The sequence below is a fragment of the Amia ocellicauda genome, chromosome 2 (genome assembly GCF_036373705.1).
Source record: "Amia ocellicauda isolate fAmiCal2 chromosome 2, fAmiCal2.hap1, whole genome shotgun sequence".
NCBI classification, from domain to species: domain Eukaryota; kingdom Metazoa; phylum Chordata; class Actinopteri; order Amiiformes; family Amiidae; genus Amia; species Amia ocellicauda.
Genome location: NC_089851.1, coordinates 57324750 through 57448891, shown reverse-complemented (window position 1 = coordinate 57448891; position 124142 = coordinate 57324750). Strand labels below are relative to the sequence as shown.

The window sequence follows — 124142 nt, the reverse complement described above, 5'->3', positions numbered from 1 at the left end:
AACTGTTCTTTACACTCTGTCGGACGTGCGCTGACACCCAGCAGGGCTCCCCCTGAACAAACAGCGACGAGCAGATAGCGCTTACCGGTGTCTGGTGCATGCCAGAGCTGCTGGCTGCTGTAGATAAGGATTACAGAATAGCAGAATTATACGAGATCTGGCACTTTAAGCACTCGACCAACACGTTGTTTAGTGAATATATTAAAACGCATTTAAAAGGCAAACAAGAAGCTTCAGGCTACCCCCAGTGGTGCAAAAATGACACAGACCGTGAACACTACATCAGAGAGTAACATGACAGAGAGGGGGTACACTTGGACCATTACAACATTACTAAGAATCCGGCCAAAAGACAGATTTCAAAACTGTTTTTGAATTCTTTATGGGGAAAATTTGGACAACGACCAGATTTACAAAACACCAGTATTGTGAGAGACCCCAACGAATTATTTAAATACGTGTTTGCCCCATACCACGAGGTCCCGTCTTGTGATTTTATTGATGATGACGATGATTTTATGTGCCTGTGTCACCTGGAAACGGGGAAAAGAGCACTACACACAGCTTTCAAATGTAAATATTTGTATTGCCAGTTTCACCACCGCCTATGCTAGGTTAGAACTGTACTCTCTTCTGGATTCATTACAAGGTCGTTGTTTGTATTATGACACTGATTCAATCATTTATGTAAGCAGGCCAGGACAGTGGGACCCCAAGTTAGGAGATTATCTGGGTCAATTGACAAGTGAGCTGCCTCCGGATCAGCACATTACAGAGTTTGTTGCAACAGGACCTAAATCCTATGGATATAAGCTCTCAGGAGGGAAAGCCTGTATCAAGGTAAAGGTATCACATTAAACGTGGCTAATAGTGAGAAAATTAATGTCGATAGCCTAAAAGATTTGATACTTGACTATGCGGATAAGTAGGCTGGTGCAAATGGTGAAATAAAAGACATTGCACTGCGGCAACCGGGGATAGTACGTGTTAAACGTGACTGGCACTTTGAGATGAGAACACTGCAAAAGACCGAGAGATAAATTACAGATTACAACGTTAGCTCGACAGATGTATCCAGGCAAATCTCAATATTTTTTGGAAGCTTTTGAAGATGCCACCAAGAAGTATTTCGGATACTTATTTGTCGATGTCATGTCAAAGACCCCTGATGAATACCGTTTAAGGACGGGTCTTTTCCCCCCTGACATCCCGGTGGTTTATGTGTTTAAAAAACAAAGAAAGTAAAAGCCGCTGGTTTTCCAGCGTTGAGCACATTTGCTGTCTGTGACTCTGGCTGTCAGTATGTCACTGCGTATGAAGAGAAAACTGGCTCTCCTGCAGCTGCTGGTTAAAGCCAAGCCGCAACAAGGCCATTCTGTGCGCCGCTGGAAGCGACCTGGTACAGGCCGTGTCAGAAATCGCTCTAAATACACTGAAAGGAAACATCCGCTTGAGCGCTAAACAATTTCAGAAACTCAAGAAAAGTGGCCACATTATAAAAACACTTAGTAAAAAGACAGTGTCTGTTAAGAGAAAGAGAAATCTATTGAATCAGTCTGGGGGGTTTATCGGTAATTTGCTAAGTATTGCCATTCCCCTCATTACCGGCTTACTGACCAGATGAAAATGCAATTCACTGAGAAAATGTATCTAGTACCTCAGAAACAGATGGGCCAAATTAAAGAGGACTTTCCAGTTGAACACGACATCAGAAAAATAGCCACATATAAATTGGATGGTGAAATGAAAGATATTCTGCAAAGCTCTCAATTGGGTGAATATGACAAAGCGCTGCAGAGGTACTTGGCCCTGACGCGGCAGGCAGAATCTGAAAAAGCCACTTTGACTTTGCAGATGCCTGACACCGATACCCCGGCCGAAAAACCGCACACAGAGCCTGTTTTCGATTATATTTTAGACGCTATCCCACAAAGGCAAAATAAAAATGCCCAAATGGTGTCCAACAATTCTATAGCTAGCTGGAATGAGAATGGGGAATTTGTGTACAAGGGGGGCCCTGTTCGTGGGTCTCATGTGATTGATCTGGTTAGGGCTGTCACACAGCCGCACACGCTGGCCACAGGAAGAGCCCCCAAAGGCTGGGGCAGTTTTATGATGGCGATGGCGGAGATTAACATCCCCGGTTCGGTACTGTCTAACAGAATAAACAGGGAGGTGTTGGAGAAACTGAAAACAACACCTACTAGAGACAGTTCTATGTCTATACAGAGAAATCCTATTTCTCCTGAACCAGACTTTGATATTTCGATGGAGGGGGCGGCTGCCCCACCCGAAACACCACAAAGAGACCAGCCAGCTAAAAAGCATAGGCTGTTTGGGAAATTACCATGGCTGTCTCTGTAAAGCGGGTCCTCATGGTTTTATTTTTTGTATTATTATTTTGGTTGTTGTTTGTTTATATATAGGCTATAGAAATACATACATTGATGTTATCTGTAAAATGTTAAATCCTTGTGTGATTCTGATAATAAAAAATGTATTATTATTATTATTATTATTATTATTATTATTATTATTGTGTTTGTATGTCAAAGAACATTATCAGTGGTGTTTCACTGTTTTAGTTTATTTGGTTTTTGTGTGTGCTGAATAAAAAATGTAACGCGTGATAAACTATGGTGTTTGTATGTATGGATTTATTAACTACATATAAACATAATTCATGTGTATATAATATTTTATTATCAGGTTAGCAGGCGTTACATATATGAGAATGCCACGTCATTAAGCTTAAACGCACACACACAAACATACACACAAGCATTATTCTATCATTCTATAGTGTCTATGGTGTTATTCATACACTGTTCTAACATTGTTTATTTCTGTTCATGACTGATTTAGCAATTATGACAGATCCTAAAATCATGCATTCGGTTACACATCTGACAATTCTCATTTACATGAAGCTTAAACAGATACATAGGTCTCGTTCTCCTGTTATAACTTTTCACAAACTGCATTACCATGTTGTCATTACTAATTAAATCTTCAGAATACAAATCCAATATCTGATTATAAGCTAGCCCCTTACAACGCTGTTGTAAAAAATACACACAGTGGTTTCCACATGTTGTGGATAAAGCATCCTGCAACTGTCTGGAGTTAACACTGTTAACACTGAGTTTGTGTTTAAAAAACTCATGATTGATTTAGGGAAAAAAGGAGCATTGGGGGGGAATCCGTAAGAATCAAAGAATTCGGCCTTCCCATCTCCTCCTAGATAGATAGCAAGCCAGTGCTCCCCGGGTCGGTCATGCGGATGTGTGTTGATGACGAAACAGGCCGGCCTGTGGACTCCTGACCATTTGGGGAGCTTGTCAGATGGAAACACACCCAGAAAATAGTCTGTTGTGTAACTGTCCTTAGTCATGATGGCCCCAATCTGTTGCGTATTCATGACCAGAGTATTGAAAGCCACAAGGCAATCGTTTTTCAACTGTAGTCGTAAAGGACTTATCTTAATAATGATTAATGTTAATTTCAACAATGTTGTCAAAAACAGCATACACTATCATGTTCACGGTGGTTGGTAATGGCTGGGCAAAACTAATTTCTGCTCTCAGGTTCCCTGTTTTTATGAGCGAATAGTGCCAAGTGCACTCTTGATCCGGGCTGAGGTTAAATGCAAACAGTGTGTAACCTCTGGCAAACTCCTTACAGTCCACTACCAGAGGCTTGTCTTTGAGGTGCTTTCCGGCTGTTTCCACCAGGTTAAAGTTATCATTTGCGAAATCCGGTTGTAGCGGTTTAGTAGGGATCTGCTCCCGATCTACTTACAGGGCCAGGAAATTAATATCACAATGTTTAAAGTAGAAGGGGTTTATCCACAAAACCAATTGCTATTATTTTAGCCAATTGTCCCAGAAACACATTTTCCTGGTTGCAGACCCTGCTTCCTCTGGCCAGACTGAACACTTTCATATGAACCCGATCTACAGGGTATTTTGCATTAGCCACCTGCAGCACATCGGCATGACCCAGCCTGACAGCGGGGGCCACCCGGACCCTCTTCACAAACACAGCTGCTGAGAGAACCGACAGTTTGAAATCCTCAGCGTTGCTCATGAGACAGAACGCTTCTCTGTTACGGGTGAGTTGAATTTTTATATCAACGCCGTTCAGCATTAATTTGTCTTGAAAAAACATGTCTGCATGAATACAACCCAACAATTCTAGTTTTCGGCTTCCTGCTGTATAGGCCGCTCTATTTCTGAACCCCAGGTTTGTCCCGTTCAGTGCGGTTACTTCATGCTGGCCGGCTGTGTCCTTGACAAAAAGGCCTGCTGAGTACTGTGTATTCAAAGTGCTTTCACTGTAGTTGAGAATGGATTCTATTATAGCCCTGTATGGATAACAGTTGTTGCTCTGGCTAATAAGTCTGTCACCGATTGTGATGTCGACCTGGCTGAAAAGGGAGGCCACGGGGTAATTTACCAGGCCCACCCGATCATCCTGGGCCAGATCAGTGCCATCATGCTTAGTAATTTTACAAGTCAGGTAGATGATCGTGTTGTTCAGATCTAGATAGTCTTCTCCGTTTCCAGTGATGTAGAATTCCAGTGGGGCATTGTCAGAGAGCGCTGTGAGGGGGGGCACCTCCACATAGAAACTCTTCTCAATGCTGGTCTGTGTGGGCACCAGCTGAAAAAGGTCCAGTTCAGATTTGGTGCACTCCTCAGAACTGCAGTGAACGAAAGCCATGTTTAAAATATATCCCCGCGATGTTGTTGCCTGGAGCTCCTCTTCTTACCAGCCCCGTTTCTCTTATGATTGTGTTTCTTCTGTATAGTCCTTTTAACAGGGGCCGGCGGTCCTGTGAGCCCCAGTGGTGTCGTTCTTTTCCTTTTAATGCCTCTCCTGACCTTTCGGAGCATGAATTCTACTGGCCACCGCACTTGTAACCTGCCCGACCACATCTTTAGCTATGTTTCTGGCAGCCAATTTGACGTGTGGTTTGACAATTTCTAATCCGCGTCTCAGAAAAGGCATAGCTACCAGCTACCCCCGCACCGTACTGTACTGGCATCCCGGCGAAACCGGGGAGGCCGTTACCCGCCTGATACTTGTAGTAGTTCCTATACATGTGCGGGTCTCCATAGTTTTTAACAATCACCATGATTTAAAAGTGGTTGTATCTAACAGGTTGGAAATGCAACTTCACTATCACCTTGCCGTATGCGAATGTCACATGTCCGTTCTGGTCAGTCTTTATTTCAGTGCTGATGGTGTCGAATTGATCCATGCTCAGGGGGACATAGTGGGGCTTATCATATAACAGCGTAACAAACTTGCCTTCTTCCCCTTTTTTAGGTACACAGCGCAGAAGCGGGGCATACATGTCACCCACTAGTTGGTGTTCAATTATATCGGTATAAACATACATGTGGTTAAAACCCGCTGTAATATCCGCAGGCTGGGGCGATTCCCCCCCCCCCCCCCCCCTTCTCGGGAATGAACCCCAAGACATGTGCTAGCTGGCCCGTGGTAAAAAACAATAAAGTCGAATCCCTGAAAAGCCTCACGCTTCTAATATAGTTGTATTGAAAGTATACCTTGGGCAATGTGGGGACGGCCTTGACAGCATTATTCATGGCTGTTAACAATACATCAATGTTTTTATAGTAGCCTTGTGATATTTCATAATACCAGTTTGTATCGGTTGTCTCAGAATGCAATTCAAAGCTCTGTTTCCTGTCAAACGTATTGATGGTCATGGGGTAGTGCATCTCCACCATCCCTACCTCCCATTTACCTGGTAGATCGATGGATTTGGCTAGATGGTCAGTGAAGTTGGAGCTCTTGTTGTTAGGAAATAGTGTCTCCGAGGCATTACTGGTAAAAGTCAGGTAAAATCCATTTTCACTCATTTTTTATCCTCTCACAACCCCCGGGGCTATGTCTTTCACCTCTGAAGCTTTGATCCAACTATTAAATTTAACTCCCCAACTCAGCCATTTGACTAAAACTTGTTTACCCCGGCCACGGCCTCTGGAGTCTAAAATTTTCTGTATTCGATAGACTCTGTCACCATTTGGGTTTATCTTTTGTAACTCTTCGGTGTAAAACTGACCTTTTATGTCGTCACCAGCATAATCTTTTAGTTTGTAAATAGGCCTTAATCCAGGCACACATTCTTTAACTATGAATATTTCATCTGTGAATGTTTGCTCATACCCCTTTTCAAATTTCCCTTTTATTCTCGACACCCTCACATGATCACCTTCTTTAAACTTAAATTTTGAAGGTTTGCTTTTTACAAATGACCCATACACAGTCCTCCACACCCTCAGGGCATTGTCATGGGTGACATCTACTGGTCGTTCTATGTTCTATGGAATGTGTGATTGTAACTGTGAAACAGCTCTAAAGTACTTCCACATTTTCGATTTTATAGTCCTATTGAATCTCTCTACCACACTGGCTTTCACTTTACTATTTGTCACAAAATGTACAATTTGGTATTGCTTGAGAAGACTTTGAAAACCATGGTTGAGGAATTCTTTCCCCTGATCTGTCTGCAGTTTCTTTGGAACGCGCCCTTGGGTGAATATTCTTTTAAAGGCGGCACACACTTGCTGACCCGTTTTGTTTTTTAATGGTACTGCCCAGGCGTATTTGGACAACACATCTATACAGGTTAGAATGTATTTCATACCGTTGTTGAACTTTGAGAACTGACCCATTTCCACCAGGTCTGCCTGCCATTGCCAGTCAATGTCTTGTACCAGTGTCAAGTTCCTCTTAAACCTCACCCGCGCTGGTCTGTGCACTGTGTATGTATATTGATCCGATAACCATTGTGAAACATGTTCTCTTTTTATACGGTCACCCTTTGCTCTGGCACTTCTCAGCAGTGTATCGAGTCCTCCAAAACGACCGGCTTCTTTAGGCGTATAATAGATCTCTTTTAATCTCTCTTCATGGTTCATTTTCTCGTGATTAATGAATACACCCTTCAACTTAGTAACTTATACCAAATAGTAACACCCAGGTGGCTGAGTGGTTAAGGCATTGGACTTAAGATCTAATAGATGTATGTCTGTGTGGGTTGGAATTCCACTCTGGGTAAGTACTTTTTTGATCAAAACTTTATTTTGTTCTCTTTTTCTAATTTAATTTATTTTATTTTATACCACCCCAAAAACAATCATAAAATATATAACCTAAAATCATCACATGCAGATCACTAAACACAGTTTAAAATACTTTTTTATTAAAACTTTATGTTGTTGTTCTCTTCTTATTTTAATGTATTTTATTTTGGTAACAACTTATCGTACCAAACCTAATCATAAAACATAACCTAACACAAATAATAATAAGTTTAAACTCTTAAACATTACATACACACACACACACACACACACACACACATACACCATCAGGGTGAGATGGCGGCGAACACTTGTCAAGATGACCTGTGCCCTTTCCAAAATGCCTGTCATCCTAACAAGATGGAGGTCATCCAAACAAGATGGCTGCCATCCTAACAAGATCACGGTCATCCAAACAAGATGGCTGACAGGAGAGGGTCAAAGGGTAAAACCTGTATTCTTACAAGATGGCTGACTGGAGAGGATCAAAGGGTACAGGGTAAGGAGGAGCTTCCTGGCCCATTGGGCTTCTGGGTAAGGAGGGGCTTCATGGCCCGTGAGGCTTCTGGGTAAGGCGGGTTTCCCAGCCCATGGGGCTTCTGGGTAGGGGCGGGGCCACCTGTCACTTTGACATAAAGTACCATCATTACTACTCTGATGTTAGTACTTGAAATGTGTATTACCAAACATTGATAAGTCACACAGTGTGGCAACAATCTTGGATTATGCCTCGATTTCTCATAAACCCTTATACTGGCTGATGTGTGCTTTGGTATACAGTATCTTTGGACTGTGTTCTACACATATCCTAAAAGACAATTCCTACATGAAGAAACATAGCAGTAATGAACAAAATATTTTGACTTACTGTACATTTTGTTCAATTTTAAGCCTGCAATAAAACACTGTCACCACTGGTAGCAGCATATACCACAAACAGCACTGAGATTTAAAAAAATGAAGCGGCCATCTTGGGCATGTACATCGTAACAACAAAACACTATCAGTCACTTGCAACAGTATTAGAGTGGAAACTATTATTTTAAACACACAGACACTTCTGTCTGCAAATACAAATAGTGTAAATTGAGATGTGTTTAAATTAGGGATTATTTCAGCTGTAGAGAAACCTTGAAGAGAAGCAAGAGAAAACAAATGTGAAACTAAAAAATTGGATTAAATGTGATTCACATGAAACATAAATACACATTATGTAAAATACATAAAATACATGAAAATCAACAGTGGTACAAGAGCGGTGATGTTGCTGAATCTGTAGTGGTGGATTATTGCTTTCAACTGAACATCATTTCAAACTGAGATTGGCTGGATCCATGCATCAGTTCCTGGTTAAATAGTTAACGATGCAACACAGGGGGCGATTTTGTGCTCTTCTCTCTCAGTGAAATCGTAACTTATGGTGACATGTATACTGAACTGTGCAGAATCGCTGGCTCTATTCAATATAATTGAAAGGGCGAACATAAGACGTTTACTGTGCGAGCTACAATCGAATAAACGGACCTGCTCATTGAGGCGCTTGATATTAGTAATTGGACATATTTCCCGCTTTATGAAAAACATTGCTTTTACAAGCTGGAATTGTACACTGTAAAAAATGTTACATGCAATCTACTTTAAAAAATTATGGTAACATTATTACACATATTTTTTAAGGTTTAGTTTTTTTGCGAAATCTACGCGAATAAATTAAGTAAAATTTCCTAAATTATTTAGTCTATGGCACACAATGAATTTAATTTAATCTTTTTTATTGTATGTTTTCTCACAAATTAATCAAGTAAAATTTACTCATTTGTATTAATTAAAATGACTTAATTATAAAATGTACTGCCTTTTTCAGGTTAAGATAATAATGAATACAAAATGCAGTTTTTGTTGACAAACATGCTTTTATTGTCTTTTTGGACTGTAACCATAAATAACAAATATATATAAAATGTAAGCAGCAGTTTTAAGACATGAAAAAAAAAAGTTTACATTTCCCATGTCATTGAGAAACATCATTTTGTTACACAAAAACATGTGCATACAAATAACAACTTGTAGCAAAATGTATAAAACCATTTATACTAGCTAAAAGATTGTATGAACAACAATCATGTAGAACAGTATCAAACGCTCAATCAGTGCAGTTTTTTTTCCACCAGAACTTGGTAATAATGCTTTGTCTCTCAATCTAAGACATGAGTTTGTTTTTAAGTGTTAGTAATTTGGGGGAAAACTTGCACACATCCAGTTCTAAGAAGAGCTTCTGAAAGGCCTCAAATGTGTGCCTCAGTTCTTTCGAGTAGGTGAGGTTTAGTGCATACGTCAGTCCAAGAAAAACAGCACAGGCTCTAGACAGATTTTCCAAGCCAGCCATGACTTGCACCCCCTCCAAGATGATGCTGACGTCCTCCTGATCATCCCTCTTGCAGATGGCAATTTTCATTATTTGCGGCAGGAGATCTTGCTGTACATCTGTATTGTCGCACTGTAAAACAACCATTAAATAAGTATTTTTATCTTGTCTGTCTCTCTATCATTATATATCTGTCCATAATTATAAAGTTTATTTGTGTACGGTTGTAAACAAACATTTTGAAACATTTTTCTTATAACAGCTTAAAATTCTAAATTTCTTTGTAAACACTAAAACAAAAAAATATGTTTCAGTGGACGGCACACACTGTCAAAATAACAAGCTCAAATATAGTTTCACCAATGACAGAGGGTGTATTCAGGGTAAAGAAAAAAAATACATTTGGTGACACCAGTGTAGGGGGGAAAACTGCAAATTAACCATGTTTACATGAGGAATATAGTGCATTCAGAATGTAAAACAGCCCCCACATTAATTCTAATTTTCAGTTTACTTATTCTGATTGTTGGGGTAAAGTTGTTTTCCCAATTATAAAGAATACCTTATCAATTATTTCTTCCTGTGTCTCGGAACTGCCCTGGGACATATGCAAAGAAAATTTCATTCAGGTTCGGGACTGCCCCGAACCACCTATGAAATATTGCTTGTAGATGTATAAAAGGCTGTGTGAAACTTTCAATAAACGAAGATAAACAAACTGACATTGTGTCAGTGACTTTATTTCCCGGGCCTGTCTCCTGCTGAGAGTCTAAACTGTTACTGGAAGCGCTCACTGGGGTGCCTGATTCACTGGGATCCGAAGGGTTGCTTCAACTGAAGCTTTGCACCTTAACACTGATGTTGATCCCAATCTGTAAATGTAACTGGTCCTACTTGCACCGCTCCAAGCAGAATTCGAACCAGCTTCACCGGCATTGGAGGTGGGTGCACTAACAAGGACGCTAAAGATCATAGCCTCTAGCATCAGTCACTGGGGCACCTCTTGAGGCCAAGTGAGTGAGGTTTACTCACACAGCTCTTACTAGCTGCTCTCTGTTACATATAAATGAAATTACACTCTGCCTTACATCACGCCTTTTGGGTTTGAGGACTGAAAGATATAACCTACATTTTTTTTTTTTGGTTACACTATTTCGATGGTCCACTTTAGACATTCTACTAACTGTAAGTAACTACTCTCATTAGAGTATTAGTAGACTGCAAGTAAACTGTTAGGTTAGGGTTAATAGATTACGTTAACACGTAGTTGCAAAGTTACTTATACTCAGTAGAATTTCTAAAGTGGACCACCTAAATAAAGTGTTACCTTTCTTAATATAGTGGCTGACAAAAGTCTTATTTGTGTTAAATATTTTCACAGTAGTTTTAGACAATTTAATTGTAAAAAAGTATTGTTCAGGTTCATCCCCTTGGAATTATAAGGTTCTATCTGTCATTTTTGACAAAATTGAGTTATTCACATATTCTTATTCTGTGACAACTTATTTACATTATGTGACTTTTTTTTAAGTTGTGTACATTTTTGGACTTTTTATTTAGAAAACAAAAAGGTTCTGTCTACAAAGTTGAACTCAAACTTCGTACTATACGGTTCTATTTGCGAGCCAATCAGCACTTATCTAATTCTATCTATCTATCTATCTATCTATCTATCTATCTATCTATCTATCTATCTATCTCTCTTTTGGCTATTCTTTCTCAAGCCAACATCAAACAAACCTTTCAATCCATACTGATCTCTAGAGAGAAAGACATTTTACCTGTCACACTTTTTGTGGAATATTGGATTTCGTTAATTTAAGACACCTGTTTCAACTCATCAGCTCGTCAGAATAGGCATCGACATGAGACAACTAAAATTGAACTAATTCTCTTAAGCCTTAAAATTGCAGAAATGTCCTTAAATAAAAGAGGAAAATGTATCTCTTGGTTCTATTAGTGAAATCTTCTCAATATTTTGTATTAAACACTAAACCACAATTTCATTAATAAAATGTACACATTATTTTTAATAATTACGTAAAAACATTTAGTGAAAATTACAAGACCCATGATTAATTTTTTACAGTGTATAAAACATTGAATTTACAAGCCATAATTATATATAACGTGCACATCGGTAATCAATGTGACAACCAAATGAAACAGAAATTAAGCTACTAAATGAGGTTCGGATGATTACTGCGAATTGAAAAGCTGCAGCAGTTCTATGCTATACAAGTACACAAATGAGACTTGTAGAATAAAGTGTTTACTCATTTATTATGATACCAGAGCTATTTATATTATTAAACTAATTTAATTAAAAATGATATATTGAAATCAAATCAGGGTAGTTGACTTTTTGAGATTAATACTGGCTTGTACTTCAACATATGTGACCACAAGAGGGGGAACTTCAACATGAAAACTCTTCCGATTTTGTCAAAATTTGCTTTCATCTGATTTATATTATTAGGGGTGTGAAACCATACATTTATTGACTGGAATCACCTGGAAGCCTCAATAGTTGTCTGCAACGAATATATTTCATTAGTATTATTATGAAAATGTTTCTGCAGTTATTTTCAAAAGCTTATACAAACAATACACTTCATACAGTGATACACAGCTGTGTAGAGCATTGCCATATGTAATATGGAAGTCATTTGTCACTGGCTGGTTGCCAGATTGGTTTAAGTGACAGATTTTGGACAATTTTCAAACGTCTTCTTCTGTGAAACCGCAGGTACGATTGATGTGGAATTCTGTACACATGCCCTTGGCTAGATCCTCCATCAGATTTGTTAAAGGCAATACGATTGATGAAACGAGATGCTTAAAGCAATGCTTAAATTGCATAACGTGTCATAAATAGCAGGTTTGAAGTACATTAGAATGTATTAGACTGTGTTAGTACTGTGTAGATGTGTATTTGGCCCCCTGCATTGCTGCTTGCAGATATATTTATTATTACGCTTCCAGGTCCAGGATGCCTGGAAGCCTATTGTTGTTGTAAGGATTTTTATTATTATTATTATTATTATTATTATTATTTATTTATTTATTTATTTTTCTTTTCTTCCGCCAGAATATTTTCAAATGCCTATAACTTTTGAACTGCTTGGTGAAAACTCACCAAACTATGGTATGAGTGTAGGGGCTATGGTATGGTCACTTAAATACAATATGGTGGCCTAACGTCACATGGTTTGGCAGCCATCTTGAATGTAGTCCAAAAAATTGGACCGTTTTCAAACAGTGTTTTATCAGGAATGGTAAAGAGTTGAGTTATGAAACTTTTTCTACATAGTGTGCTTATGTAAATACTTGATTTGGATATATCAAAAAAATGATAAGTCACATGGTGTGCTCACAATTTTCAATTAAGCTGAAAACACTTGAGCCTCAGCTCCTCATAGACCATTTGACTGGCTGATGTGTGCTTTGGTATACAGCATCTGTGGACTGTTCTCTACAAATATTCTATAAGAAAAGTTCCTACGTGAAGAAATATGGGCGCAATGAACAAATGTTTTAGACAAAAAGTCAATTTTTTTACTGTAATGATGCACTGTCTCCACTTGTGGCAGCATATATCATATTTTTCACTGAGAAAACAAGATTCAGGCGCCATCTTTGGCATGCACATCGTAAAAACTAAGAACTATCAGTCACTTGCAACAGTACTACAATGGAAAGTATCTGTTTAAACACACAGACACTTCTGCAAGCAAATACAAATAGTATAAACTGAGATTTGTTATAGTGAGGGATCGTTTCAGAAAGAAAGCCGTTGAGTAAAGCGAGACAAACCGAAAGTGAAACTAAAACATAGAATTAAAAGTGATTCACAAAACACGAAAATACAAGTTATTAAAATAAATACAAGAATATGAACAATGGTACAACAGCAATGACGTTTCTGAATCTGTAGTGGTGGGTTATTGCTTTAATTTGAAAATCATTTCAATCTGAGATCGAGTGCCACCGCGAGTGCATTACTACTGTTTAATGTTAACGATGCAACACGGGGGCACGATTTTGTCCTCTTCTATCTCAGTGAGATCGTATATTATGGTGACATATTATATACTGAACAATGCAGAATCGCTGGCTCTACAAAGTAGAGTTGAAAGGGTAAACATAAGACGTGTACTGTGCGAGCTACACCCGAAAATACGGACCTACTCTGTCTTTGTACATTGTAACAGCAAAAGACTAAGGGCAGGATTAAATCAAAAATGTTTGCGAGCGCGAAAAGTCCCAGAAGAGTCACAGGAGGGGATCTCGCAGCTCAGCTCCTCGCTGAATTAAATCTGAAATGTGCGGAGCTGCGAGCGGGAGGAGCCGGATTTTCTGGCGGGGTTTCTGGGGTGGGCGGGCGCGTGAGAGAAATCGCGAGCCAATCACAGTGTCTGAAATCTGAGTGACAGCGAGGGCGCGAGAGCAGGACGTGCTGCGAGGAGAGCGATGCGTCGATAAAGCAGAGAAATCAAAACTGTGACCCGCCCGCTAATAGCAAACTACACAACTGTACTCAGTTGCGGCTTCATTTTCAGTAAGATGACACTTTCTTCTAACCATAAATGTAACCGCTGTGATGTACAGGTGTGTAGTTTGCTATTAGCGGGTGGGTCAAAGTTGTAATTTTATCCAGCCCCACGATAGCGCCTGAAGGTACAGCTCCACGCTGTAAATTGAAAGCATGAGTCTACCCGCTGAAACACAATTACAAACCTGTACTGTGTAGCGGCTAAAAAAGAGTAGGAGAAAATAATACAATAATAAAAACAAAGCCGCTCTTGATGACAGCTGTGTATTTTAAATTTTGTATGTCTTCGCAGACAATCTTATCCAGGCGTTATCTATAGTCGTGGATCAATGCTGGTATCTTCGGTTATATATGAATACCAGAAAAATGCAAGTCTCTTATTCAGGGACGCTTTAAATCAGCGTTTACGTGTCATGTGCACTTTGTATTGCTCTGTTTTGTAAGATTGCCAATAAACATATAAACACATATAATAATAATAAGAATAATAAGAATAAGAATAATGTGTAGCGCGGTGTATTCAATAAAAACTGACCCACTGGCTAATACAAAACTACTAAATGAACATCATAGTGGTTACATTAATTATTAGAATAAATGATCAACTGAAGAATGAAGCCGCAACTGAGTCCAGTTCTGTAGTTTTGTATTAGCAGCAGTCAAAGATTTGATTCAATCTGGCCCCTAGTTTGCCGGTATAATGTCGGTTGATGTGTGATTGTTCACTGGATGTGTCCCATTGTGATATGTGGTTGTGAAGCAAATATATATTTCATGCAGATATTGATATAAGTTGTTCGACTCCGATATGACTCAGAATCGCTCATTTCAGGTGTTTAATTTTCTACATTTTCTGGTGGAGGACCCCCAGACCCCCACCGTGAATCCCTCATTATGCCTCGCCCTCATTTTCCTGGCTACGCCACTGATCCATACATAGATAATCTTTATAGTACACATTGTAATATGACAGTGTAATATAATTGTGTATATGTCAGTTGTATATATGTCAATCTACATCATTGATTTTCCACAGTGCCAGCTGTGATAGCGGTGCTGATAGTGGCTTGGCGCCCCCACAACGTCCCCTACTGTAGTTTGAAAGGAGCCTGTAGCATATAGGCTAACGCGGCACATAATTGTCTCCACGGTAAGAGGATGGTTGCGTGCAAATCTATTGTTCAATTTATCCTTCAGCAGGTGACACAATAACGATATGCTGTGTCTATCAAACCGATAATGTCTTATTAAAAGGTGATCGGAAGGTCTAGAAAGTTCCGATGGATCTGAAAGTGTAGGGCTGGCATCGTCTTCCACGCCTTCGGGCATCGATGTCTGCCGTTATAATTTTAATTGTCATAATAGTCCACTTTCTCTTGTATAGATGGCGATATGGTGCTCATTCAATCCAATTGCGTCATGCGTGTGTGATATGTGATTAGTAATGAATGATTGACACTGGTTTCATTATGTTGTTGCATATCATCTCCGTGTTATATAGGCTGCTGTGTCTAGGATAAAGGCATAACGTTGGCCACCTGCTACTAGATAATTGATTGTTCAGATTATTCCATATTTTTCTAGAATATATACAGTGGGGGAAAAAAGTATTTGATCCCCTGCTGATTTTGTACGTTTGCCCACTGACAAAGAAATGATCAGTCTATGATTTTAATGGTAGGTGTATTTTAACAGTGAGAGACAGAATAACAACAAAAAAATCCAGAAAAACGCATTTCAAAAAAGTTATACATTGATTTGCATATTAATGAGGGAAATAAGTATTTGACCCCTTCGACTTAGTACTTGGTGGCAAAACCCTTGTTGGCAATCACAGAGGTCAGACATTTCTTGTAGTTGGCCACCAGGTTTGCACACATCTCAGGAGGGATTTTGTCCCACTCCTCTTTGCAGATCCTCTCCAAGTCATTAAGGTTTCGAGGCTGTTTGGCAACTCGAACCTTCAGCTCCCTCCACAGATTTTCTATGGGATTAAGGTCTGGAGACTGGCTAGGCCACTCCAGGACCTTAATGTGCTTCTTCTTGAGCCACTCCTTTGTTGCCTTGGCTGTGTGTTTTGGGTTATTGTCATGCTGGAATACCCATCCACGACCCATTTTCAATGCCCTGGCTGAGGGAAGGAGGTTCTCACCTAAGATTTGATGGTACATGGCCCTGTCCATCATCCCTTTGATGCGGTGCTGTTGTCCTGTCCCCTTAGCAGAAAAACACCACCAAAGCCTAATGTTTCCACCTCCATGTTTGACGGTGGGGATGGTGTTCTTGGGGTCATTCCTCCTCCTCCAAACACGGCGAGTTGAGTTGATGCCAAAGAGCTGGATTGTGGTCTCATCTGACCACAACACTTTCACCCAGTTCTCCTCTGAATCATTCAGATGTTCATTGGCAAACTTCAGACGGGCCTGTACATGTGCTTTCTTGAGCAGGGGGACCTTGCGGGCGCTGCAGGATTTCACGGTGTAGTGCGTTACCAATTGTTTTCTTGGTGACTATGGTCCCAGCTGCCTTGAGATCATTAACAAGATCCTCCCATGTAGTTCTGGGCTGATTCCTCACCGTTCTCATGATCATTGAAACTCCACGAGGTGAGATCTGGCATGGAGCCCCAGACTGAGGGAGACTGACAGTTATTTTGTGTTTCTTCCATTTGCGAATAATCACACCAACTGTTGTCACCTTCTCACCAAGCTGCTTGGCGATGGTCTTGTAGCCCATTCCAGCCTTGTGTAGGTCTACAATCTTGTCCCTGACATCCTTGGACAGCTCTTTGGTCTTGGCCATGGTGGAGAGTTTGGAATCTGATTGATTGATTGAGTCTGTGGACAGGTGTCTTTTATACAGGTAACAAACTGAGATTAGGAGCACTCCCTTTAAGAGAGTGCTCCTAATCTCAGCTCGTTACCTGTATAAAAGACACCTGGGAGCCAGAAATCTTGCTGATTGCTAGGGGATCAAATACTTATTTCCCTCATTAACATGCAAATCAATTTATAACTTTTTTGAAATGCGTTTTTCTGGATTTTTTTGTTGTTATTCTGTCTCTCACTGTTAAAATACACCTACCATTAAAATTATAGACTGATCATTTCTTTGTCAGTGGGCAAACGTACAAAATCAGCAGGGGATCAAATACTTTTTTCCCTCACTGTATGTGATAAAGAGGTGTTTTTCACCCTTGCTTTAAGATGCATTACTATTTATGTACAGCACAATTAGGCTGGGATTAAATCTAAACTTTGACCCACCTGCTAATAGAAAACTACAGAACTGTACTCAGTTGCAGCTTCATTTTTAGTAAGATGCCATTTTCTTCTAATCATAAATGTAACCACTATGATGTACAGGTTTGTAGTTTGCTATTAGCGGGTGGGTCAAAGTTTTGATTTAATCCGGCCGTTAGTCAGATATCAATTCGTTATTTTAACTTTTTTTATGAAGGTGACCTGCCTGGTATGACCTGAGTTATGGGGATAATGTTTCTATCTCTCACAAATTTAATAAGACAACTTTCCTGGTGTGGTCAGATCTCATTACTTGCCCAAATGTGCCCTGTGTAAACTTGTTGATGACTGACTCTTGACATTGATGCTTCTGTATCAGACAATCAGTAAAATGTTGGTATACCTCAGAGAAAGTTTTTCCAGCCATTGTGGATTGTCAGCAAACCAGTGCTTTTTTCATGCTTTACAGCACAGTCTGGATGTAAATATATAATATTGACCACTGATGCCAACAATCACTCTGGGTCTTCCCACCCCAGATGAGACTATCAGTGGCTGAGAACATCCATGTAAGCAGCGAAGTGTGAAATTGTTTTTCAACCTGCTCATAATGGTACTATCCTCAGGTTTCCAAATAAAGAATAGGTGGAGCTGAAAATACTTTAGTCAAAACAGCGAAACACTGTTCATTGGGAGACATACAGGATGCGATCCAGGCCACAGTCCCAAGGCTTCTAATTCTGTCTTCATCCACACCTTCCACTCTTGAGAACATCTCCAACCCTTGATTCCTTTATCAAAAGTAATTGTGTGAGGAGAAGCAAATGATGACACTTGTATGGAAGTAGGTGGTAGGGGTGTACCTTTAGGCAAAATATATGAATAATTTTTAGTCCAGACCACAAAGCTTGCACAGTACACAACTATTTTCTGTAATGGTGCGCTGGCAATGGCACTCACAGTCACAGACTCTGTACCTGCATAAAATATAAAATATCAGTATCTTTTTATAGTGTTTAATTTTTTTCTAAACTGGTAATTATTTAGTGTAAAAGATTAAGAAAAATATGTATATAGTGACAGTACAGACAAAAACTTAGGTTTGTGAAACAACAAAAGCAATGAATTGTGTATTTGTATGCATGTGCACATAATGGTGATTTCAGTACACTTATCAATGAAATGTAAATAGCATACCTTGTGCTTGACCAGATGGAGCCACTTCTGACACCATTGATAACAGTGGTGATGTAGGCTTTACAGGTGGACTTATGTTTTAAAAACAAAGAAATGTTTCAAATGAAAGTTATGTTTATTAAGATTATGCAAGTAATACATATTTACAATCTGACTGGCATACATCCTTGTTGGTAGTGTCACCTCCAGGTGGTCTTGATACTGTAGAATTAGATCGTTCTGAATGTATTAAAAAAAGTTTATTCATATTCTTACTGTGAAGCAGATTAATTGTTAGTGTTAGTATTAGTATGGCAATAACAATATTCCATGTTTAAAGTTTTTATCTTTGGTTGTGCCACCTTATTCACTAATAAGATAATTTCTATGTGAAATGAACATAGATAACTTGTTTCACTTTTGACTAGTTTCAAAATCAAAATAACATAATAAACGTTTACTTACAAGCTTGTGCAGTAAATTTAGATGGTGATATATCTATCATTACCTTATCCAGGTATTCATGACCACTGACAGGTGAAGTGAATAACACTGATAATCTCGTTATCATGGCACCTGTCAGTGGGTGGGATATATTAGGCAGCAAGTGAACATTTTGTCCTCAAAGTTGATGTGTTAGAAGCAGGAAAAATGGGCAAGCGTAAGGATCTGAGTGACTTTGACATGGGCCAAATTGTGATGGCTATACGACTGGGTCAGAGCATCTCCAAAACTGCAGCTCGGGTGTTCCCGGTTTGCAGTGGTCAGTATCTATCAAAAGTGGTCCTAGGAAGGAAAAGCAGTGAACCGGCGACAGGGTCATGGGTCGGCCAAGGCTCATTGATGCACGTGGGGAGTGAAGGCTGGCCCGTGTGGTCCGATCCAACAGAAAAAGTTAATGCTGGTTCTGATAGAAAGGTGTCGGAACACACAGTGCATCACAGTTTGTTGCGTATGGGGCTGCGTAGCCGCAGACTAGTCAGGGTGCCCATGCTGACCCCTGTCTACTGCCGAAAGTGCCTACAATGGGCACGTGAGCATCAGAACTGGACCACGGAGCAATGGAAAAAGGTGGCCTGGTCTGATGAATCACGAGTTCAGGGTGTTGACTAGGCCTCCAAATTCCCCAGATCTCAATCAAATCGAGCATCTGTGGTATGTGCTGGACAAACAAATCTGATCCATGGAGGCCCCACCTCGCAACTTACTGGACTTACAGGAGTCCATGCCTCGACAGTTCAGGGCTGTTTTGGTGGAAAAAGGGGGACCTACACAATATTAGGCAGGTGGTCATAATGTTATGGCTGATTGGTGTATATCTAGTAAATAGAAAATATTTAAGTATTTAATTTTTGTTTTTAACTTCATGACATTCGTTACTACTTGAAGTAGTGAAGTAATTACATGCCTGGTTCTTGTGGGGGAGGCACAGACACTGTTGAGGGAACAGAAACAGCCCGAGGGGGCACAGACACCATCGAGGGAACAGAAACAGCCCCAAGTAGCACAGACACTGTTGAGGTAGCTCTAGAAAAAAGATCCCTTTTCCTCTGCAAGTAACTTTGTAGCTTATGCATTTTTGTCCCCGGTACACATTTTCTGCTGAGAATAAATGCAGCATAACCATCGGCTTCGCTTTATCGAAATCTCTCTACAGGTGTCTTCAGCGCGCACCCCAAATCCAACAAGATTGTCATCTTCAGATTTCTCAGGTCCCATTGGCACATCTTTCTTGTGCGTTTCAAATTTCAGAAGATCCTCAATTTTGTTGTGGCTCAGTGCATAATCAATGAATGACATTAAACTGTCCTTACTGTGTCCTTGTGAAGAAGGAAACCTTTAGCTGTTTCCTCCTGTACATTTGTGATCAGGTACATGGTGTAACCGACATCATTTTCCAGAAGCCATCTGAATGATTTCCCCTAATATCAGCCAAAGTCGGCGCAGTTGGTCTTTGAGACCGTTTTGGATCACGTGCGGAACAGACCAGGGAGGCGCCAACCATGACTCATTTCAAAAAGGGCAAAAGGAGCACTGTTTTTATTGTTTGAGTATTTTACATTACGAGAATTAAACATACAAAGTTTTAATACTCATGATTAAAAACTGTTTTTAAAAAACAATTCTAAAATCATTTCTGAAACTTTTAAAATCCTTAAAAGTTTTAAACAGAACAAGTGAATTCAAAAGTGTGTTAAATATCAAAACAATTTGTATTAAATATGGCAAACTGCCAAAATAACTATAATGAAATAAAAAACATCTGATGTGTTGTTTTAAAACGGTAAATGCATTAGACAAAATAAAGAACAAAACATGTTTCTAAAGCAATACAAAACAGTCTAATACATCTTTTTCTAATTTTAAAAACAGTCAGCACATCAGACAAACCATAAACATAAAAAAAAACTCAAAACCCTGTGATTTAAAACCATTTAAAACAAAGACCATAATCAGTCTTTATAAAATTAAAATCAACAATCCTGCAGAGGAGGCCCTCACAGTCCTGATAGAGATGTTCTTTCTATGCTTCCCAGTGCTGATGCTCCACTCCGGACCGGTTCCTGTCTCTGCTGTGCTAACTCCTCTCCGCAGGCCATGGTTGCCTCGCCGGCATCCTCAATCTGTGTGGATGGTGCCTAGGCGCTGGCGCCTCGGCTCCTCACAGACCTGCAGAGAGAGAGAGAGACAGAGAACCAGTCTGGGTGCACATGGGAAGATTCACTCACGTCTGTACTCCTGAGACCAGCGTGTCAAGTCGGACTCTGCTCCTGAGGAGCAGCCCTGAGGTGGGGGCCCAAGGACCCCTGGACCAGACTTATTAGGAGGAGGAGTGCCTTTTACCCCCCCCCTCACCACCTTTGATCTTCTTAACAAGAGGGATGGGGTAGTTGGGGTATCTCTTCCCCTCTCTCTTCCTCTCCTTTGGCTGTCTGGCCAACTCCTCCTCTGTCATGGAGGCTTTGGCCCCTAACATCGAATCCTGGGTGGGGCAGTGCAGTTGTACCCTTGAGCAAGGTACTTCACTTAGATTGCACCAGTAAAATGCCCAGCTGTATAAATGGGTACAAATGTAAGTCGCCCTGGATAAGATTGTCAGCTAAATGACAAAAATAATAATAATAATAATAATAATAATAATAATAATAATAATAAAAACAGGGACCCCTGGGTGAGACCGTGGCCCTGCCGCTCCTCTATCCCCCTTCTCCGAGGTGGCTAGAGGAGGCACCCTTCTGTGCTGGCGGTTTCGACACCTGTGTGCGCCGATATTCCTGTCCTTTGCCTTTTTTTCTATACGAGCCAGCACCTGATCTAATTCACCCTCCAGCTACAACGGTTCCAGGGCTTTCTTTCTCACCTGCCTGTCGCAGCTGGAGGGAGGGCTGGCTCTCTTCTGCAAGACGGTCTCACCTACACTATCTTTCGACCCGGTTCCCGAGGCTCTGCTCTCCACTCTCACACATGGAGGAGCGGTGGGTCTGGTTTTCTTTTCAGTGGTTTTCAGGGGGCTGGTCCACCAAGGCAGGGCCCGATGTTCCGTTTTTGCTGGAGGAGGGAGTGGAACTTCTGCCTCGGCTCCAGCGAGGGGTGGGCCGGGGGGAGCTCGACTATCTTGGGCTGCCTCCAGAGAGGAGACATTATTTCTCCTCTCTGTCCACCACTTTTCTCTTTTTATTGCTCACCTTCACCCAACCCCCCCCTTCTGACTGTTACCCCTTTCTCTTAAGTGGTTCCTTTGGGGTAGGGGGAGGTTCTGGAGCCAGGTCATATATCTGTTCTTCTTCTCCCTCTCCCTCCTCCTCCCGCGCCGGGCCTCCCTCATGTTCCGGCTCAGGGTCCAGAATGGAATCGTGAGAAGGGAGACCCAACTCTATTTGTGTACGACTGGAGGCAGTTCTTATAGATATGGCCCCCCACAGCTGCAGAGGTAGTAGAGTAACTTTTCTCTGCAGGCGTGTGTCTGGTGACCTCCTCTACACTTACACGTGCACTGGGCAACAACGGGGTCTCGGCCCTGACACCGCCTGCAGAGTTTTGGCATCCCGTCATAGTAGACCAGCCCCCTAGCTTCTCTGATCTGTATAGTATTGGGGAGGTGGCAGACCTTCTCTGGATTCTCCACGCTCCGCCTCAATCGAATCCAGCACTGCCACATTCCCCCCACACACCGTCCACATCCAACATCCAACTATTCGAGTGGAGAGCTCACTGAACCTCTCAAGCCAGATCTTCACGTCCTTGCCTGAGACCATCTCACAGAAAAATTGCACAGTCACTATTCTATAGCAAATATCCGACAGGATTATCATCGCAAAACCCGCCAGCTCCCTGTATTTCTCCCTTCTATACACGCTGTAGCACTCCTCTAGCAAATCATGGTTGACAAAGCTTACCTCGAAGAAGTCTTTGTCTTTATGCGGCAGCTTCACCAGCAAAGCCCATACCTTTTTGCAGGACCTCCCTGCTGAACTGGAGTCTTGACATCCGCTTGTCTCCTAAACTAAACAAAGGAACAGAAAACTAGAGGTAGGTCTCCTGCTGGTGGTGGAGGTTCCAGTGGATTGATGTCAGTGAAAAGGTCTGACTGGAGTCACTGCTCCAGTGGGCTGCGCTGCTTCCCGCTGAGACCTGGTCCTGGTATCCCGTGGGGTGCTGCCTTCATGAAGCCTGCTCTTCGGTCCCACTGGTCCAGGCAGGACCTTCAGATGGTTCATCCTCAGCTGGGCCTCCCTCGCACCGGAACAGGAACACCGCTGGATCAGGAACTCCAAAGGATTCTGGGTCGCCGCCACACTGCCTCTGCTGAAAAAAAAAAGACAAATGCCAATCTCTGCAAAGTCTACTCCATGTCCTCCTTCAGGTGGTGAAGAGAAACCCAATTCCAAGATAAAGGAGCACTGGCTATGTCAAAAGCAGGAATCAAACCCATGCCTCTAGGGGAAACTACAACCTAACCACAGCACCTTCGACCACTTGGCCATCCTGACCACCCGGGAGGGTGCTAGCAAAATGAGTAGCAGTCAAGGACTGCCTTCCGGAGCTTGAGCTGACTGAAGGACACTCACAATGTGGAATAAAGCAGGCAGGGGAGGCAGCGATGCTGCCCTCAACATTTAGAACTGGAAAAAGACGTGGCGGAAGATATGGGGGCTGCAAGGGCAGCTCCTCATTAGAATACTATTTTATTGTATTTAGTATTTTACATTTACATAAAAACAATTAAATTTTTTAATACTTATGATTAAAATCTTTAAAAATCAATTCTTAAAATCACTTAAAAAAATTTAAAATCTTTGTGATTTTAACGAAAAACAAAACAATTAACTTAAAATAAACGTGCACAAAACAACAAAACAAACGTGATTAAAGCAAAACTGCTCACCAACATAAAAGTCAAATACATTGAAAATAACTGAAAATGCATTGGACAAAATAAAAAAAACAATTAAAAAGGTAAAAATAAAAAACAAACAAAAAAGGTCCAATGCATTTAAAATTAAATCCAAAACAGTCAATGTATTTGACAAAAGAATATAACAAAACTAAACCAAAAAACCCCTAAAACAATTAGTGGTTTAAAAACAACTAAATCTTTAAAAACAATTAAGATTCATTTTTAAAATCGTTTTAAAAACAATCATCCATAAATTAATTAAAAGATTTTGGACTCGGGCTCCAGCAGGGGGAACTGACCGTCCCCGGAGGTGGGTCCCATCATGGGATCCTGAGCTCCCCCAGATCTTGTATGTGCCAGTTCTTATAGGCTTATAGGCTGCCCTCAACTTTTAGAACTGGAAAAAGACGTGGCGGAAGATATGGGGGCTGCAAGGGCAGCTCCTCATTAGAATAGCGTTGAGTATCCCTGCCTGTCATGCGGGAGACTGGGGTTTGATTTCCCGATAGCAGGCTCCTTCTCTGGTTTTGCTTCCCCCACCTAGGGGGGGAAGCCTACACAAAGGACTTGGGAACAAGAAAGAAATGTCACCCCAATGACCAGAGAAAGGAGGAAGAGCAAGAGCAACACAATAATTCCAATAGATTCCAATCTCTATATGTAGATTTATATATTATAAAGTCATAGAGCGAGAGAGAGAGATTGCAAAAAAATGTGTGAGAGAAACAGATTTTACGAATGGGGGCCAACAAGCCTTAGGGGGGCTGGCACTATTCTTTGGCGTCATAGTCAGCAGGATTCAAACCTGCACGGGGAGACTTCAATGGATAACTAGTCCATAGCGGGGGATGTGGAGAAGCAGGTGTATCCCGATGAGGAAGGGACAGGGAGCAGATCGCTTTACAGATCAAGAAGGATATAGGATTAAAAGCGTCTGCTAAACCTACTTAAAATGATGGACGGGGGTGCTTGACTTATTTTTTTCTGCTGTCTGTTTTCTTTGTGTGTGTTACTCACTCTACTTCTATAATGGACACAATTAAAGTATGAATGGATGCGTTAAAGAGAGCGGCTGTGTTTTAGTATGTCAAGCAGAAATGCCTGTCCGTGATCTTTTTAGATGCAGATGCACACAGAGCACGCTAGAGGGGGAGTGGGTCAGGAATTGGAAAGGCGAGATTTGTTTTAGTCATGGGTCAAGACAGAGTGCAGGAGTTACAGTTTTATTTTCAGGGCATTTTAGATTAGTTTCTGTTTTAATGACTGAGGTGGTGGAAGGACGCCTGCTTGTTGTCAAGGCAGTAGTTGAGAGACGATTGTTTGTTTTTATAAATGTATATGCACCAACAAATGGCAGGGAGAGAGTGGGGGGGTTAAAACAGCTTGACAATGACAATTATTGATTTTAATTGCACCCTGCATGACAAACTTGACAGGAACCACACTGAGCCGCACTCCCAGTCTGCCAGGGAGATGAGGGGGCTGCAGGAGAGGCATGACCTGCAGGATGTGTGGAGGAGTTTGTATTTGGCACGCTGCAGGTGGACAGTGCAATGTCCCTGATGGACATTAGCAGGCTGGCAGCAGGCAACCTTCCTGGGTTCTACCGCAGTGTGTTGAGGGCCTGGCAGCTGCTCACAGCCTGACATGTGTACAGCTCCCTCATCCTGCACTGGCTGCTCCAGATGCCCATCATCTGGACCGGGGTGTTCCAGCTGCATGATCTGCTGGCTGGAGGATTGTGGACAGCCTGGAAGGGAAAATGGGTGTGCGCTCCCTGCGCTGGACAGGTATTCTGCTCGGCCGAGGCCGGTGCCACCCTGCCTTCTGAAGGGAAACTGCTGCTGAGGGAGTGTTTCCTCCAGCTCCAGACCCCAGAGCCCCTGTTCAAGTTCCCCAATTTGCTGGTTTCCCCCTTCCCTGAGGTATGATGGAGGCCTCTCAGGGACCCTGTTGAGGAGGGGTCCGCAGGAGTTGTCCCTGGATGGGGCCTGTGTGAAGGCCCGGCACCAAACGCAGCTCTTGCCGCTAACTGACATGCCCTGGAGGGACAGGCTGGGGGGGAGGAGGGGAAGGGGGAGCCAGTATGGCACAGTGTGTATCAGCCACTGCTGAAAAGAGAGCTTGGGATCTGCAGTGGAGAGTGCTCCACGTTATCATTGCCATCAAGTACTTCCTGTTGCTAATTAACGTTGCACAGTGTGACATCAGTTTGCACACCTTTCTCTTTCTTCTTCTCAAGTCCTTTGTGTAGGCTTCCCCCACCACTCCCCGGAATCAATCCCCGGTCTCCCGCAAGACAGGTAGACATACTCACCACTATACTAATGAGGAGCTGCCCCTGGTGCCCCTGCTGCCCCCACATCTTCCGCCACGTCCTTTTACGGTTCTAAATTTGTCAGAGCAAGGTGAGGGCAGCATCCCTGCCTCACCTGCCTACTTTATTCCACCTTGTGAGTGTCCTTCGGTCAGCTCAGGCTGCGGAAGGCAATCCTGGACCACTACTCGCATTCCTAGTACCCTGCCGAGTGGTCAGGATGTCCGAGCAGTCTAAGAGGCTGCGTTCATGTTGCAGTCTCCTCTGGAGTTCAAGTCCCACTTCTGACATATCCAGTGTTCCTTTTGCCCTTCTTCAAACGTGTCAGCAGGAGCACCTTTGTCTGTCTCTGTGGTGTAATCGATTAGCTGTTGACCTTTTCCCCCCACCCCCTGTTATTATTTCTACTTCGGGCGGTCAGCTTGCCAGACTGCGGCTACAGTAACCTTAAGCTGCTTGCTGCGGACGGCCATCTTGGAAAAATGTATTGAGCGTTTAGAAACTTCCTTTCCATTGCCTAGGCCAACATAAACCAAGGCACTGCTAGGAGTCGAACCCAGGGTTTCCTGTTTACGAGACAAGCGCTTTGACCAACTAAGCCACGGTGCCAGGACTCTCCCATTCCCCAGTGCCTACACTCAGGCGTAAGAAACAAAACAAAACAAAACAAATTAAACAAAACAAAACAAAACAAAACAAAACAAAACAAAACAAAACAAAACAAAACAAAACAAAATCTGGATGCAGGCTGCAACAAAGAAAGCACACAGAGGTGAAAATGTAAGGTTGACGGGAGCAACAAGCTCCCTGTTGCGACTGTCCAGGGGCGGCAATGGGAATTGGACGTTAGGTAAGTAGCATAGTAGCATAACAGCAGATCACGGACCACTGTCAATCAGATGCTTGCCTTTCCGTCCATCCATCCATCTATCTATCTATCTATCTTTGACTCTCGATATCTAACTCTCTTGCTTGCTATCGCTCCCCCAATGGTCAGTAGCATAGTAGCATAACAGCAGATCACGGACCACTGTCAATCAGATGCTTGCCTTGCCGTCCATCCATCCATCTATCTATCTATCTATCTATGACTCTCGATATCTAACTCTCTTGCTTGCTATCGCTCCCCCAATGGTCAGTAGCATAGTAGCATAACAGCAGATCACGGACCACTGTCAATCAGATGCTTGCCTTGCCGTCCATCCATCTATCTATCTATCTATCTATGACTCTCAATATCTAACTCTCTTGCTTGCTATCGCTACCACAATGGTCAGTAGAATAGTAGCATATCAGGAGATCATAGACCACTGTCAATCAGATGCTTGCCTTGCCGTCCATCCATCCATCTATCTATCTATCTATCTTTGACTCTCGATATCTAACTCTCTTGCTTGCTATCGCTCCCCCAATGGTCAGTAGCATAGTAGCATAACAGCAGATCACGGACCACTGTCAATCAGATGCTTGCCTTGCCGTCCATCCATCCATCTATCTATCTATCTATCTATGACTCTCGATATCTAACTCTCTTGCTTGCTATCGCTCCCCCAATGGTCAGTAGCATAGTAGCATAACAGCAGATCACGGACCACTGTCAATCAGATGCTTGCCATGCCGTCCATCCATCCATCTATCTATCTATCTATCTATGACTCTCGATATCTAACTCTCTTGCTTGCTATCGCTCCCCCAATGGTCAGTAGCATAGTAGCATAACAGCAGATCACGGACCACTGTCAATCAGATGCTTGCCTTGCCATCCATCCATCTATCTATCTATCTATCTATCTATCTATCTATCTATCCATCTATCTATCTATCTATGACTCTCGATATCTAACTCTCTTGCTTGCTATCGCTCCCCCAATGGTCAGTAGCATAGTAGCATAACAGCAGATCACGGACCACTGTCAATCAGATGCTTGCCTTGCCGTCCATCCATCCATCTATCTATCTATCTATCTATGACTCTTGATATCTAACTCTCTTGCTTGCTATCGCTACCCCAATGGTCAGTAGAATAGTAGCATATCAGCAGATCATGGACCACAGTCAATCAGATGCTTGCCTTGCCGTCCATCCATCCATCTATCTATCTATCTATCTAGCTATCTATCTAGCTATTTAGCTAGCTATCAATCTATGACTCTCAATATCTAACTCTCTTGCTTGCTATCGCTCCCCCAATGGTCACGTATGTTGCATTCAACGACAAAGAAAATCATGTGCTGGAAATGATTTCTGGCAACTGTGAAGGAACTGCACGACTGCAGCAAGCACAACACCTCCGTCTGTGTCTGTGGCGCAATCGGTCAGCGTGTTCGGCTGTTAACCGAAAGGATGGTGGTTTGAATCCACCCAGGGACGGCCCACTTTTCCCCCCGCCCCTTGTTATTGTTTCTACTTCTGGCGGTCACCTTGCCAGACTGCGGCTACAGTAACCTTAAGCTGCTTGCTGCGGACGGCCATCTTGGAAAAATGTATTGAGTGTTTCGAAACTTCCTTTCCATTGCCTAGGCCAACATAAACCAAGGCACTGCTAGGAGTCGAACCCAGGGTTTCCTGTTTACGAGACAGGCGCTTTGACCAACTAAGCCACGGTGCCAGGACTCTCCCATTCCCCAGTGCCTACACTCAGGCGTAAGAAACAAAACAAAACAAAACAAAACAAAACAAAACAAAACAAAACAAAACAAAACAAAACAAAACAAAACAAAACAAAACAAAACAAAACAAAACAAAACAAAACAAAACAAAATCTGGATGCAGGCTGCAACAAAGGAAGCACACAGAGGTGAAAACGTAAGGCTGACAGGAGCAACAAGCTCCCTGTTGCGACTTTACAGGGGCGGCAATGGGAATTGGACGTTAGGTAAGTAGCATAGTAGCATAACAGCAGATCACGGACCACTGTCAATCAGATGCTTGCCTTTCCGTCCATCCATCCATCTATCTATCTATCTATCTTTGACTCTCGATATCTAACTCTCTTGCTTGCTATCGCTCCCCCAATGGTCAGTAGCATAGTAGCATAACAGCAGATCACGGACCACTGTCAATCAGATGCTTGCCTTGCCGTCCATCCATCCATCTATCTATCTATCTATCTATGACTCTCGATATCTAACTCTCTTGCTTGCTATCGCTCCCCCAATGGTCAGTAGCATAGTAGCATAACAGCAGATCACGGACCACTGTCAAACAGATGCTTGCCTTGCCGTCCATCCATCCATCTATCTATCTATCTATCTATGACTCTTGATATCTAACTCTCTTGCTTGCTATCGCTACCCCAATGGTCAGTAGAATAGTAGCATATCAGCAGATCATGGACCACAGTCAATCAGATGCTTGCCTTGCCGTCCATCCATCCATCTATCTATCTATCTATCTAGCTATCTATCTAGCTATTTAGCTAGCTATCAATCTATGACTCTCAATATCTAACTCTCTTGCTTGCTATCGCTCCCCCAATGGTCACGTATGTTGCATTCAACGACAAAGAAAATCATGTGCTGGAAATGATTTCTGGCAACTGTGAAGGAACTGCACGACTGCAGCAAGCACAACACCTCCGTCTGTGTCTGTGGCGCAATCGGTCAGCGTGTTCGGCGGTTAACCGAAAGGATGGTGGTTTGAATCCACCCAGGGACGGCCCACTTTTCCCCCCGCCCCTTGTTATTGTTTCTACTTCTGGCGGTCACCTTGCCAGACTGCGGCTACAGTAACCTTAAGCTGCTTGCTGCGGACGGCCATCTTGGAAAAATGTATTGAGTGTTTCGAAACTTCCTTTCCATTGCCTAGGCCAACATAAACCAAGGCACTGCTAGGAGTCGAACCCAGGGTTTCCTGTTTACGAGACAGGCGCTTTGACCAACTAAGCCACGGTGCCAGGACTCTCCCATTCCCCAGTGCCTACACTCAGGCGTAAGAAACAAAACAAAACAAAACAAAACAAAACAAAACAAAACAAAACAAAACAAAACAAAACAAAACAAAACAAAACAAAACAAAACAAAACAAAACAAAACAAAACAAAACAAAACAAAATCTGGATGCAGGCTGCAACAAAGGAAGCACACAGAGGTGAAAACGTAAGGCTGACGGGAGCAACAAGCTCCCTGTTGCGACTGTACAGGGGCGGCAATGGGAATTGGACGTTAGGTAAGTAGCATAGTAGCATAACAGCAGATCACGGACCACTGTCAATCAGATGCTTGCCTTGCCGTCCATCCATCCATCTATCTATCTATCTAGCTATTTAGCTAGCTATCAATCTATGACTCTCAATATCTAACTCTCTTGCTTGCTATCGCTCCCCCAATGGTCACGTATGTTGCATTCAACGACAAAGAAAATCGTGTGCTGGAAATGATTTCTGGCAACTGTGAAGGAACTGAACGACTGCAGCAAGCACAACACCTCCGTCTGTGTCTGTGGCGCAGTCGGTCAGCGTGTTCGGCTGTTAACCGAAAGGATGGTGGTTTGAATCCACCCAGGGACGGCCCACTTTTCCCCCCGCCCCTTGTTATTGTTTCTACTTCTGGCGGTCACCTTGCCAGACTGCGGCTACAGTAACCTTAAGCTGCTTGCTGCGGACGGCCATCTTGGAAAAATGTATTGAGCGTTTAGAAACTTCCTTTCCATTGCCTAGGCCAACATAAACCAAGGCACTGCTAGGAGTCGAACCCAGGGTTTCCTGCTTACGAGACAGGCGCTTTGACCAACTAAGCCACGGTGGCAGGACTCTCCCATTCCCCAGTGCCTACACTCAGGCGTAAGAAACAAAACAACAAAACAAAACAAAACAAAACAAAACAAAACAAAACAAAACAAAACAAAACAAAACAAAACAAAACAAAACAAAACAAAACAAAACAAAATCTGGATGCAGGCTGCAACAAAGGAAGCACACAGAGGTGAAAACGTAAGGTTGACGGGAGCAACAAGCTTCCTGTTGCGACTGTCCAGGGGCGGCAATGGGAATTGGACGTTAGGTAAGTAGCATAGTAGCATAACAGCAGATCACGGACCACTGTCAATCAGATGCTTGCCTTTCCGTCCATCCATCCATCTATCTATCTATCTATCTTTGACTCTCGATATCTAACTCTCTTGCTTGCTATCGCTCCCCCAATGGTCAGTAGCATAGTAGCATAACAGCAGATCACGGACCACTGTCAATCAGATGCTTGCCTTGCCGTCCATCCATCCATCTATCTATCTATCTAAATATGACTCTCGATATCTAACTCTCTTGCTTGCTATCGCTCCCCCAATGGTCAGTAGCATAGTAGCATAACAACAGATCACGGACCACTGTCAATCAGATGCTTGCCTTGCCGTCCATCCATCCATCCATCTATGACTCTCAATATCTAACTCTCTTGCTTGCTATCGCTCCCCCAATGGTCACGTATGTTGCATTCAACGACAAAGAAAATCGTGTGCTGGAAATGATTTCTGGCAACTGTGAAGGAACTGCACGACTGCAGCAAGCACAACACCTCCGTCTGTGTCTGTGGCGCAATCGGTCAGCGTGTTCGGCTGTTAACCGAAAGGATGGTGGTTTGAATCTACCCAGGGACGGCCCACTTTTCCACCCGCCCCTTGTTATTGTTTCTACTTCTGGCGGTCACCTTGCCAGACTGCGGCTACAGTAACCTTAAGCTGCTTGCTGCGGACGGCCATCTTGGAAAAATGTATTGAGTGTTTCGAAACTTCCTTTCCATTGCCTAGGCCAACATAAACCAAGGCACTGCTAGGAGTCGAACCCAGGGTTTCCTGTTTACGAGACAGGCGCTTTGACCAACTAAGCCACGGTGCCAGGACTCTCCCATTCCCCAATGCCTACACTCAGGCGTAAGAAACAAAACAAACCAAACCAAAACAAACCAAAACAAAACAAAACAAAACAAAACAAAACAAAACAAAACAAAACAAAATCTGGATGCAGGCTGCAACAAAGGAAGCACACAGAGGTGAAAACGTAAGGTTGACGGGAGCAACAAGCTCCCTGTTGCGACTGTCCAGGGGCGGCAATGGGAATTGGACGTTAGGTAAGTAGCATAGTAGCATAACAGCAGATCACGGACCACTGTCAATCAGATGCTTGCCTTTCCGTCCATCCATCCATCTATCTATCTATCTATCTATGACTCTCGATATCTAACTCTCTTGCTTGCTATCGCTCCCCCAATGGTCAGTAGCATAGTAGCATAACAGCAGATCACGGACCACTGTCAATCAGATGCTTGCCTTGCCGTCCATCCATCCATCTATCTATCTATCTATCTATCTATGACTCTCGATATCTAACTCTCTTGCTTGCTATCGCTCCCCCAATGGTCAGTAGCATAGTAGCATAACAGCAGATCACGGACCACTGTCAATCAGATGCTTGCCTTGCCGTCCATCCATCCATCCATCTATCTATCTATCTATCTATGACTCTCGATATCTAACTCTCTTGCTTGCTATCCCTCCCCCAATGGTCAGTAGCATAGTAGCATAACAGCAGATCACGGACCACTGTCAATCAGATGCTTGCCTTGCCGTCCATCCATCCATCTATCTATCTATCTATCTATGACTCTCGATATCTAACTCTCTTGCTTGCTATCGCTCCCCCAATGGTCAGTAGCATAGTAGCATAACAGCAGATCACGGACCACTGTCAATCAGATGCTTGCCTTGCCGTCCATCCATCCATCCATCTATCCATCCATCTATCTATCTATCTATCTATGACTCTCGATATCTAACTCTCTTGCTTGCTATCCCTCCCCCAATGGTCAGTAGCATAGTAGCATAACAGCAGATCACGGACCACTGTCAATCAGATGCTTGCCTTGCCGTCCATCCATCCATCTATCTATCTATCTATCTATGACTCTCGATATCTAACTCTCTTGCTTGCTATCGCTCCCCCAATGGTCAGTAGCATAGTAGCATAACAGCAGATCACGGACCACTGTCAATCAGATGCTTGCCTTGCCGTCCATCCATCCATCCATCTATCTATCTATCTATCTATCTATCTATCTATGACTCTCGATATCTAACTCTCTTGCTTGCTATCGCTCCCCCAATGGTCAGTAGCATAGTAGCATAACAGCAGATCACGGACCACTGTCAATCAGATGCTTGCCTTGCCGTCCATCCATCCATCCATCTATCTATCTATCTATCTATGACTCTCGATATCTAACTCTCTTGCTTGCTATCGCTCCCCCAATGGTCAGTAGCATAGTAGCATAACAGCAGATCACGGACCACTGTCAATCAGATGCTTGCCTTGCCGTCCATCCATCCATCTATCTATCTATCTATCTATCTATGACTCTCGATATCTAACTCTCTTGCTTGCTATCGCTCCCCCAATGGTCAGTAGCATAGTAGCATAACAGCAGATCACGGACCACTGTCAATCAGATGCTTGCCTTTCCGTCCATCCATCCATCTATCTATCTATCTATCTATGACTCTCGATATCTAACTCTCTTGCTTGCTATCCCTCCCCCAATGGTCAGTAGCATAGTAGCATAACAGCAGATCACGGACCACTGTCAATCAGATGCTTGCCTTGCCGTCCATCCATCCATCTATCTATCTATCTATCTATGACTCTCGATATCTAACTCTCTTGCTTGCTATCGCTCCCCCAATGGTCAGTAGCATAGTAGCATAACAGCAGATCACGGACCACTGTCAATCAGATGCTTGCCTTGCCGTCCATCCATCCATCCATCTATCCATCCATCTATCTATCTATCTATCTATGACTCTCGATATCTAACTCTCTTGCTTGCTATCCCTCCCCCAATGGTCAGTAGCATAGTAGCATAACAGCAGATCACGGACCACTGTCAATCAGATGCTTGCCTTGCCGTCCATCCATCCATCTATCTATCTATCTATCTATCTATGACTCTCGATATCTAACTCTCTTGCTTGCTATCGCTCCCCCAATGGTCAGTAGCATAGTAGCATAACAGCAGATCACGGACCACTGTCAATCAGATGCTTGCCTTGCCGTCCATCCATCCATCCATCTATCTATCTATCTATCTATCTATCTATCTATGACTCTCGATATCTAACTCTCTTGCTTGCTATCGCTCCCCCAATGGTCAGTAGCATAGTAGCATAACAGCAGATCACGGACCACTGTCAATCAGATGCTTGCCTTGCCGTCCATCCATCCATCCATCTATCTATCTATCTATCTATGACTCTCGATATCTAACTCTCTTGCTTGCTATCGCTCCCCCAATGGTCAGTAGCATAGTAGCATAACAGCAGATCACGGACCACTGTCAATCAGATGCTTGCCTTGCCGTCCATCCATCCATCTATCTATCTATCTATCTATGACTCTCGATATCTAACTCTCTTGCTTGCTATCGCTCCCCCAATGGTCTGTAGCATAGTAGCATAACAGCAGATCACGGACCACTGTCAATCAGATGCTTGCCTTGCCGTCCATCCATCCATCTATCTATCTATCTATCTATGACTCTCGATATCTAACTCTCTTGCTTGCTATCGCTCCCCCAATGGTCAGTAGCATAGTAGCATAACAGCAGATCACGGACCACTGTCAATCAGATGCTTGCCTTGCCGTCCATCCATCCATCTATCTATCTATCTATCTATGACTCTTGATATCTAACTCTCTTGCTTGCTATCGCTACCCCAATGGTCAGTAGAATAGTAGCATATCAGCAGATCATGGACCACAGTCAATCAGATGCTTGCCTTGCCGTCCATCCATCCATCTATCTAGCTATCTATCTAGCTATTTAGCTAGCTATCAATCTATGACTCTCAATATCTAACTCTCTTGCTTGCTATCGCTCCCCCAATGGTCACGTATGTTGCATTCAACGACAAAGAAAATCGTGTGCTGGAAATGATTTCTGGCAACTGTGAAGGAACTGCACGACTGCAGCAAGCACAACACCTCCGTCTGTGTCTGTGGCGCAATCGGTCAGCGTGTTCGGCTGTTAACCGAAAGGATGGTGGTTTGAATCCACCCAGGGACGGCCCACTTTTCCCCCCGCCCCTTGTTATTGTTTCTACTTCTGGCGGTCACCTTGCCAGACTGCGGCTACAGTAACCTTAAGCTGCTTGCTGCGGACGGCCATCTTGGAAAAATGTATTGAGCGTTTAGAAACTTCCTTTCCATTGCCTAGGCCAACATAAACCAAGGCACTGCTAGGAGTCGAACCCAGGGTTTCCTGTTTACGAGACAGGCGCTTTGACCAACTAAGCCACGGTGCCAGGACTCTCCCATTCCCCAGTGCCTACACTCAGGCGTAAGAAACAAAACAAAACAAAACAAAACAAAACAAAACAAAACAAAACAAAACAAAACAAAACAAAACAAAACAAAACAAAACAAAACAAAACAAAACAAAACAAAACAAAATCTGGATGCAGGCTGCAACAAAGGAAGCACACAGAGGTGAAAACGTAAGGTTGACGGGAGCAACAAGCTCCCTGTTGCGACTGTCCAGGGGCGGCAATGGGAATTGGACGTTAGGTAAGTAGCATAGTAGCATAACAGCAGATCACGGACCACTGTCAATCAGATGCTTGCCTTTCCGTCCATCCATCCATCTATCTATCTATCTATCTATCTTTGACTCTCGATATCTAACTCTCTTGCTTGCTATCGCTCCCCCAATGGTCAGTAGCATAGTAGCATAACAGCAGATCACGGACCACTGTCAATCAGATGCTTGCCTTGCCGTCCATCCATCCATCTATCTATCTATCTATCTATGACTCTCGATATCTAACTCTCTTGCTTGCTATCGCTCCCCCAATGGTCAGTAGCATAGTAGCATAACAGCAGATCACGGACCACTGTCAATCAGATGCTTGCCTTGCCGTCCATCCATCCATCTATCTATCTATCTATCTATCTATCTATGACTCTCGATATCTAACTCTCTTGCTTGCTATCGCTCCCCCAATGGTCAGTAGCATAGTAGCATAACAGCAGATCACGGACCACTGTCAATCAGATGCTTGCCTTGCCGTCCATCCATCCATCCATCTATGACTCTCAATATCTAACTCTCTTGCTTGCTATCGCTCCCCCAATGGTCACGTATGTTGCATTCAACGACAAAGAAAATCGTGTGCTGGAAATGATTTCTGGCAACTGTGAAGGAACTGCACGACTGCAGCAAGCACAACACCTCCGTCTGTGTCTGTGGCGCAATCGGTCAGCGTGTTCGGCTGTTAACCGAAAGGATGGTGGTTTGAATCCACCCAGGGACGGCCCACTTTTCCACCCGCCCCTTGTTATTGTTTCTACTTCTGGCGGTCACCTTGCCAGACTGCGGCTACAGTAACCTTAAGCTGCTTGCTGCGGACGGCCATCTTGGAAAAATGTATTGAGCGTTTAGAAACTTCCTTTCCATTGCCTAGGCCAACATAAACCAAGGCACTGCTAGGAGTCGAACCCAGGGTTTCCTGTTTACGAGACAGGCGCTTTGACCAACTAAGCCACGGTGCCAGGACTCTCCCATTCCCCAGTGCCTACACTCAGGCGTAAGAAACAAAACAAAACAAAACAAAACAAAACAAAACAAAACAAAACAAAACAAAACAAAACAAAACAAAACAAAACAAAACAAAACAAAACAAAATCTGGATGCAGGCTGCAACAAAGGAAGCACACAGAGGTGAAAACGTAAGGTTGACGGGAGCAACAAGCTCCCTGTTGCGACTGTCCAGGGGCGGCAATGGGAATTGGACGTTAGGTAAGTAGCATAGTAGCATAACAGCAGATCACGGACCACTGTCAATCAGATGCTTGCCTTTCCGTCCATCCATCCATCTATCTATCTATCTATCTTTGACTCTCGATATCTAACTCTCTTGCTTGCTATCGCTCCCCCAATGGTCAGTAGCATAGTAGCATAACAGCAGATCACGGACCACTGTCAATCAGATGCTTGCCTTGCCGTCCATCCATCCATCTATCTATCTATCTATCTATGACTCTCGATATCTAACTCTCTTGCTTGCTATCGCTCCCCCAATGGTCAGTAGCATAGTAGCATAACAGCAGATCACGGACCACTGTCAATCAGATGCTTGCCTTGCCGTCCATCTATCTATCTATCTATCTATCTATCTATGACTCTCGATATCTAACTCTCTTGCTTGCTATCGCTCCCCCAATGGTCAGTAGCATAGTAGCATAACAGCAGATCACGGACCACTGTCAATCAGATGCTTGCCTTGCCGTCCATCCATCCATCCATCTATGACTCTCAATATCTAACTCTCTTGCTTGCTATCGCTCCCCCAATGGTCACGTATGTTGCATTCAACGACAAAGAAAATCGTGTGCTGGAAATGATTTCTGGCAACTGTGAAGGAACTGCACGACTGCAGCAAGCACAACACCTCCGTCTGTGTCTGTGGCGCAATCGGTCAGCGTGTTCGGCTGTTAACCGAAAGGATGGTGGTTTGAATCCACCCAGGGACGGCCCACTTTTCCCCCCGCCCCTTGTTATTGTTTCTACTTCTGGCGGTCACCTTGCCAGACTGCGGCTACAGTAACCTTAAGCTGCTTGCTGCGGACGGCCATCTTGGAAAAATGTATTGAGCGTTTAGAAACTTCCTTTCCATTGCCTAGGCCAACATAAACCAAGGCACTGCTAGGAGTCGAACCCAGGGTTTCCTGTTTACGAGACAGACGCTTTGACCAACTAAGCCACGGTGCCAGGACTCTCCCATTCCCCAGTGCCTACACTCAGGCGTAAGAAACAAAACAAAACAAAACAAAACAAAACAAAACAAAACAAAACAAAACAAAACAAAACAAAACAAAACAAAACAAAACAAAACAAAACAAAACAAAACAAAACAAAACAAAACAAAACAAAACAAAACAAAACAAAACAAAATCTGGATGCAGGCTGCAACAAAGGAAGCACACAGAGGTGAAAACGTAAGGTTGACGGGAGCAACAAGCTCCCTGTTGCGACTGTCCAGGGGCGGCAATGGGAATTGGACGTTAGGTAAGTAGCATAGTAGCATAACAGCAGATCACGGACCACTGTCAATCAGATGCTTGCCTTTCCGTCCATCCATCCATCTATCTATCTATCTATCTATCTTTGACTCTCGATATCTAACTCTCTTGCTTGCTATCGCTCCCCCAATGGTCAGTAGCATAGTAGCATAACAGCAGATCACGGACCACTGTCAATCAGATGCTTGCCTTGCCGTCCATCCATCCATCTATCTATCTATCTATCTATGACTCTCGATATCTAACTCTCTTGCTTGCTATCGCTCCCCCAATGGTCAGTAGCATAGTAGCATAACAGCAGATCACGGACCACTGTCAATCAGATGCTTGCCTTGCCGTCCATCCATCCATCTATCTATCTATCTATCTATGACTCTCGATATCTAACTCTCTTGCTTGCTATCGCTCCCCCAATGGTCAGTAGCATAGTAGCATAACAGCAGATCACGGACCACTGTCAATCAGATGCTTGCCTTGCCGTCCATCCATCCATCCATCTATGACTCTCAATATCTAACTCTCTTGCTTGCTATCGCTCCCCCAATGGTCACGTATGTTGCATTCAACGACAAAGAAAATCGTGTGCTGGAAATGATTTCTGGCAACTGTGAAGGAACTGCACGACTGCAGCAAGCACAACACCTCCGTCTGTGTCTGTGGCGCAATCGGTCAGCGTGTTCGGCTGTTAACCGAAAGGATGGTGGTTTGAATCCACCCAGGGACGGCCCACTTTTCCCCCCGCCCCTTGTTATTGTTTCTACTTCTGGCGGTCACCTTGCCAGACTGCGGCTACAGTAACCTTAAGCTGCTTGCTGCGGACGGCCATCTTGGAAAAATGTATTGAGCGTTTAGAAACTTCCTTTCCATTGCCTAGGCCAACATAAACCAAGGCACTGCTAGGAGTCGAACCCAGGGTTTCCTGTTTACGAGACAGACGCTTTGACCAACTAAGCCACGGTGCCAGGACTCTCCCATTCCCCAGTGCCTACACTCAGGCGTAAGAAACAAAACAAAACAAAACAAAACAAAACAAAACAAAACAAAACAAAACAAAACAAAACAAAACAAAACAAAACAAAACAAAACAAAACAAAACAAAACAAAACAAAACAAAACAAAACAAAACAAAATCTGGATGCAGGCTGCAACAAAGGAAGCACACAGAGGTGAAAACGTAAGGTTGACGGGAGCAACAAGCTCCCTGTTGCGACTGTCCAGGGGCGGCAATGGGAATTGGACGTTAGGTAAGTAGCATAGTAGCATAACAGCAGATCACGGACCACTGTCAATCAGATGCTTGCCTTTCCGTCCATCCATCCATCTATCTATCTATCTATCTATCTTTGACTCTCGATATCTAACTCTCTTGCTTGCTATCGCTCCCCCAATGGTCAGTAGCATAGTAGCATAACAGCAGATCACGGACCACTGTCAATCAGATGCTTGCCTTGCCGTCCATCCATCCATCTATCTATCTATCTATCTATGACTCTCGATATCTAACTCTCTTGCTTGCTATCGCTCCCCCAATGGTCAGTAGCATAGTAGCATAACAGCAGATCACGGACCACTGTCAATCAGATGCTTGCCTTGCCGTCCATCCATCCATCTATCTATCTATCTATCTATGACTCTCGATATCTAACTCTCTTGCTTGCTATCGCTCCCCCAATGGTCAGTAGCATAGTAGCATAACAGCAGATCACGGACCACTGTCAATCAGATGCTTGCCTTGCCGTCCATCCATCCATCCATCTATGACTCTCAATATCTAACTCTCTTGCTTGCTATCGCTCCCCCAATGGTCACGTATGTTGCATTCAACGACAAAGAAAATCGTGTGCTGGAAATGATTTCTGGCAACTGTGAAGGAACTGCACGACTGCAGCAAGCACAACACCTCCCTCTGTGTCTGTGGCGCAATCGGTCAGCGTGTTCGGCTGTTAACCGAAAGGATGGTGGTTTGAATCCACCCAGGGACGGCCCACTTTTCCCCCCGCCCCTTGTTATTGTTTCTACTTCTGGCGGTCACCTTGCCAGACTGCGGCTACAGTAACCTTAAGCTGCTTGCTGCGGACGGCCATCTTGGAAAAATGTATTGAGTGTTTAGAAACTTCCTTTCCATTGCCTAGGCCAACATAAACCAAGGCACTGCTAGGAGTCAAACCCAGGGTTTCCTGTTTACGAGACAGGCGCTTTGACCAACTAAGCCACGGTGCCAGGACTCTCCCATTCCCCAGTGCCTACACTCAGGCGTAAGAAACAAAACAAAACAAAACAAAACAAAACAAAACAAAACAAAACAAAACAAAACAAAACAAAACAAAACAAAACAAAACAAAACAAAACAAAACAAAACAAAACAAAACAAAACAAAACAAAATCTGGATGCAGGCTGCAACAAAGGAAGCACACAGAGGTGAAAACGTAAGGTTGACGGGAGCAACAAGCTCCCTGTTGCGACTGTCCAGGGGCGGCAATGGGAATTGGATGTTAGGTAAGTAGCATAGTAGCATAACAGCAGATCACGGACCACTGTCAATCAGATGCTTGCCTTTCCGTCCATCCATCCATCTATCTATCTATCTATCTTTGACTCTCGATATCTAACTCTCTTGCTTGCTATCGCTCCCCCAATGGTCAGTAGCATAGTAGCATAACAGCAGATCACGGACCACTGTCAATCAGATGCTTGCCTTGCCGTCCATCCATCCATCTATCTATCTATCTATCTATGACTCTCGATATCTAACTCTCTTGCTTGCTATCGCTCCCCCAATGGTCAGTAGCATAGTAGCATAACAGCAGATCACGGACCACTGTCAATCAGATGCTTGCCTTGCCGTCCATCCATCCATCTATCTATCTATCTATCTATGACTCTCGATATCTAACTCTCTTGCTTGCTATCGCTCCCCCAATGGTCAGTAGCATAGTAGCATAACAGCAGATCACGGACCACTGTCAATCAGATGCTTGCCTTGCCGTCCATCCATCCATCTATCTATCTATCTATCTATGACTCTCGATATCTAACTCTCTTGCTTGCTATCGCTCCCCCAATGGTCAGTAGCATAGTAGCATAACAGCAGATCACGGACCACTGTCAATCAGATGCTTGCCTTGCCGTCCATCCATCCATCCATCTATGACTCTCAATATCTAACTCTCTTGCTTGCTATCGCTCCCCCAATGGTCACGTATGTTGCATTCAACGACAAAGAAAATCGTGTGCTGGAAATGATTTCTGGCAACTGTGAAGGAACTGCACGACTGCAGCAAGCACAACACCTCCGTCTGTGTCTGTGGCGCAATCGGTCAGCGTGTTCGGCTGTTAACCGAAAGGATGGTGGTTTGAATCCACCCAGGGACGGCCCACTTTTCCCCCCGCCCCTTGTTATTGTTTCTACTTCTGGCGGTCACCTTGCCAGACTGCGGCTACAGTAACCTTAAGCTGCTTGCTGCGGACGGCCATCTTGGAAAAATGTATTGAGTGTTTAGAAACTTCCTTTCCATTGCCTAGGCCAACATAAACCAAGGTACTGCTAGGAGTCGAACCCAGGGTTTCCTGTTTACGAGACAGGCGCTTTGACCAACTAAGCCACGGTGCCAGGACTCTCCCATTCCCCAGTGCCTACACTCAGGCGTAAGAAACAAAACAAACCAAAACAAAACAAACCAAAACAAAACAAAACAAAACAAAACAAAACAAAACAAAACAAAACAAAACAAAACAAAATCTGGATGCAGGCTGCAACAAAGGAAGCACACAGAGGTGAAAACGTAAGGTTGACGGGAGCAACAAGCTCCCTGTTGCGACTGTCCAGGGGCGGCAATGGGAATTGGACGTTAGGTAAGTAGCATAGTAGCATAACAGCAGATCACGGACCACTGTCAATCAGATGCTTGCCTTTCCGTCCATCCATCCATCTATCTATCTATCTATCTTTGACTCTCGATATCTAACTCTCTTGCTTGCTATCGCTCCCCCAATGGTCAGTAGCATAGTAGCATAACAGCAGATCACGGACCACTGTCAATCAGATGCTTGCCTTGCCGTCCATCCATCCATCTATCTATCTATCTATCTATGACTCTCGATATCTAACTCTCTTGCTTGCTATCGCTCCCCCAATGGTCAGTAGCATAGTAGCATAACAGCAGATCACGGACCACTGTCAATCAGATGCTTGCCTTGCCGTCCATCCATCCATCTATCTATCTATCTATCTAGCTATTTAGCTAGCTATCAATCTATGACTCTCAATATCTAACTCTCTTGCTTGCTATCGCTCCCCCAATGGTCACGTATGTTGCATTCAACGACAAAGAAAATCGTGTGCTGGAAATGATTTCTGGCAACTGTGAAGGAACTGCACGACTGCAGCAAGCACAACACCTCCGTCTGTGTCTGTGGCGCAATCGGTCAGCGTGTTCGGCTGTTAACCGAAAGGATGGTGGTTTGAATCCACCCAGGGACGGCCCACTTTTCCCCCCGCCCCTTGTTATTGTTTCTACTTCTGGCGGTCACCTTGCCAGACTGCGGCTACAGTAACCTTAAGCTGCTTGCTGCGGACGGCCATCTTGGAAAAATGTATTGAGCGTTTAGAAACTTCCTTTCCATTGCCTAGGCCAACATAAACCAAGGCACTGTTAGGAGTTGAACCCAGGGTATCCTCTTTACGAGACAGGCGCTTTGACCAACTAAGCCACGGTGCCAGGACTCTCCCATTCCCCAGTGCCTACACTCAGGCGTAAGAAACAAAACAAAACAAAACAAAACAAAACAAAACAAAACAAAACAAAACAAAACAAAACAAAACAAAACAAAACAAAACAAAACAAAACAAAACAAAACAAAACAAAACAAAATCTGGATGCAGGCTGCAACAAAGGAAGCACACAGAGGTGAAAACGTAAGGTTGACGGGAGCAACAAGCTCCCTGTTGCGACTGTCCAGGGGCGGCAATGGGAATTGGACGTTAGGTAAGTAGCATAGTAGCATAACAGCAGATCACGGACCACTGTCAATCAGATGCTTGCCTTTCCGTCCATCCATCCATCTATCTATCTATCTATCTTTGACTCTCGATATCTAACTCTCTTGCTTGCTATCGCTACCCCAATGGTCAGTAGCATAGTAGCATAACAGCAGATCACGGACCACTGTCAATCAGATGCTTGCCTTGCCGTCCATCCATCCATCTATCTATCTATCTATCTATGACTCTCGATATCTAACTCTCTTGCTTGCTATCGCTCCCCCAATGGTCAGTAGCATAGTAGCATAACAGCAGATCACGGACCACTGTCAATCAGATGCTTGCCTTGCCGTCCATCCATCCATCCATCTATCTATCTATCTATCTATCTATGACTCTCGATATCTAACTCTCTTGCTTGCTATCGCTCCCCCAATGGTCAGTAGCATAGTAGCATAACAGCAGATCACGGACCACTGTCAATCAGATGCTTGCCTTGCCGTCCATCCATCCATCTATCTATCTATCTATCTATGACTCTCAATATCTAACTCTCTTGCTTGCTATCGCTCCCCCAATGGTCAGTAGCATAGTAGCATAACAGCAGATCACGGACCACTGTCAATCAGATGCTTGCCTTGCCGTCCATCCATCCATCTATCTATCTATCTATCTATGACTCTCGATATCTAACTCTCTTGCTTGCTATCGCTCCCCCAATGGTCAGTAGCATAGTAGCATAACAGCAGATCACGGACCACTGTCAATCAGATGCTTGCCTTGCCGTCCATCCATCCATCTATCTATCTATCTATCTATGACTCTCGATATCTAACTCTCTTGCTTGCTATCGCTCCCCCAATGGTCAGTAGCATAGTAGCATAACAGCAGATCACGGACCACTGTCAATCAGATGCTTGCCTTGCCGTCCATCCATCCATCTATCTATCTATCTATCTAGCTATCTATCTAGCTATTTAGCTAGCTATCAATCTATGACTCTCAATATCTAACTCTCTTGCTTGCTATCGCTCCCCCAATGGTCACGTATGTTGCATTCAACGACAAAGAAAATCGTGTGCTGGAAATGATTTCTGGCAACTGTGAAGGAACTGCACGACTGCAGCAAGCACAACACCTCCCTCTGTGTCTGTGGCGCAATCGGTCAGCGTGTTCGGCTGTTAACCGAAAGGATGGTGGTTTGAATCCACCCAGGGACGGCCCACTTTTCCCCCCGCCCCTTGTTATTGTTTCTACTTCTGGCGGTCACCTTGCCAGACTGCGGCTACAGTAACCTTAAGCTGCTTGCTGCGGACGGCCATCTTGGAAAAATGTATTGAGCGTTTAGAAACTTCCTTTCCATTGCCTAGGCCAACATAAACCAAGGCACTGCTAGGAGTCGAACCCAGGGTTTCCTGTTTACGAGACAGGCGCTTTGACCAACTAAGCCACGGTGCCAGGACTCTCCCATTCCCCAGTGCCTACACTCAGGTGTAAGAAACAAAACAAAACAAAACAAAACAAAACAAAACAAAACAAAACAAAACAAAACAAAACAAAACAAAACAAAACAAAACAAAACAAAATCTGGATGCAGGCTGCAACAAAGGAAGCACACAGAGGTGAAAACGTAAGGTTGACGGGAGCAACAAGCTCCCTGTTGCGACTGTCCAGGGGCGGCAATGGGAATTGGACGTTAGGTAAGTAGCATAGTAGCATAACAGCAGATCACGGACCACTGTCAATCAGATGCTTGACTTTCCGTCCATCCATCCATCTATCTATCTATCTATCTTTGACTCTCGATATCTAACTCTCTTGCTTGCTATCGCTCCCCCAATGGTCAGTAGCATAGTAGCATAACAGCAGATCACGGACCACTGTCAATCAGATGCTTGCCTTGCCGTCCATCCATCCATCTATCTATCTATCTATCTATGACTCTCGATATCTAACTCTCTTGCTTGCTATCGCTCCCCCAATGGTCAGTAGCATAGTAGCATAACAGCAGATCACGGACCACTGTCAATCAGATGCTTGCCTTGCCGTCCATCCATCCATCTATCTATCTATCTATCTATCTATGACTCTCGATATCTAACTCTCTTGCTTGCTATCGCTCCCCCAATGATCAGTAGCATAGTAGCATAACAGCAGATCACGGACCACTGTCTATCAGATGCTTGCCTTGCCGTCCATCCATCCATCTATCTATCTATCTATCTATGACTCTCGATATCTAACTCTCTTGCTTGCTATCGCTCCCCCAATGGTCAGTAGCATAGTAGCATAACAGCAGATCACGGACCACTGTCAATCAGATGCTTGCCTTGCCGTCCATCCATCCATCCATCTATGACTCTCAATATCTAAATCTCTTGCTTGCTATCGCTCCCCCAATGGTCACGTATGTTGCATTCAACGACAAAGAAAATCGTGTGCTGGAAATTATTTCTGGCAACTGTGAAGGAACTGCACGACTGCAGCAAGCACAACACCTCCGTCTGTGTCTGTGGCGCAATCGGTCAGCGTGTTCGGCTGTTAACCGAAAGGATGGTGGTTTGAATCCACCCAGGGACGGCCCACTTTTCCCCCCGCCCCTTGTTATTGTTTCTACTTCTGGCGGTCACCTTGCCAGACTGCGGCTACAGTAACCTTAAGCTGCTTGCTGCGGACGGCCATCTTGGAAAAATGTATTGAGCGTTTAGAAACTTCCTTTCCATTGCCTAGGCCAACATAAACCAAGGCACTGTTAGGAGTTGAACCCAGGGTATCCTGTTTACAAGACATGCGCTTTGACCAACTAAGCCACGGTGCCAGGACTCTCCCATTCCCCAGTGCCTACACTCAGGTGTAAGAAACAAAACAAACCAAACCAAAACAAACCAAAACAAAACAAAACAAAACAAAACAAAACAAAACAAAACAAAACAAAACAAAACAAAACAAAACAAAATCTGGATGCAGGCTGCAACAAAGGAAGCACACAGAGGTGAAAACGTAAGGTTGACGGGAGCAACAAGCTCCCTGTTGCGACTGTCCAGGGGCGGCAATGGGAATTGGACGTTAGGTAAGTAGCATAGTAGCATAACAGCAGATCACGGACCACTGTCAATCAGATGCTTGCCTTTCCGTCCATCCATCCATCTATCTATCTATCTATCTTTGACTCTCGATATCTAACTCTCTTGCTTGCTATCGCTCCCCCAATGGTCAGTAGCATAGTAGCATAACAGCAGATCACGGACCACTGTCAATCAGATGCTTGCCTTGCCGTCCATCCATCCATCTATCTATCTATCTATCTATGACTCTCGATATCTAACTCTCTTGCTTGCTATCGCTCCCCCAATGGTCAGTAGCATAGTAGCATAACAGCAGATCACGGACCACTGTCAATCAGATGCTTGCCTTGCCGTCCATCCATCCATCTATCTATCTATCTATCTATGACTCTCGATAACTAACTCTCTTGCTTGCTATCGCTCCCCCAATGGTCAGTAGCATAGTAGCATAACAGCAGATCACGGACCACTGTCAATCAGATGCTTGCCTTGCCGTCCATCCATCCATCTATCTATCTATCTATCTATGACTCTCGATATCTAACTCTCTTGCTTGCTATCGCTCCCCCAATGGTCAGTAGCATAGTAGCATAACAGCAGATCACGGACCACTGTCAATCAGATGCTTGCCTTGCCGTCCATCCATCCATCTATCTATCTATCTATCTATGACTCTCGATATCTAACTCTCTTGCTTGCTATCGCTCCCCCAATGGTCAGTAGCATAGTAGCATAACAGCAGATCACGGACCACTGTCAATCAGATGCTTGCCTTGCCGTCCATCCATCCATCTATCTATCTATCTATCTATGACTCTCGATATCTAACTCTCTTGCTTGCTATCGCTCCCCCAATGGTCAGTAGCATAGTAGCATAACAGCAGATCACGGACCACTGTCAATCAGATGCTTGCCTTGCCGTCCATCCATCCATCTATCTATCTATCTATCTATGACTCTCGATATCTAACTCTCTTGCTTGCTATCGCTCCCCCAATGGTCAGTAGCATAGTAGCATAACAGCAGATCACGGACCACTGTCAATCAGATGCTTGCCTTGCCGTCCATCCATCCATCTATCTATCTATCTATCTATGACTCTCGATATCTAACTCTCTTGCTTGCTATCGCTCCCCCAATGGTCAGTAGCATAGTAGCATAACAGCAGATCACGGACCACTGTCAATCAGATGCTTGCCTTGCCGTCCATCCATCCATCTATCTATCTATCTATCTATGACTCTCGATATCTAACTCTCTTGCTTGCTATCGCTCCCCCAATGGTCAGTAGCATAGTAGCATAACAGCAGATCACGGACCACTGTCAATCAGATGCTTGCCTTGCCGTCCATCCATCCATCTATCTATCTATCTATCTATGACTCTCGATATCTAACTCTCTTGCTTGCTATCGCTCCCCCAATGGTCAGTAGCATAGTAGCATAACAGCAGATCACGGACCACTGTCAATCAGATGCTTGCCTTGCCGTCCATCCATCCATCTATCTATCTATCTATCTATGACTCTCGATATCTAACTCTCTTGCTTGCTATCGCTCCCCCAATGGTCAGTAGCATAGTAGCATAACAGCAGATCACGGACCACTGTCAATCAGATGCTTGCCTTGCCGTCCATCCATCCATCTATCTATCTATCTATCTAGCTATTTAGCTAGCTATCAATCTATGACTCTCAATATCTAACTCTCTTGCTTGCTATCGCTCCCCCAATGGTCACGTATGTTGCATTCAACGACAAAGAAAATCGTGTGCTGGAAATGATTTCTGGCAACTGTGAAGGAACTGCACGACTGCAGCAAGCACAACACCTCCGTCTGTGTCTGTGGCGCAATCGGTCAGCGTGTTCGGCTGTTAACCGAAAGGATGGTGGTTTGAATCCACCCAGGGACGGCCCACTTTTCCCCCCGCCCCTTGTTATTGTTTCTACTTCTGGCGGTCACCTTGCCAGACTGCAGCTACAGTAACCTTAAGCTGCTTGCTGCGGACGGCCATCTTGGAAAAATGTATTGAGCGTTTAGAAACTTCCTTTCCATTGCCTAGGCCAACATAAACCAAGGCACTGTTAGGAGTTGAACCCAGGGTATCCTGTTTACAAGACATGCGCTTTAACCAACTAAGCCATGGTGCCAGGACTCTCCCATTCCCCAGTGCCTACACTCAGGCGTAAGAAACAAAACAAACCAAAACAAAACAAACCAAACCAAAACAAAACAAAATCTGGATGCAGGCTGCAACAAAGGAAGCACACAGAGGTGAAAACGTAAGGCTGACGGGAGCAACAAGCTCCCTGTTGCGACTGTACAGGGGCGGCAATGGGAATTGGACGTTAGGTAAGTAGCATAGTAGCATAACAGCAGATCACGGACCACTGTCAATCAGATGCTTGCCTTGCCGTCCATCCATCCATCTATCTATCTATCTATCTATGACTCTCGATATCTAACTCTCTTGCTTGCTATCGCTCCCCCAATGGTCAGTAGAATAGTAGCATATCAGCAGATCATGGACCACAGTCAATCAGATGCTTGCCTTGCCGTCCATCCATCCATCTATCTATCTATCTAGCTATCTATCTAGCTATTTAGCTAGCTATCAATCTATGACTCTCAATATCTAACTCTCTTGCTTGCTATCGCTCCCCCAATGGTCACGTATGTTGCATTCAACGACAAAGAAAATCATGTGCTGGAAATGATTTCTGGCAACTGTGAAGGAACTGCACGACTGCAGCAAGCACAACACCTCCGTCTGTGTCTGTGGCGCAATCGGTCAGCGTGTTCGGCTGTTAACCGAAAGGATGGTGGTTTGAATCCACCCAGGGACGGCCCACTTTTCCCCCCGCCCCTTGTTATTGTTTCTACTTCTGGCGGTCACCTTGCCAGACTGCGGCTACAGTAACCTTAAGCTGCTTGCTGCGGACGGCCATCTTGGAAAAATGTATTGAGTGTTTCGAAACTTCCTTTCCATTGCCTAGGCCAACATAAACCAAGGCACTGCTAGGAGTCGAACCCAGGGTTTCCTGTTTACGAGACAGGCGCTTTGACCAACTAAGCCACGGTGCCAGGACTCTCCCATTCCCCAGTGCCTACACTCAGGCGTAAGAAACAAAACAAAACAAAACAAAACAAAACAAAACAAAACAAAACAAAACAAAACAAAACAAAACAAAACAAAACAAAACAAAACAAAACAAAACAAAACAAAACAAAACAAAACAAAATCTGGATGCAGGCTGCAACAAAGGAAGCACACAGAGGTGAAAACGTAAGGTTGACGGGAGCAACAAGCTCCCTGTTGCGACTGTCATGGGGCGGCAATGGGAATTGGACGTTAGGTAAGTAGCATAGTAGCATAACAGCAGATCACGGACCACTGTCAATCAGATGCTTGCCTTTCCGTCCATCCATCCATCTATCTATCTATCTATCTTTGACTCTCGATATCTAACTCTCTTGCTTGCTATCGCTCCCCCAATGGTCAGTAGCATAGTAGCATAACAGCAGATCACGGACCACTGTCAATCAGATGCTTGCCTTGCCGTCCATCCATCTATCTATCTATGACTCTCGATATCTAACTCTCTTGCTTGCTATCGCTCCCCCAATGGTCAGTAGCATAGTAGCATAACAGCAGATCACGGACCACTGTCAATCAGATGCTTGCCTTGCCGTCCATCCATCCATCTATCTATCTAGCTATTTAGCTAGCTATCAATCTATGACTCTCAATATCTAACTCTCTTGCTTGCTATCGCTCCCCCAATGGTCACGTATGTTGCATTCAACGACAAAGAAAATCGTGTGCTGGAAATGATTTCTGGCAACTGTGAAGGAACTGCACGACTGCAGCAAGCACAACACCTCCGTCTGTGTCTGTGGTGCAATCGGTCAGCGTGTTCGGCTGTTAACCGAAAGGATGGTGGTTTGAATCTACCCAGGGACGGCCCACTTTTCCCCCCGCCCCTTGTTATTGTTTCTACTTCTGGCGGTCACCTTGCCAGACTGCGGCTACAGTAACCTTAAGCTGCTTGCTGCGGACGGCCATCTTGGAAAAATGTATTGAGCGTTTAGAAACTTCCTTTCCATTGCCTAGGCCAACATAAACCAAGGCACTGCTAGGAGTCGAACCCAGGGTTTCCTGTTTACGAGACAGGCGCTTTGACCAACTAAGCCACGGTGCCAGGACTCTCCCATTCCCCAGTGCCTACACTCAGGCGTAAGAAACAAAACAAAACAAAACAAAACAAAACAAAACAAAACAAAACAAAACAAAACAAAACAAAACAAAACAAAACAAAACAAAACAAAACAAAACAAAACAAAACAAAACAAAACAAAATCTGGATGCAGGCTGCAACAAAGGAAGCACACAGAGGTGAAAACGTAAGGCTGACGGGAGCAACAAGCTCCCTGTTGCGACTGTACAGGGGCGGCAATGGGAATTGGACGTTAGGTAAGTAGCATAGTAGCATAACAGCAGATTACGGACCACTGTCAATCAGATGCTTGCCTTTCCGTCCATCCATCCATCTATCTATCTATCTATCTTTGACTCTCGATATCTAACTCTCTTGCTTGCTATCGCTCCCCCAATGGTCAGTAGCATAGTAGCATAACAGCAGATCACGGACCACTGTCAATCAGATGCTTGCCTTGCCGTCCATCCATCCATCTATCTATCTATCTATCTATGACTCTCGATATCTAACTCTCTTGCTTGCTATCGCTCCCCCAATGGTCAGTAGAATAGTAGCATATCAGCAGATCATGGACCACTGTCAATCAGATGCTTGCCTTGCCGTCCATCCATCCATCTATCTATCTATCTATCTATGACTCTTGATATCTAACTCTCTTGCTTGCTATCGCTACCCCAATGGTCAGTAGAATAGTAGCATATCAGCAGATCATGGACCACAGTCAATCAGATGCTTGCCTTGCCGTCCATCCATCCATCTATCTATCTATCTATCTATGACTCTCGATATCTAACTCTCTTGCTTGCTATCGCTCCCCCAATGGTCAGTAGCATAGTAGCATAACAGCAGATCACGGACCACTGTCAATCAGATGCTTGCCTTGCCGTCCATCCATCCATCTATCTATCTATCTAGCTATTTAGCTAGCTATCAATCTATGACTCTCAATATCTAACTCTCTTGCTTGCTATCGCTCCCCCAATGGTCACGTATGTTGCATTCAACGACAAAGAAAATCGTGTGCTGGAAATGATTTCTGGCAACTGTGAAGGAACTGCACGACTGCAGCAAGCACAACACCTCCGTCTGTGTCTGTGGTGCAATCGGTCAGCGTGTTCGGCTGTTAACCGAAAGGATGGTGGTTTGAATCTACCCAGGGACGGCCCACTTTTCCCCCCGCCCCTTGTTATTGTTTCTACTTCTGGCGGTCACCTTGCCAGACTGCGGCTACAGTAACCTTAAGCTGCTTGCTGCGGACGGCCATCTTGGAAAAATGTATTGAGCGTTTAGAAACTTCCTTTCCATTGCCTAGGCCAACATAAACCAAGGCACTGCTAGGAGTCGAACCCAGGGTTTCCTGTTTACGAGACAGGCGCTTTGACCAACTAAGCCACGGTGCCAGGACTCTCCCATTCCCCAGTGCCTACACTCAGGCGTAAGAAACAAAACAAAACAAAACAAAACAAAACAAAACAAAACAAAACAAAACAAAACAAAACAAAACAAAACAAAACAAAACAAAACAAAACAAAACAAAACAAAACAAAACAAAACAAAACAAATCAAAATCTGGATGCAGGCTGCAACAAAGGAAGCACACAGAGGTGAAAACGTAAGGCTGACGGGAGCAACAAGCTCCCTGTTGCGACTGTACAGGGGCGGCAATGGGAATTGGACGTTAGGTAAGTAGCATAGTAGCATAACAGCAGATCACGGACCACTGTCAATCAGATGCTTGCCTTTCCGTCCATCCATCCATCTATCTATCTATCTATCTTTGACTCTCGATATCTAACTCTCTTGCTTGCTATCGCTCCCCCAATGGTCAGTAGCATAGTAGCATAACAGCAGATCACGGACCACTGTCAATCAGATGCTTGCCTTGCCGTCCATCCATCCATCTATCTATCTATCTATCTATGACTCTCGATATCTAACTCTCTTGCTTGCTATCGCTCCCCCAATGGTCAGTAGCATAGTAGCATAACAGCAGATCACGGACCACTGTCAATCAGATGCTTGCCTTGCCGTCCATCCATCCATCTATCTATCTATCTATCTATGACTCTCGATATCTAACTCTCTTGCTTGCTATCGCTCCCCCAATGGTCAGTAGCATAGTAGCATAACAGCAGATCACGGACCACTGTCAATCAGATGCTTGCCTTGCCGTCCATCCATCCATCTATCTATCTATCTATCTATCTAGCTATCTATCTAGCTATTTAGCTAGCTATCAATCTATGACTCTCAATATCTAACTCTCTTGCTTGCTATCGCTCCCCCAATGGTCACGTATGTTGCATTCAACGACAAAGAAAATCATGTCTTGGATATGATTTCTGGCAACTGTGAAGGAACTGCACGACTGCAGCAAGCACAACACCTCCGTCTGTGTCTGTGGCGCAATCGGTCAGCGTGTTCGGCTGTTAACCGAAAGGATGGTGGTTTGAATCCACCCAGGGACGGCCCACTTTTCCCCCCGCCCCTTGTTATTGTTTCTACTTCTGGCGGTCACCTTGCCAGACTGCGGCTACAGTAACCTTAAGCTGCTTGCTGCGGACGGCCATCTTGGAAAAATGTATTGAGTGTTTCGAAACTTCCTTTCCATTGCCTAGGCCAACATAAACCAAGGCACTGCTAGGAGTCGAACCCAGGGTTTCCTGTTTACGAGACAGGCACTTTGACCAACTAAGCCACGGTGCCAGGACTCTCCCATTCCCCAGTGCCTACACTCAGGCGTAAGAAACAAAACAAAACAAAACAAAACAAAACAAAACAAAACAAAACAAAACAAAACAAAACAAAACAAAACAAAACAAAACAAAACAAAATCTGGATGCAGGCTGCAACAAAGGAAGCACACAGAGGTGAAAACGTAAGGTTGACGGGAGCAACAAGCTCCCTGTTGCGACTGTCCAGGGGCGGCAATGGGAATTGGACGTTAGGTAAGTAGCATAGTAGCATAACAGCAGATCACGGACCACTGTCAATCAGATGCTTGCCTTTCCGTCCATCCATCCATCTATCTATCTATCTATCTTTGACTCTCGATATCTAACTCTCTTGCTTGCTATCGCTCCCCCAATGGTCAGTAGCATAGTAGCATAACAGCAGATCACGGACCACTGTCAATCAGATGCTTGCCTTGCCGTCCATCCATCCATCTATCTATCTATCTATCTATGACTCTCGATATCTAACTCTCTTGCTTGCTATCGCTCCCCCAATGGTCAGTAGCATAGTAGCATAACAGCAGATCACGGACCACTGTCAATCAGATGCTTGCCTTGCCGTCCATCCATCCATCTATCTATCTATCTAGCTATTTAGCTAGCTATCAATCTATGACTCTCAATATCTAACTCTCTTGCTTGCTATCGCTCCCCCAATGGTCACGTATGTTGCATTCAACGACAAAGAAAATCGTGTGCTGGAAATGATTTCTGGCAACTGTGAAGGAACTGCACGACTGCAGCAAGCACAACACCTCCGTCTGTGTCTGTGGTGCAATCGGTCAGCGTGTTCGGCTGTTAACCGAAAGGATGGTGGTTTGAATCCACCCAGGGACGGCCCACTTTTCCCCCCACCCCTTGTTATTGTTTCTACTTCTGGCGGTCACCTTGCCAGACTGCGGCTACAGTAACCTTAAGCTGCTTGCTGCGGACGGCCATCTTGGAAAAATGTATTGAGTGTTTCTAAACTTCCTTTCCATTGCCTAGGCCAACATAAACCAAGGCACTGCTAGGAGTCGAACCCAGGGTTTCCTGTTTACGAGACAGGCGCTTTGACCAACTAAGCCATGGTGCCAGGACTCTCCCATTCCCCAGTGCCTACACTCAGGCGTAAGAAACAAAACAAAACAAAACAAAACAAAACAAAACAAAACAAAACAAAACAAAACAAAACAAAACAAAACAAAACAAAACAAAACAAAACAAAACAAAACAAAACAAAACAAAACAAAATCTGGATGCAGGCTGCAACAAAGGAAGCACACAGAGGTGAAAACGTAAGGCTGACGGGAGCAACAAGCTCCCTGTTGCGACTGTACAGGGGCGGCAATGGGAATTGGACGTTAGGTAAGTAGCATAGTAGCATAACAGCAGATCACGGACCACTGTCAATCAGATGCTTGCCTTGCCGTCCATCCATCCATCTATCTATCTATCTATCTATGACTCTTGATATCTAACTCTCTTGCTTGCTATCGCTACCCCAATGGTCAGTAGAATAGTAGCATATCAGCAGATCATGGACCACAGTCAATCAGATGCTTGCCTTGCCGTCCATCCATCCATCTATCTATCTATCTATCTATCTAGCTATCTATCTAGCTATTTAGCTAGCTATCAATCTATGACTCTCAATATCTAACTCTCTTGCTTGCTATCGCTCCCCCAATGGTCACGTATGTTGCATTCAACGACAAAGAAAATCATGTGCTGGAAATGATTTCTGGCAACTGTGAAGGAACTGCACGACTGCAGCAAGCACAACACCTCCGTCTGTGTCTGTGGCGCAATCGGTCAGCGTGTTCGGCTGTTAACCGAAAGGATGGTGGTTTGAATCCACCCAGGGACGGCCCACTTTTCCCCCCGCCCCTTGTTATTGTTTCTACTTCTGGCGGTCACCTTGCCAGACTGCGGCTACAGTAACCTTAAGCTGCTTGCTGCGGACGGCCATCTTGGAAAAATGTATTGAGTGTTTAGAAACTTCCTTTCCATTGCCTAGGCCAACATAAACCAAGGCACTGCTAGGAGTCGAACCCAGGGTTTCCTGTTTACGAGACAGGCGCTTTGACCAACTAAGCCACGGTGCCAGGACTCTCCCATTCCCCAGTGCCTACACTCAGGCGTAAGAAACAAAACAAAACAAAACAAAACAAAACAAAACAAAACAAAACAAAACAAAACAAAACAAAACAAAACAAAACAAAACAAAACAAAACAAAACAAAACAAAACAAAATCTGGATGCAGGCTGCAACAAAGGAAGCACACAGAGGTGAAAACGTAAGGTTGACGGGAGCAACAAGCTCCCTGTTGCGACTGTCCAGGGGCGGCAATGGGAATTGGACGTTAGGTAAGTAGCATAGTAGCATAACAGCAGATCACGGACCACTGTCAATCAGATGCTTGCCTTTCCGTCCATCCATCCATCTATCTATCTATCTATCTTTGACTCTCGATATCTAACTCTCTTGCTTGCTATCGCTCCCCCAATGGTCAGTAGCATAGTAGCATAACAGCAGATCACGGACCACTGTCAATCAGATGCTTGCCTTGCCGTCCATCCATCCATCTATCTATCTATCTATCTATGACTCTCGATATCTAACTCTCTTGCTTGCTATCGCTCCCCCAATGGTCAGTAGCATAGTAGCATAACAGCAGATCACGGACCACTGTCAATCAGATGCTTGCCTTGCCGTCCATCCATCCATCTATCTATCTATCTAGCTATTTAGCTAGCTATCAATCTATGACTCTCAATATCTAACTCTCTTGCTTGCTATCGCTCCCCCAATGGTCACGTATGTTGCATTCAACGACAAAGAAAATCGTGTGCTGGAAATGATTTCTGGCAACTGTGAAGGAACTGCACGACTGCAGCAAGCACAACACCTCCGTCTGTGTCTGTGGTGCAATCGGTCAGCGTGTTCGGCTGTTAACCGAAAGGATGGTGGTTTGAATCCACCCAGGGACGGCCCACTTTTCCCCCCACCCCTTGTTATTGTTTCTACTTCTGGCGGTCACCTTGCCAGACTGCGGCTACAGTAACCTTAAGCTGCTTGCTGCGGACGGCCATCTTGGAAAAATGTATTGAGTGTTTCTAAACTTCCTTTCCATTGCCTAGGCCAACATAAACCAAGGCACTGCTAGGAGTCGAACCCAGGGTTTCCTGTTTACGAGACAGGCGCTTTGACCAACTAAGCCATGGTGCCAGGACTCTCCCATTCCCCAGTGCCTACACTCAGGCGTAAGAAACAAAACAAAACAAAACAAAACAAAACAAAACAAAACAAAACAAAACAAAACAAAACAAAACAAAACAAAACAAAACAAAACAAAACAAAACAAAACAAAACAAAACAAAATCTGGATGCAGGCTGCAACAAAGGAAGCACACAGAGGTGAAAACGTAAGGCTGACGGGAGCAACAAGCTCCCTGTTGCGACTGTACAGGGGCGGCAATGGGAATTGGACGTTAGGTAAGTAGCATAGTAGCATAACAGCAGATCACGGACCACTGTCAATCAGATGCTTGCCTTGCCGTCCATCCATCCATCTATCTATCTATCTATCTATGACTCTTGATATCTAACTCTCTTGCTTGCTATCGCTACCCCAATGGTCAGTAGAATAGTAGCATATCAGCAGATCATGGACCACAGTCAATCAGATGCTTGCCTTGCCGTCCATCCATCCATCTATCTATCTATCTATCTATCTAGCTATCTATCTAGCTATTTAGCTAGCTATCAATCTATGACTCTCAATATCTAACTCTCTTGCTTGCTATCGCTCCCCCAATGGTCACGTATGTTGCATTCAACGACAAAGAAAATCATGTGCTGGAAATGATTTCTGGCAACTGTGAAGGAACTGCACGACTGCAGCAAGCACAACACCTCCGTCTGTGTCTGTGGCGCAATCGGTCAGCGTGTTCGGCTGTTAACCGAAAGGATGGTGGTTTGAATCCACCCAGGGACGGCCCACTTTTCCCCCCGCCCCTTGTTATTGTTTCTACTTCTGGCGGTCACCTTGCCAGACTGCGGCTACAGTAACCTTAAGCTGCTTGCTGCGGACGGCCATCTTGGAAAAATGTATTGAGTGTTTAGAAACTTCCTTTCCATTGCCTAGGCCAACATAAACCAAGGCACTGCTAGGAGTCGAACCCAGGGTTTCCTGTTTACGAGACAGGCGCTTTGACCAACTAAGCCACGGTGCCAGGACTCTCCCATTCCCCAGTGCCTACACTCAGGCGTAAGAAACAAAACAAAACAAAACAAAACAAAACAAAACAAAACAAAACAAAACAAAACAAAACAAAACAAAACAAAACAAAACAAAACAAAACAAAACAAAACAAAACAAAACAAAACAAAACAAAACAAAACAAAACAAAATCTGGATGCAGGCTGCAACAAAGGAAGCACACAGAGGTGAAAACGTAAGGTTGACGGGAGCAACAAGCTCCCTGTTGCGACTGTCCAGGGGCGGCAATGGGAATTGGACGTTAGGTAAGTAGCATAGTAGCATAACAGCAGATCACGGACCACTGTCAATCAGATGCTTGCCTTTCCGTCCATCCATCCATCTATCTATCTATCTATCTTTGACTCTCGATATCTAACTCTCTTGCTTGCTATCGCTCCCCCAATGGTCAGTAGCATAGTAGCATAACAGCAGATCACGGACCACTGTCAATCAGATGCTTGCCTTGCCGTCCATCCATCCATCTATCTATCTATCTATCTATGACTCTCGATATCTAACTCTCTTGCTTGCTATCGCTCCCCCAATGGTCAGTAGCATAGTAGCATAACAGCAGATCACGGACCACTGTCAATCAGATGCTTGCCTTGCCGTCCATCCATCCATCTATCTATCTATCTATCTATGACTCTCGATATCTAACTCTCTTGCTTGCTATCGCTCCCCCAATGGTCAGTAGCATAGTAGCATAACAGCAGATCACGGACCACTGTCAATCAGATGCTTGCCTTGCCGTCCATCCATCCATCTATCTATCTATCTATCTATGACTCTCGATATCTAACTCTCTTGCTTGCTATCGCTCCCCCAATGGTCAGTAGCATAGTAGCATAACAGCAGATCACGGACCACTGTCAATCAGATGCTTGCCTTGCCGTCCATCCATCCATCTATCTATCTATCTAGCTATTTAGCTAGCTATCAATCTATGACTCTCAATATCTAACTCTCTTGCTTGCTATCGCTCCCCCAATGGTCACGTATGTTGCATTCAACGACAAAGAAAATCGTGTGCTGGAAATGATTTCTGGCAACTGTGAAGGAACTGCACGACTGCAGCAAGCACAACACCTCCGTCTGTGTCTGTGGTGCAATCGGTCAGCGTGTTCGGCTGTTAACCGAAAGGATGGTGGTTTGAATCTACCCAGGGACGGCCCACTTTTCCCCCCGCCCCTTGTTATTGTTTCTACTTCTGGCGGTCACCTTGCCAGACTGCGGCTACAGTAACCTTAAGCTGCTTGCTGCGGACGGCCATCTTGGAAAAATGTATTGAGCGTTTAGAAACTTCCTTTCCATTGCCTAGGCCAACATAAACCAAGGCACTGCTAGGAGTCGAACCCAGGGTTTCCTGTTTACGAGACAGGCGCTTTGACCAACTAAGCCACGGTGCCAGGACTCTCCCATTCCCCAGTGCCTACACTCAGGCATAAGAAACAAAACAAAACAAAACAAAACAAAACAAAACAAAACAAAACAAAACAAAACAAAACAAAACAAAACAAAACAAAACAAAACAAAACAAAACAAAACAAAACAAAATCTGGATGCAGGCTGCAACAAAGGAAGCACACAGAGGTGAAAACGTAAGGCTGACGGGAGCAACAAGCTCCCTGTTGCGACTGTACAGGGGCGGCAATGGGAATTGGACGTTAGGTAAGTAGCATAGTAGCATAACAGCAGATCACGGACCACTGTCAATCAGATGCTTGCCTTTCCGTCCATCCATCCATCTATCTATCTATCTATCTTTGACTCTCGATATCTAACTCTCTTGCTTGCTATCGCTCCCCCAATGGTCAGTAGCATAGTAGCATAACAGCAGATCACGGACCACTGTCAATCAGATGCTTGCCTTGCCGTCCATCCATCCATCTATCTATCTATCTATCTATGACTCTCGATATCTAACTCTCTTGCTTGCTATCGCTCCCCCAATGGTCAGTAGCATAGTAGCATAACAGCAGATCACGGACCACTGTCAATCAGATGCTTGCCTTGCCGTCCATCCATCCATCTATCTATCTATCTATCTATGACTCTCGATATCTAACTCTCTTGCTTGCTATCGCTCCCCCAATGGTCAGTAGCATAGTAGCATAACAGCAGATCACGGACCACTGTCAATCAGATGCTTGCCTTGCCGTCCATCCATCCATCTATCTATCTATCTAGCTATTTAGCTAGCTATCAATCTATGACTCTCAATATCTAACTCTCTTGCTTGCTATCGCTCCCCCAATGGTCACGTATGTTGCATTCAACGACAAAGAAAATCGTGTGCTGGAAATGATTTCTGGCAACTGTGAAGGAACTGCACGACTGCAGCAAGCACAACACCTCCGTCTGTGTCTGTGGTGCAATCGGTCAGCGTGTTCGGCTGTTAACCGAAAGGATGGTGGTTTGAATCTACCCAGGGACGGCCCACTTTTCCCCCCGCCCCTTGTTATTGTTTCTACTTCTGGCGGTCACCTTGCCAGACTGCGGCTACAGTAACCTTAAGCTGCTTGCTGCGGACGGCCATCTTGGAAAAATGTATTGAGCGTTTAGAAACTTCCTTTCCATTGCCTAGGCCAACATAAACCAAGGCACTGCTAGGAGTCGAACCCAGGGTTTCCTGTTTACGAGACAGGCGCTTTGACCAACTAAGCCACGGTGCCAGGACTCTCCCATTCCCCAGTGCCTACACTCAGGCATAAGAAACAAAACAAAACAAAACAAAACAAAACAAAACAAAACAAAACAAAACAAAACAAAACAAAACAAAACAAAACAAAACAAAACAAAACAAAACAAAACAAAACAAAACAAAACAAAACAAAATCTGGATGCAGGCTGCAACAAAGGAAGCACACAGAGGTGAAAACGTAAGGTTGACGGGAGCAACAAGCTCCCTGTTGCGACTGTACAGGGGCGGCAATGGGAATTGGACGTTAGGTAAGTAGCATAGTAGCATAACAGCAGATCACGGACCACTGTCAATCAGATGCTTGCCTTTCCGTCCATCCATCCATCTATCTATCTATCTATCTTTGACTCTCGATATCTTACTCTCTTGCTTGCTATCGCTCCCCCAATGGTCAGTAGCATAGTAGCATAACAGCAGATCACGGACCACTGTCAATCAGATGCTTGCCTTGCCGTCCATCCATCCATCTATCTATCTATCTATCTATGACTCTCGATATCTAACTCTCTTGCTTGCTATCGCTCCCCCAATGGTCAGTAGCATAGTAGCATAACAGCAGATCACGGACCACTGTCAATCAGATGCTTGCCTTGCCGTCCATCCATCCATCTATCTATCTATCTATCTATGACTCTCGATATCTAACTCTCTTGCTTGCTATCGCTCCCCCAATGGTCAGTAGCATAGTAGCATAACAGCAGATCACGGACCACTGTCAATCAGATGCTTGCCTTGCCGTCCATCCATCCATCTATCTATCTATCTATCTATGACTCTTGATATCTAACTCTCTTGCTTGCTATCGCTACCCCAATGGTCAGTAGAATAGTAGCATATCAGCAGATCATGGACCACAGTCAATCAGATGCTTGCCATGCCGTCCATCCATCCATCTATCTATCTATCTATCTATCTAGCTATTTAGCTAGCTATCAATCTATGACTCTCAATATCTAACTCTCTTGCTTGCTATCGCTCCCCCAATGGTCACGTATGTTGCATTCAACGACAAAGAAAATCGTGTGCTGGAAATGATTTCTGGCAACTGTGAAGGAACTGCACGACTGCAGCAAGCACAACACCTCCGTCTGTGTCTGTGGCGCAATCGGTCAGCGTGTTCGGCTGTTAACCGAAAGGATGGTGGTTTGAATCCACCCAGGGACGGCCCACTTTTCCCCCCGCCCCTTGTTATTGTTTCTACTTCTGGCGGTCACCTTGCCAGACTGCGGCTACAGTAACGTTAAGCTGCTTGCTGCGGACGGCCATCTTGGAAAAATGTATTGAGCGTTTTGAAACTTCCTTTCCATTGCCTAGGCCAACATAAACCAAGGCACTGCTAGGAGTAGAACCCAGGGTTTCCTGTTTACGAGACAGGCGCTTTGACCAACTAAGCCACGGTGCCAGGACTCTCCCATTCCCCAGTGCCTACACTCAGGCGTAAGAAACAAAACAAAACAAAAAACAAAACAAAACAAAACAAAACAAAACAAAACAAAACAAAACAAAACAAAACAAAACAAAACAAAACAAAATCTGGATGCAGGCTGCAACAAAGGAAGCACACAGAGGTGAAAACGTAAGGTTGACGGGAGCAACAAGCTCCCTGTTGCGACTGTACAGGGGCGGCAATGGGAATTGGACGTTAGGTAAGTAGCATAGTAGCATAACAGCAGATCACGGACCACTGTCAATCAGATGCTTGCCTTTCCGTCCATCCATCCATCTATCTATCTATCTATCTTTGACTCTCGATATCTTACTCTCTTGCTTGCTATCGCTCCCCCAATGGTCAGTAGCATAGTAGCATAACAGCAGATCACGGACCACTGTCAATCAGATGCTTGCCTTGCCGTCCATCCATCCATCTATCTATCTATCTATCTATGACTCTCGATATCTAACTCTCTTGCTTGCTATCGCTCCCCCAATGGTCAGTAGCATAGTAGCATAACAGCAGATCACGGACCACTGTCAATCAGATGCTTGCCTTGCCGTCCATCCATCCATCTATCTATCTATCTATCTATGACTCTCGATATCTAACTCTCTTGCTTGCTATCGCTCCCCCAATGGTCAGTAGCATAGTAGCATAACAGCAGATCACGGACCACTGTCAATCAGATGCTTGCCTTGCCGTCCATCCATCCATCTATCTATCTATCTATCTATGACTCTTGATATCTAACTCTCTTGCTTGCTATCGCTACCCCAATGGTCAGTAGAATAGTAGCATATCAGCAGATCATGGACCACAGTCAATCAGATGCTTGCCTTGCCGTCCATCCATCCATCTATCTATCTATCTATCTATCTATCTAGCTATTTAGCTAGCTATCAATCTATGACTCTCAATATCTAACTCTCTTGCTTGCTATCGCTCCCCCAATGGTCACGTATGTTGCATTCAACGACAAAGAAAATCGTGTGCTGGAAATGATTTCTGGCAACTGTGAAGGAACTGCACGACTGCAGCAAGCACAACACCTGTCTGTGGCGCAATCGGTCAGCGTGTTCGGCTGTTAACCGAAAGGATGGTGGTTTGAATCCACCCAGGGACGGCCCACTTTTCCCCCCGCCCCTTGTTATTGTTTCTACTTCTGGCGGTCACCTTGCCAGACTGCGGCTACAGTAACCTTAAGCTGTTTGCTGCGGACGGCCATCTTGGAAAAATGTATTGAGCGTTTAGAAACTTCCTTTCCATTGCCTAGGCCAACATAAACCAAGGCACTGCTAGGAGTCGAACCCAGGGTTTCCTGTTTACGAGACAGGCGCTTTGACCAACTAAGCCACGGTGCCAGGACTCTCCCATTCCCCAGTGCCTACACTCAGGCATAAGAAACAAAACAAAACAAAACAAAACAAAACAAAACAAAACAAAACAAAACAAAACAAAACAAAACAAAACAAAACAAAACAAAACAAAACAAAACAAAACAAAATCTGGATGCAGGCTGCAACAAAGGAAGCACACAGAGGTGAAAACGTAAGGCTGACGGGAGCAACAAGCTCCCTGTTGCGACTGTACAGGGGCGGCAATGGGAATTGGACGTTAGGTAAGTAGCATAGTAGCATAACAGCAGATCACGGACCACTGTCAATCAGATGCTTGCCTTTCCGTCCATCCATCCATCTATCTATCTATCTATCTTTGACTCTCGATATCTAACTCTCTTGCTTGCTATCGCTCCCCCAATGGTCAGTAGCATAGTAGCATAACAGCAGATCACAGACCACTGTCAATCAGATGCTTGCCTTGCAGTCCATCCATCCATCTATCTATCTATCTATCTATGACTCTCGATATCTAACTCTCTTGCTTGCTATCGCTCCCCCAATGGTCAGTAGCATAGTAGCATAACAGCAGATCACGGACCACTGTCAATCAGATGCTTGCCTTGCCGTCCATCCATCCATCTATCTATCTATCTATCTATGACTCTCGATATCTAACTCTCTTGCTTGCTATCGCTCCCCCAATGGTCAGTAGCATAGTAGCATAACAGCAGATCACGGACCACTGTCAATCAGATGCTTGCCTTGCCGTCCATCCATCCATCTATCTATCTATCTATGACTCTCGATATCTAATTCTCTTGCTTGCTATCGCTCCCCCAATGGTCAGTAGCATAGTAGCATAACAGCAGATCACGGACCACTGTCAATCAGATGCTTGCCTTGCCGTCCATCCATCCATCTATCTATCTATCTATCTATGACTCTTGATATCTAACTCTCTTGCTTGCTATCGCTACCCCAATGGTCAGTAGAATAGTAGCATATCAGCAGATCATGGACCACAGTCAATCAGATGCTTGCCTTGCCGTCCATCCATCCATCTATCTATCTATCTATCTATCTAGCTATTTAGCTAGCTATCAATCTATGACTCTCAATATCTAACTCTCTTGCTTGCTATCGCTCCCCCAATGGTCACGCATGTTGCATTCAACGACAAAGAAAATCGTGTGCTGGAAATGATTTCTGGCAACTGTGAAGGAACTGCACGACTGCAGCAAGCACAACACCTCTGTCTGTGGCGCAATCGGTCAGCGTGTTCGGCTGTTAACCGAAAGGATGGTGGTTTGAATCCACCCAGGGACGGCCCACTTTTCCCCCCGCCCCTTGTTATTGTTTCTACTTCTGGCGGTCACCTTGCCAGACTGCGGCTACAGTAACCTTAAGCTGCTTGCTGCGGACGGCCATCTTGGAAAAATGTATTGAGCGTTTAGAAACTTCCTTTCCATTGCCTAGGCCAACATAAACCAAGGCACTGCTAGGAGTCGAACCCAGGGTTTCCTGTTTACGAGACAGGCGCTTTGACCAACTAAGCCACGGTGCCAGGACTCTCCCATTCCCCAGTGCCTACACTCAGGCGTAAGAAACAAAACAAAACAAAACAAAACAAAACAAAACAAAACAAAACAAAACAAAACAAAACAAAACAAAACAAAACAAAACAAAACAAAACAAAACAAAACAAAACAAAATCTGGATGCAGGCTGCAACAAAGGAAGCACACAGAGGTGAAAACGTAAGGTTGACGGGAGCAACAAGCTCCCTGTTGCGACTGTACAGGGGCGGCAATGGGAATTGGACGTTAGGTAAGTAGCATAGTAGCATAACAGCAGATCACGGACCACTGTCAATCAGATGCTTGCCTTTCCGTCCATCCATCCATCTATCTATCTATCTATCTTTGACTCTCGATATCTTACTCTCTTGCTTGCTATCGCTCCCCCAATGGTCAGTAGCATAGTAGCATAACAGCAGATCACGGACCACTGTCAATCAGATGCTTGCCTTGCCGTCCATCCATCCATCTATCTATCTATCTATCTATGACTCTCGATATCTAACTCTCTTGCTTGCTATCGCTCCCCCAATGGTCAGTAGCATAGTAGCATAACAGCAGATCACGGACCACTGTCAATCAGATGCTTGCCTTGCCGTCCATCCATCCATCTATCTATCTATCTATGACTCTCGATATCTAATTCTCTTGCTTGCTATCGCTCCCCCAATGGTCAGTAGCATAGTAGCATAACAGCAGATCACGGACCACTGTCAATCAGATGCTTGCCTTGCCGTCCATCCATCCATCTATCTATCTATCTATCTATGACTCTTGATATCTAACTCTCTTGCTTGCTATCGCTACCCCAATGGTCAGTAGAATAGTAGCATATCAGCAGATCATGGACCACAGTCAATCAGATGCTTGCCTTGCCGTCCATCCATCCATCTATCTATCTATCTATCTATCTAGCTATTTAGCTAGCTATCAATCTATGACTCTCAATATCTAACTCTCTTGCTTGCTATCGCTCCCCCAATGGTCACGTATGTTGCATTCAACGACAAAGAAAATCGTGTGCTGGAAATGATTTCTGGCAACTGTGAAGGAACTGCACGACTGCAGCAAGCACAACACCTCCGTCTGTGTCTGTGGCGCAATCGGTCAGCGTGTTCGGCTGTTAACCGAAAGGATGGTGGTTTGAATCCACCCAGGGACGGCCCACTTTTCCCCCCGCCCCTTGTTATTGTTTCTACTTCTGGCGGTCACCTTGCCAGACTGCGGCTACAGTAACCTTAAGCTGCTTGCTGCGGACGGCCATCTTGGAAAAATGTATTGAGCGTTTAGAAACTTCCTTTCCATTGCCTAGGCCAACATAAACCAAGGCACTGCTAGGAGTCGAACCCAGGGTTTCCTGTTTACGAGACAGGCGCTTTGACCAACTAAGCCACGGTGCCAGGACTCTCCCATTCCCCAGTGCCTACACTCAGGCGTATGAAACAAAACAAAACAAAACAAAACAAAACAAAACAAAACAAACCAAAACAAACCAAAACAAAACAAAACAAAACAAAACAAAACAAAATCTGGATGCAGGCTGCAACAAAGGAAGCACACAGAGGTGAAAACGTAAGGTTGACGGGAGCAACAAGCTCCCTGTTGCGACTGTCCAGGGGCGGCAATGGGAATTGGACGTTAGGTAAGTAGCATAGTAGCATAACAGCAGATCACGGACCACTGTCAATCAGATGCTTGCCTTTCCGTCCATCCATCCATCTATCTATCTATCTATCTTTGACTCTCGATATCTAACTCTCTTGCTTGCTATCGCTCCCCCAATGGTCAGTAGCATAGTAGCATAACAGCAGATCACAGACCACTGTCAATCAGATGCTTGCCTTGCAGTCCATCCATCCATCTATCTATCTATCTATCTATGACTCTCGATATCTAACTCTCTTGCTTGCTATCGCTCCCCCAATGGTCAGTAGCATAGTAGCATAACAGCAGATCACGGACCACTGTCAATCAGATGCTTGCCTTGCCGTCCATCCATCCATCTATCTATCTATCTAGCTATTTAGCTAGCTATCAATCTATGACTCTCAATATCTAACTCTCTTGCTTGCTATCGCTCCCCCAATGGTCACGTATGTTGCATTCAACGACAAAGAAAATCGTGTGCTGGAAATGATTTCTGGCAACTGTGAAGGAACTGCACGACTGCAGCAAGCACAACACCTCCGTCTGTGTCTGTGGTGCAATCGGTCAGCGTGTTCGGCTGTTAACCGAAAGGATGGTGGTTTGAATCTACCCAGGGACGGCCCACTTTTCCCCCCGCCCCTTGTTATTGTTTCTACTTCTGGCGGTCACCTTGCCAGACTGCGGCTACAGTAACCTTAAGCTGCTTGCTGCGGACGGCCATCTTGGAAAAATGTATTGAGCGTTTAGAAACTTCCTTTCCATTGCCTAGGCCAACATAAACCAAGGCACTGCTAGGAGTCGAACCCAGGGTTTCCTGTTTACGAGACAGGCGCTTTGACCAACTAAGCCACGGTGCCAGGACTCTCCCATTCCCCAGTGCCTACACTCAGGCATAAGAAACAAAACAAAACAAAACAAAACAAAACAAAACAAAACAAAACAAAACAAAACAAAACAAAACAAAACAAAACAAAACAAAACAAAACAAAACAAAACAAAACAAAACAAAACAAAACAAAACAAAATCTGGATGCAGGCTGCAACAAAGGAAGCACACAGAGGTGAAAACGTAAGGCTGACGGGAGCAACAAGCTCCCTGTTGCGACTGTACAGGGGCGGCAATGGGAATTGGACGTTAGGTAAGTAGCATAGTAGCATAACAGCAGATCACAGACCACTGTCAATCAGATGCTTGCATTGCAGTCCATCCATCCATCTATCTATCTATCTATCTATGACTCTCGATATCTAACTCTCTTGCTTGCTATCGCTCCCCCAATGGTCAGTAGCATAGTAGCATAACAGCAGATCACGGACCACTGTCAATCAGATGCTTGCCTTGCCGTCCATCCATCCATCTATCTATCTATCTATCTATGACTCTCGATATCTAACTCTCTTGCTTGCTATCGCTCCCCCAATGGTCAGTAGCATAGTAGCATAACAGCAGATCACGGACCACTGTCAATCAGATGCTTGCCTTGCCGTCCATCCATCCATCTATCTATCTATCTATGACTCTCGATATCTAATTCTCTTGCTTGCTATCGCTCCCCCAATGGTCAGTAGCATAGTAGCATAACAGCAGATCACGGACCACTGTCAATCAGATGCTTGCCTTGCCGTCCATCCATCCATCTATCTATCTATCTATCTATGACTCTTGATATCTAACTCTCTTGCTTGCTATCGCTACCCCAATGGTCAGTAGAATAGTAGCATATCAGCAGATCATGGACCACAGTCAATCAGATGCTTGCCTTGCCGTCCATCCATCCATCTATCTATCTATCTATCTATCTAGCTATTTAGCTAGCTATCAATCTATGACTCTCAATATCTAACTCTCTTGCTTGCTATCGCTCCCCCAATGGTCACGTATGTTGCATTCAACGACAAAGAAAATCGTGTGCTGGAAATGATTTCTGGCAACTGTGAAGGAACTGCACGACTGCAGCAAGCACAACACCTCCGTCTGTGTCTGTGGCGCAATCGGTCAGCGTGTTCGGCTGTTAACCGAAAGGATGGTGGTTTGAATCCACCCAGGGACGGCCCACTTTTCCCCCCGCCCCTTGTTATTGTTTCTACTTCTGGCGGTCACCTTGCCAGACTGCGGCTACAGTAACCTTAAGCTGCTTGCTGCGGACGGCCATCTTGGAAAAATGTATTGAGCGTTTAGAAACTTCCTTTCCATTGCCTAGGCCAACATAAACCAAGGCACTGCTAGGAGTCGAACCCAGGGTTTCCTGTTTACGAGACAGGCGCTTTGACCAACTAAGCCACGGTGCCAGGACTCTCCCATTCCCCAGTGCCTACACTCAGGCGTATGAAACAAAACAAAACAAAACAAAACAAAACAAAACAAAACAAACCAAAACAAACCAAAACAAAACAAAACAAAACAAAACAAAACAAAATCTGGATGCAGGCTGCAACAAAGGAAGCACACAGAGGTGAAAACGTAAGGTTGACGGGAGCAACAAGCTCCCTGTTGCGACTGTCCAGGGGCGGCAATGGGAATTGGACGTTAGGTAAGTAGCATAGTAGCATAACAGCAGATCACGGACCACTGTCAATCAGATGCTTGCCTTTCCGTCCATCCATCCATCTATCTATCTATCTATCTTTGACTCTCGATATCTAACTCTCTTGCTTGCTATCGCTCCCCCAATGGTCAGTAGCATAGTAGCATAACAGCAGATCACAGACCACTGTCAATCAGATGCTTGCCTTGCAGTCCATCCATCCATCTATCTATCTATCTATCTATGACTCTCGATATCTAACTCTCTTGCTTGCTATCGCTCCCCCAATGGTCAGTAGCATAGTAGCATAACAGCAGATCACGGACCACTGTCAATCAGATGCTTGCCTTGCCGTCCATCCATCCATCTATCTATCTATCTAGCTATTTAGCTAGCTATCAATCTATGACTCTCAATATCTAACTCTCTTGCTTGCTATCGCTCCCCCAATGGTCACGTATGTTGCATTCAACGACAAAGAAAATCGTGTGCTGGAAATGATTTCTGGCAACTGTGAAGGAACTGCACGACTGCAGCAAGCACAACACCTCCGTCTGTGTCTGTGGTGCAATCGGTCAGCGTGTTCGGCTGTTAACCGAAAGGATGGTGGTTTGAATCTACCCAGGGACGGCCCACTTTTCCCCCCGCCCCTTGTTATTGTTTCTACTTCTGGCGGTCACCTTGCCAGACTGCGGCTACAGTAACCTTAAGCTGCTTGCTGCGGACGGCCATCTTGGAAAAATGTATTGAGCGTTTAGAAACTTCCTTTCCATTGCCTAGGCCAACATAAACCAAGGCACTGCTAGGAGTCGAACCCAGGGTTTCCTGTTTACGAGACAGGCGCTTTGACCAACTAAGCCACGGTGCCAGGACTCTCCCATTCCCCAGTGCCTACACTCAGGCATAAGAAACAAAACAAAACAAAACAAAACAAAACAAAACAAAACAAAACAAAACAAAACAAAACAAAACAAAACAAAACAAAACAAAACAAAACAAAACAAAACAAAACAAAACAAAACAAAACAAAACAAAATCTGGATGCAGGCTGCAACAAAGGAAGCACACAGAGGTGAAAACGTAAGGCTGACGGGAGCAACAAGCTCCCTGTTGCGACTGTACAGGGGCGGCAATGGGAATTGGACGTTAGGTAAGTAGCATAGTAGCATAACAGCAGATCACGGACCACTGTCAATCAGATGCTTGCCTTTCCGTCCATCCATCCATCTATCTATCTATCTATCTTTGACTCTCGATATCTAACTCTCTTGCTTGCTATCGCTCCCCCAATGGTCAGTAGCATAGTAGCATAACAGCAGATCACAGACCACTGTCAATCAGATGCTTGCATTGCAGTCCATCCATCCATCTATCTATCTATCTATCTATGACTCTCGATATCTAACTCTCTTGCTTGCTATCGCTCCCCCAATGGTCAGTAGCATAGTAGCATAACAGCAGATCACGGACCACTGTCAATCAGATGCTTGCCTTGCCGTCCATCCATCCATCTATCTATCTATCTATCTATGACTCTCGATATCTAACTCTCTTGCTTGCTATCGCTCCCCCAATGGTCAGTAGCATAGTAGCATAACAGCAGATCACGGACCACTGTCAATCAGATGCTTGCCTTGCCGTCCATCCATCCATCTATCTATCTATCTATGACTCTCGATATCTAATTCTCTTGCTTGCTATCGCTCCCCCAATGGTCAGTAGCATAGTAGCATAACAGCAGATCACGGACCACTGTCAATCAGATGCTTGCCTTGCCGTCCATCCATCCATCTATCTATCTATCTATCTATGACTCTTGATATCTAACTCTCTTGCTTGCTATCGCTACCCCAATGGTCAGTAGAATAGTAGCATATCAGCAGATCATGGACCACAGTCAATCAGATGCTTGCCTTGCCGTCCATCCATCCATCTATCTATCTATCTATCTATCTAGCTATTTAGCTAGCTATCAATCTATGACTCTCAATATCTAACTCTCTTGCTTGCTATCGCTCCCCCAATGGTCACGTATGTTGCATTCAACGACAAAGAAAATCGTGTGCTGGAAATGATTTCTGGCAACTGTGAAGGAACTGCACGACTGCAGCAAGCACAACACCTCTGTCTGTGGCGCAATCGGTCAGCGTGTTCGGCTGTTAACCGAAAGGATGGTGGTTTGAATCCACCCAGGGACGGCCCACTTTTCCCCCCGCCCCTTGTTATTGTTTCTACTTCTGGCGGTCACCTTGCCAGACTGCGGCTACAGTAACCTTAAGCTGCTTGCTGCGGACGGCCATCTTGGAAAAATGTATTGAGCGTTTAGAAACTTCCTTTCCATTGCCTAGGCCAACATAAACCAAGGCACTGCTAGGAGTCGAACCCAGGGTTTCCTGTTTACGAGACAGGCGCTTTGACCAACTAAGCCACGGTGCCAGGACTCTCCCATTCCCCAGTGCCTACACTCAGGCGTAAGAAACAAAACAAAACAAAACAAAACAAAACAAAACAAAACAAAACAAAACAAAACAAAACAAAACAAAACAAAACAAAACAAAACAAAACAAAACAAAATCTGGATGCAGGCTGCAACAAAGGAAGCACACAGAGGTGAAAACGTAAGGTTGACGGGAGCAACAAGCTCCCTGTTGCGACTGTACAGGGGCGGCAATGGGAATTGGACGTTAGGTAAGTAGCATAGTAGCATAACAGCAGATCACGGACCACTGTCAATCAGATGCTTGCCTTTCCGTCCATCCATCCATCTATCTATCTATCTATCTTTGACTCTCGATATCTTACTCTCTTGCTTGCTATCGCTCCCCCAATGGTCAGTAGCATAGTAGCATAACAGCAGATCACGGACCACTGTCAATCAGATGCTTGCCTTGCCGTCCATCCATCCATCTATCTATCTATCTATCTATGACTCTCGATATCTAACTCTCTTGCTTGCTATCGCTCCCCCAATGGTCAGTAGCATAGTAGCATAACAGCAGATCACGGACCACTGTCAATCAGATGCTTGCCTTGCCGTCCATCCATCCATCTATCTATCTATCTATCTATGACTCTCGATATCTAACTCTCTTGCTTGCTATCGCTCCCCCAATGGTCAGTAGCATAGTAGCATAACAGCAGATCACGGACCACTGTCAATCAGATGCTTGCCTTGCCGTCCATCCATCCATCTATCTATCTATCTATCTATGACTCTTGATATCTAACTCTCTTGCTTGCTATCGCTACCCCAATGGTCAGTAGAATAGTAGCATATCAGCAGATCATGGACCACAGTCAATCAGATGCTTGCCTTGCCGTCCATCCATCCATCTATCTATCTATCTATCTAGCTATTTAGCTAGCTATCAATCTATGACTCTCAATATCTAACTCTCTTGCTTGCTATCGCTCCCCCAATGGTCACGTATGTTGCATTCAACGACAAAGAAAATCGTGTGCTGGAAATGATTTCTGGCAACTGTGAAGGAACTGCACGACTGCAGCAAGCACAACACCTCCGTCTGTGTCTGTGGCGCAATCGGTCAGCGTGTTCGGCTGTTAACCGAAAGGATGGTGGTTTGAATCCACCCAGGGACGGCCCACTTTTCCCCCCGCCCCTTGTTATTGTTTCTACTTCTGGCGGTCACCTTGCCAGACTGCGGCTACAGTAACCTTAAGCTGCTTGCTGCGGACGGCCATCTTGGAAAAATGTATTGAGCGTTTAGAAACTTCCTTTCCATTGCCTAGGCCAACATAAACCAAGGCACTGCTAGGAGTCGAACCCAGGGTTTCCTGTTTACGAGACAGACGCTTTGACCAACTAAGCCACGGTGCCAGGACTCTCCCATTCCCCAGTGCCTACACTCAGGCGTATGAAACAAAACAAAACAAAACAAAACAAAACAAAACAAAACAAAACAAAACAAAACAAACCAAAACAAACCAAAACAAAACAAAACAAAACAAAACAAAACAAAATCTGGATGCAGGCTGCAACAAAGGAAGCACACAGAGGTGAAAACGTAAGGTTGACGGGAGCAACAAGCTCCCTGTTGCGACTGTCCAGGGGCGGCAATGGGAATTGGACGTTAGGTAAGTAGCATAGTAGCATAACAGCAGATCACGGACCACTGTCAATCAGATGCTTGCCTTTCCGTCCATCCATCCATCTATCTATCTATCTATCTTTGACTCTCGATATCTAACTCTCTTGCTTGCTATCGCTCCCCCAATGGTCAGTAGCATAGTAGCATAACAGCAGATCACAGACCACTGTCAATCAGATGCTTGCCTTGCAGTCCATCCATCCATCTATCTATCTATCTATCTATGACTCTCGATATCTAACTCTCTTGCTTGCTATCGCTCCCCCAATGGTCAGTAGCATAGTAGCATAACAGCAGATCACGGACCACTGTCAATCAGATGCTTGCCTTGCCGTCCATCCATCCATCTATCTATCTATCTAGCTATTTAGCTAGCTATCAATCTATGACTCTCAATATCTAACTCTCTTGCTTGCTATCGCTCCCCCAATGGTCACGTATGTTGCATTCAACGACAAAGAAAATCGTGTGCTGGAAATGATTTCTGGCAACTGTGAAGGAACTGCACGACTGCAGCAAGCACAACACCTCCGTCTGTGTCTGTGGTGCAATCGGTCAGCGTGTTCGGCTGTTAACCGAAAGGATGGTGGTTTGAATCTACCCAGGGACGGCCCACTTTTCCCCCCGCCCCTTGTTATTGTTTCTACTTCTGGCGGTCACCTTGCCAGACTGCGGCTACAGTAACCTTAAGCTGCTTGCTGCGGACGGCCATCTTGGAAAAATGTATTGAGCGTTTAGAAACTTCCTTTCCATTGCCTAGGCCAACATAAACCAAGGCACTGCTAGGAGTCGAACCCAGGGTTTCCTGTTTACGAGACAGGCGCTTTGACCAACTAAGCCACGGTGCCAGGACTCTCCCTTTCCCCAGTGCCTACACTCAGGCATAAGAAACAAAACAAAACAAAACAAAACAAAACAAAACAAAACAAAACAAAACAAAACAAAACAAAACAAAACAAAACAAAACAAAACAAAATCTGGATGCAGGCTGCAACAAAGGAAGCACACAGAGGTGAAAACGTAAGGCTGACGGGAGCAACAAGCTCCCTGTTGCGACTGTACAGGGGCGGCAATGGGAATTGGACGTTAGGTAAGTAGCATAGTAGCATAACAGCAGATCACGGACCACTGTCAATCAGATGCTTGCCTTTCCGTCCATCCATCCATCTATCTATCTATCTATCTTTGACTCTCGATATCTAACTCTCTTGCTTGCTATCGCTCCCCCAATGGTCAGTAGCATAGTAGCATAACAGCAGATCACAGACCACTGTCAATCAGATGCTTGCATTGCAGTCCATCCATCCATCTATCTATCTATCTATCTATGACTCTCGATATCTAACTCTCTTGCTTGCTATCGCTCCCCCAATGGTCAGTAGCATAGTAGCATAACAGCAGATCACGGACCACTGTCAATCAGATGCTTGCCTTGCCGTCCATCCATCCATCTATCTATCTATCTATCTATGACTCTCGATATCTAACTCTCTTGCTTGCTATCGCTCCCCCAATGGTCAGTAGCATAGTAGCATAACAGCAGATCACGGACCACTGTCAATCAGATGCTTGCCTTGCCGTCCATCCATCCATCTATCTATCTATCTATGACTCTCGATATCTAATTCTCTTGCTTGCTATCGCTCCCCCAATGGTCAGTAGCATAGTAGCATAACAGCAGATCACGGACCACTGTCAATCAGATGCTTGCCTTGCCGTCCATCCATCCATCTATCTATCTATCTATCTATGACTCTTGATATCTAACTCTCTTGCTTGCTATCGCTACCCCAATGGTCAGTAGAATAGTAGCATATCAGCAGATCATGGACCACAGTCAATCAGATGCTTGCCTTGCCGTCCATCCATCCATCTATCTATCTATCTATCTATCTAGCTATTTAGCTAGCTATCAATCTATGACTCTCAATATCTAACTCTCTTGCTTGCTATCGCTCCCCCAATGGTCACGTATGTTGCATTCAACGACAAAGAAAATCGTGTGCTGGAAATGATTTCTGGCAACTGTGAAGGAACTGCACGACTGCAGCAAGCACAACACCTCTGTCTGTGGCGCAATCGGTCAGCGTGTTCGGCTGTTAACCGAAAGGATGGTGGTTTGAATCCACCCAGGGACGGCCCACTTTTCCCCCCGCCCCTTGTTATTGTTTCTACTTCTGGCGGTCACCTTGCCAGACTGCGGCTACAGTAACCTTAAGCTGCTTGCTGCGGACGGCCATCTTGGAAAAATGTATTGAGCGTTTAGAAACTTCCTTTCCATTGCCTAGGCCAACATAAACCAAGGCACTGCTAGGAGTCGAACCCAGGGTTTCCTGTTTACGAGACAGGCGCTTTGACCAACTAAGCCACGGTGCCAGGACTCTCCCATTCCCCAGTGCCTACACTCAGGCGTAAGAAACAAAACAAAACAAAACAAAACAAAACAAAACAAAACAAAACAAAACAAAACAAAACAAAACAAAACAAAACAAAACAAAACAAAACAAAACAAAACAAAACAAAACAAAATCTGGATGCAGGCTGCAACAAAGGAAGCACACAGAGGTGAAAACGTAAGGTTGACGGGAGCAACAAGCTCCCTGTTGCGACTGTACAGGGGCGGCAATGGGAATTGGACGTTAGGTAAGTAGCATAGTAGCATAACAGCAGATCACGGACCACTGTCAATCAGATGCTTGCCTTTCCGTCCATCCATCCATCTATCTATCTATCTATCTTTGACTCTCGATATCTTACTCTCTTGCTTGCTATCGCTCCCCCAATGGTCAGTAGCATAGTAGCATAACAGCAGATCACGGACCACTGTCAATCAGATGCTTGCCTTGCCGTCCATCCATCCATCTATCTATCTATCTATCTATGACTCTCGATATCTAACTCTCTTGCTTGCTATCGCTCCCCCAATGGTCAGTAGCATAGTAGCATAACAGCAGATCACGGACCACTGTCAATCAGATGCTTGCCTTGCCGTCCATCCATCCATCTATCTATCTATCTATCTATGACTCTCGATATCTAACTCTCTTGCTTGCTATCGCTCCCCCAATGGTCAGTAGCATAGTAGCATAACAGCAGATCACGGACCACTGTCAATCAGATGCTTGCCTTGCCGTCCATCCATCCATCTATCTATCTATCTATCTATCTATGACTCTTGATATCTAACTCTCTTGCTTGCTATCGCTACCCCAATGGTCAGTAGAATAGTAGCATATCAGCAGATCATGGACCACAGTCAATCAGATGCTTGCCTTGCCGTCCATCCATCCATCTATCTATCTATCTATCTATCTAGCTATCTATCTAGCTATTTAGCTAGCTATCAATCTATGACTCTCAATATCTAACTCTCTTGCTTGCTATCGCTCCCCCAATGGTCACGTATGTTGCATTCAACGACAAAGAAAATCGTGTGCTGGAAATGATTTCTGGCAACTGTGAAGGAACTGCACGACTGCAGCAAGCACAACACCTCCGTCTGTGTCTGTGGCGCAATCGGTCAGCGTGTTCGGCTGTTAACCGAAAGGATGGTGGTTTGAATCCACCCAGGGACGGCCCACTTTTCCCCCCGCCCCTTGTTATTGTTTCTACTTCTGGCGGTCACCTTGCCAGACTGCGGCTACAGTAACCTTAAGCTGCTTGCTGCGGACGGCCATCTTGGAAAAATGTATTGAGCGTTTAGAAACTTCCTTTCCATTGCCTAGGCCAACATAAACCAAGGCACTGCTAGGAGTCGAACCCAGGGTTTCCTGTTTACGAGACAGGCGCTTTGACCAACTAAGCCACGGTGCCAGGACTCTCCCATTCCCCAGTGCCTACACTCAGGCGTATGAAACAAAACAAAACAAAACAAAACAAAACAAAACAAAACAAACCAAAACAAACCAAAACAAAACAAAACAAAACAAAACAAAACAAAACAAAACAAAACAAAATCTGGATGCAGGCTGCAACAAAGGAAGCACACAGAGGTGAAAACGTAAGGTTGACGGGAGCAACAAGCTCCCTGTTGCGACTGTCCAGGGGCGGCAATGGGAATTGGACGTTAGGTAAGTAGCATAGTAGCATAACAGCAGATCACGGACCACTGTCAATCAGATGCTTGCCTTTCCGTCCATCCATCCATCTATCTATCTATCTATCTTTGACTCTCGATATCTAACTCTCTTGCTTGCTATCGCTCCCCCAATGGTCAGTAGCATAGTAGCATAACAGCAGATCACAGACCACTGTCAATCAGATGCTTGCCTTGCAGTCCATCCATCCATCTATCTATCTATCTATCTATGACTCTCGATATCTAACTCTCTTGCTTGCTATCGCTCCCCCAATGGTCAGTAGCATAGTAGCATAACAGCAGATCACGGACCACTGTCAATCAGATGCTTGCCTTGCCGTCCATCCATCCATCTATCTATCTATCTAGCTATTTAGCTAGCTATCAATCTATGACTCTCAATATCTAACTCTCTTGCTTGCTATCGCTCCCCCAATGGTCACGTATGTTGCATTCAACGACAAAGAAAATCGTGTGCTGGAAATGATTTCTGGCAACTGTGAAGGAACTGCACGACTGCAGCAAGCACAACACCTCCGTCTGTGTCTGTGGTGCAATCGGTCAGCGTGTTCGGCTGTTAACCGAAAGGATGGTGGTTTGAATCTACCCAGGGACGGCCCACTTTTCCCCCCGCCCCTTGTTATTGTTTCTACTTCTGGCGGTCACCTTGCCAGACTGCGGCTACAGTAACCTTAAGCTGCTTGCTGCGGACGGCCATCTTGGAAAAATGTATTGAGCGTTTAGAAACTTCCTTTCCATTGCCTAGGCCAACATAAACCAAGGCACTGCTAGGAGTCGAACCCAGGGTTTCCTGTTTACGAGACAGGCGCTTTGACCAACTAAGCCACGGTGCCAGGACTCTCCCATTCCCCAGTGCCTACACTCAGGCATAAGAAACAAAACAAAACAAAACAAAACAAAACAAAACAAAACAAAACAAAACAAAACAAAACAAAACAAAACAAAACAAAACAAAACAAAACAAAACAAAACAAAACAAAATCTGGATGCAGGCTGCAACAAAGGAAGCACACAGAGGTGAAAACGTAAGGCTGACGGGAGCAACAAGCTCCCTGTTGCGACTGTACAGGGGCGGCAATGGGAATTGGACGTTAGGTAAGTAGCATAGTAGCATAACAGCAGATCACGGACCACTGTCAATCAGATGCTTGCCTTTCCGTCCATCCATCCATCTATCTATCTATCTATCTTTGACTCTCGATATCTAACTCTCTTGCTTGCTATCGCTCCCCCAATGGTCAGTAGCATAGTAGCATAACAGCAGATCACAGACCACTGTCAATCAGATGCTTGCATTGCAGTCCATCCATCCATCTATCTATCTATCTATCTATGACTCTCGATATCTAACTCTCTTGCTTGCTATCGCTCCCCCAATGGTCAGTAGCATAGTAGCATAACAGCAGATCACGGACCACTGTCAATCAGATGCTTGCCTTGCCGTCCATCCATCCATCTATCTATCTATCTATCTATGACTCTCGATATCTAACTCTCTTGCTTGCTATCGCTCCCCCAATGGTCAGTAGCATAGTAGCATAACAGCAGATCACGGACCACTGTCAATCAGATGCTTGCCTTGCCGTCCATCCATCCATCTATCTATCTATCTATGACTCTCGATATCTAATTCTCTTGCTTGCTATCGCTCCCCCAATGGTCAGTAGCATAGTAGCATAACAGCAGATCACGGACCACTGTCAATCAGATGCTTGCCTTGCCGTCCATCCATCCATCTATCTATCTATCTATCTATGACTCTTGATATCTAACTCTCTTGCTTGCTATCGCTACCCCAATGGTCAGTAGAATAGTAGCATATCAGCAGATCATGGACCACAGTCAATCAGATGCTTGCCTTGCCGTCCATCCATCCATCTATCTATCTATCTATCTATCTAGCTATTTAGCTAGCTATCAATCTATGACTCTCAATATCTAACTCTCTTGCTTGCTATCGCTCCCCCAATGGTCACGTATGTTGCATTCAACGACAAAGAAAATCGTGTGCTGGAAATGATTTCTGGCAACTGTGAAGGAACTGCACGACTGCAGCAAGCACAACACCTCTGTCTGTGGCGCAATCGGTCAGCGTGTTCGGCTGTTAACCGAAAGGATGGTGGTTTGAATCCACCCAGGGACGGCCCACTTTTCCCCCCGCCCCTTGTTATTGTTTCTACTTCTGGCGGTCACCTTGCCAGACTGCGGCTACAGTAACCTTAAGCTGCTTGCTGCGGACGGCCATCTTGGAAAAATGTATTGAGCGTTTAGAAACTTCCTTTCCATTGCCTAGGCCAACATAAACCAAGGCACTGCTAGGAGTCGAACCCAGGGTTTCCTGTTTACGAGACAGGCGCTTTGACCAACTAAGCCACGGTGCCAGGACTCTCCCATTCCCCAGTGCCTACACTCAGGCGTAAGAAACAAAACAAAACAAAACAAAACAAAACAAAACAAAACAAAACAAAACAAAACAAAACAAAACAAAACAAAACAAAACAAAACAAAACAAAACAAAATCTGGATGCAGGCTGCAACAAAGGAAGCACACAGAGGTGAAAACGTAAGGTTGACGGGAGCAACAAGCTCCCTGTTGCGACTGTACAGGGGCGGCAATGGGAATTGGACGTTAGGTAAGTAGCATAGTAGCATAACAGCAGATCACGGACCACTGTCAATCAGATGCTTGCCTTTCCGTCCATCCATCCATCTATCTATCTATCTATCTTTGACTCTCGATATCTTACTCTCTTGCTTGCTATCGCTCCCCCAATGGTCAGTAGCATAGTAGCATAACAGCAGATCACGGACCACTGTCAATCAGATGCTTGCCTTGCCGTCCATCCATCCATCTATCTATCTATCTATCTATGACTCTCGATATCTAACTCTCTTGCTTGCTATCGCTCCCCCAATGGTCAGTAGCATAGTAGCATAACAGCAGATCACGGACCACTGTCAATCAGATGCTTGCCTTGCCGTCCATCCATCCATCTATCTATCTATCTATCTATGACTCTCGATATCTAACTCTCTTGCTTGCTATCGCTCCCCCAATGGTCAGTAGCATAGTAGCATAACAGCAGATCACGGACCACTGTCAATCAGATGCTTGCCTTGCCGTCCATCCATCCATCTATCTATCTATCTATCTATCTATGACTCTTGATATCTAACTCTCTTGCTTGCTATCGCTACCCCAATGGTCAGTAGAATAGTAGCATATCAGCAGATCATGGACCACAGTCAATCAGATGCTTGCCTTGCCGTCCATCCATCCATCTATCTATCTATCTATCTAGCTATTTAGCTAGCTATCAATCTATGACTCTCAATATCTAACTCTCTTGCTTGCTATCGCTCCCCCAATGGTCACGTATGTTGCATTCAACGACAAAGAAAATCGTGTGCTGGAAATGATTTCTGGCAACTGTGAAGGAACTGCACGACTGCAGCAAGCACAACACCTCCGTCTGTGTCTGTGGCGCAATCGGTCAGCGTGTTCGGCTGTTAACCGAAAGGATGGTGGTTTGAATCCACCCAGGGACGGCCCACTTTTCCCCCCGCCCCTTGTTATTGTTTCTACTTCTGGCGGTCACCTTGCCAGACTGCGGCTACAGTAACCTTAAGCTGCTTGCTGCGGACGGCCATCTTGGAAAAATGTATTGAGCGTTTAGAAACTTCCTTTCCATTGCCTAGGCCAACATAAACCAAGGCACTGCTAGGAGTCGAACCCAGGGTTTCCTGTTTACGAGACAGGCGCTTTGACCAACTAAGCCACGGTGCCAGGACTCTCCCATTCCCCAGTGCCTACACTCAGGCGTAAGAAACAAAACAAAACAAAACAAAACAAAACAAAACAAAACAAAACAAAACAAAACAAAACAAAACAAAACAAAACAAAACAAAACAAAACAAAACAAAACAAAACAAAACAAAATCTGGATGCAGGCTGCAACAAAGGAAGCACACAGAGGTGAAAACGTAAGGTTGACGGGAGCAACAAGCTCCCTGTTGCGACTGTACAGGGGCGGCAATGGGAATTGGACGTTAGGTAAGTAGCATAGTAGCATAACAGCAGATCACGGACCACTGTCAATCAGATGCTTGCCTTTCCGTCCATCCATCCATCTATCTATCTATCTATCTTTGACTCTCGATATCTTACTCTCTTGCTTGCTATCGCTCCCCCAATGGTCAGTAGCATAGTAGCATAACAGCAGATCACGGACCACTGTCAATCAGATGCTTGCCTTGCCGTCCATCCATCCATCTATCTATCTATCTATCTATGACTCTCGATATCTAACTCTCTTGCTTGCTATCGCTCCCCCAATGGTCAGTAGCATAGTAGCATAACAGCAGATCACGGACCACTGTCAATCAGATGCTTGCCTTGCCGTCCATCCATCCATCTATCTATCTATCTATCTATGACTCTCGATATCTAACTCTCTTGCTTGCTATCGCTCCCCCAATGGTCAGTAGCATAGTAGCATAACAGCAGATCACGGACCACTGTCAATCAGATGCTTGCCTTGCCGTCCATCCATCCATCTATCTATCTATCTATCTATCTATGACTCTTGATATCTAACTCTCTTGCTTGCTATCGCTACCCCAATGGTCAGTAGAATAGTAGCATATCAGCAGATCATGGACCACAGTCAATCAGATGCTTGCCTTGCCGTCCATCCATCCATCTATCTATCTATCTATCTAGCTATTTAGCTAGCTATCAATCTATGACTCTCAATATCTAACTCTCTTGCTTGCTATCGCTCCCCCAATGGTCACGTATGTTGCATTCAACGACAAAGAAAATCGTGTGCTGGAAATGATTTCTGGCAACTGTGAAGGAACTGCACGACTGCAGCAAGCACAACACCTCCGTCTGTGTCTGTGGCGCAATCGGTCAGCGTGTTCGGCTGTTAACCGAAAGGATGGTGGTTTGAATCCACCCAGGGACGGCCCACTTTTCCCCCCGCCCCTTGTTATTGTTTCTACTTCTGGCGGTCACCTTGCCAGACTGCGGCTACAGTAACCTTAAGCTGCTTGCTGCGGACGGCCATCTTGGAAAAATGTATTGAGCGTTTAGAAACTTCCTTTCCATTGCCTAGGCCAACATAAACCAAGGCACTGCTAGGAGTCGAACCCAGGGTTTCCTGTTTACGAGACAGGCGCTTTGACCAACTAAGCCACGGTGCCAGGACTCTCCCATTCCCCAGTGCCTACACTCAGGCGTATGAAACAAAACAAAACAAAACAAAACAAAACAAAACAAAACAAACCAAAACAAACCAAAACAAAACAAAACAAAACAAAACAAAACAAAACAAAACAAAACAAAACAAAATCTGGATGCAGGCTGCAACAAAGGAAGCACACAGAGGTGAAAACGTAAGGTTGACGGGAGCAACAAGCTCCCTGTTGCGACTGTCCAGGGGCGGCAATGGGAATTGGACGTTAGGTAAGTAGCATAGTAGCATAACAGCAGATCACGGATCACTGTCAATCAGATGCTTGCCTTTCCGTCCATCCATCCATCTATCTATCTATCTATCTTTGACTCTCGATATCTAACTCTCTTGCTTGCTATCGCTCCCCCAATGGTCAGTAGCATAGTAGCATAACAGCAGATCACGGACCACTGTCAATCAGATGCTTGCCTTACCGTCCATCCATCTATCCATCTATCTATCTATGACTCTCGATATCTAACTCTCTTGCTTGCTATCGCTCCCCCAATGGTCAGTAGCATAGTAGCATAACAGCAGATCACGGACCACTGTCAATCAGATGCTTGCCTTGCCGTCCATACATCCATCTATCTATGACTCTCGATATCTAACTCTCTTGCTTGCTATCGCTCCCCCAATGACAGGCAATCCCGCGTGACAGGCGGGGATACTCACCACTATACTAACGAGGAGCCGGGCTTGCCACCTCCCACCTTCTCCGCCCCCACATCTTTCGCCACGCCCCTTTCCGATTCTGAATGTCTCAGGGCAAGGCGAGGGCAGCATCGCTGCCTCCCCTGCCTGCTTTATTCCACCTTGTTAGTGTCCTTCGGTCAGCTCAGGCTCCGGAAAGCAGTCCTGGACCGCGACCCGTTGCGCTAGGGCCCCGCCGGGCAGTCAGGATGGCCGAGTGGTCTAAGGCGCTGCGTTCAGGTCGCAGTCTCCCCTGGAGGTGTGGGTTCGAATCTCACTTCTGACAACAGTTTGTGCTCCTTTTTGCCCCGTTTGAAACGGGTCAAGGATGGCGCCCTCCCTGGTCCTTTCAGCACGTGAGCCAAAAAACGAACGCTTCAGTGACTGCGAAGCGGGGCCAAGCGGGCTCGTCCGGGAGTTGAAGCCAGGGCCTCTCGCACCCGAAGCGAGAATCATACCCTAGACCAACGAGCCAAGTTAACGGACGGTGTCGCAGTTTCTGCTGGGCAAGCACGTAACTGCTTGGGGCAGACCGGGAGACCTACGCTCACTGACTGATAGCATGGACTGTAGCGCTGACGTGTCTTTCCAGAACGGTAACCCCATCCCCAGTGAGACAGCACTGAGAGCATGGTTCAGCAGGCCCGCAAACAACTGAAAAGAATGCCTCTCCTTGGGTGCAGCTCAGGTGTACACGTTCAGCAAAGGTCTCCATAACAAGCCGGCAAACCACATTTTGTCCTCCTCCTCCTCAACAACACACTACATGTCCTCCTCCTCCTCAACAACAACAACGAACTTGTAAAATACACATTTTCTTTAAAGAAAACAAAACACACAGATGACAGTCTGATTTCCCATCAGCTACACAGGCAACAGTATCTGAGGTCAATAGCCCTCCTTTGTGCAGAGGAGCCCAGAAGCCAGCCTTCAAGAGCAAATGAACAAACACTTCAGTGATTGCAAAGCAGGGCCATGTGGGCTCGTCCTGGAGTTGAACCCAGGGCCTCTCACCCTCTCAGCAAGAATCATACCCCTAGACCAACGAGCCAAGCTAATAGGCAGTATTGCATGTTCTCCTGGGAAGCACGTAACTGCTTGAGGCAGACCCTCACCTGATCACCACATGTGGTTACACTTTAAGAAGGGGTGAGTTTAAGGTCATCGGTAACATCACAAAGGTTGGCAGCATTTTACATGAATATGTAAAGTAAAAAACACACACTACATGTAAATAAGCCATACTACTTGTTTAGTGTATGTAAGCTCGTTCTGTAATCATACATCATCCATACTAGTATTTAATAATTTAATTAACTATACACAAACTACTTGGTCAATTCACTCTTGTTACCGTGTAATTACAGTGCAAGTAAATTGTAATAATTGTAGCGTTGTATATTGGGCCATATTTTACATGTAACTATATATTTCATATTTGTCCAATTAATGTACATTTGTTTTTGTTTTTTTTAGCTGGTACCAAAACATTGGTCTCTGGAACTAAAAGGTCGGAAATTGGAAGAACTATTAATGACAAATGAATGACCGCTGATACAAGTAAATAGTGTTTCCTCAAATCTAAAGTGAGACCTTTTTGAATGAATCTGTAATACATGCCCTATACACTCACCTAAAGGATTATTAGGAACACCTGTTCAATTTCTCATTAATGCAATTATCTAACCAATCAATCACATGGCAGTTGCTTCAATGCATTTAAGGGTGTGGTCCTGGTCAAGACAATCTCCTGAACTCCAAACTGAATGTTTGAATGGGAAAGAAAGGTGATTTAAGCCATTTTGAGCGTGGCATGGTTGTTGGTGCCAGACGGGCCGGTCTGAGTATTTCACAATCTGCTCAGTTACTGGGATTTTCACGCACAACCATTTCTAGGGTTTACAAAGAATGGTGTGAAAAGGGAAAAACATCCAGTATGCGGCAGTCCTGTGGGCGAAAATGCCTTGTTGATGCTAGAGGTCAGAGGAGAATGGGCCGACTGATTCAAGCTGATAGAAGAGCAACTTTGCCTGAAATAACCACTCGTTACAACCGAGGTATGCAGCAAAGCATTTGTGAAGCCACAACACGTACAACCTTGAGGCGGATGGGCTACAACAGCAGAAGACCCCACCGGGTACCACTCATCTCCACTACAAATAGGAAAAAGAGGCTACAATTTGCACAAGCCTGGTCTGATGAGTCTCGATTTCTGTTGAGACATTCAGATGGTAGAGTCAGAATTTGGCGTAAACAGAATGAGAACATGGATCCATCATGCCTTGTTACCACTGTGCAGGCTGGTGGTGGTGGTGTAATGGTGTGGGGGATGTTTTCTTGGCACACTTTATGCCCCTTAGTGCCAATTGGGCATCGTTTAAATGCCACGGCCTACCTGAGCATTGTTTCTGACCATGTCCATCCCTTTATGACCACCATGTACCCATCCTCTGATGGCTACTTCCAGCAGGATAATGCACCATGTCACAAAGGTCGAATCATTTCAAATTGGTTTCTTGAACATGACAATGAGTTCACTGTACTAAACTGGCCCCCACAGTCACCAGATCTCAACCCAATAGAGCATCTTTGGGATGTGGTGGAACGGGAGCTTCGTGCCCTGGATGTGCATCCCACAAATCTCCATCAATTGCAAGATGCTATCCTATCAATATGGGCCAACATTTCTAAAGAATGCTTTCAGCACCTTGTTGAATCAATGCCACGTAGAATTAAGGCAGTTCTGAAGGCAAAAGGGGGTCAAACACCAAGTGAGTACCAAGTGAAATCTATTAAAGTATTGAAGTATCCCAATGTTTTAAGTTACACTTCATGTATACATGTGTTTGGAAGTTTATCCAAATATATTCTACCAGTATATTTAGAATGCAACATTTTTGCAGTCTAATATATTCACAGTATACAATACATGCAATATGAGATTGTTGTGTATTTAGCAGTATACTAAATGTATATTATAAGGGGACATATATGTATGCATTTTTATATATTTAGTATAAAATACATGTGTAGATGTTACAGTATATTTGCATATAATTATAGATATATTAAAAACAAGTTTACATATAATTCTGAATATACTTAAGTTATATTAAGCAATATTTGTATTGTATAATATAGTGTATTTGACCATATTTCTGTATCAAGTAACATACTAAAACTGCAATTGATATTTAAAAATATATTTTCACCATATATTATAAAATGGTATGCACATTTATAAAACATATTAATACATTAAAATACATTTCATATTTCAGAATATTATATATTTTTAAATATTTTATTTTTGTAAGGGTATCTTCCATAAATGCAGTTTTACCAAACAAAGGAAAACCAGGAAAGGTTGGTGGAGGAGATTACGCAGTTTTGGCAGCCCATTCTGAAACCCACTGCAGAATATATTCTGGCAGGAGGTCTGATTAAAATACTGGAAAATCTTCAATCAAAGTCAAGAAATGTGTCAAAAGGCTTCCAGTTTCCTTTCCTGCCATGAGAAGTATGCTGATTTCAGAACCTCTATGAAGTAGATTCCTTATTTTTCAAAAAATAAGTAATGGTTATTTTTTTCACTGTTTCCTCAATATATTAATAATAAACTGTTTTATTTTTTTCTGCAAAATAAGTAAAGTTTACTTATTTATTTCTGGTTCCTGTTTTTTTTTTTTTTAAATAAGTAATGGTTATTTATTTTTATCTTTATTGTTTATTACTTTTTCTGTGAATTCTGATTCTAGTAGTATGAAGAAATAAGTAATAGTTACTCATTCCTTATTTCTGTTTCCCTGTTTTTTCACAAAATAAGTAATGGTTATTTCAAAAATCCCTGTTTGCAAATGTAAGGACTTATAGGACAACAGCATTACATACAGATAGATAACATACATTAGTTATTATGCTAACAAGTGTCCATTATAAACAATCTATTAACAAATTATTGATTATGTTATTGTTATATGATTATTACAAATTATAAATATATTAGACATTTTTATTTAAACATTTTTGCTATACTATGTAGTTTGCATGTTCTCCCCGTGTCCACGTGGGTTTCCTCCCACCGTCCAAAGACATGTGGGTTAGGTTAATTGGCTTCTCTAAATTGCCCTGTATGTGGGTGTGTCTGCGTGTGTGTGTGTGTGTGTTGCCCAGCGATGGACTGGGGTCCCGTCCTGGGTGTATTCCTGCCTTGTGCCCTTTGCCTGCCGGGATCAGTGCTCGGCGACCTTCGCCAGGATAACTGGTTTCAAAAATGGATGGATAATAGCAGCAATTAACTGGCATGGCAGTTAATGATAATAGATTGATATCGGTGTGCAAATGTCATGTTATTATACCCTTTATTAAATATGTTATTAAATACCTTAAAACATATTATAGCAAAAAAGTTTAAAAATGTCTAATATATTTATAATTTGTAAAATTAATCATATAATAATAACATAACATGTTAATAGATTGTTTATAATGGACACTTAAAATAAAGCATTACCATTATTCTTAATACATGGATACAAGATAATCAACAACATGGGAGGGCTTGAGAATCTGCTATGGCTTTGTGCAAGGAAATTTGGCACTGAATAAATGTTGGCTACGGCAAACATGCGCTGTTGTACAGGCTGACAGAGACACTGTGATGCATTTCTTCAATGAGTGATGCTTACTTAATCTTTATTTCCATTTCCCAGTTTAAGGACACTTATCTCTACAGCATTACTTCAGTAGTTCACGCAGCCCCCTATAGAAGTCAGCGGAAGATGTAGTGATTGAAGTAATGGAGGTATCGTGGCCTGTACACACTTGGCAGAGGGAACGACAGCCTGGCCATGGAACACCTACCCCCAGCTCCATCTTGAGATTAGCGAGAGGCAGCAGTGATGCAGCGCTATGGAGCCTACAGCGCAGGGAAGGGACTTAATGCGTGGTATCTCTGATGTAGTGCTTGTGTGTTTTTCAGGTCTTTTCTATAATGTGCTTTCTGTATTGTCATAAACCCCTGGCACTTTTTGTCACTGTTACTCTATATTGTTTTGAATTACATTCATAAAGAAAATAAAACGAAAAATCTCTAATAGTGTGTGTCTCAATGGTTCTGTTTGTTCATACATCGATAAAAAACGTTTGGAAATACTATGAAAAGTAAAATGTAGATAACAAATAAGTAATCATAAGTTATTTCTGTGTCCTATTCTGTAAAAAATAAGAAATGATTAGGCCTACTTATTAAGTGGTTACTGAACAGTGTGCTCTCTGTCAAAAGCCAGCTTTTGGGCTCCTCTGCACAAGAGGGCTTTTGACCTCAGATGCTGTTGCCTGTGCAGCTGAAGGGAAATCAGACTGTCATCTGTGTGTTTTTCTATAAAACAAATGTGTATTATGCAAGTTTGTTGTGGTTGTTGAGGAGGAGGAGGAGGAGGAGGACATGTAGTGTGTTGTTGAGGAGGAGAACTTTGTGAAGCCACTTGTTCAGTTGGCCCGTTGGTCTAGGAGTATGATTCTCACTTAGTGTGCGAGAGGTCCTGTGTTCAACTCCTGAACGAGCCCTAGGGCATGAAGCCGTCTGGTTTCGTGGCTGGTGACGGTAGTCTTCTTGGGGTTGCTTTCCGCTACCTGCTTTCACATTATTGTTCATCTGCACTGTGAAGTGCTGTTAAATGAGTTTTGAATCATTTGGCTGAATCTGAGCAGATAACATAGCCCTAAACATTTCAGAATTCATCCTGCTGCTTTTGTCAAAAGTCAACCAGTTCTCTTGACAGCCATACATGCCCTTACCATAACACTACCTTCACCATGTTTCACAGATGAGGTGGTATGCTTCAGATCATGAGCAGTTCCTTCCCTTCTCCATACTCTTCTCTTCCCATCATTCTGGTACAAGTTGATCTTTGTCTCATCTGTACATAAGATGTTGTTCCAGAACTGTACAGGGTTCTTTAGATGTTTTTTGCCAAACTCTAATATGGTCTTCCCATTTCCTGTTTAAATACAGAGGGTTTACCACAAGATGTACTCTGGTGAAGTGTTCTCTTGATTGTTGACATTGACACAGATACGCCTACCTCCTGGAGGGTATTCTTGATCTGGCCAACTGTTGTGAAGGGGTTTTCCTCACCAGGGAAAAAATTCTGTCATCCACCACAGTTGTTTTCCGTGGTGTTCCTGGCCTTGTGGTGTTCCTGCGCTCACCAGTACGTTCTTATTAGTGGATTTGGCCCCACCTAATGTTTTTGCTCTCGGATTGGTTTGTTTTGATATCTAAGGCAAAACACCCCAAGAACAAGCAGGATCTAAAGACAGCTGTAGTGCAGGCCTGGCATAGCATCACCAGGGAAGAAACCCAGCATCTGGTGATGTCTATGGGTTCCAGACTTCAGGCAGTCATTGACTGCAAAGGATTTGCAACTGAGAGGGAGAAATTTTACTCCCTCAATAAACAGGCGGACAAGGAATACTCAGGACCCGATTTAACTGAAATAATACCAAAATAGTTTATTCAGCTACAACTAAGTGCTCTGGAGATGGTCAGTCAGCAAGACACATCTAAGGTTTTTCTAAAGAACATGCTATCATATACAAGATGACTCCCTTTGGTTGCTGGGAAACTGGATGACGTCAATGATGTACCCCAAACTTGATCACAGACTTCTCCTTTGTCTTCTGTTTTCTCTATAGCCTTGGATGAAAATGTTTTTCTAAAAATCAGCTACACAGAACTACTGCACCTGTCCTCTGCGGAGCAATACACAAAGCTTAAATTCATACATGGGTTACACAATCTTACTGCAACAATGGTGCAAATATATTTGGCATTCGGACAGGCCACTGTCCCGCATCACAACCAAGTATTGAAACTCACAATTTAATTAATGATTATGTTAGTTTGTCCAAATACTTTTGAGCCCCTAAAATTGGAGGGACCACATAAAAATTGGTTTAATTCCTACACCATTCACCCGATTTGGATGTAACTACCCTCCAATTAAAGATGAAAGTCTACACTTAAAGCACATCTTGATTGTTTCCTTTCCAATCCATTGTGATGGTGTACAGAGCCAAATTGACAATTTGGTCCGTCCAAATATTTATGGACCGGACTGTATACCTGTAACGAAGGACTGCCATGGCGGGGAACCCAGGTGCGGAGTGAGAGGTGGTCAGAAACAGGCTGTGGTCAATGCCGGCAAACCGTAATGTCCAGGGAAATCCACAAGTCCTGGTCAAAAAGACAAGCAGGGGGTCAATGATCAGGCAAACAGGCTGGTAGGGAGAATACGGGAATTGGTGGAGGAACACGTGGAGGTTGTAAACAATCAATAACAAAAGGATACAAGACTTAGCAGTGAATTAAAGTCACAGAAAGGTTTATATGTGTAGCAGAGAGGAGCAGAGGACGGTGAAGGAGAGTGCTGGTCCAATGGGAGTTCGAGGATGATAGAACAAGTGCACATGGTGCCGAGGAATGTTAAGTGGCTGATTGCTGGGGAATGTGAGGGTTTAGAATTCCGGTGATTCTGACCTCTGCAGGGGAGCTTGTGAATTGCGGGATGTGTGGGATACAACAGTGACAATACCACTTGTTATTGTGTGTTTGAGTTTACTTGCATGGATTGTCTATTCATGTCAATATTAAAATTCCAAAGCATAACATTTATTCACAACATGCTTTAGTGTTAAATGTTTGATATGGCAGCGTATATAAAGGTGTATACAGCTCTGGAAAAAATTAAGAGACCAGTGCACAATTATCAGTTTCTCTGGTTTTACTATTAATAGGTATATGTTTTGGTAAAATGAACATTTTTGTTTTATTCTATAAACTGCTGAAAACATTTTTCCCAAATTCCAAATAAAAATATTGTCATTTAGAGCATTTATTTGCAGAAATTTACAACTGGACAAAATTACAAAAAAGATGCAGTGTTGTCAGACCTCAAATAATGCAAAGAAAATAAGTTCATATTAATTTTTAAACAACATAATACTAATGTTTTAACTTACAAAGAGTTCAGAAATTAATATTTGGTGATTTTCAATCACAGCATTCATGCGTCTTGGCATGCTCTCCACCAGTCTTTCACATCGCTGTTGGGTGACTTTATGCCACTCCTGGCGCACAAATTCAAGCAACTCGGCTTTGATTGATGGCTTGTGACCATCCATCTTCCATCCATCACATTCCAGAGGTTTTCAATGGGGTTCAGGTCTGGAGATTGGGCTGGCCATAACAGGGTCTTGATCTGGTGGTCCTCCATCCACACCTTGATTGACCTGGCAGTGTGGCATGGAGCATTGTCCTGCTGGAAAAAACAATCCTCAGATTTGGGGAACACAGCAGAAGGATCAGAGCAGAAGGAAGCAAGTTTTCATTCAGGACAACCTTGTACATGGCTTGATTCATGCGTCCTTCACAAAGACAAATCTGCCCGATTCCAGCCTTGCTGAAGCACCCCCAGATTATCACTGATCCTTCACCAAATTCCACAGTGGGTGCGAGACACTGTGGCTTGTAGGCCTCTCCAGGTCTCCGTCTAACCATTAGATGACCAGGTGTTGGGCAAAGATGAAAATTTGACTCATCAGAGAAGATGACCTTACTCCAGTCCTCTACGGTCCAAACCTTATGGTCTTTTGCAAACCTCAGCCTGGCTCTTCTTTGCTTCTCGCTTTTTTCTAGCTTTGCAAGACTTCAGCCCTGCCCCTAGGAGCCTGTTTCGAACCATCCTCGCAGTGCACTTCACCCCAGCTGTCGTTTGCCATTCTTTTTGTAGGTCACTTGATGTCATCCTACGGTTGTTGAGTGACATTCCAATGAGTTGGCGGTCATCCCGGTCAGTGGAGAGTCGTTTTTGTCTTCTGCTGGTAGCTTTGTAGCTTTGTTGTCCCCAATGTCTGCTGCTTGACCTTGTTCTTATGAACCGCCATCTTTGACATTTTAAGAATGGAAGCAATGCTCACTGTATCCCTCTGCCAGTAAAGCCAGAATTGAAACCTAATTTTCTCAAAACTTTCCTTTTCAACTCTTTTGGCATGGTCAATAGTTATTTTCTGATTCCAATTACTTTTGAGGTTCTATTAGCACTGTTTTTCCCATCCAGCTGGTCCTAATGCAAGAGGATAGTGATATACTTTTCCTCCTTAAATATGATTTGGTTCAGGTGATCACCTAATTAGTACCTCATTGAGTAGAATGAGGTGTGTCTGTGTTGGAATTCAACAGACACTGGCATGGAATGACTGCCATACATGTCGAGATGCTGATTTAAGAAAAATGTGCAGTGGTCTCTTAATTCTTTCCAGAGCTGTATAAAATAATGAGGACCTAGTAGGGCAGCATGGTGGCATGGTGGTTAGCACTGCTGCCTCACCAGTACAGGGGTCTGGGGTTTGAGTCCTGGCTTGGGGGCTTGTCTGTGTGGAGTTCACATGATCTACCTCTGTCTGTGTGGGTTTCCTATGGGCACTTCAGTTACCAGTTCTGTGAGAAGAGTGCAAATCTAAACAAACAAGAAGGTTCTTGAGTTTCAACTTCACTGCTGCAACTGGTCTGTAATTCTGTGAGGCAAGAATGATAAAAAAAAATCTGTAACCTTTGTAAGGACTTGTAAGGTATGCATGTTCCATGTTTTTACTGGTAATGGATTTTATGTAATTACAGTCACTGACTCCCTCAGCTGTGCTTGGGTGGCCTTCTTCTCCTCAGTCCTCATCCTCCTCAATCTCTCTGCAGAATTTGACACTGTCGATCACTCCATCCTCCTCTCCTGCCTCGCTGACCTTGGAATCTCTGAACTGCTCTCACCTGGTTCTACTCCTACCTCAGCGACGGGACCTACCAAGTGACATGGCGAGGTTCCTCATCCACCCCCCAACCTCTCCTCACAGGTGTAACCCAAGGCTCCATTCTGGGTCCCCTCTTGTCCTCTCTCTACACTCACTCCCTGGGCCCCCTCATTGCATCCCATGGTTTCTCTTACCATTTTTACACAGATGATGCCCAGATCTTCCTGTCTTTTCCCTCCTCCGACATTCTCATCCCCTCTTGCATCTCTTCCTGCTTGTCTGCTATCTCTGCCTGGATGCACTCACACCACCTCAAGCTCAACCTCTCCAAATCTTTTTTACATTCCATTAATTCCTTTAGAAATCAGGATAAATTGGGTAAAACCAGAAAAGCATCTAATTAATTCTCATTCAGGAGTCAACATAAAAAACAGAAAAGAAACAGAAAACCATCCTGAGGTTCTGTGACACCGAAGAAGGTTTCCTACTGTTCACAGAGAAAGGGGAGCAATTGCTTGCCCCAGTGGAGGACCTTCTACGGCAGATGGGATTGAAGACTGTGGAGGAGATCGAACAGCTTCTCCCTGTAGTAGCAGACATAACTATCCAAAGTAAAAAAAAAAATGCAATCAATCTATTGCAATTAGCAATGAGGAGTAGCATTTAGTGCTATTGTTTGGCTCCAAACCAGAAGCCTATTGGATGATGTGTTATTTTAAATAAGTATGTATAATATAAAAATAGTAACAGACTGATTTGTTTTTTTGTATACGCATATTTTACTGTTTTAGTTTTTAATTTACTTTTTTTTAACTAAGTTAATTACATACAATTAAATGTGTGTGTATATATATGTTTCCAATTTTGTTTACTTTTTAACAAAATTAAAGTGTTCCGAAGCCCAACCCTGCAGCAACACCAGTCTATCACAAGGCAACTCTAATTATCTCTAATTAAGGACACAAGTCTAACACAGGGTAACTCTAATTCTAATGTTTGTTATATTCCTTTTTGATAATTTTCAAGATAAGAAAATGTACAAACAAATGATATATGCCAATATTCAGTAAATAATTATCCATTAAGTTTAATCTGAGGATTTTTACAGCTTTCCTTCTACCCCCAAAATTCCAACTCCTGTTACAACTTTGGTAGAAACATAGTATACATACCAGGCAATTAATTCCCTATATTATCCTTATCTAATAGCCTTAGCTTATTTTCCTTAAACACCTTTTTCAAATCGTTTAACGTTTCGATTATTTTCAAAAACTACTACTAGTAGCTTACTACTGTTAACAATAACTTACATGTACTTATAGTAACTTACATACTGTAGCATTGGGGGGGCATTTTATTGGTTATTATGAATTATTATTTATTATTTTGTATTGTAAGGATAAGGGTGTCTGCCAAGAGATAAATAATAATAATAATTTAATTATTGAAACAGCGATACACAGCAGACCGACACTGTACACACTGCCGGTTTATCTGCCGCTCACGCTTGGCTGCGAGGCACTGCCTGAAGAGCTGGAGTCTCTGGCCTGCGCCCCCTCCTCCCCTGTCTGCTGGCCAGGAGCCGTAAGTGTCCATCCTCATTTCTGATGCCAATGTAGTATTTTCAGCGGGGGAAAACAAGTAGCCCACAAATCGCTTTCTTACTTGCTGCTAGATTTATTGAAGAAAAAAACTAAGCGCCTTTTGCCCAGTAGAAGTTCACACAGTTCCAGGTGTTGCTCCGCACACGTGGTCACCAACTCTAAAACCCCTGCACACACCCTAATAAACCCCAGCTACCTTACCTAAATTAGCATAACACATTTTTAAATAAATTAAACTGAGCACTTTATCTCCGTTGTTACACATACATAGTATTAATAATTATACTGTTCTTACCATATGTAAATCCTGCAATAAATCATTCCCCAGCGTGAAGTAATGTTCACAAAACGAAATCCAAATATACATTTTTGCTAGTCTTTAGATGTGCCCAGCAAATGTAGTCTGTAACTCTAAGTTAAAACTTTAATAACACTCATGTATTACAATCAAACTTGAAAAATAGGGCATCCAAAACAGGAATGTCACAAAATGTTGTATCACTATATTAAAATAATATCATATGAAAGCTGTTGGGACTGAGGGACGGAAGCTCAGTTCGTTAGCTTTGCCCCTCATATTAGGAATTGGGGGTGCACAAAATGTACTAATTTATGTTTAATCTTAATTGTAAACTACTGTAAATAAATGAATAAACATATCAAGTTTATTGTGGATAATAATAAACTCTGCCTATGATTCTACTCCAGTTACTAAGCTGGTTACTTTTTCATACTATTACTGATGCTGCCCTGCTAAAATGTATTTATATAGCGACTGTTATACTAAAGGCCACGATGAAACACTATGAAATTTCCATGAACTCCGATTTCATGCGATTTCAAGCAATGGAGCAAAGTCCTATTACGACATCACTGGGAACCTTGAACAGCAGTGAAGAACCCAGTCTTGATGCACAGAGGATAAATGTATTTATTTAACATGCCAGACCTGGAAGGGCCTGACATGGAAGCTCTCCACCTCAGAAGAGTCTCTTTCTCTGAACAGCAGAAGTTAACAGCTTTTTATACATTTCATGACATGTGGGTTTGTGGGCAGGGACAGTCACAGGTTTCCCGAAGTGTTATCTTGAGGTCAGGTTTCTGAATGTTTGTGGTTGTCTTCCTGGGGGGAGGTGTAGGAATGTGGAAACCAGATGGCTTCCTTTGATCTACTGGCAGAGGTCTGGTCTCATAGTTCTCAAAGCAACTGTTGATCAATAATGATGAGGTGACCTCTCCAGCCACAGATTAGCCACAGAAATCTTGAAGGAGATGCTGGGAGTGTCAGAACAGCCTTGCTAAAATTTGCTTGCTTGACAATTAATACAATTGGCTCTGTTGACATGTTTTTCAATCATTAATATAAAACATTATACAGTTTATACAAAACATTAATACCGGCTCTTCAAAAAGTTTTACATTTATATTTATAAATGTTATTTTGTATACTGGTAAGTTAGCCTTGATTGGTCTTTGTTCACATATTTTTCTTTTTAAGCTGTCAAAAGCAAAATATTCCATACCTCTGTTTTGGATAGCGTACAGTTGCTAATAATAATACAAACCATACATTTCATTACAATAACACACACACATATATATTAAGGCTGTCAGTCCATTCAAATATTTGATCGGTTAATCAATGGGCAATTGCTGATTAATCGGGCACTTATTAAAATAAAAACAACGCTGTAACATTAATGGTAAAATATATATATATAGGAATATATATTTAAAAAACACCAAATCATTATAATAAGCAAACTAAATTATAATTGCTACAGCAAATGGGTGCTCACAAATTATACTGTAAACTACACTGCTCTTGTAAGAAAAGCATTGCATGCAAATGAAACAGAAAACCTTTCCTTGTCTTCAATATTTCCTTACAAATCGAGTTTGAATCCAAAGTTTAGTTTCCCATTAGCGGCTTGTGACCCTGTAGTTTGTGTGCTGATACTGTACACGTGATGTGATCTTTTGCATGATTTGCCTTTATAATTTAACTCTAGAAGTGCACGGCTGGTCAGTTTGACTGATTTAATTTGAATTACTATGTGTTCCTGAATACACTATGGATACCAATTCCTGACTTTTCCTAAATATATGTATTAAATATGCCTACAGCATTTTAGCTGCATAAACGCAAATAAAGTTTTTTATTTGATCATTATTATACTATAGTTTTGGCTCTTGTAGGTAGTTTGAAATGTCGGTGCTTCTAGTGTGTACTGTATAATAGCCAGTCATTATAATAGACATTTTTAATTTGTTTAAATCTGCTTGATAAATGATCTTTCAAGAACTATACTGTGATGATTATATATATATATATATATATATATATACTGTCATTTATGTTGTTGTAACTTACCATTACATATAGTGTGCCTTCCAGATGTATGCATACCCCTGATTCAATGTAACAAAAATAGTTTTAGCAAAGAAAAGAGAACAATGTTGTTTTTTGTTTGTTTTTGTTTTGTTTAAATACATGCACACATGAAACAATCTAGGACTATCAGTGTTAGATATCGCAAAAATATTAAAGTACAAGTTTTGAACAAATATGCAAATATGTTTTTGCGAAGTACAGTACTGAAACTAGTATTGCTTTCATTAATTTCTGCAACAAATACTGAGTGTACACTTGCATAGATGTGAGTGAAGCCATCTTCTTTTTGCCAATGTACAGCATGGCAGAAGCTGCCATAACTAAATATTCCTATACATATTTACACTCTTGATCTTGCTTTTCTCTTTCAAAACTCAAAACTTCACCATGTAGTCTCGCTCCCAAACAACCTTTATATAGCATGCAATTGCATCACGATTTAATCTGTATTCACCTGATTAAATCATGCAATTTCATGCATTCGGATTTCATGAAATCCAACAAAATTGAACACATTCGGATTCCATGGAAATTTCATAGTGTATCGCAAAGCTCTTTACAAGAAAATATAGTTAATTAAATATTAAAACTACAATTAAGTAGTACAACAAATACTGTAGGACACTGTTGTATACCACACTAAACTTTTATACTATGGTATACTGAATAATGTGTGACATACGATAGTACACTGTTATACTATAGTATACTCTTGTTACGTGATATACTATAGTATCTTGTAATGTACTATAGTGCCTCCTACGGTACTTAGACAAATATTGAACTACCCTGTTGTATACTATAGTTTACTGTAGTACCTTGTGATGTACTATAGTACTTAATATATTACATGTACACTGAAACATACTGCTTACTGTACTTCCACAATGTTTCTCATGGAACTTTAGCATTCTAGTTATAAATAATATCATCATTATTATTATGCTTTTACTTTGTATTGCCTACAGGTCTTACACATACTAGTACAGACTGTTACCGAGGGTCTGGTGGAGAGAAAATGGCCACCTATTCCTTAAGAAAATCATATTAATAAATATATCTTCACTTCAGACATTTGTGACATTGCTATATTTAAAACAATTTATACAAATAACAGAATTAAGATAAAATTGTGGTGCAGTTCCCCTTAAAGTTTAAGCAAAACTTATTTTAGCAAATACATTGTTTATTCATTACTTGAATCGCTTCACATTACATAAATAAATGAATAAATGTAGTAGTGTTGACATAAATAAATGTCCATTTGAACATGTATTTATGTATTAATGTATTGATTATTTTCACTGTATTTATTTTTAATTAAAATTTAAAACAAATTTGCAGTGAAAATAATAAATAAATGTTGAAATAAATAAATACATGTTCTAATAAATACATGGAGATTTATTTATTATTGTATTTAATTCAAAATCTGTTTATTTATCCATCTATTTATTTCCACATTAATTCATGTATTTATTATTTTCTCCATGTATTTATTTTTAATTTTGTCATGGATAGTATGGACGATAATTTGTGCCAAAATGTAAAAAAAAAAAAAACAATGTATAAATAAATAAATAAATATGTAGATAGTAAAGACGTTAATTCCGTTCAGAACTTAAAATGGTGTCCAGACTGTTCCTATTGCACAGACCTCCTGATGTGCCTTGTCCTAATGGATAATTTCTGTAATGGATAATTTAATCGCTGGATCTATAGAGTTGAACATAAGACAACATACGGACATACGGACATACTCGGTCAGGCGCAATAGTAAAAACTAATTGGAGCTATTTGCTCCTTAGTGATATACTTTGCTTTTCCAGCTGTAAATATATATAACGCATACATCAGAAATCAACGTGATAACTATATGAAACACCAGGTATGCAACTAAATAAGCTTGAGAAGGTAAATGGAAAAATGGAGAGCAGCAGCAATCTAAAGCTACTTAAATGGTTAGATTGTGTTTTAAAGTACACAAAATGAAACTTAGAGAATAAAGTGTTTACTACTATATTATGATATTAGAAGTATTGATGGTACTACTAATGTAATTAAATTGATACATTTCAATCAAATAAGTGTAGTTGGTTTATTGAGATTGAAATGGCTTGTTCCTTAAAATATTAGACCACAAGAGGGGGAACTTGACCTTGAATACTCTACTTACCAAAACCTTTAAGCAACAATTGTTGTCAACATGTGTCTTCATCTGATTCATATTTTTTTGAGTCTGAAGCCATACATTTCTCGACTCCAAGCACCTGGAAGCCTCAAAAGTTGGGGGCCAAGCAACGAAGTTGCTGGAACCCTATTGTTATTGTTAGGATTATTATTTTTCCGCAGTATCTTTTCAAAAGCCTATAAAAACCAACGCTTGATGAAAACTCAAGAAACTTCATACAGTGATAGATGGCTATGTAGTACTATGCCATATTCAATATGGAGGCCATATGTCACATGGTCTGGTGGCCATAGTGGCTTAAGTGACACATTTTGGAAAATATACAAAAATCTTCTCCGAAACCGCAGACGGGACAGATGTGAAACTTGGTGTGTGATGTTATGTTATGGCCTAAATTCAGATTTGTTCAAAACAAGTCAATAAGTCATATGGTTTGGCAGCCATATTGGATTGGCCAAGAATCTTCAAAGATCTTCATCTCTGAAATGGTTGGTCTGATTGATATGAAATTTTGTACACGTGACCTTGGCTAGATCCTCTATCAGATTTGTTCAAGGCAAGTTGATTGAGAAAACAAAATGGCCGCCATGAGCCAATCAAATTTCAGAGATGGTCAAGTTGCAAATAAATGCATATGGTGCAGTATGGAACTATGTTAGAATGTATTGGACTGATTGTTACTTGACAGAATTGATCCCATAAGCAATGTGGTGGTCACTGGTCATTATTATTATTATTATACTTATTTTTTCTTCTCTTCCACCAGAATATGTTCAAATGCCTATAACTTTTGAACCGCAGTCTAAAAAGTCACCAGACTTTGAATGGATGTAGGGGTCTATGCCATGGTCACTAGATCGCAAAATGGCGGCATAATGTCACATGGTTTGGTAGCCATCTTGATTGTAGTCCAGGCAAAAAATGACAGTTTTCAAACATAGTTTTCTCAGGAACGGGAAAGATATTGTACATATTGCGCTTATGAGTAGTAATGATGGCACTTTATGTCAAAGTGTCAGGTGGCCCCACCCCTACCCAGAAGCCCCATGGGCTGGGAAGCCCCGCCTTACCCAGAAGCCCCACGGGCCAGGAAGCCCCTCCTTACCCAGAAGCCCCACGGGCCAGGAAGCCCCTCCTTACCCTGTACCCTTTGATCCTCTCCAGTCAGTCAACTTGTTAGGATACAGGTTTTACCCTTTGACCCTCTCCTGTCAGCCATCTTGTTTGGATGACCGTAATCTTGTTAGGATGACAGCCATCTTGTTTGGATGACCTCCATCTTGTTAGGATGACAGGCATTTTGGAAAGGGCACAGGTCATCTTGACAAGTGTTTACTGCCATCTCACACTGATGGTGTATGTGTGTGTGTGTGTGTGTAATGTTTAAGAGTTTAAACTTATTATTATTTGTGTTAGGTTATGTTTTATGATTAGGTTTGTTATGATAAGTTGTTAGCAAAATAAAATACATTAAAATAAAAAGAGAACAACAACATAAAGTTTTAATAAAAAAGTATTTTAAACTGTGTTTAGTGATGTGCGTGTGATGATTTTAGGTTATATATTTTATGATTATTTTTGGGGTGGTACAGTGTTGGAAAAATAAAAGAGAAAGAAAAGGTATAGACATTCAAAATATGAGACTCAGTAAAATATATTTCAATGTCAATATTTTATTGTGACAGCTCTAAAAATGACAACAAGGCATCAAGTCAGATGTAGACAGTGAGATTAGATACTGACTCGGGTGACCAATGATCCCGCTTCCCCAACACCTACAGCAGCCAGGAAGAAACAACTGAACTGTACTGCACTAGCTACTCCCTCTACTTGTTTATTGGCCAGGGCAGTGACACTATTCTGTCTAGCACAGTGTAGAAATTGGGTTTGGTCATGATAGGGATAGTATTTCCAAAAGAACTGTGCAGAACTTTTTGGACAGATGTAAAAGCAGATTCACCAGGATGTGTCTCTTTATACAGCATTCTCTTGAGCACATTGGGGAGGGACGCCACTGTTTTTTCAACATCAGCAACTAGCGATTTCACATCAGAATTACCAGTATCATACAAATCACCAAACTTGTGAGCTATTAGAGTGAGGATGACATCTTCAAACATAGATTCCTCAAACATACGTAAACGTAATTCCAGGGGCCCCGGGGGTTTCTTTCTCTGAAAAAATATAGGAATTAATATAATGTCTTATTGCACAGAAAAGCAGAGCAGACACAAACAGTATTTTATTAATGTTTGTAAAACACTTGATAAGCCTTGTTTTTTATAACCTTCTCAACTATTTGCATTACTTTCTCATCCACACTTTCTAACAAGTCACTAAACCATTTTGAAGGTAGAGTGCATGTTTCAGAGAAAAGCACGCAGTAAGACAGCCCGCTACTGTAAAAAGAGGTAAGCAGACAAATAGCACAGTTAACCCCACTCCGAGTGTGCATAAAGAGATAGACAGGTCAGGTGAACAAATACCCTGTACAGGCATTCAGATCTCTGATGATTCTAGGGCCCTGTTGTTTAGTAAAATATGTCACATTTGTTGGCAACTGGTAGAAGATTTACACACAGCTCATAGAAAAATACATGTTTTGACAAATGTGTTAAAACAAAAAGGGTATAACATCGAGTTTGCTGAATCGTCACACTGTGAGTGAAAACCGCAATTAACAAATAATGAAACAAGTAAGACACAAAGACACTCGGTCTGCATGTATCACGGCAGTACTGATAAAGAATATTAATGTAGCCAAAAGAATGCTGCGTAGGCTTAAATCTAGAATGGATGTGTCACAATTAGCAGGATCACAGACACCATTACAGCACAGTGGCGGTTGATGACCACCCAGCAAACTTGGAAATTCAGGAATATATTGATTTGATTGTGTCTGATGAATTAGCATTAGAAGCTGATAATAATAACCAACCAGACTTGGAAATTCAGGAATATATAGATTTGCACGTGTCTGATGGGTAAGCATTAGAAGCGAATAATAATGATAATCAGATTGGGGGTGGTGATGTAGCAATGTTAGAGGTGAATAATGAAAATGCTGAACAAATGGTTGAGGGTGGTGATGGCGGGGACCCGCCTCGGGTGTTTTTGGAGCGTATTCGTCACTATGACCGGGAACTTAACAGGTTCCAGGGAATGGAGTTTTATGAAGAATTCAGGTTTGTGAATCTGGATCTGGTAGAATCGTACTGGTGCTGTGCAAGGGCTGTTAAATGAAATATCACACAATGTGGGTCCTAATGATTTTGTACAGCTTAGACTGAGCTCGGGGTCATTAAATAATGCTTTCTGTTAGAGGAGGCAACATTTGGGGGAGCTGGATGAAACAGATTTCCTAGAGAGCATAGCTAATTTACTGCAAAGTCACACCGAAATCCTAATATGCAAGGTGGGGTACAGAGACGTATAAAAGGTATTTTGTTTTGCAAGATAATAGACAAGAAAAGGGCATGCCTCACTGATTTCAAAAACCAAGGTAACAATTTATGTTTTGCCGCCAGTGTGTACCGCCTGTGGAAAGGGAAAGAATGCACAGATGTTTGTTTTACTTCACAAACAGCATTACTACGGGGTTTTAAACATCAGAACATTTATAGGTGTTAACTATTTCTGTGATTATTGCCATGCAGTATATGGGCATAAAAATAGTCACACGTGTCGGAATTTGTGCAGAGCGTGTTTAGACCCCCACTGTTTTGAGGTTAAAGAGACCATCACCAGATGCGATGTATGTAAAATATTCTGTAGAGGTGGTGTTTGTCTCAGGAGACACAAGGCTAAAGCTGCCACCAAAGAGATTCAGTGTGTTCAACACTTTTACTGTACAGAGTGCCGGACTTTTCTCCCAATAATGCACACTTGCGAAGAAAAGCTCTTTCCGTGCTGTAAAAGTGTTATCCAGACACCTGACAATCATGTATGCTACATGAGCGTAATAAACATCCCCAAACAATCGGAAAAATACATTTTCTTTGATTTTGAATGCATGCAAGAAACAGGACACACATCCCAAATTATGTTTATGCCTCACACATAAACAACAAACGCACATGGGAGTTTTATGGGGATTCTTGCTTATCTGACTTTGTGAAATGTTTCATTGACACGTGTTTTAAAAACTACACTTTTATTTCACACAATGGTAAAGGCTATGATAACTACATGGTCATTAGAGAGCTCATACGTGAAAAGGTTGCTACACAATTCATCACACAAGGAGGTAAAATTATTTGCATGACAGTGACCGCTCTGAACATCATGTTCATTGATTCATTACATTTCTTGCCTCTGAAACTGAGCAATATGCCAAAAGCAATGGGGTTTGAGGGTGAGAAAGGCCATTTCCCACACTTCTTTAACACGGTCGCAAACCAAAATTATGTAGGACCCTTACCCGCTGAACAATTTTACGGGGTAGACTACATGATGGGTGCTGATAAAACACAGTTTCAGGAATGGTACGATGAGCACAAACTCGATGAATTGAAGCGGTATTGTAGACAGGACGTGGACATACTGAGACAAGCTTGTACTACATTTAGAAACGAGATATTAAGTATGACAGATGAGATACGTCTGAAGTGTCCGTCTGACCCTGATTCAGACCTGATTAAAGTCAGTCTTGACCCGTTTCAGTACATCACATTAGCCTCTGTGTGTATGACCATGTACCGGTACATGTTTCTCAGACCGCAGACCATAGCATTAGTCCCGCACGACAATTATCACAACCAGAAAAAGCGGTTCTCGACCCCCGCTATTCAGTGGCTCATGTATACTGAACACACAGACAACATCAGTATACAACACGCACTAAAGCGGGGTGGTGAGCATAAATTTGGCCCGTACTATCTAGATGGTTTTGCAGTAATAAACGGTGTGTACACTGTTTTTGAGTACCATGGATGTTTTTTTCATGGTTGCGATACCTGTTATAGCGAAAATGGCATTAACAGTGTGACAAAAACAACATTCGGCTGGCTATATCAAAAGACAATGTATAAAACCGAATTCTTAAAATTACAAGGGTTTGATGTTAAAGTGATGTGGGAACACAAATGGAAGACAATGCTGAATGAAGACCAGGATGTTAGGGCATTTATTTCCGAATCACAGTTACCAGCGCCTCTAGACCCCAGGGAGTCTCTATTCGGTGGGTGGATGAATGCAGTGACCCTGTATTATCAACCAAAACCTGGCTAGGAACTCCGTTACTATGATTTCACCAGTCTGTACCCGTTTGTAAATAAAACCAAATTGTACCCCGTTGGTCACCCGGATATAATATGCGAGGGCTTTGAAGATTTACAAAATTACTTTGTGCTCGCAAAAGTCAAAGTTTACCCTCCTAGAAGGTTGTTTTTCCCTGTGCTACCGACCAGAGTTGGTAAAAAACTGTTCTTTACACTCTGTCGGACGTGCGCTGACACCCAGCAGGGCTCCCCCTGAACAAACAGCGACGAGCAGAGAGCGCTTACCGGTGTCTGGTGCATGCCAGAGCTGCTGGCTGCTGTAGATAAGGTTTACAGAATAGCAGAAATATACGAGATCTGGCACTTTAAGCACTCGACCAACACGTTGTTTAGTGAATATATTAAAACGCATTTAAAAGGCAAACAAGAAGCTTCAGGCTACCCCCAGTGGTGCAAAAATGACACAGACCGTGAACACTACATCAGAGAGTAACATGACAGAGAGGGGGTACACTTGGACCATTACAACATTACTAAGAATCCGGCCAAAAGACAGATTTCAAAACTGTTTTTGAATTCTTTATGGGGAAAATTTGGACAACGACCAGATTTACAAAACACCAGTATTGTGAGAGACCCCAACGAATTATTTAAATACGTGTTTGCCCCATACCACGAGGTCCCGTCTTGTGATTTTATTGATGATGACGATGATTTTATGTGCCTGTGTCACCTGGAAACGGGGAAAAGAGCACTACACACAGCTTTCAAATGTAAATATTTGTATTGCCAGTTTCACCACCGCCTATGCTAGGTTAGAACTGTACTCTCTTCTGGATTCATTACAAGGTCGTTGTTTGTATTATGACACTGATTCAATCATTTATGTAAGCAGGCCAGGACAGTGGGACCCCAAGTTAGGAGATTATCTGGGTCAATTGACAAGTGAGCTGCCTCCGGATCAGCACATTACAGAGTTTGTTGCAACAGGACCTAAATCCTATGGATATAAGCTCTCAGGAGGGAAAGCCTGTATCAAGGTAAAGGTATCACATTAAACGTGGCTAATAGTGAGAAAATTAATGTCGATAGCCTAAAAGATTTGATACTTGACTATGCGGATAAGTAGGCTGGTGCAAATGGTGAAATAAAAGACATTGCACTGCGGCAACCGGGGATAGTACGTGTTAAACGTGACTGGCACTTTGAGATGAGAACACTGCAAAAGACCGAGAGATAAATTACAGATTACAACGTTAGCTCGACAGATGTATCCAGGCAAATCTCAATATTTTTTGGAAGCTTTTGAAGATGCCACCAAGAAGTATTTCGGATACTTATTTGTCGATGTCATGTCAAAGACCCCTGATGAATACCGTTTAAGGACGGGTCTTTTCCCCCCTGACATCCCGGTGGTTTATGTGTTTAAAAAACAAAGAAAGTAAAAGCCGCTGGTTTTCCAGCGTTGAGCACATTTGCTGTCTGTGACTCTGGCTGTCAGTATGTCACTGCGTATGAAGAGAAAACTGGCTCTCCTGCAGCTGCTGGTTAAAGCCAAGCCGCAACAAGGCCATTCTGTGCGCCGCTGGAAGCGACCTGGTACAGGCCGTGTCAGAAATCGCTCTAAATACACTGAAAGGAAACATCCGCTTGAGCGCTAAACAATTTCAGAAACTCAAGAAAAGTGGCCACATTATAAAAACACTTAGTAAAAAGACAGTGTCTGTTAAGAGAAAGAGAAATCTATTGAATCAGTCTGGGGGGTTTATCGGTAATTTGCTAAGTATTGCCATTCCCCTCATTACCGGCTTACTGACCAGATGAAAATGCAATTCACTGAGAAAATGTATCTAGTACCTCAGAAACAGATGGGCCAAATTAAAGAGGACTTTCCAGTTGAACACGACATCAGAAAAATAGCCACATATAAATTGGATGGTGAAATGAAAGATATTCTGCAAAGCTCTCAATTGGGTGAATATGACAAAGCGCTGCAGAGGTACTTGGCCCTGACGCGGCAGGCAGAATCTGAAAAAGCCACTTTGACTTTGCAGATGCCTGACACCGATACCCCGGCCGAAAAACCGCACACAGAGCCTGTTTTCGATTATATTTTAGACGCTATCCCACAAAGGCAAAATAAAAATGCCCAAATGGTGTCCAACAATTCTATAGCTAGCTGGAATGAGAATGGGGAATTTGTGTACAAGGGGGGCCCTGTTCGTGGGTCTCATGTGATTGATCTGGTTAGGGCTGTCACACAGCCGCACACGCTGGCCACAGGAAGAGCCCCCAAAGGCTGGGGCAGTTTTATGATGGCGATGGCGGAGATTAACATCCCTGGTTCGGTACTGTCTAACAGAATAAACAGGGAGGTGTTGGAGAAACTGAAAACAACACCTACTAGAGACAGTTCTATGTCTATACAGAGAAATCCTATTTCTCCTGAACCAGACTTTGATATTTCGATGGAGGGGGCGGCTGCCCCACCCGAAACACCACAAAGAGACCAGCCAGCTAAAAAGCATCGGCTGTTTGGGAAATTACCATGGCTGTCTCTGTAAAGCGGGTCCTCATGGTTTTATTTTTTGTACTATTATTTTGGTTGTTGTTTGTTTATATATAGGCTATAGAAATACATACATTGATGTTATCTGTAAAATGTTAAATCCTTGTGTGATTCAGATAATAAAAAATGTATTATTATTATTATTATTATTATTATTATTATTATTATTATTATTGTGTTTGTATGTCAAAGAACATTATCAGTGGTGTTTCACTGTTTTAGTTTATTTGGTTTTTGTGTGTGCTGAATAAAAAATGTAACGCGTGATAAACTATGGTGTTTGTATGTATGGATTTATTAACTACATATAAACATAATTCATGTGTATATAATATTTTATTATCAGGTTAGCAGGCGTTACATATATGAGAATGCCACGTCATTAAGCTTAAACGCACACACACAAACATACACACAAGCATTATTCTATCATTCTATAGTGTCTATAGTGTTATTCATACACTGTTCTAACATTGTTTATTTCTGTTCATGACTGATTTAGCAATTATGACAGATCCTAAAATCATGCATTCGGTTACACATCTGACAATTCTCATTTACATGAAGCTTAAACAGATACATAGGTCTCGTTCTCCTGTTATAACTTTTCACAAACTGCATTACCATGTTGTCATTACTAATTAAATCTTCAGAATACAAATCCAATATCTGATTATAAGCTAGCCCCTTACAACGCTGTTGTAAAAAATACACTCAGTGGTTTCCACATGTTGTGGATAAAGCATCCTGCAACTGTCTGGAGTTAACACTGTTAACACTGAGTTTGTGTTTAAAAAACGCATGATTGATTTAGGGAAAAAAGGAGCATTGGGGGGGAATCCGTAAGAATCAAAGAATTCGGCCTTCCCATCTCCTCCTAGATAGATAGCAAGCCAGTGCTCCCCGGGTCGGTCATGCGGATGTGTGTTGATGACGAAACAGGCCGACCTGTGGACTCCTGACCGTTTGGGGAGCTTGTCAGATGGAAACACACCCAGAAAATAGTCTGTTGTGTAACTGTCCTTAGTCATGATGGCCCCAATCTGTTGCGTATTCATGACCAGAGTATTGAAAGCCACAAGGCAATCGTTTTTCAACTGTAGTCGTAAAGGACTTATCTTAATAATGATTAATGTTAATTTCAACAATGTTGTCAAAAACAGCATACACTATCATGTTCACGGTGGTTGGTAATGGCTGGGCAAAACTAATTTCTGCTCTCAGGTTCCCTGTTTTTATGAGCGAATAGTGCCCAGTGCACTCTTGATCCGGGCTGGTGCTTCTCTGTTACGGGTGAGTTGAATTTTTATATCAACGCCGTTCAGCATTAATTTGTCTTGAAAAAACATGTCTGCATGAATACAACCCAACAATTCTAGTTTTCGGCTTCCTGCTGTATAGGCCGCTCTATTTCTGAACCCCAGGTTTGTCCCGTTCAGTGCGGTTACTTCATGCTGGCCGGCTGTGTCCTTGACAAAAAGGCCTGCTGAGTACTGTGTGTTCAAAGTGCTTTCACTGTAGTTGAGAATGGATTCTATTATAGCCCTGTATGGATAACAGTTGTTGCTCTGGCTAATAAGTCTGTCACCGATTGTGATGTCGACCTGGCTGAAAAGGGAGGCCACGGGGTAATTTACCAGGCCCACCCGATCATCCTGGGCCAGATCAGTGCCATCATGCTTAGTAATTTTACAAGTCAGGTAGATGATCGTGTTGTTCAGATCTAGATAGTCTTCTCCGTTTCCAGTGATGTAGAATTCCAGTGGGGCATTGTCAGAGAGCGCTGTGAGGGGGGGCACCTCCACATAGAAACTCTTCTCAATGCTGGTCTGTGTGGGCACCAGCTGAAAAAGGTCCAGTTCAGATTTGGTGCACTCCTCAGAACTGCAGTGAACGAAAGCCATGTTTAAAATATATCCCCACGATGTTGTTGCCTGGAGCTCCTCTTCTTACCAGCCCCGTTTCTCTTATGATTGTGTTTCTTCTGTATAGTCCTTTTAACAGGGGCCGGCGGTCCTGTGAGCCCCAGTGGTGTCGTTCTTTTCCTTTTAATGCCTCTCCTGACCTTTCGGAGCATGAATTCTACTGGCCACCGCACTTGTAACCTGCCCGACCACATCTTTAGCTATGTTTCTGGCAGCCAATTTGACGTGTGGTTTGACAATTTCTAATCCGCGTCTCAGAAAAGGCATAGCTACCAGCTACCCCCGCACCGTATTGTACTGGCATCCCGGCGAAACCGGGGAGGCCGTTACCCGCCTGATACTTGTAGTAGTTCCTATACATGTGCGGGTCTCCATAGTTTTTAACAATCACCATGATTTAAAAGTGGTTGTATCTAACAGGTTGGAAATGCAACTTCACTATCACCTTGCCGTATGCGAATGTCACATGTCCGTTCTGGTCAGTCTTTATTTCAGTGCTGATAGTGTCGAATTCATCCATGCTCAGGGGGACATAGTGGGGCTTATCATATAACAGCGTAACAAACTTGCCTTCTTCCCCTTTTTTAGGTACACAGCGCAGAAGCGGGGCATACATGTCACCCACTAGTTGGTGTTCAATTATATCGGTATAAACATACATGTGGTTAAAACCCGCTGTAATATCCGCAGGCTGGGGCGATTCCCCCCCCCCCCCCCCCCTTCTCGGGAATGAACCCCAAGACATGTGCTAGCTGGCCCGTGGTAAAAAACAATAAAGTCGAATCCCTGAAAAGCCTCACGCTTCTAATATAGTTGTATTGAAAGTATACCTTGGGCAATGTGGGGACGGCCTTGACAGCATTATTCATGGCTGTTAACAATACATCAATGTTTTTATAGTAGCCTTGTGATATTTCATAATACCAGTTTGTATCGGTTGTCTCAGAATGCAATTCAAAGCTCTGTTTCCTGTCAAACGTATTGATGGTCATGGGGTAGTGCATCTCCACCATCCCTACCTCCCATTTACCTGGTAGATCGATGGATTTGGCTAGATGGTCAGTGAAGTTGGAGCTCTTGTTGTTAGGAAATAGTGTCTCCGAGGCATTACTGGTAAAAGTCAGGTAAAATCCATTTTCACTCATTTTTTATCCTCTCACAACCCCCGGGGCTATGTCTTTCACCTCTGAAGCTTTGATCCAACTATTAAATTTAACTCCCCAACTCAGCCATTTGACTAAAACTTGTTTACCCCGGCCACGGCCTCTGGAGTCTAAAATTTTCTGTATTCGATAGACTCTGTCACCATTTGGGTTTATCTTTTGTAACTCTTCGGTGTAAAACTGACCTTTTATGTCGTCACCAGCATAATCTTTTAGTTTGTAAATAGGCCTTAATCCAGGCACACATTCTTTAACTATGAATATTTCATCTGTGAATGTTTGCTCATACCCCTTTTCAAATTTCCCTTTTATTCTCGACACCCTCACATGATCACCTTCTTTAAACTTAAATTTTGAAGGTTTGCTTTTTACAAATGACCCATACACAGTCCTCCACACCCTCAGGGCATTGTCATGGGTGACATCTACTGGTCGTTCCTTGACAGTTCTATGGAATGTGTGATTGTAACTGTGAAACAGCTCTAAAGTACTTCCACATTTTCGATTTTATAGTCCTATTGAATCTCTCTACCACACTGGCTTTCACTTTACTATTTGTCACAAAATGTACAATTTGGTATTGCTTGAGAAGACTTTGAAAACCATGGTTGAGGAATTCTTTCCCCTGATCTGTCTGCAGTTTCTTTGGAACGCGCCCTTGGGTGAATATTCTTTTAAAGGCGGCACACACTTGCTGACCCGTTTTGTTTTTTAATGGTACTGCCCAGGCGTATTTGGACAACACATCTATACAGGTTAGAATGTATTTCATACCGTTGTTGAACTTTGAGAACTGACCCATTTCCACCAGGTCTGCCTGCCATTGCCAGTCAATGTCTTGTACCAGTGTCAAGTTCCTCTTAAACCTCACCCGCGCTGGTCTGTGCACTGTGTATGTATATTGATCCGATAACCATTGTGAAACATGTTCTCTTTTTATACGGTCACCCTTTGCTCTGGCACTTCTCAGCAGTGTATCGAGTCCTCCAAAACGACCGGCTTCTTTAGGCGTATAATAGATCTCTTTTAATCTCTCTTCATGGTTCATTTTCTCGTGATTAATGAATACACCCTTCAACTTAGTAACTTATACCAAATAGTAACACCCAGGTGGCTGAGTGGTTAAGGCATTGGACTTAAGATCTAATAGATGTATGTCTGTGTGGGTTGGAATTCCACTCTGGGTAAGTACTTTTTTGATCAAAACTTTATTTTGTTCTCTTTTTCTAATTTAATTTATTTTATTTTATACCACCCCAAAAACAATCATAAAATATATAACCTAAAATCATCACATGCACATCACTAAACACAGTTTAAAATACTTTTTTATTAAAACTTTATGTTGTTGTTCTCTTCTTATTTTAATGTATTTTATTTTGGTAACAACTTATCGTACCAAACCTAATCATAAAACATAACCTAACACAAATAATAATAAGTTTAAACTCTTAAACATTACACACACACACACACACACACACACACACACACACATACACCATCAGGGTGAGATGGCGGCGAACACTTGTCAAGATGACCTGTGCCCTTTCCAAAATGCCTGTCATCCTAACAAGATGGAGGTCATCCAAACAAGATGGCTGCCATCCTAACAAGATCACGGTCATCCAAACAAGATGGCTGACAGGAGAGGGTCAAAGGGTAAAACCTGTATTCTTACAAGATGGCTGACTGGAGAGGATCAAAGGGTACAGGGTAAGGAGGAGCTTCCTGGCCCATTGGGCTTCTGGGTAAGGAGGGGCTTCATGGCCCGTGAGGCTTCTGGGTAAGGCGGGTTTCCCAGCCGATGGGGCTTCTGGGTAGGGGTGGGGCCACCTGTCACTTTGACATAAAGTGCCATCATTACTACTCTGATGTTAGTACTTGAAATGTGTATTACCAAACATTGATAAGTCACACAGTGTGGCAACAATCTTGGATTATGCCTCGATTTCTCATAAACCCTTATACTGGCTGATGTGTGCTTTGGTATACAGTATCTTTGGACTGTGTTCTACACATATCCTAAAAGACAATTCCTACATGAAGAAACATAGCAGTAATGAACAAAATATTTTGATTTACTGTACATTTTGTTCAATTTTAAGCCTGCAATAAAACACTGTCACCACTGGTAGCAGCATATACCACAAACAGCACTGAGATAAAAAAAATGAAGCGGCCATCTTGGGCATGTACATCGTAACAACAAAACACTATCAGTCACTTGCAACAGTATTAGAGTTGAAACTATTATTTTAAACACACAGACACTTCTGTCTGCAAATACAAATAGTGTAAATTGAGATGTGTTTAAATTAGGGATTATTTCAGCTGTAGAGAAACCTTGAAGAGAAGCAAGAGAAAACAAATGTGAAACTAAAAAATTGGATTAAATGTGATTCACATGAAACATAAATACACATTATGTAAAATACATAAAATACATGAAAATCAACAGTGGTACAAGAGCGGTGATGTTGCTGAATCTGTAGTGGTGGATTATTGCTTTCAACTGAACATCATTTCAAACTGAGATTGGCTGGATCCATGCATCAGTTCCTGGTTAAATAGTTAACGATGCAACACGGGGGGCGATTTTGTGCTCTTCTCTCTCAGTGAAATCGTAACTTATGGTGACATGTATACTGAACTGTGCAGAATCGCTGGCTCTATTCAATATAATTGAAAGGGCAAACATAAGACGTTTACTGTTCGAGCTACAATCGAATAAATGGACCTGCTCATTGAGGCGCTTGATATTAGTAATTGGACATATTTCCCGCTTTATGAAAAACATTGCTTTTACAAGCTGGAATTGTACACTGTAAAAAATGTTACATGCAATCTACTTAAAAAAATTATGTTAACATTATTACACATATTTTTTAAGGTTTAGTATTTTTGCGAAATCTACCCGAATAAATTAAGTAAAATTTCCTAAATTATTTAGTCTATGGCACACAATGAATTTAATTTAATCTTTTTTATTGTATGTTTTCTCACAAATTAATCAAGTAAAACTTACTCATTTGTATTAATTAAAATGACTTAATTATAAAATGTACTGCCTTTTTCAGGTTAAGATAATAATGAATACAAAATGCAGTTTTTGTTGACAAACATGCTTTTATTGTCTTTTTGGACTGTAACCATAAATAACAAATATATATAAAATGTAAGCAGCAGTTTTAAGACATGAAAAAAAAAAGTTTACATTTCCCATGTCATTGAGAAACATCATTTTGTTACACAAAAACATGTGCAAACAAATAACAACTTGTAGCAAAATGTATAAAACCATTTATACTAGCTAAAAGATTGTATGAACAACAATCATGTAGAACAGTATCAAACGCTCAATCAGTGCAGTTTTTTTTCCACCAGAACTTGGTAATAATGCTTTGTCTCTCAATCTAAGACATGAGTTTGTTTTTAAGTGTTAGTAATTTGGGGGAAAACTTGCACACATCCAGTTCTAAGAAGAGCTTCTGAAAGGCCTCAAATGTGTGCCTCAGTTCTTTCGAGTAGGTGAGGTTTAGTGCATACGTCAGTCCAAGAAAAACAGCACAGGCTCTAGACAGATTTTCCAAGCCAGCCATGACTTGCACCCCCTCCAAGATGATGCTGACGTCCTCCTGATCATCCCTCTTGCAGATGGCAATTTTCATTATTTGCGGCAGGAGATCTTGCTGTACATCTGTATTGTCGCACTGTAAAACAACCATTAAATAAGTATTTTTATCTTGTCTGTCTCTCTATCATTATATATCTGTCCATAATTATAAAGTTTATTTGTGTACGGTTGTAAACAAACATTTTGAAACATTTTTCTTATAACAGCTTAAAATTCTAAATTTCTTTGTAAACACTAAAACAAAAAAATATGTTTCAGTGGACGGCACACACTGTCAAAATAACAAGCTCAAATATAGTTTCACCAATGACAGAGGGTGTATTCAGGGTAAAGAAAAAAAATACATTTGGTGACACCAGTGTAGGGGGGAAAACTGCAAATTAACCATGTTTACATGAGGAATATAGTGCATTCAGAATGTAAAACAGCCCCCACATTAATTCTAATTTTCAGTTTACTTATTCTGATTGTTGGGGTAAAGTTGTTTTCCCAATTATAAAGAATACCTTATCAATTATTTCTTCCTGTGTCTCGGAACTGCCCTGGGACATATGCAAAGAAAATTTCATTCAGGTTCGGGACTGCCCCGAACCACCTATGAAATATTGCTTGTAGATGTATAAAAGGCTGTGTGAAACTTTCAATAAACAAAGATAAACAAACTGACATTGTGTCAGTGACTTTATTTCCCGGGCCTGTCTCCTGCTGAGAGTCTAAACTGTTACTGGAAGCGCTCACTGGGGTGCCTGATTCACTGGGATCCGAAGGGTTGCTTCAACTGAAGCTTTGCACCTTAACACTGATGTTGATCCCAATCTGTAAATGTAACTGGTCCTACTTGCACCGCTCCAAGCAGAATTCAAACCAGCTTCACCGGCATTGGAGGTGGGTGCACTAACAAGGACGCTAAAGATCATAGCCTCTAGCATCAGTCACTGGGGCACCTCTTGAGGCCAAGTGGAGTGAGGTTTACTCACACAGCTCTTACTAGCTGCTCTCTGTTACATATAAATGAAATTACACTCTGCCTTACATCACGCCTTTTGGGTTTGAGGACTGAAAGATATAACCTACATTTTTTTTTTTGGTTACACTATTTCGATGGTCCACTTTAGACATTCTACTAACTGTAAGTAACTACTCTCATTAGAGTATTAGTAGACTGCAAGTAAACTGTTAGGTTAGGGTTAATAGATTACGTTAACACGTAGTTGCAAAGTTACTTATACTCAGTAGAATTTCTAAAGTGGACCACCAAAATAAAGTGTTACCTTTCTTAATATAGTGGCTGACAAAAGTCTTATTTGTGTTAAATATTTTCACAGTAGTTTTAGACAATTTAATTGTAAAAAAGTATTGTTCAGGTTCATCCCCTTGGAATTATAAGGTTCTATCTGACATTTTTGACAAAATTGAGTTATTCACATATTCTTATTCTGTGACAACTTATTTACATTATGTGACTTTTTTTTAAGTTGTGTACATTTTTGGACTTTTTATTTAGAAAACAAAAAGGTTCTGTCTACAAAGTTGAACTCAAACTTCGTACTATAAGGTTCAATTTGCGAGCCAATCAGCACTTATCTAATTCTATCTGTCTATCTATCTATCTATCTATCTATCTATCTATCTTTCTATCTATCTATCTATCTATCTATCTATCTCTCTTTTGGCTATTCTTTCTCAAGCCAACATCAAACAAACCTTTCAATCCATACTGATCTCTAGAGAGAAAGACATTTTACCTGTCACACTTTTTGTGGAATATTGGATTTTGTTAATTTAAGACACCTGTTTCAACTCATCAGCTCGTCAGAATAGGCATCGACATGAGACAACTAAAATTGAACTAATTCTCTTAAGCCTTAAAATTGCAGAAATGTCCTTAAATAAAAGAGGAAAATGTATCTCTTTGTTCTATTAGTGAAATCTTCTCAATATTTTGTATCAAACACTAAACCACAATTTCATTAATAAAATGTACACATTATTTTTAATTATTACGTAAAAACGTTTAGTGAAAATTACAAGACCCACGATAAATTTTTTACAGTGTATAAAACATTGCATTTACAAGCCATAATTATATATAATGTGCACATCGGTAATCAATGTGACAACCAAATGAAACAGAAATTAAGCTACTAAATGAGGTTCGGATGATTACTGCGAATTGAAAAGCTGCAGCAGTTCTATGCTATACAAGTACACACATGAGACTTGTAGAATAAAGTGTTTACTCATTTATTATGATACCAGAGCTATTTATATTATTAAACTAATTTAATTAAAAATGATATATTGAAATCAAATCAGGGTAGTTGACTTTTTGAGATTAATACTGGCTTGTACTTCAACATATTTGACCACAAGAGGGGGAACTTCAACATGAAAACTCTTCCGATTTTGTCAAAATTTGCTTTCATCTGATTTATATTATTAGGGGTGTGAAACCATACATTTATTGACTGGAATCACCTGGAAGCCTCAATAGTTGTCTGCAACGAATATATTTTATTAGTATTATTATGAAAATGTTTCTGCAGTTATTTTCAAAAGCTTATACAAACAATACACTTCATACAGTGATACACAGCTGTGTAGAGCATTGCCATATGTAATATGGAAGTCATTTGTCACTGGCTGGTTGCCAGATTGGTTTAAGTGACAGATTTTGGACAATTTTCAAACGTCTTCTTCTGTGAAACCGCAGGTACGATTGATGTGGAATTCTGTACACATGCCCTTGGCTAGATCCTCCATCAGATTTGTTAAAGGCAATACGATTGATGAAACGAGATGCTTAAAGCAATGCTTAAATTGCATAACGTGTCATAAATAGCAGGTTTGAAGTACATTAGAATGTATTAGACTGTGTTAGTACTGTGTAGATGTGTATTTGGCCCCCTGCATTGCTGCTTGCAGATATATTTATTATTACGCTTCCAGGTCCAGGATGCCTGGAAGCCTATTGTTGTTGTAAGGATTTTTATTATTATTATTATTATTATTATTATTATTATTATTATTATTATTATTATTATTTATTTATTTATTTATTTTTCTTTTCTTCCGCCAGAATATTTTCAAATGCCTATAACTTTTGAACTGCTTGGTGAAAACTCACCAAACTATGGTATGAGTGTAGGGGCTATGGTATGGTCACTTAAATACAATATGGTGGCCTAACGTCACATGGTTTGGCAGCCATCTTGAATGTAGTCCAAAAAATTGGACCGTTTTCAAACAGTGTTTTATCAGGAATGGTAAAGAGTTGAGTTATGAAACTTTTTCTACATAGTGTGCTTATGTAAATACTTGATTTGGATATATCAAAAAAATGATAAGTCACATGGTGTGCTCACAATTTTCAATTAAGCTGAAAACACTTGAGCCTCAGCTCCTCATAGACCATTTGACTGGCTGATGTGTGCTTTGGTATACAGCATCTGTGGACTGTTCTCTACAAATATTCTATAAGAAAAGTTCCTACGTGAAGAAATATGGGCGCAATGAACAAATGTTTTAGACAAAAAGTCAATTTTTTTACTGTAATGATGCACTGTCTCCACTTGTGGCAGCATATATCATATTTTCACTGAGAAAACAAGATTCAGGCGCCATCTTTGGCATGCACATCGTAAAAACTAAGAACTATCAGTCACTTGCAACAGTACTACAATGGAAAGTATCTGTTTAAACACACAGACACTTCTGCAAGCAAATACAAATAGTATAAACTGAGATTTGTTATAGTGAGGGATCGTTTCAGAAAGAAAGCCGTTGAGAAAAGCTAGACAAACCGAAAGTGAAACTAAAACATAGAATTAAAAGTGATTCACAAAACACGAAAATACAAGTTATTAAAATAAATACAAGAATATGAACAATGGTACAACAGCAATGACGTTGCTGAATCTGTAGTGGTGGGTTATTGCTTTAATTTGAAAATCATTTCAATCTGAGATCGAGTGCCACCGCGAGTGCATTACTACTGTTTAATGTTAACGATGCAACACGGGGGCACGATTTTGTCCTCTCTATCTCAGTGAGATCGTATATTATGGTGACATATTATATACTGAACAATGCAGAATCGCTGGCTCTACAAAGTAGAGTTGAAAGGGTAAACATAAGACGTGTACTGTGCGAGCTACACCCAAAAATACGGACCTACTCTGTCTTTGTACATTGTAACAGCAAAAGACTAAGGGCAGGATTAAATCAAAAATGTTTGCGAGCGCGAAAAGTCCCAGAAGAGTCACAGGAGGGGATCTCGCAGCTCAGCTCCTCGCTGAATTAAATCTGAAATGTGCGGAGCTGCGAGCGGGAGGAGCCGGATTTTCTGGCGGGGTTTCTGGGGTGGGCGGGCGCGTGAGAGAAATCGCGAGCCAATCACAGTGTCTGAAATCTGAGTGACAGCGAGGGCGCGAGAGCAGGACGTGCTGCGAGGAGAGCGATGCGTCGATAAAGCAGAGAAATCAAAACTGTGACCCGCCCGCTAATAGCAAACTACACAACTGTACTCAGTTGCGGCTTCATTTTCAGTAAGATGACACTTTCTTCTAACCATAAATGTAACCGCTGTGATGTACAGGTGTGTAGTTTGCTATTAGCGGGTGGGTCAAAGTTTTAATTTTATCCAGCCCCACGATAGCGCATGAAGGTACAGCTCCACGCTGTAAATTGAAAGCATGAGTCTACCCGCTGAAACACAATTACAAACCTGTACTGTGTAGCGGCTAAAAAAGAGTAGCAGAAAATAATACAATAATAAAAACAAAGCCGCTCTTGATGACAGCTGTGTATTTTAAATTTTGTATGTCTTCGCAGACAATCTTATCCAGGCGTTATCTATAGCCGTGGATCAATGCTGGTATCTTCGGTTATATATGAATACCAGAAAAATGCAAGTCTCTTATTCAGGGACGCTTTAAATCAGCGTTTACGTGTCATGTGCACTTTGTATTGCTCTGTTTTGTAAGATTGCCAATAAACATATAAACACATATAATAATAATAAGAATAATAAGAATAAGAATAAGAATAATATGTGTAGCGCGGTGTATTCAATAAAAACTGACCCACTGGCTAATACAAAACTACTAAATGAACATCATAGTGGTTACATTAATTATTAGAATAAATGATCAACTGAAGAATGAAGCCGCAACTGAGTCCAGTTCTGTAGTTTTGTATTAGCAGCGGTCAAAGATTTGATTCAATCTGGCCCCTAGTTTGCCGGTATAATGTCGGTTGATGTGTGATTGTTCACTGGATGTGTCCCATTGTGATATGTGGTTGTGAAGCAAATATATATTTCATGGAGATATTGATATAAGTTGTTCGACTCCGATATGACTCAGAATCGCTCATTTCAGGTGTTTAATTTTCTACATTTTCTGGTGGAGGACCCCCAGACCCCCACCGTGAATCCCTCATTATGCCTCGCCCTCATTTTCCTGGCTACGCCACTGATCCATACATAGATACTCTTTATAGTACACATTGTAATATGACAGTGTAATATAATTGTGTATATGTCAGTTGTATATATGTCAATCTACATCATTGATTTTCCACAGTGCCAGCTGTGATAGCGGTGCTGATAGTGGCTTGGCGCCCCCACAACGTCCCCTACTGTAGTTTGAAAGGAGCCTGTAGCATATAGGCTAACGCGGCACATAATTGTCTCCACGGTAAGAGGATGGTTGCGTGCAAATCTATTGTTCAATTTATCCTTCAGCAGGTGACACAATAACGATATGCTGTGTCTATCAAACCGATAATGTCTTATTAAAAGGTGATCGGAAGGTCTAGAAAGTTCCGATGGATCTGAAAGTGTAGGGCTGGCATCGTCTTCCACGCCTTCGGGCATCGATGTCTGCCGTTATAATTTTAATTGTCATAATAGTCCACTTTCTCTTGTATAGATGGCGATATGGTGCTCATTCAATCCAATTGCGTCATGCGTGTGTGATATGTGATTAGTAATGAATGATTGACTGATGCTACATTATTACTGGTTTCATTATGTTGTTGCATATCATCTCCATGTTATATAGGCTGCTGTGTCTAGGATAAAGGCATAACGTTGGCCACCTGCTACTAGATAATTGATTGTTCAGATTATTCCATGTTTTTCTAGAATATATACAGTGGGGGAAAAAAGTATTTGATCCCCTGCTGATTTTGTACGTTTGCCCACTGACAAAGAAATGATCAGTCTATGATTTTAATGGTAGGTGTATTTTAACAGTGAGAAACAGAATAACAACAAAAAAATCCAGAAAAACGCATTTCAAAAAAGTTATACATTGATTTGCATATTAATGAGGGAAATAAGTATTTGACCCCTTCGACTTAGTACTTGGTGGCAAAACCCTTGTTGGCAATCACAGAGGTCAGACATTTCTTGTAGTTGGCCACCAGGTTTGCACACATCTCAGGAGGGATTTTGTCCCACTCCTCTTTGCAGATCCTCTCCAAGTCATTAAGGTTTCGAGGCTGTTTGGCAACTCGAACCTTCAGCTCCCTCCACAGATTTTCTATGGGATTAAGGTCTGGAGACTGGCTAGGCCACTCCAGGACCTTAATGTGCTTCTTCTTGAGCCACTCCTTTGTTGCCTTGGCTGTGTGTTTTGGGTTATTGTCATGCTGGAATACCCATCCACGACCCATTTTTAATGCCCTGGCTGAGGGAAGGAGGTTCTCACCTAAGATTTGATGGTACATGGCCCTGTCCATCATCCCTTTGATGCGGTGCTGTTGTCCTGTCCCCTTAGCAGAAAAACACCACCAAAGCCTAATGTTTCCACCTCCATGTTTGACGGTGGGGATGGTGTTCTTGGGGTCATTCCTCCTCCTCCAAACACGGCGAGTTGAGTTGATGCCAAAGTGCTGGATTTTGGTCTCATCTGACCACAACACTTTCACCCAGTTCTCCTCTGAATCATTCAGATGATGGCAAACTTCAGACGGGCCTGTACATGTGCTTTCTTGAGCAGGGGGGCCTTGCGGGCGCTGCAGGATTTCAGTCCTTCACGGCATAGTGCGTTACCAATTGTTTTCTTGGTGACTATGGTCCCAGCTGCCTTGAGATCATTAACAAGATCCTCCCATGTAGTTCTGGGCTGATTCCTCACCGTTCTCATGATCATTGAAACTCCACAAGGTGAGATCTTGCATGGAGCCCCAGACCGAGGGAGACTGACAGTTATTTTGTGTTTCTTCCATTTGCGAATAATCGCACCAACTGTTGTCACCTTCTCACCAAGCTGCTTGGCGACGGTCTTGTAGCCCATTCCAGCCTTGTGTAGGTCTACAATCTTGTCCCTGACATCCTTGGACAGCTCTTTGGTCTTGGCCATGGTGGAGAGTTTGGAATCTGATTGATTGATTGCTTCTGTGGACAGGTGTCTTTTATACAGGTAACGAGCTGAGATTAGAAGCTCTCCCTTTAAGAGAGTGCTCCTAATCTCAGCTCGTTACCTGTATAAAAGACACCTGGGAGCCAGAAATCATGCTGATTGATAGGGGATCAAATACTTATTTCCCTCATTAACATACAAATCAATTTATAACTTTTTTGAAATGCGGTTTTCAGGATTCTTTTGTTGTTTTTCTGTCTCTCACTGTTAAAATACACCTACCATTAAAATTATAGACTGATCATTTCTTTGTCAGTAGGCAAACGTACAAAATCAGCAGGGGATCAAATGCTTTTTTCCCTCACTGTATATATATATATATATATATATATATATATATATATATATATTTTTTTTTTTATTTTTTATTTTTTTTTTGTGTGTGGGGGTTTTTGCACCCAATGTGCAGTGCCTAAACATCACACACTTATATGTGTACTGGCTTGCAAGTTATACAACCATATATGCCTGTAACAATATTCTATAAATGTCATCCAGACGTCTCCAGATGCTTTACCTTTTTGTGTACATATTCATAATAGCAATTATACAGCTGCTGACAGTGTAATTCGATGTAGTGTTTGTGTCTTAAAAGTCGCCTTCATTCCCAAATATACATATAGCCCACGGGCGTCGCTAGACCCTATTCAGTGGGGCTCCAGCCCCCCTACATTTTCTGTCAGCCCCCCTAAAAATATTACGATCAAAGACGTACGAAGCAACGGAGAACAGCGTCCAAACTCCCCCCCATTATGCGTCTGTAGAAACACCGTTTTCCAGCCCCTATAACTGTCAGTGAGAAGCACCGAGCAGCCTGTAGAGAGAGATGCGTGAACTGTAGAAATACTGTACTGTCCAACATCAGCTACAAAATGCATCAATCACAATCCACATTCAATCTGTGTATCCAAATGTATCAAACATGGAAACACCCCCGTAACATAGGGTATAGGCTTAATATACATCATTGTAGTGAGTACGAGTGAGGTGTAATATACACTTGATAGTGTATATACACTTGATAGTAGCACTTTTCCCATGAAAGATCTGATAAGAAGGAATCAATTGTTAAGACATGAAAGGAAGAAAGCAAGAGCAGAATAAACAAGTAATGAAACCAAAACGAAACAAAACGAACACGGACACATTGCTGAACAAAACAATATAAATATATATTTTCTCTATGTGCACGAATAATAAGCAACATTTCGTTTATGTAGATGTTGGGCGCAACATCTAATGTATTATTATCGCATTGTACACAGTTATTTCACTGACACAGAGCCGCACTGTGAATAAAGCCGGAGCTGCGCTTTCTCTTCACTGTGCCTTAACCGCGAGAGGCTTTAGACTGCGAGAGCATTTTCAGGGTGTTTTCTCGCAGATATTTTCTTGATTTAATGCAGCGAAAATGTAACCACTCCCAATGTATTGTTGGGCGGGATTAACTACAACTTTAACCAGCCGCTAATAGCAAACTACACAACTGTACATCATGGGAGTTACTTTAAAAATTAGACGAGAGTAGCATCTAACTAAACATGAAAGCGCGACTGAGTATAGTGGTGTAGTGTTGTAGTAGCGGCTGTGTGAAAGTTGTGTTTTATTCTCTCTCATTGTGCCAGAAAGGAGCTGAGAGAAGGTCGTTTTGCGGCGCAAATGGGGTCAGATTTAATACCACGATAGTTTAGCAGCGCAATTTCCACTCGCAGTCATGCTGCTAATGCTTCTGCAAGCGACTCGCAGCGCAAACATTTTTGATTTAATCCTGCCCTAAGTCACAATCAGTCACTTGCAACAGTACAGTATTAGAGTGGAAAGTATTCGTTCAAACACACAAAGACTTCTGCATGCAAATACAAATACTGTGAACTGAGATGTGTTTATATTGAGGGATTGTTTAAGCTGTAGAGAAACAGGGAAGAAGTACAAGAGAAAATTAAAGCGAAACTAAAAATATAATTTGAATATAAAGTCATTTCAAACTGAAATCGAGTGCCACCACGAGTGAATGACTTCACTCGAGGGGTGTCCTCTTCTCTCTCAGTGAAATCGTAATTTATGGTGACATGTTATATACTGAACTGTGCAGAATCGCTTGGTCTTTGCTGTAACGTTGAAAGGATGAACATGAGAAGTTTCCTGTGTGAGCTAATTCCACTGGAAACCAGTCTGGACCTGGAGACTTACCACTCTGCATTGACTGAATTGCCCTCTTCAAGAGAAAGAGGCTGTTTTAAGCTTGCTTTAGATTCGGGATTAATTACAGGAATATCTAATATCAAAAAAAGAATTGTACAGAAGGGAAATCAGAAGTGTATAGAGTGGAATAAAAGACCCTAAATCCATGTATTTCTTGCTGATCCACAGTGGTTGAGCCAGTATGCGTGCGAATCTCAGTAATTAAATTGGCAGCTACAGACTGACGCAATTGATGAGCCAGGATTTTACTTGCTTTGTCCCCATGTTCATACATAGTATGGCAGGACTTATATAGTAGATGTTCAGCCTGCTTGATAGACAAGAATTTGAATTCAGTCTGCAGAGTTAATCGATCCTTATAGAGGTCAGGCGTGGGAGCTGTGATTGCTGTTTATTAGTTTGAGCAACGTATGAAATTATTTTTCCATGCAGGTAAATTCTCAGGGTCTCCCATAGTGTGGAATTGGAGATGACTGGGATAGTGTTGATATGTAGGAACAGACCTATCTGCAAAATAATAAACTTATAATAGGGAATTAAATTGAGAATTAAATTGCCAAGGACCCCAAGGTGGAGATTGATTATAGAAGCGTTAATTCAAAAGGGGCTTGATCAGATATTACTATACTATCATAAATGCAAGAGTTAACAGAAGGGAGTAGCTTATTGTCTAAAAGTAATCAATATGTAACACCTTTCTATCAGAACCAGAATTAACTTTTTCAGCAATTTGAGCTACAGTAGCTCATCTGTTGGATTGGACCACACAGGCCAGCCTTCGCTCCCCATGTGCTTCAATGAGCATTGGCTGACCCATAACCCTGTCGCCGGTTCACTACTTTTCCTTCCTAGGACCACTTTTGATAGGTACTGACCACTGCAGACCAGGAACACCCCACATGAGCTGCTGTTTTGGAGATGCTCTGACCCAGTCGTCTAGCCAATTTGGCCCTTGTCAAAGTCGCTCAGATCCTTATGCTTGCCCATTTTTCCTGCTTCTAACACATCAACTTTGAGGACAAAATGTTCACTTGCTGCCTAATATATCCCACCCACTGACAGGTGCCATGATAACTAGATTATCAGTGTTAATCACTTCACCTGTCAGTGGTCATAATCTCCCTTCGATAGCTCTCTCGATAGCCGTTG

General features: G+C 42.7%; 53 non-coding genes across 53 annotated transcripts; 20 read left to right on the top strand and 33 right to left on the bottom strand.

The window, feature by feature from the left end:
* Nucleotides 1-26706: 26706 nt before the first annotated feature.
* trnat-cgu (transfer RNA threonine (anticodon CGU)) lies at nucleotides 26707-26780 on the bottom strand. The gene has a single exon. It is a non-coding gene; the product is annotated as a tRNA-Thr (tRNA).
* Nucleotides 26781-28705: 1925 nt separating this feature from the next.
* On the bottom strand, nucleotides 28706-28779 carry trnat-cgu (transfer RNA threonine (anticodon CGU)). Its single transcript has one exon. It is a non-coding gene; the product is annotated as a tRNA-Thr (tRNA).
* A 1213-nt stretch (nucleotides 28780-29992) lies between these two features.
* trnat-cgu (transfer RNA threonine (anticodon CGU)) lies at nucleotides 29993-30066 on the bottom strand. Its single transcript has one exon. It is a non-coding gene; the product is annotated as a tRNA-Thr (tRNA).
* A 538-nt stretch (nucleotides 30067-30604) lies between these two features.
* trnan-guu (transfer RNA asparagine (anticodon GUU)) lies at nucleotides 30605-30678 on the top strand. The gene has a single exon. It is a non-coding gene; the product is annotated as a tRNA-Asn (tRNA).
* A 1249-nt stretch (nucleotides 30679-31927) lies between these two features.
* On the bottom strand, nucleotides 31928-32001 carry trnat-cgu (transfer RNA threonine (anticodon CGU)). The gene has a single exon. It is a non-coding gene; the product is annotated as a tRNA-Thr (tRNA).
* A 3384-nt stretch (nucleotides 32002-35385) lies between these two features.
* On the bottom strand, nucleotides 35386-35459 carry trnat-cgu (transfer RNA threonine (anticodon CGU)). The gene has a single exon. It is a non-coding gene; the product is annotated as a tRNA-Thr (tRNA).
* Nucleotides 35460-36631: 1172 nt separating this feature from the next.
* trnat-cgu (transfer RNA threonine (anticodon CGU)) lies at nucleotides 36632-36705 on the bottom strand. The gene has a single exon. It is a non-coding gene; the product is annotated as a tRNA-Thr (tRNA).
* Nucleotides 36706-37850: 1145 nt separating this feature from the next.
* trnat-cgu (transfer RNA threonine (anticodon CGU)) lies at nucleotides 37851-37924 on the bottom strand. The gene has a single exon. It is a non-coding gene; the product is annotated as a tRNA-Thr (tRNA).
* Nucleotides 37925-38885: 961 nt separating this feature from the next.
* Nucleotides 38886-38959, top strand: trnan-guu (transfer RNA asparagine (anticodon GUU)). Its single transcript has one exon. It is a non-coding gene; the product is annotated as a tRNA-Asn (tRNA).
* Nucleotides 38960-39123: 164 nt separating this feature from the next.
* trnat-cgu (transfer RNA threonine (anticodon CGU)) lies at nucleotides 39124-39197 on the bottom strand. The gene has a single exon. It is a non-coding gene; the product is annotated as a tRNA-Thr (tRNA).
* Nucleotides 39198-40143: 946 nt separating this feature from the next.
* On the top strand, nucleotides 40144-40217 carry trnan-guu (transfer RNA asparagine (anticodon GUU)). The gene has a single exon. It is a non-coding gene; the product is annotated as a tRNA-Asn (tRNA).
* Nucleotides 40218-40381: 164 nt separating this feature from the next.
* trnat-cgu (transfer RNA threonine (anticodon CGU)) lies at nucleotides 40382-40455 on the bottom strand. Its single transcript has one exon. It is a non-coding gene; the product is annotated as a tRNA-Thr (tRNA).
* A 1079-nt stretch (nucleotides 40456-41534) lies between these two features.
* Nucleotides 41535-41608, top strand: trnan-guu (transfer RNA asparagine (anticodon GUU)). The gene has a single exon. It is a non-coding gene; the product is annotated as a tRNA-Asn (tRNA).
* Nucleotides 41609-42642: 1034 nt separating this feature from the next.
* Nucleotides 42643-42716, top strand: trnan-guu (transfer RNA asparagine (anticodon GUU)). Its single transcript has one exon. It is a non-coding gene; the product is annotated as a tRNA-Asn (tRNA).
* Nucleotides 42717-44363: 1647 nt separating this feature from the next.
* Nucleotides 44364-44437, top strand: trnan-guu (transfer RNA asparagine (anticodon GUU)). The gene has a single exon. It is a non-coding gene; the product is annotated as a tRNA-Asn (tRNA).
* Nucleotides 44438-44601: 164 nt separating this feature from the next.
* Nucleotides 44602-44675, bottom strand: trnat-cgu (transfer RNA threonine (anticodon CGU)). The gene has a single exon. It is a non-coding gene; the product is annotated as a tRNA-Thr (tRNA).
* A 1048-nt stretch (nucleotides 44676-45723) lies between these two features.
* On the top strand, nucleotides 45724-45797 carry trnan-guu (transfer RNA asparagine (anticodon GUU)). Its single transcript has one exon. It is a non-coding gene; the product is annotated as a tRNA-Asn (tRNA).
* A 2322-nt stretch (nucleotides 45798-48119) lies between these two features.
* Nucleotides 48120-48193, top strand: trnan-guu (transfer RNA asparagine (anticodon GUU)). The gene has a single exon. It is a non-coding gene; the product is annotated as a tRNA-Asn (tRNA).
* Nucleotides 48194-49053: 860 nt separating this feature from the next.
* trnan-guu (transfer RNA asparagine (anticodon GUU)) lies at nucleotides 49054-49127 on the top strand. The gene has a single exon. It is a non-coding gene; the product is annotated as a tRNA-Asn (tRNA).
* Nucleotides 49128-49291: 164 nt separating this feature from the next.
* trnat-cgu (transfer RNA threonine (anticodon CGU)) lies at nucleotides 49292-49365 on the bottom strand. Its single transcript has one exon. It is a non-coding gene; the product is annotated as a tRNA-Thr (tRNA).
* A 1044-nt stretch (nucleotides 49366-50409) lies between these two features.
* On the bottom strand, nucleotides 50410-50483 carry trnat-cgu (transfer RNA threonine (anticodon CGU)). Its single transcript has one exon. It is a non-coding gene; the product is annotated as a tRNA-Thr (tRNA).
* Nucleotides 50484-51827: 1344 nt separating this feature from the next.
* trnat-cgu (transfer RNA threonine (anticodon CGU)) lies at nucleotides 51828-51901 on the bottom strand. Its single transcript has one exon. It is a non-coding gene; the product is annotated as a tRNA-Thr (tRNA).
* A 994-nt stretch (nucleotides 51902-52895) lies between these two features.
* On the top strand, nucleotides 52896-52969 carry trnan-guu (transfer RNA asparagine (anticodon GUU)). The gene has a single exon. It is a non-coding gene; the product is annotated as a tRNA-Asn (tRNA).
* A 164-nt stretch (nucleotides 52970-53133) lies between these two features.
* Nucleotides 53134-53207, bottom strand: trnat-cgu (transfer RNA threonine (anticodon CGU)). The gene has a single exon. It is a non-coding gene; the product is annotated as a tRNA-Thr (tRNA).
* A 1804-nt stretch (nucleotides 53208-55011) lies between these two features.
* trnan-guu (transfer RNA asparagine (anticodon GUU)) lies at nucleotides 55012-55085 on the top strand. The gene has a single exon. It is a non-coding gene; the product is annotated as a tRNA-Asn (tRNA).
* A 164-nt stretch (nucleotides 55086-55249) lies between these two features.
* trnat-cgu (transfer RNA threonine (anticodon CGU)) lies at nucleotides 55250-55323 on the bottom strand. Its single transcript has one exon. It is a non-coding gene; the product is annotated as a tRNA-Thr (tRNA).
* Nucleotides 55324-57142: 1819 nt separating this feature from the next.
* On the top strand, nucleotides 57143-57216 carry trnan-guu (transfer RNA asparagine (anticodon GUU)). The gene has a single exon. It is a non-coding gene; the product is annotated as a tRNA-Asn (tRNA).
* Nucleotides 57217-57380: 164 nt separating this feature from the next.
* trnat-cgu (transfer RNA threonine (anticodon CGU)) lies at nucleotides 57381-57454 on the bottom strand. Its single transcript has one exon. It is a non-coding gene; the product is annotated as a tRNA-Thr (tRNA).
* A 1364-nt stretch (nucleotides 57455-58818) lies between these two features.
* trnat-cgu (transfer RNA threonine (anticodon CGU)) lies at nucleotides 58819-58892 on the bottom strand. Its single transcript has one exon. It is a non-coding gene; the product is annotated as a tRNA-Thr (tRNA).
* A 1192-nt stretch (nucleotides 58893-60084) lies between these two features.
* trnat-cgu (transfer RNA threonine (anticodon CGU)) lies at nucleotides 60085-60158 on the bottom strand. The gene has a single exon. It is a non-coding gene; the product is annotated as a tRNA-Thr (tRNA).
* Nucleotides 60159-61277: 1119 nt separating this feature from the next.
* trnan-guu (transfer RNA asparagine (anticodon GUU)) lies at nucleotides 61278-61351 on the top strand. The gene has a single exon. It is a non-coding gene; the product is annotated as a tRNA-Asn (tRNA).
* Nucleotides 61352-62909: 1558 nt separating this feature from the next.
* trnat-cgu (transfer RNA threonine (anticodon CGU)) lies at nucleotides 62910-62983 on the bottom strand. The gene has a single exon. It is a non-coding gene; the product is annotated as a tRNA-Thr (tRNA).
* Nucleotides 62984-64452: 1469 nt separating this feature from the next.
* Nucleotides 64453-64526, bottom strand: trnat-cgu (transfer RNA threonine (anticodon CGU)). The gene has a single exon. It is a non-coding gene; the product is annotated as a tRNA-Thr (tRNA).
* Nucleotides 64527-65626: 1100 nt separating this feature from the next.
* Nucleotides 65627-65700, top strand: trnan-guu (transfer RNA asparagine (anticodon GUU)). The gene has a single exon. It is a non-coding gene; the product is annotated as a tRNA-Asn (tRNA).
* A 164-nt stretch (nucleotides 65701-65864) lies between these two features.
* On the bottom strand, nucleotides 65865-65938 carry trnat-cgu (transfer RNA threonine (anticodon CGU)). Its single transcript has one exon. It is a non-coding gene; the product is annotated as a tRNA-Thr (tRNA).
* Nucleotides 65939-66968: 1030 nt separating this feature from the next.
* trnat-cgu (transfer RNA threonine (anticodon CGU)) lies at nucleotides 66969-67042 on the bottom strand. Its single transcript has one exon. It is a non-coding gene; the product is annotated as a tRNA-Thr (tRNA).
* Nucleotides 67043-68162: 1120 nt separating this feature from the next.
* trnan-guu (transfer RNA asparagine (anticodon GUU)) lies at nucleotides 68163-68236 on the top strand. Its single transcript has one exon. It is a non-coding gene; the product is annotated as a tRNA-Asn (tRNA).
* Nucleotides 68237-68400: 164 nt separating this feature from the next.
* On the bottom strand, nucleotides 68401-68474 carry trnat-cgu (transfer RNA threonine (anticodon CGU)). Its single transcript has one exon. It is a non-coding gene; the product is annotated as a tRNA-Thr (tRNA).
* A 1030-nt stretch (nucleotides 68475-69504) lies between these two features.
* trnat-cgu (transfer RNA threonine (anticodon CGU)) lies at nucleotides 69505-69578 on the bottom strand. Its single transcript has one exon. It is a non-coding gene; the product is annotated as a tRNA-Thr (tRNA).
* A 1494-nt stretch (nucleotides 69579-71072) lies between these two features.
* Nucleotides 71073-71146, bottom strand: trnat-cgu (transfer RNA threonine (anticodon CGU)). Its single transcript has one exon. It is a non-coding gene; the product is annotated as a tRNA-Thr (tRNA).
* Nucleotides 71147-72236: 1090 nt separating this feature from the next.
* On the top strand, nucleotides 72237-72310 carry trnan-guu (transfer RNA asparagine (anticodon GUU)). Its single transcript has one exon. It is a non-coding gene; the product is annotated as a tRNA-Asn (tRNA).
* Nucleotides 72311-72474: 164 nt separating this feature from the next.
* trnat-cgu (transfer RNA threonine (anticodon CGU)) lies at nucleotides 72475-72548 on the bottom strand. The gene has a single exon. It is a non-coding gene; the product is annotated as a tRNA-Thr (tRNA).
* A 1045-nt stretch (nucleotides 72549-73593) lies between these two features.
* trnat-cgu (transfer RNA threonine (anticodon CGU)) lies at nucleotides 73594-73667 on the bottom strand. Its single transcript has one exon. It is a non-coding gene; the product is annotated as a tRNA-Thr (tRNA).
* A 1454-nt stretch (nucleotides 73668-75121) lies between these two features.
* trnat-cgu (transfer RNA threonine (anticodon CGU)) lies at nucleotides 75122-75195 on the bottom strand. The gene has a single exon. It is a non-coding gene; the product is annotated as a tRNA-Thr (tRNA).
* Nucleotides 75196-76320: 1125 nt separating this feature from the next.
* Nucleotides 76321-76394, top strand: trnan-guu (transfer RNA asparagine (anticodon GUU)). The gene has a single exon. It is a non-coding gene; the product is annotated as a tRNA-Asn (tRNA).
* Nucleotides 76395-76558: 164 nt separating this feature from the next.
* Nucleotides 76559-76632, bottom strand: trnat-cgu (transfer RNA threonine (anticodon CGU)). Its single transcript has one exon. It is a non-coding gene; the product is annotated as a tRNA-Thr (tRNA).
* A 1045-nt stretch (nucleotides 76633-77677) lies between these two features.
* trnat-cgu (transfer RNA threonine (anticodon CGU)) lies at nucleotides 77678-77751 on the bottom strand. The gene has a single exon. It is a non-coding gene; the product is annotated as a tRNA-Thr (tRNA).
* A 1474-nt stretch (nucleotides 77752-79225) lies between these two features.
* Nucleotides 79226-79299, bottom strand: trnat-cgu (transfer RNA threonine (anticodon CGU)). Its single transcript has one exon. It is a non-coding gene; the product is annotated as a tRNA-Thr (tRNA).
* Nucleotides 79300-80393: 1094 nt separating this feature from the next.
* On the top strand, nucleotides 80394-80467 carry trnan-guu (transfer RNA asparagine (anticodon GUU)). The gene has a single exon. It is a non-coding gene; the product is annotated as a tRNA-Asn (tRNA).
* A 164-nt stretch (nucleotides 80468-80631) lies between these two features.
* trnat-cgu (transfer RNA threonine (anticodon CGU)) lies at nucleotides 80632-80705 on the bottom strand. The gene has a single exon. It is a non-coding gene; the product is annotated as a tRNA-Thr (tRNA).
* A 1109-nt stretch (nucleotides 80706-81814) lies between these two features.
* trnan-guu (transfer RNA asparagine (anticodon GUU)) lies at nucleotides 81815-81888 on the top strand. Its single transcript has one exon. It is a non-coding gene; the product is annotated as a tRNA-Asn (tRNA).
* Nucleotides 81889-82052: 164 nt separating this feature from the next.
* Nucleotides 82053-82126, bottom strand: trnat-cgu (transfer RNA threonine (anticodon CGU)). Its single transcript has one exon. It is a non-coding gene; the product is annotated as a tRNA-Thr (tRNA).
* A 928-nt stretch (nucleotides 82127-83054) lies between these two features.
* On the top strand, nucleotides 83055-83137 carry trnal-cag (transfer RNA leucine (anticodon CAG)). Its single transcript has one exon. It is a non-coding gene; the product is annotated as a tRNA-Leu (tRNA).
* The last annotated feature ends 41005 nt before the right edge of the window (nucleotides 83138-124142 follow it).